The sequence below is a fragment of the Danio rerio genome, chromosome 11, assembly GCF_049306965.1.
Source record: "Danio rerio strain Tuebingen ecotype United States chromosome 11, GRCz12tu, whole genome shotgun sequence".
In the NCBI taxonomy this organism is placed as follows: Eukaryota; Metazoa; Chordata; class Actinopteri; order Cypriniformes; family Danionidae; genus Danio; species Danio rerio.
The window spans coordinates 17,563,342-17,685,237 of record NC_133186.1 but is presented as its reverse complement, the minus strand read 5'-3'; the positions used below and the strand labels follow the sequence as shown (position 1 = coordinate 17,685,237).

Genomic DNA, 121,896 nt, shown 5'->3' with positions numbered 1-121,896 from the left:
TTTTAAAAACACTGTTGTAATACATTAAGCCACAAAACATTGTTCTTATTACATTTTTACAGAAGGAAAACGTGAATTCCTTCCAAATACTTTGAATGTCTGCGAACCATCATGGCTAGGTTGACATTTGTTTTAAAATATAATAATGACTAACAGGAAAACTGTTGAAAGTATATTAGAATAGTGATCCCAGGAGTGGCAGGGCAACTGAAAACAAAGTCTCTGTCACCATATTTATGAAGTAGGCCTTTATATTAAAGCAATTATGTGTTTCCATAGTTTGATATTAAAGACTGTATTTAAAATTTTTGGAAAACAAGATTTTCTCTTAAAAAATTGATTCAACAAGGTTAAAAAAAAAATCAAGAATCATTAAAATTATCCAGCTCAATAATACTTAAGTTTAATCCTTAAACAACAACCAGATATCAAGAATCAAGGCATGAATACAATTATTTTTTATTTAAGTTACAATTTCCATCCACTCATGAAAACAGTTACAAGTAAATCTTACACGTTTATTTTTTTCAGTGTCACAAACTGCCCAGTACAAGCTGAACACTTTGCAATTAGAGAAATTCCATTTGCAATTTCATGTACATCAAAATAATTTAGAGAAACTGTCCATTTATTTTTCTGCACATTACATCTTTAACATTTCTTTTTTATTTGTTTAGCATTTATTAACATTTTGTTTTAACACACAAAACATAATAATACATTAATGAGTGCACATAGTCAAATGAAAAAAGCAAGTCATTTTGGATATCTTTAGGTCAGCAGGGATTCACACAGAAGATTGTCAGGCTGTTTTTCTGTCATTCAGTGAGGAGTGGTTTAAGGCATGTCCTCTCAAACTCTGCGAATTAGCTGATGTGATCTGTTGAAAAATAAAACATCTACATTTAAAGATTGGCATTGTTCTTAAAACAAAATAAAATGTTGTGTTGTTTAAACTCAGCAAATATAATCAAACTCTGAACTATAAAATAACTATTAGTTCCCATATTTGGTAATATATGGACAAACTCAATCAATTATTTAAAAATTATAATTTTTACATTTACCTCAACGACAGGATTTGTTCATATTTTGCCCATATGCCATAGGGCTGCATTTGAAATTAATACATGTGCATTTATCTTAACATTTACATCATACAGACTTCTTCAATTAAAATGCTGTCAAAGTCAACAATTAGACAGCAAACTAATTATACAACTATCCACTTTAAAATACCTGAAAACATTATCAAGTAAATTCAGTTATTTATTGTTAATAGATAGAAAGAGCTAACCAGACATAGTTAAGAATAAACAGCTAATATGAAAACAGCTAAATATGAAAGACGCTATTTCCAACCAAACCACAGCAAGAAGCGTTTCTATAATCTCCAAAACCCTTGGTCAATCTTGGTCAACTCAAATGCATTCATTACATCTTTAAACTGTTCTTTGGTCTAATTTTGACACTTCAATATCTCTCCACACTCAAGACCAGTGGATGGCAGAACATTCCTGTACTTCACTGTGTGCAACCACTCAACAAGTCAGATTTCCAACACCTGCTTTTTGCCCTAAATAATACCTCATTTCCCCTGAGTGGTATGGTTTAGTTCAGTACAAGACAGGTCAACTTTATCAGGCTTGTGTCTCCGTTGCCAATGGTATTGTAGTGATAATTGGATCTATGACAAATATTAACATCAATATTTTGGCATTGGGGCAAAGCAGTGGCACAGTAGGTAGTGCTGTCGCCTCACAGCAAGAAGGTTGCTGGGTCGCTGGTTTTAGCCTCGGTTCAGTTGGCATTTCTGTGTGGAGTTTGCATGTTCTCCCTGCATTCGCGTGGGTTTCCTATGGGTGCTCCGGTTTCCCCCACAGTCCAAAGACATGCAGTACAGGTTAATTGGGTAGGCTAAATTGTCCGTAGTGTACAAGTGTGTGTGTGAATGTGTGTAGATGTTTCCTAGAGATGCGTTGCGGGCGGAAGGGCATCCGCTGCGTGAAAACTTGCTGGATAAGTTGGCGGTTAACTCTGCTGTGGCCGCCCCGGATTAATAAAGGGACTAAGCAGACAAGAAAATTAAGAATTTTGGCATTGATATTAATATTGATATTTTAGCCTCTCGTAGGGAACCAATTCATGTAGTGACAATTGAATTTCTAACAAATATTAACATCATTATTCAATATTGATATTAATATTGATATTTTAGCCTCTCGTAGGGCACCAAATAATGTAGAAATAACAGGTAAATAACTTTTAAACAGGACACCAGACAGCTTCAACTGTCAAATTAATTAACAATCATGTATTGATAATTGAATAAAACAAATGTAAAGGTCAAATCTGAAGGATATTGAGATTGTCTGACTTGTAGAGTCTTTTACTGTTTTATCAACACAAGGAAGGCACGAATGTAATAAATGTGTATTTATTAACAAAAGAGTAAACAAGGGCCGTTGATGCAGTGGTTGAAGATCTTCTTGCAGGTCTTAAAGCATGGAACAAGCAGACTTGGGGCCAATCCCAATTCTATTTTTGTATCCCTACCCCTTCCCCATGGCCCTTAAAACTGAGGGTTAAGGGGAAGGTCTTCAAAATTTACCCCTAAGAATTGGGACAGCACCTGCACACGTCATCGTATGTCATCGCGATCTCATGCTTCATATAAGATCAGACGATTGCGACTGCAGCAGTTATTCCAGTTGTGTTATTTTTTTTGTTTATTTATCTTCAGGGAATCACTGAAGGCATATATGGGAAATTTTCTTACCCCTTGGTTTTGAGTGTGGTCCTGAAAAATCTTTGTTCGAAGGGGTATCTACCCCTTGCCCTTAGCCTTCAAGCTAAAGAGAATTAGGACATCCCTACCTATTCACGAGAACGAGCAAAATGAGGGGTAGAGGTAAGGGCTAAGGGTTAGCATTGGGATTGGGTCTTAGCTCTCTTGAGCTTTAAAAGAAGAATTTTGGAGATTCTAGAACACGCAGAACAGGAGCTTTCTGGAGGTGGTGGTTCTGATGTCAGGGACATGCTGACGTCTTTATCCTTGAAGGTAGAGTTCCTGAAAATCTGGGACACGCAGATTTCTGGATGTGGCAGTCCTGAAGCGATGGTTAAAGATGGCTTGGAAAAAGCACTGTGAATCCAATTAAAAATCCTTGCTAGAACACGCAGCAAAGTTTTTGAGCAATTCAGAAAATCCTTTTTTTTTTGCAGACATTTAGTGGTGTAATGCTTGCACTGAAAACCACACCACTATTACCTTGTGTATCACCACTACACACTTCTTTCTGATACCCCCACTCTTTCTTCCTCTTTTATCCTTTCTCTGGAAGGTGGGATTGAAAAGATGTCACCTTTCAAACCCAGTATTGTGATTGGTTAATCTTGTGAGTTGGTCACTGAAAGGTGTCATCCATAGTGTGACAGGCATTTGCATAGTCATAGTCCACAGTTAAACTGTTATTATATTTAAGAGTCTTAAATATTTTCGTATGCCTAATTCAAGCATTGTTTTCAATATACAGAGTCTAAACATCACTATGTAATGTTGATCTTACCTAAGCATTCATATACAAACATTACTAAGCAAAGTTTCATACAGTGGAGAATTTCAAGTAGTGCATATTAAATATATACATGATTATTTGAATCTAAAGGTATATGAAGTGAAAAACTCCTTTTGTGTCCCTTTTGTGAGAAGAAAGATTGTGATCTATGTGTCTCTCTGTGTCTTAAACGATGTAAAATGTTGATGAGATTAAGAAATCGTTTTGCAAGTTCAGTTCTCCTAACACCTTTGTCCTTCAGATGAACAAAGAACAGGTGGTGCTTCAACGTCTCTATTGCCATTGATAAGTATTGAATACAAACAATTGTACTCATTGTAAAGTTGTATTGCTGTGAGTTGAGGACATTAATTATAAAATAGAAACAATTTTGCTCAGTCCTCCTTTACATTCATCCAGTTGCTAAAACAGTCCAGTTTGTTGGCATTATCGGGGGAGAATGTGGACCTTTTCTTTTGTGCAATGCAATCTCACAGCAGTTCGTTAACAAATAAACTTTTTGATTTAGAGGCTATGGACAACGACGTTTAGGCAAGTTTGTTGCTAGCAAACGCACGCGCACACACACACCAGGGCCTCTCAGGAGGCACTTGCTCTTCACTTTGAGATCGCGTTGAGCACCTGCCCCTGTAAAGGTCTGTGCTCTGTACACGGGCCTGACACACGCACGCGCGCGCACACACACACACACACACACACACACACACACACACACACACACACACACACACACACACACACACACACACACACACACACACACACACACACACACACACACACACACACACACACACACACACACACACACACACACACACACACACACACACACAAACACTCACACACACACACACACACACACACACACACACACGACTCCCTTCAGATTCAATACGCATGATCGGGTACAAGAAATTTGACAACATGAAGCATACGCTTTTTTTGCATTTGTAGAAAACACGTCAAACTTAATAAAACATTGGAGGGTGCATCCATAAAGGCATTTGCCAATGTGCCATTTACTGAGTACATTTACATGGACACCAATACTCTGATTTGAATATGATTAAGATTATACTCTTAATAAGAGTCTACCATGTAAACAAAGATTTTTGATTATCTTAAAGGACCACCGAGTGACGAAATGCGGCAGTTTTTCTTTCCGTTCGCCATGAGGTCTCAAATTCCATTAAAACAGAAGTCGAAAGTTAAAATGAAACACCGGAAATTGCATGAAACTCTTGGAGGAAACGCTGGATAGCCTGGTGATGCAACATTGTTTTATACTGAAACTTGCCTTCAAAAAGTGCTTTCTTGGTCTTATCTATATTTCTTTCTTTGCATGTTGAACACTTGTCCACCACAACAGGAAGTAAAAAAAAAAAAAAATGTAACTGCATTAATTTTTTTTTACGCGTTAAATATTTCAAATTAATCACATGCGTTACACTAATTTTGACAGCACTAATATAATTACATATATTACATTATGTAATATTAGATTATATTGACTTTTGTCCTCTGTAGTGGACACTATGTTTTTTTATTAATTTTCATTGAATTTTTTAAGCTACTATGTCAAGTCCTGTATTACTGTTCAGAGGACATTCTGAGGTTTCTAGTGATATGTCATTTGATTGGCTGGCATGCTAGGAACTACTTCTTACACTGTATTCAAAATGGCAGGCATACAAACAAGCACATTTTATGGGAAGGAGAAAGGCACGTAAAATTTTGCCTTTGAATGTTTTTTTTTACTCTTATTACATATGTGTTTATATATATTTGTTTATTAAAGTGTCAGAAACAATACATTTAGCTTTCAAATCTGTTAACTTGTTTGTGTTTCAAAACATCCTTTTTTAAATGTCCACTATAGTGGACACCAGGACCATCCTAATGTAATTAATGACTGCATGTTGTAGGAGGCAGAACTGAAGCAGAGAGGATTCTTTATAAGACAGTTGAGGGAGACTCTGACTTAGAGTCTGACAATCAGACAATTAGAGAATGACAATCAGTTTTAAATTGCTTTTATGTTAAATTTGTTTTGGATTAATATCACTTCTTTTTTTTTTTTTAAGTTCGACTCTCTTTCAGACTCAACAGTTTCAGGAATTTCAATACAAAAAGAAAAAATGGCTTTTGATAAATTTTTGTTACATTAATTTAGGATTACAACCATATCCTGTACAGTTTTGTTGGCTGAGTGTGGCAATCCTATTGAACTAAAATGGTCCTGTGGTCCACTACAGTGGACATGCTGTAAAACTAAATAAATAAATAAATGTAAAACTAAATTATAAAATTTGAAAATATGTCTATAAAAATCTGCCTTGAAAAAAATTTCAGATTTTCAAGTTTAATAAATTCAAATATGAAGCAATTTTTAATAGAATATAATATTCAGTTTAAATTAAATTACAATTGTCAACAATTCAAATTAACACAATTTAAATTCTCCCACAATAGGAGATAGATGATCCGTAAAATTCAAATAATAACAAGAATGCTGACATGACACTAATTTAATTTAATATAAAACTTTATCAAGATATCAAGATAACATTATACGAGTTCAGTATCGAGATACATATTAAATCGTGACTTGAGTGTATCGTTACACCCCCGATAAAGATAGATAGTAGGAATAGGGAGTTTGAATTGGTTCTGACAAGGAAGCAGGGGGGATGATGGACTTTTTGAAGCAACAAAGACCATGTTACTGTCACTGTTGCTGGAGCCCCTAACAGGATTTTTAAAGGCACCAAAAACTGATGCATTCAACTTGGAATAGCAATGCTCATTTTAGTTAATTTTCCTAACCGATAACCAACGCTCATTAACGGTTAACTGATCAGATTAATATTAAATTAGTATTTAATAAATTCAAAAAATAATAATGGACGTCTTTATTTTGTCTAACACATTAAATAGGCCTGTTGCAAAAGCAGCTGTTTGCAACACCAGAAAAATAGACCTCCTCTAAAATATTTTTTACTTAAATTACAATACAAAAATACTGACTGAATCCTTTCATCCTTTTTAAAGACCAGCATGACTGTTAATTTCTAATCATATATTTGTTTGTTTTTTCAAATACAAAAGCAGGCTACCTTGTATCAATTGATCTGTAGAAAATAAGCATTTAAATAATGCTTTACTGTAATTCTTATATCACAACATCTATCAACATTTAAATAGAAGTCACTTTTTTAAAGATTATGTCTTGAGCATCAGGTTAAAGAGTGGTTTGTTGATCTGTCCCCAGAAGAACAGAAATATTAGTAGGCCTATATCAACAGATCCAAATCTTGTAAGGTATTGAATGCCCTTAATGTAGCTTGCCTAGTTTACGCCAAAGAATGAAGTTGTTTTTTATTGAGATTGTTTCCTCTGTCAAATGAAGGTCTGTTCCTTACAATAGCAAAACAGATGCACTGCGGACGTGGTGATGATAGACAACAAGGCGCATGATGACTTTTATTTAAAGTATAGACTACTAGCATATAATAATTTAGTTTACATACATGTATAGTCTATTGCATTACTTTGTATATATTTTTATAGTTTATAAAGCTATAAAATGAAACTCTTAGTTTGGTGTTGAGTTATTCGTAGATTAGGCTATGTAGGCTATTTTTAATATATCTTTTTATAAGGAGCTGTAATTTTTCAAATAAAAAAATTGGTTGGTTATTTAATTATTGTACTACATTATCAAAACTATATCAGTTGATTGCATTTATGATGGCTCAGAGCAAGAGGAAATTCCAACGCTCCGACTTGTTGCCATTTCCAAAGCAGAGCACATTTCAAAAAGTTTTGTTCTGTGTTTATGACACGGATCCAGGACAGAGGCATCACCATCAGTGCTGGTTACTTGAAACAAATATTTCAGGACCTAGTGAGTGATGAGTGCACCATTACTTCCAATCCAACCAATCAAACTGATAAGTGTTGCTCTATGATTGGTCGGGTTTTTCAATGCCCCATTTATGATTTTTCAACACATAGACCACCTTAAGGCTCCTACACACTGGGGCGCTTTTCATTTGCGTTTATCGTAAGTGTTTTACAAGACATTTTCTGCATTCAAACCCAAGCAATAATCACTGGCGTAAAGGAGACGAATATTGCAAAATCACTCCTTGACGTTAGATGGCGCTACACAACTTTAAGCAACTTTAAGACACCCGCTTGTGACACAGAAAAAGAGGAAGAGACACGCAGTGAGTCTCAAGTCGACTAAACAAAGTTTAAATAATTTTATGGTGATCTTATTTATACTGTATGGATCTTGATAGATTTTTATTTGGTATGAAGCAGAAAGGAGGGATGTCAGGGAGGTTGACTTAATCTAATTCTCGGCCACGAGTCGGGTCTAGGACAACACACAACAGATAATTCTATAAAACATTTTTTTTTGCACTTTATTATATTTATTGTCTATAAAATTTCATTCTAATAAAATGTAATATTCATGCAAAAGATTTCTTAAATTATCTTAGCATTACTCTAGTTGTGTCTTTAGATTGTTTTCCAGTTACATTTAGGATTAATTTTTGGTATTTATTTAGAATACTTATTGTTCAATAACAACTGTTATTTATTTAGTGGTGAACCTGGGTGTGAGGTCCCTTTCACCACTGTTTGCAGCTTTAATTATTATTATTAGGGTCAGAACATTAGTGGAGCGAGACCCATTGGATTTGCTTCATTTTATCTTATTCTTCTTCTCTAAAATGAATTGCATTTTTGAGGGTCTACACATGCTCAAAACCCCAAAACTTTATACACACACCAGAAGTGGCAAAAGTCTGTTTGAAATAGATTTTGTAAGTGGGTGTATTAAAACGGCTTAACGGCACCACCTATGCACTTTTGACGAAGTGGCCCCCAAGCTACGTTTCATGCACACAAACAAAATTGGCACATACTTTAAACAATGCTTACAAAACAAGTCTCTTGGACTAAAATATGAAAACCAACAAGAAGTCAGATTTTTAATTTCCTCTGCAAAAAAAAAATAAAAAAATAAAAAATAAAAAAATGATTTAGCCATTACCAGACGTTGTATTGTAACAAACTCCTCCTAGAAATTTCCTCAAATCAAAACCAAAATTAGTTATTTTATTTAAGTTACATTATGAAGATATACACTCACTGGTCACTTTATTAGGTACACCTTATTTGTACAAATGGGCTCAAAGTGTGCCAAGAAATACCCCCTTAGTTAGGGAAAACTTTTTGTTCATTATTTTCTGTTGGTCCTCTTGGAAGTATTGGCTTCATTTTATTTGACTACATACCTGGCTGTGTACTGAAAAATTGTGCTGCACTGCTGACAGATGATGTCTTTATCACAACCCAAGCTCATTCTGGAAACGTAGCCCTGCGACGTTTCTGGAGACAGCGATTTACGTGGCCGGAGGTACGTAAGGCCGCGTTTAGTTTTTTTCGAGCGAACGCTGCGGGGTGGCGCTGCTCCACCCCTCTTCGCGCTCGCCTGCCGACGGCTCGCCTCCGAGTGGAGGGCTTTCCCGATGCACCCAGTTTGTCCACTTAGCTCACAGCGTTGCGTCGGCGAAGCGGAGGCCCCGGAGGAGGAGGAGGAGGAGCGGAGTCGACCGATTCGGCGGCTTTTCGTGCGAACGGCACACGCTCCCCAGAGGCGCCCGAGACGCGAAAAAGCACGCACAGCGGCCTCTCGCAGATCCGCGAAAACAAAAAACGCTCGAATACGTACCTCCCGGAACGTAAATCGCGGTCCGCAGAAACGTCCGCGGGGCTACGTTTCCACAATGAGCCCGGGTTGCTTTATCACCTCACTGAGATAGGCAGTTGACTCCTATGTTCAACTATGTCTGAAGTTCACAACAATAATACTGGTTTCAAAACAAATCCTGTGCACTGACTTCATTCATAATGAAGTGCTTTGAGAGGTTAGCCATGATGATGAGGTCGGATTCCTGTCTTCAAATTCTTCCCAGCAAGGATCAAAGTTTATCCCTTTTCTCGTAATTCTTTTCTTTCTTTTTCTCATTACTTTATTCAAATGATCAGTATTCAGTATATGAATCAGTATTTAATTCGTAAAATGATATGGACTAATTAATAAAGTCAACACATTTGTCTGTCATAACTCATTTTTCAGGAGCCACCAAACCAGGTTATAGGTCAAGGAGACAACTTGAGTGGAACTGCATGAATAATTTTTTTTGTTTGTTTTTATTGTTATTGCTACGTGTTAATACTATTTAAAGTGATTTTGCTATTTTATTTTCATTAATTTTGTTTAAAGTGATTTCCTTTTGATGCTAAATAGACTTTGTGTAGTAAGATTATAACAGCCTGAATGCTGATTCTACCAGTTTTGAACCAGTTAGAAAGTAACAACCGTGAGTTTTTATAAGAGTTTGTTTTTTTGCTTGTGTATGTGTCTGCGGGGGTCAGCACTACAGGTCTGAGATCAGCTCTTAATAGCCTGCTGGCAATCTTCTGTCTCCATTCCTATCTGGACTCAGATCTGAACCCTCATTGACAGCTTTTTAGAATTGTCTATCTTTGCTTTAACCAATCAGAACTTTTACCTTAGGTGACACCATTTTTTGTTTTGTGTAAAGAGTATAATTGCCTTTAATAAAAGCCCTTCTGCCATAAAACTGCAAACTATCTTCAGTAAATTTTTCTTAATTTTTATCGAATCTCGGAATCTGAGCCTTCTATTCCAGTGGTTCTCAATGTGGGGGTCGGGACCCCCCGAGGGGCCGTGGGACAATGAAGGGGGGTCGCCTGGTGATTTCCAAAAATCTATTTATTTTTATTAAACCATAAGAATTACCATATTTTATCCATAACCTACTGAAAAGAAAAAAATAGTCATTTATAGTCACTATATACTACTGTATATAGTTACTATAGTAGCTTATAGTTACTAGTTCTATTGGATTGCGATCGCTGGGGTAATTACATTATATTAAATACACAGCAATAGCTTCAGATGCAACAGATTGATGACCAGGTTAAGTTTTCTGGCTCATTTACAGCCCTAACAAACATAAAAAAACATCTACGAAGAATAGTCTTTGGTCTATTGGTGTGTGTGCGCCATTGCATGCAAAGTTTCTGTACTTATAACCACCTTAGAGGATATTGGGGGTCGCGAGCCACTGGCATTGTTATTTTAGGGGTCGCGGGCTGAAAAGTTTGGGAACCCCTGTTCTATTCATCTGACACACCATACTTTCATTTTAACTGGTAATCTTCATTCCAAACAATATCCCTCTGCAATTGGAGTCTTTTTACTTCTAAATGGAAAACCTCAGTCAGTCTATGTCGGCCACGAGTGGAGAGAGTCAGTAGTAGGGCTGCACGATTAATCGAAAAAACATCACAATCTCGATTCGTCCCAACACACGATCCTAATTCAGCTTTTTCTACAATTCAGCCAATTATATTTTCAAAACCAGGAGAGAAGAAAAGGTGGCCCCACAGGTCTTCACAGCAACATTGACACCTTCAAATACTGTATTTCTGAGGTATAATTCACCCAAAATGTAATTTCTGTTTTCATGTAATGATGTATTTCACTCTTCATATAAATGCACCAACCTACTTTTTGTAGGCTTAATATAAAAGTAGTAGTAACTAAGTTTTACTCCTATTTTGAATATCACTTACTCTACTTGCCCTTCAATACCTTTTGACAAGTAATAGTAATTTTACTTAGTATGATTTTTCAGTAATCTTACGACCACTTTAAAGGATTCCAAACATTAATATCTAGAAATTTGGCTGAAATGGTGCTCTACAAAGTTGACTGAACACCTTCACACTAATTACTTAATATTATACAAATAATTAAAAGTCTATACTTTACCTTGACTAACACATAATCACCAGGTGTAATGCAGGCCATCTGAGTTTTCTCTGGTTGAACAGGCAAATTTGTTTTAGGAAAGATCACTTTCACATTTCCATCATTTCGTCCACAAAGCTCCTCAGATGATCTTTTGCTTTTCTGTAGATAATAAAGAAAAAATATCTGTTATTAAAATACGTCTTCTTAGACAAGCAAATATAGAATGGGTCAGTCTCAACAATTTCATTTTCTAAATAAAACAGATTAAACTGACTTAATAAAAAACTATGGTAGCGCTTTTGCGTTAAAGGTGCTGTGTGTAAGTTTTTGACTCTTCTAGAAGTATAATACCATAATGTGTTTGTAGATATTTAAGAAACATGCTAAGTGAACATTTGTTTATCTTATAAACAATGCTTAGATATTCTGGTTGGAAAATGTACATTCCGTACTGGAACGCCTGTCTTCATTTTGGCCCTTTTAACCCACCTTGCCTTGGTGGAAATAAGTATTCAACACATCCCCATTTTTCTCAAAAAAACATTTCCAAAGGTGCTGTTGACTTAAAATTTTTACCAGATGTTGGTAACAACCAAAAAAATCCATATTCAAAGAAAACAATAGTGATTTTTTTACAGTTTAAGTTGTGTAAAAAATGAAATGACATAGAAAAAAAAACAGTATTAAATACATGAAGAACAGAAACTGTAGAAACCAGTGAAAACCTACAGAACCCTCAAGATGTTTGCACTCTGTTGAAGTCTGTGAAAAACTCACATTTGAGCAGTTCATGTGACTTCATTCTCAATATGAGAGGCATCTTTAAGCTGCCATCACCAAAAAGTTTTATATAAAGTATTAAATACATTTCAGTAGTTCAGTACTTTCTCCTTGTGTCATTTTAATATTACACATACATTTTTTCCACATTTTTTGTTTTGTTATGTTTTTGTTTGTAGTTTTTTTTTTTTTTTACCAAAATCAAGTTAAATTCCATGTCTACAGGTCCTTCCCAGAAAAAAAAAAAAAAACAAACAAAAAAAACATTACGTTTGATACTTTTCCCTCCACTGTATTTGATTCATCTGGTGGACACCAGCAGACTCCGAAATGAGACACAGATTTAGAGTTCCACATGAGGTGGTTATTAATTAGCAAATAATATAAATATTACAAACGTAACATTAGTTGAGAAGGTTACATAGTAAATCTGTGTCCGAACAACATGCTATGTGACAAGATTTTCTAGTGATGAGCAATCTGGCTGTTTGCATCAGACGCAACTTAACAGAAATTTATATACAGCCATTCAGAAGCAGAGAATATATGTGCACTCACTGTATTCCAATGAAATGGTAAGGTTTCCAATTTAATTAACTGCAACGTACAGTCCGGAGATAAAATTACGTATTGTTTCCTACAAGGGGTCTGGGTTCCTCTCTGCGTGGGTTTATGACCCCTGGTGCTAGGAAGTCTGTTACTCTGTGACACCTTACTTATCCAGATGCATGCCAGAGACGACTGCTTTGAGCTTCTAAGGAATTCCTTTACTTCTTTCTCCCCACACACACACACACACATGCACGCACGCACGCACGAACGCATGCACGCACACACACACACGTTTGTTTTTGTGAAAAGTGGTGACATTACATAGGTTTCCATTCATTTTATACTGTCCAAACCGTATATTGTATTGCCCTCACCCCACCCCACCCCTAAACCCAACCATCACAGGAGACTGTGTGCAGCTTTACTCTCTGATTAAACTCATTCTGTAGGATTTAGAAGCTTTTTGAGAAATGAGGACGTCACCAGTGTCCTCACATTTCACCTCCTTTTTGTAATACCTGTGTCATACCCATGTCATTATACAGATTTGTGTCCTGATATGTCACAAAAACACGTACACACACACACACGGCTTTAGACACTGAAGTGGACTCAGAAATCCTGAATCAGCCCAAAAGTAAATGTTATGTGTTTGTAAACTTTGTATTTCCTTTCTGACTTTTCTTTCATATGTATCTCTCCCTAAATGCCCTTTTCAAGACACTAGACAAGCTAAGAATGTTTGAATCATGTTTATGTACTTCTAAAAGTGTGTCTGGTATCATTCTGTTGCTTACACAATCCTACAGCTCATGATATAGGAGGCATGATCATAATTTATATTGCCTACATTCTTTAATTCTCTGAGCTAATGTCTCTTTGTATGCTTTCGGACGGACCCTTATTTTGCATAATAGCGGTCCACAGACAAAGAAAATCTCCCGCTCAAACTGCCAGGAAACCATTGGTCAGTCTGTGGAAAATAGGTGTGACTTGATCAACAGTTAAAATCTACGCCCAAAGATCAGGGCTGAAAAGGTCCGAAAGATGCTCTCCTAGAGGTGCCCCCCTTTGAGGGGGCAGACTGCATTTCTGTACCCCCGTCACTCGTCTGAGTCCACGTTTTTCTTATTTTTCCGGCAAAGTAAACCCAGTTTAAAGTTTGTATCCGCATTGCAAGCTCCACGCATCGAGGAAGGACATCAAAGGACTCTATCCTCCAGCGCATCAGAGAAACTCGCACAAAGAGAGACAGAAATACCCACTAAATCCAGGTATTTAGTTATGCGTTAAGCTGTGCCCCTTATCAAAAAGGTGTTTTTGTAATCTTGGTGGTCCTGAATAGTTGTGTGGAACTGAGGTAGATTTGTCATTCTTTTATCTTTTAATATACTCTTTATTTCCTCGCTCGCCTTCTCTGTTTTTGTTATGTTTGTGCGTTGTTATATCTCAGATAAGTCAATAAATCCCATTATAATCAAATGGATTGTATTGTTTGTCTTACGGAAAAAGTCACTTAAATGATCGAAATGATATCAAAACTTGTAAATGATTAATCTACTTCATAATTAATCTACATCATTCAAACTCAAATTAGCATTCAAACTACTAATAGCATTTAACACTGAATAAAGAATATCAGGTGTACCTGAGGTGATCATTGTCATAATTTTCTGTTGTTCAGCTGCAAGAAATAGAATCTGTTTCTAAAATATAAATTTCAGGTGTTGGTAAAAACAAAAACGCCTCTTAATATGGATAATATTCAATTTATCCCATGCCATTGGTTTTAATTAGAACACAATTTAAATTAGCCTTTATGTTTGATAGTCAAGCACATTCCTGTTAATGATGTCAATCTGGCAACCTGTGCTTCCGTGGAGTTGTCAGAGGAGGGAACAAGTGAAAATGTTTTGCAATACCTAGTTTAACCACTGTGCCAAACTTACATACTGCACCTTTAAGAGCACACACATTATGAATTCATGTATTAACATATGCATTAAATTATGCATTAATATATATAAGTGTTTCGTTCATTATTTGATGGATGAACAGCACCTTAATTAAGGCATCAATTGAGATATCTACATCATCAGGATCTATGATTATTTAGACATGATCATGTTTGTTAACAGATAAAGGTCCTTACTTAATTTCAAATATATGATTATGGAATCATAAATTTATGGATGAGAGAAAGCATTTTTTTAAAAATATTTAAAAAATCATATGTAATTATTATTACAATTCTTTCATTTTCTTTTCGGCTTAGTCCCTTTATTAATCTGGGGTCGCCACAGCAGAATAAACCGCTAATTTATCCAGCATATGTTTTACGCAGCGGATGCCCTTCCAGCTGCAACCCATCACTGGGAAACAACCAAACACACTCATTCACACACATAAACAATGGACAATTTAGCCTACCCAATTCACCTGTACCACATTGGACTGTGGGGGATGCCGGAGCACCCTGAGGAAACCCACGCGAATGCAGAGAGAACATGCAAACTCCAAACAGAAATGCCAACTGAGCCAGCCGAGACTTGAACCAGTGACCTTCTTGCTGTAGGGAGACAGTACTACTTACTGCTCCACAGCGTCGCCCTATTACAATCATTCATTCATTCATTTTCTTGTCGGCTTAGTCCCTTTATTAATCCGGGTTTGCCACAGCAGAATGAACCGCCAACTTATCCAGCAAGTTATTACGCAGCAGATGCCCTTCCAGCCGCAACCCATCTCTGGGAAACCTAATACAATCAATTCAAATTATTATAGGAATATGCAAATTACAACATGCAAGCATACAGATATGTCATTATTGTGAAAATAATGTGTTTATTAATAAAGATCTGCTTAATCAAACAAGTTCATATCAGCTTCATAGTAGCCTGCAGGTAAATAAACATAGCCCAACAACACTGGCCAATCACAACACATACTGTAGCTTGTGGCTTCTGTTGTCATCTAAATACACAAGTATTCATAGTTAACTAAAAATTAGTTTTTAATGTTTGTGGCCCCTTAACTAAAGTGGTGACCAAATCGATATTGCACAAAAGCAAGACAAGGATTAAGCTGGGATTTTCAAACTAGCTTATCTGAATTAAGTTACTACACAGTTTTATTCTTTGCAGCAAGCCTGCTTCAGAGCAGATTAATAACCAGGCTAAGATTAATCCTAGTGATTTTTATGTTAGTTTTGTTGTCAATGCTAGAAATTAATGTGTTTTATAGTTACTCCATGATCTTGACCATTTACATTTATTTTAGTAATAATAACATATATTTTATTATTTTTTTCATGCAAAGCGGTATACAAATTACATTGAAACATGCAAATAGAGAAGAAAAAACAAAGAACAGATGAAAACAAAACAAACAAACAAACAAAAAACATAGTAGAAAAAGTAGAAAACATATAAAACATACTGTACACACACAGACACTGACACACACTGACTGACACACGCACGCACACACACACACACACACGCACACACACACATATACATATATATATACATGGATATATGTACACTGTTTAACTTTTTTGTATTTTTGCAGTAACTTACTATCACCACATTTTCAGCAAGTTTCCATAATTGCCTCTTTACAGTAGCTTGAGCATGAAAGTGCTTTATAGTGCAATTTTTTTAGGTAATCTGCCAGAATGCTAGCATTAGCATAATAGCTTAGAAATTTTACATCCCTCCCCTGCCGTTCAAAGCCACGCCGTCTTAATTCATGAACACGCATCGAATGGTTATAACACGTCATTCACCAGTTAGAAAACTTTGTCCAGCGTAGTTGTTGACAGTCCAGAGGGTGCAGGAATTATATTTCCCAAAAACTGACATTGGGGTAAAGTTGGTTTTATATTTGCACATTCAGACTTTCTTCTTAATAATTAATTTCAGAAAAGTACTGCTTGCAAATTATAAATAGTGTAATCATATAATCCACCACAGTCAATGAAACGGTGCTAATTTCGGACTGAATATTCAAAGTAACGTTAGAGTGGGAGCGCGTCACAGACTGTCACTGTTCAAAAATGAACAAATGTGCAAATATAAATCAAACTTCAACACAGTAAAACTGGTTAGGCTCAGCACTATTATGTTTTCATATTTCACTAAATAAAAATCAGAGCAGGAAAAAAATGAGTGCTAAAAACTCATCGAAATTAAATATCCTATCATCTTTTTACATTATTAAAGTTACATTACCAAGACAGCAAGTGGCTTTTCATTTTCTATTGGGCTCGCTAATCCTCAGACATCGCTTGTTTTCATCTCCTTTTACACTTGAACAACTAAACAAATGCTTAAGTGTATGTAAGTGACTATATTATTGATGCTGTAAAAGGTACCCCATGAACCTGAAAATAGCCAATCTTTTGCCGGACATTTTAAGTGGCTGAACAACACTTTTTTTGCATTTAAACTCATTCATAAACAAGAACACAATCTACATAAGCTAAGTGTGACTAAAACGATTTTAAAATTTACCTGTAATAAATGTAACACTTCAGCCATGGTGTCATCCTTCAGATCGTTGTTTTAAACTGTATAACGTCATTTCTCTTCAGCGTACTAAAGTAATTTCGTAATTTCAAAAAGTTTTGATTCTGCATTTTTGTCAGAAGCCTTTTCTAAAACAATCTTTCTTTTCATGGATACAAAGCCATGTTGGTAAGAAAATTGTTCATTACCAGACCCAGAGATCGGTTTATTATATTCAAAATGGTAAAACTCAACTGTTTAACTCTAAGGGAATTGTAAAATTAATCCACAAAAAGTGGAATGTTCCTTTAAGTAATCTACTTGCATGTGTACAAACTGATATGTGCTCAGTTTTATAAATAACTGGGATGGGGATCCAGCTTTTAATCGCCTCTTCATTATAAAATCCTCAGTCTCAGTTTTACAAGCTTTGCAAATTAATAAACTTCACAGTAACTGATTGAACAACTGATTGCTGACATTTGTAAATGGTATCCAGCATCTTTCGATAAACACACACCTTGTCTCTGTATTCTGTGCCGCAGCATGCTGTAGATTTAAATATGTGCTGAAACACAGGGAGGAGCAGAAAACTATATATTTGCTTTAAAGGCAACTGAGCAGATATTAGAAGGGCTGAGCAGAAATTTAGTGGGAGATAAAGCACTTCTAATAAATGAATGAATGAATGAATGAATGAATGAATGAATGAATTAGCGAGCTGTTGAGTACAAGTAAAGGGATTTTTTATCAACTCTATTTTAAAGTCAAATGAATGGCAAACCCCTTCAAAGTTACTTTTAAAATCTGAATGACCAAAGAAATAAATTCTCATTTGACAATTTTTATCTAAAAAAAAATCACCATGTTCAAATTGTACAAACTCAACAAAATAATTATTATATTAAAAAAATTACCACATTTGAAATAATATAAAAGATGGCCTAGCGTGCTGGAAAAGAGTACAATATTTATCTATATTAAATATAATTTGTAATAAAAATAATAAATTTTTTGACAGGTAGCAAGCTTTAAAACATGCCATGGAGGATGTGTGATGCACATTTTACGCACTTAATGTCGAGTTTAACTCAACTCGAATTTTAGTTAAACATTTAGTACGTTGCCGTCAGGCAACTCCTCAGACCAACGGTCTTTCAAATAGCTGCGCCATCTTAACATTTACTTAACGACCGTACACAGACTGATTTTATGAGACAAGCTATAAATGGAAATCTGTATTTGCATTTATTTACACTGCAAAAAACAAAACAAAAAAAAACAACAACAAAAAAACACTTAAAAGATCTAAAAAGTGTCTTTATGTGAAGTAATTAGCCATATGTTGAGTAAAACATTTAAAAACCACCATATAACATATGTTATAAGTCAAAACTTTAGCCCATGGAATAAAAAAAAGATTAACATTCAAAAATCTATCATCTTTTACATTAGCAGTTCTGCTTTTACTTGAAGTACCCGTAATGCAGTGCACATTACAGTGGTGAACTGTACAGAATGTAAGCAATATATTTCTGCCCATTTTTAAAATTGCAGCAAAGTCTAACATACATTCTTAGAAAGAAAAAACTAAATGAAAGCCAAATATAAATGATAATATCACATAGCAGCTGGTTCTCATCCTGGATCATCAAACATGCAGTGGACTAAGCCATGAAGAGCTGATTAAATTAGGACAAGCCATGCTTTTATTCTGTTATCCTGGCTTTCATGTTTCATATGTAATACCCCTCTGGTCCTTTAAAATACTAATAAACAACGTGTTATTGTAAATTGTCTATTTAATTGCATGCTACTATAAAGTTGAAATAAATCTGTTTGATATCTCAGATCATTAATCATAAAAAATGTCACATTAATGAATATAAAAATTTGAATACATATTTTTACTTTTTAGTATACATATTTGTAATTTGTGTACCCTTACTAAGTGTTAAGACATTTATATCTAATATATAAATAACTGTTAAATAGACTTGTCAGTACATCTATACATTGTTACTTTCTGGTGATTTGAAGTGCTTCTATTATCCTCATTCCTTAGTTGATTTGAGCAAAAGTGTCTGCTAAATAAATACATGTAAAAGTAAGTAAATAAATAAATAGATAAATGTAAGTTTCAACAAGTCTATGTGAGAAACATTCTAGTTCTTAGTATGCATTCATGATAACAATGGAAATCATCTGCTACACACCATCATACTTTCATCATTTCTCACACTCATGTTGTTTATGACATTCTTTTTTTTGTTAAACATAGTATGAAATTTTTAAGTGAAAATAATACTAAAATAAACTATTAAAAAAATTGAAAGCCTGAAAGCTTTTTTAAGAATGTGAACATGTTGTGGTTAACTGTTTAGCTTGTTATCCCTAACAAACACTACAAGCAATGACGAAAAATATGCAAAACTTCATTAAGTATGATGCTATACTCACTCCCTCTACCAATACAAGCTGTGTGTTGCCGATAAGAGTCATGTTGACTTTAGTTGCCTTTTCTCTAAAAACAGAGATAAGTTCTTCCAGACGGCGCTTTTTCACTGGTGCAGGAACATTATCTTCCAACCGATGATATGCATGGGTTTTCTAGAAATGAGAAAAAAGCCACATTATCGATTTCATTAAATTTTGTTGCTTATGGTCCATTTCCACTGAGTGGTAAGGTACAGTACAGTACGGTTCAGTATGCTTTTATGGCCATTTCCACTGTCAAAGGGTACCTAAAAGCGAACTTTTTGGTTACCTTTTTGGTTTCCTTTTGAAAAGCGTACCTAGCATGATAAAAGGGCAATAAAGTCGGAGCTAGACATGCAGCTGAACGCTATTAGCTTACAGGGATTCGTCACTTGCAGAAGTAGGAAAATGAAAACAAAGAAACCGCTATTTTTAAAAACACAGCGAGACATTACACCATTACAATATATACATATAATAACAAGCCACGGTCCACCCGGCTTCAAACAAACCTTCTCATGGTCTTGGTGAACAGCCACAAAGCCAAGAAGAACTAAATCTGCTGTGTCCTGTTGCTGTTTTACGAGCCCGTCTAAAAGTGTGAGATGTTTCACTTTCAGAAGAGAGCTCGCTGCATATCTATATTTGAAATAATGAACTTCTTAAGCTCATATTAATAACGTGTGCGTGATAATTGAAATGCTTCTGACATCCAATCCTTTCAGAAAGGGACAAACGTGAGAGAGAAGCGGGGAAAAACAAAGGAGAAGCCGGAAAAACCAGAGCAGAAAATTATTCTTTCTGCAACCTAAAACATGAACAAACTGCCATGTTTAAATATTATTATTGCATATCATTGATATGCAGTTATAATCAAATCATTTTTAAATAAAAGTTAGTAATGAACATTTATACACAAGTACTGATGTGTATAAAGCGTCTTGTTTTGTGAGAAGGTCTTTTCATATGATATGTGAATGACCCATACATATGTAGACTTTTTCTCGACTAAAAATGACATCGTCAGAAACTTTCTGTCATACAGTACACCATGCCCTGCAAAGGGTACCATTAGTACCCTTTTGGCAGAGGAAATCGCAAGTCTGATAATGGTGACCCGTACCGACCCGTACTGTACTGTACCACTCAGTGGAAACGGGCCATTACACCAGAAGATTTCAAAATCTCAATTCAAAGGTCCACATCTGAGGTTTTCAGATCTGGAAAGATTGGTTATAACAAAACTTTTTTAATGAACATGCACAGACACACATCAATGATTTAAACAATTAAATGTCTTTTCTATTTAAAAGTATAATAATAACAACAAGTGACAAAATGACAATGCACTTCATTTTAATCTGTCAATCAATTCAATCTGTCGATCAATGGGCAGGGATAACTGCACATGTTGCAGTGGGTATTGGAATTTGGATCCTATTTTAACATCAGGAAATTAAAAAAAAAAGTCTTGTGTTAATACCACTCCAAAATAACAGTGGACACAATATACCTACACACAGTTCTGTCCAAACAGCTTGCAAAAGTTGATTTTGCATAAAATAGTTAAATGCATGAATGAAGAAAAAAAATTAAAATAAATAACCAGAGGAAGGTCAAGTAACATGGTGCAAAACTCCACTTTATGACACTGTCTGTATTACATCAGTTGCATAAAATCTAACTGAATAAATTTGTACTGGATTAGAGGAAGTTTAATGTATAGCTCTTTGTTGAGTACAAGTAAGTTTAGTCTTTAAATGTCACTTTAAGCTGCATAAAAGCGTCTTGAAAAATATCTAGTAAAATATTATTTACTGTCATCATGGCAAATATAAAATAAATCAGTTATTAGAAATGAGTTATTAAAACTTTAAAAAGTTGTGGAGGATGTGGAGGACTTAGGTGACCTACCAGTTTGGTGGTTAAGTTGGGGAAAAAAATAAACAGGGTGGCTAATAATTCTGACTTCAACTGTATTTCACACCTAGCTCAAAACTTTCATAACTCTCAACACCTACAAGTCTAAACCTCCACATTCTTTGTGACGCATTTATCTCCTGAGACATTAGGCAGAGACCATCAGCCTCACATCATCCAATTTTCAAAGGACTTTTATGAACTCAAAACAATAAACTCCAAAGTGTATGTAACATATGTGTTTGCAGTCTATATGTTCTGCCCAATAGTAGAGGTACTTAAACCAAGATATGGGCGCATAAACAGAACTTTCAGCATTTTATATAAAGTAGGTGTGACTGATCGACTTAAATCTGCTCTGCCCCTGTAATCTAGGCAGAACAATCTTCCCAAGAGGACACTTAATTTCTGCACCTTTACTCTGCTGAGTCAGTTTTTTTCTTGGATTTTTAAACTCATTACATTTTTGCACCTCGTTGGATACTCTGGTCTTGACTGAAACACAAACTCCAAACAGGAATGAACTTAAGAATCTAAGTTTTTCCATGCATAATAGGACTCTTGCATCACAAGAGAGAGAGAATAAATGCAAGTATGCATTTCTAGTTGTTCTAGTTGTCTCCTTAGTTGTAATTAAACTGATTAAATATTGTCTTTCTTGGCAAATTCTTGGTGTGTCCATATCCCAGGCAGGCCTATTCAGCAACACTGTCAGGGACTTTACCCAGGAGTCCTTGGGGGAGAGCTCTGCCTTGTGCAATGGAGCAGGTGATCACTTTGTGGGCTCAGATGACTGGAATCGTTGCCGCTGACTCTTTCTCGTTAAGAGTGATCTTCCTGCAGCTCCATGACGCACCACTGTCATAGCCCAGTCAACTGGCTAGTGATGGCACTGAGCCCGCAGGAAGTTGACGGTACCATCACAGGTTGCTGTTAAATCCAGCAATCAAACCTCTAAACAAGCCTGACTACTTGGAGAGAAAAACTGTTCTTTCCATGCGCCAGAGCTTCCCCCTGCAAAGGAATGTAGCGCACCTCTAGCCTCTTTGCTGGATCATTGGAGGAAGGTAAAAGTCAATCTCAGCTCTTCTTCGGACGCTCCATATCCCGGGGAGAGCACTCCCCATCCCGAAGCTGCCCCACCGCAGGTACATCAGCAATTGTTCCAGTGAAGCTGCAGTGGTGATGCTTGTTCGGACTCTGTCAGCCTGCTTACTGCTGCTAAACCAGTCGTAGTGGCTCATGTGGACTGTCATTTAAAGCGTTCATTGCCATGCCATCCCTGTCTTGCACAAGCCACTCCCTCCAGCCAAGATGGAGATTGGGTTTATGCCTTCACTTCATCGTACCCAGAGAGTGTTAACGCGAGACTCTTATCGGACGATAAAAAAATATTGCCGTTAATCTATTCTCAAAGTTGGGAGCTGAGTCTGTTCAGTGCACACTATGATGACTTTCACACCTTGATATTTCAGCGCGGATGTATATTTGGCCTAATTGTGCTGTAGGTGGTGAGAACGAGTCTTCAACCCTGTGTTTATTCCTACTGTAAAATTACCAAATCAAACGTGACATGTGAACTAGATGCAGTTCACTAGAGTGAATCTGATTAATGTTAGCTACACATTTAACTATCAGGTCCCAGTAGAGTTTATGCTTTTTAGTAAAACATATACAAATAAAATGGAGCAGGTGCTTTTTAAAATGAATGACGGTGAATGAAAGTTAAACCGGTGAGCCGTGTGACAAAGATTCTTCTGAATCAAATCAGCAGGATGCCCTTCTGGATCTTTTACTTACTTCGAAGACACTACTGACTACGCTTACATAGACATCTGTAATCTAGTTATTTGCGTTAATAGACAATAATATACTTAAGGTGTTTACGTGAAGAGTTTCCTGTAATTTTGGGTGACTTTAACTGCAGTTCCGCAGTTTAACATTCACTCATGAATATTTTATTCATGCCCCTGTGACAAACTGGGGTTTTAGACACAAATAAGAAGAGGTGTGTGTGTGTGTGTGTATGTGTGTGTGTGTGCGGTCCTTTTGCTGACAGCCGCGTGTGTGGATTTTGTGGGAAAATATGGTGAAAAGTTCTACATGATGGTAATAGTTTGATTGCGGTGCTTACTTCAATAATGCTACTTACATAATACTATAATGTTACTAATAATGTTACTAATATATACTCCACATGTCTTAATTCCATTTCTGTTTAGTTCAGTTACAACTTTAGTCAGGTTAAGGCAATCAAAACTCGCTGTTTCGAGCCTAAGTAGGCCTACAGTTCAAAATTCCTGTTGAACTGAATAAACAGTAAACCCAAGTACATCTTATTGAACATCATTTATTATCATCACCAATTATCATAATAGAACAGTTTCTCAAGCAGTTTGTGATGCATTTTGGAAACAGGAGATGACCTCCTGGTCCAATACGCCCCCTGGCTTGAGAAACCCATTCTCAGACTTACTTTTAGTCATCATTTGGGTAGCACACATATTCTGAACGCCTTTGGCAGAATTCAAATAAACATTTTAACCAGTTAAACTCTGCTGCTATTTGGGGACTTTTTCCTGGATTTTGCCTACCCAAATTTAAAAGCTTCCCAAATCCACATGCAGAGGTGTAAATGCACAAATTTTGTATAATTTTAAAGATAACCTGTTTGTGTTATAATAAAAGCCTAAAAAAAAAGAGGCGCTTTTTGTATTTTTTTATAGACTCAAATTTGAAAGTGTACCTTTTAGGTTCTGTGTGGTCTAGGGTGCTGTAATTAATTTTGGTGGTTCCTGCACATGTCTGTAATCTTAAGGAAAAAAATGCCTCAATCATAATCTTCGGCAAAGTTATTGTATTCCAACTGATGAGAGGTGCTATACAAGCCACAGGGATCGATCATTGTTTTCATATTTCACTATTCTTTTGTTTGATCAAACAATATTCACAATCACATGTTTGGACCACATCAGACATATAAAAGGATTACTTTTGCACATCACCTCAAAAACAGAGGAGAATGGCCCTGAAGCGCACAGCATAAGGTAAGAGATGACAGCTGTCTGTGCTATCTGGGGCTGCTAATTGATCATAAATGTATTGTTTTCAATTCTGTGCCATGGAAACACTGCGATTCATCCGACAGCTGTTTGATATGCGAATATAATTCAGTAAAAAGTATGCCAGAACTCTACGAGCACCGGCAAGAGCTTTCATTTGAGCTATAACTTGTACATGTGTCATATATGAACCATATGAAAAATATGAAAATGAACCAATGTTCAATACCCAGCTCGGGTATCCAAAATACTGTGTATTTAAGTGTAAATAACTTTTGTACAGTAGGATAAAAACCAAAGTGACGCATATGTGCATAACATAAAGGTTGTACACTTTCAAACTAACAACTTATGGGGGTCTGGTGCTATGCGTCAAGGATTCCCTGTGCCTAATCAGTGCACGAGCATCTGCATCTTTTGGTTACCCATTGATTGGCTTATTTTTGCGGTCCTTAAACTAGTCGATTAAGCACAGGCACCTCCTGTCAGGGTTTCGGGTCAACCATCTCTTATCTCAGGATAGAGCTGGGCTCTTACTAGTGCTGCCCTGTCTGATACAATTTGGCAGATTACAGTTGTCTCACTGTTTGTCTTTCTCTAAAGACACCACTAAATCGCTGTGTGCTGTTCATATTCCAGACAAGCTCATCCATGCCAGCTTACATGCTCTCAAGACAGTTACGTTTCCCGGAAGAATGGAGAATCCACCCTAATGTGGCCCAGCTGATATGAGCACACTTCAGAGAAACCCAGGTCATCTGGCTGCTTCTTCTGAATGGCCCTTCACTAGCTGCTTTTTCTGCTTTGCATAAATGCGCTGGCTCTCAGCTGGCCCTGGGTGTGTTTTTTCCCCAGTGAGCCTGTTAGCACAGACTCTGCAAGGTTGGGGAGACGAGGTGCAGGTCTTGTGCAGGCACACTCAGGTACCCGTGCAAGGTTCTGAAATCTCCATGGATGGTTTCTAGACAGGATGTGGAGTACTTAGGTGACCTACCAGTTCGGTGGTTAACCCCATCACTCAGACTAGAGCACCATGTATGAGGCATGCCTACGTCCTGAAGTGGAGTCTATACGTTGTGTGGAGCACTTTTTTCTGTTTTCTTCCTTTAGAATAGTGTAGATTGTCACCCTTGTGGCGGGCCGCCCAACGCATAATCAGCAAAGCCACAGCGAAACCACAACGAAGACAGTTGGTGAGAAGCCTCTCCACTAACCCAGACTCTAATCAGTTCTCTCTCTCCTCAGAAATCACAGAGTGATCGAATCAGGCGATTGGCATTTTATAGCAGCACGGACGGGACAAGAAACACTTCAACAACTCACCTGAAGAGCGGCTACACTGGGACCAAGGGAAGTTCACAGAAGTCACCTGCGCACCTTACACTTTCACCCAACCAGCACTGTAAATAAAAAGCCTTTCTGGGGTGTGCTCACAACTCGTGTCTGCCTTTTCACTCCACCCTGCTACACTGGTGGAGAATGCACACTTTTTAGGAGTGAAATTAAGGATTCCATCAACCGCTGACACTTGTTTGTTTTGCAGTTTGTCATCTCGTTTGCTCTCCCTGAGAACAACGTAATGGAGGAACTACAGCAGCAGCTGACAGATGTGGTGTCCTGGCAACAACAGCTCTCATACAAAATCACAGCCAGACTGAAAAGGACTGAGCGGGTGGTCGAAAGCCTATTAAGCCAACGTGTGCCACTTCCAGACACCAGGAGAACTGCTCACTACCATCTTACCAAGCATAGCAACCTGAATGACATAGAAGCATCTACACACATTTGAGGTGATAGCAACCAGAGAGCTGTGGGATAAAAACGAATGGGCGAGAATCCTGGCACCGTTTCTAACTGGTGAAGCACAACATGCTTATTATTCACTAAAAACTCAGCACAATTAAGATTATGAGATATTAAAAGGAGAGTTATAAGCGAGAATGGGGCTTTCTCCCATCAGCGCAGTCCAGCAGTTCTGGCAATGGTTGTATGATGAACAGGTCCCCGCCCGGGTACAAGCCACACAGCTTTTCATACTGGAACAGCTCTGGTTGCTATGGGGGAACACCACCGCCTCTCAGGTTGCTGAATGAGTGGTGATCGACCGCCTGCTCAGAGCTCTCCCCAGAAAGCTCGGCCGCCCTGTGCAATAATATCCAGCTGCAGGCCCGCAGAACCACACACGTTTTAGGCACACACAATCTAGGACACAAAATCTAGGCAAACCATATATAGTTACGACGGATGTTAAAGTTATAACGTCTTTTTGGACATCGTCATCGATATATTTTGATATATATGATTAATAAATATTGTACACAATAAACAATAGAGTTTACTTTACTTTATTTCACAAATATTGCGATTGAGACGGCCGAATGGGGAGCATTGTTTCCGATCGCCATTCAATATAATAGACTGAACAGTTTTTAATCAGTCATTATAGCTGATCAGACATTATTATCTGACAATAATATGGCAGATACTCGTTTGCTGGCCTTGCTAAATGATCTCATTTGGACAGGTTTAATTTATATAATGGATTAATCTATGATGAAGGAAATAATAGCAAGTTAATAAAGGCAATAATACAGTATGTGTAATAAAAATATTTTTACATGTAACAAATGTATAACACTATATTAATATTTGACTCAAGCAATATTTGACTTAATAGTGTTTATTAGCTTTATTTTCTAATAACCTTTTAAATAATGATTTCCCACATTTAATACTGTAGTAATTTAATACTACAGTAATAGGAAACAAATAGGAACAAATTAACTATTAATAAAAAGTAAGTGTATATAAGTGTATACACACACACACACACACACACATATATACATATATATATATATATATATATATATATATATATACATATATATATATATACATATATACACACACACACACATATATATACATATACATATATATACATATATATATACATAAACAGCTTTAACAGTGACAGTTTAGTAAAAGATAGTAGTTTATATATAAACTTATAATTATAATCAGTTAAGATAATCAGTTTATAACTATTTATATATTGTTTAAATGGTTAACTATAGTAGTCTAATTTATTTTAGAATGACATATTATTGTTTGCTTTTTATATTTTACAACAAAGGGATTTTAACCAAGTATAATAATATTAAGAGCTTGAATTAGTTTATTACACTTAATCCAACAATTAGACGGTCTATTATGTTTTCTTTGTGTATATGGACACATGAATAAAGTCATAAGTGTCCAATCATTTTTATTTACATAATTTAAGTTTAGAAACTGCAGAGATGTTAAAATGATTGTTACGATATAATAATAATAACGACTGAAATGGGAAACCATATTTGTGAAATTCAATAGGTGGCGATAATGCTAAAGAGTTAGTTACCATATATGGTTTGCCTAGATTGTGTTATGGTTTGCCTAGAACCCTACCATTCTGGCAAGCCTAGTAGAAGCCATCGAGCTGGCAGATGCTTCACTTGCACGGGTACGCGGGAGAGCAAGCGGCTGCAAACTCCCGAAGGGTACCCTGGGATCGATGCTTGGCACCTCACGTACAATGAGCAGGCCGATGGCCCCCTTCCACATCGATAAGCCCATGTCAACTGAATTACAGTCTCCAGGGGCCCGCACATAGATGGCTGGCTGCATCGTGCACCACACAGTGCCAACTGGAGCTCCACAGCGCATGGTGAAGGTGGGAGGGAAAAAGCTTATGGCGATGTTGGACTCGGGATCATCCATCACACTGGTCCAACCACACATTGTCCCTCCCCGAACTGACTTTAAGGCAACAATGCCAATCACGTGTACATGGACCCACACGCTGAGTAACAGTGGTAGCTGGTCCAAGCGCCTGGCCGACTATGGAGGTGAGAATTGTGTGAGACTTACCAGTTCCAATCCTGTTGGGAAGGGACTGTCCCGGATTCCAGCAGCTATTATCTGCCACGATGCAGCCAGCAAGACCACGACAGAGGGGATGGGCTCGTCCACGGAGAAAAGGGGGCCGTTCAATTATCATGCTGCCCACAGACAGTAAGCGTGAGGCTGAGTATGCACTTTAAGACCCTAATCCTTTCTTTGATTTGTTTCAGAGGATAATCACAGGGGGAGAGTTCGAAAAAGAGCAACAGGAAGATGATCGACTGAAACATTGCTGGACGCAAGTCCGAGAAATAGATGGAGAAGTGCGTCTTCCAGGGCCTCAGACTCTCCCATACTTTGTGGTCAGAAAGGGCCAGCTCTATTGTATAGCACAGCAATGGGGGAGGAAAAAAGCATACTGGTTGTCAAGAAAAGCCAAAACAGAGACTATAATGATGCTGGCTCACTCCCATCCGATGGCTGGAGACCTGGGAGCTAAAAATACCACCCAACGCATCCGCTTTCACTGGCCTGGAAGTTTAAAGGTCACGAATGTAACTGTCACGAGTGCACTACCTGTCAGAGAACATCACCGGCTGGTGACTGACCTCTGCCAGCTACTCAGGGTAAAACGGCTTCGCATATGTTTAGCATCCCCAGACAGACAATCTGGTGAAGCTGTTTAACTTTTAACCTGAACCTTAAACAGATGTTGCACCGAGTAGTCGCAGAGGATGGACGTGACTGGGACCTCATGCATCTGTATGTGCTCTTCGAAAAAAGAGAGGTACCTTAAGCATCTACTGTCTTTGTTCCAGTTGAATTATTGTTTGGGCATTAGCCCCACGGACTGCTAAATGTGGCCAGAGAGACATGGGAGCAGGAACCAGCTCTGCATCGCAGCATCATAGAGCACGTGCGGGACATGAGAGAGCGCATAGACCATGTAATGCTCTAGTCCGAGAAAATCTAGCAACTGGTCCTGTCACGTCCAGAATGGAGAAGAGCACCCAGTAACATTTTTTTTTTCTTATTTACATATTTCTCTTTAGTTATTTAGAGGTAAGAGAGGGATTAGTTAGCAGGTTTTTAATTTGTTATTTTCTTTGATTTGGCAGTGCTTATTCTCCTTCCCTCCATCAGGTATGTTTGTTTACTTTTTGCATTTATTGTACATATTTGTAAATATATTTTGATTGATTTAATAAATTTATTTCTTTATCTTTATTGTAATAAAGCAAACCACTTTTTTGCCATATCGTTGTCTGTGTTGATACATAGCAGCTAACATCTCAGGGGAATTCTTAAAATATTGGGTCGTCATTATTGTTAAGTCCTTTTTCATCCTATGAGCCACACGGGGTGTAACACCATGTGCAAAGCGATATCTGTGCAGTAAACCAGAAATGAGCCATGTGAGTGAGCAGAGTTGCAAGGTCCAGTTGTTCCAAATGATTGAGTGCATCTGAGGATGCTCTCGAGAAAGCGGAGTAAGCTCAGGAGGAAAGAACCATATCTGGATGTGATGACAAAATCCAACAGCTGCCAAAGTGGATGCCATTGACAGGGTATCCTCCAAACTAATGCACAAGGAAGCCGGAGGAAACAACTCCAGCAAGAGAAAGCTAACCGGAAACAGAGGAGAAATCCCAAAGCTCTAAACAACAAAGTACAAGTGTGGCAGGAGGAGTTTATCAAAACATAGAGAAGAGTGATTCTGATAATATGCCTGAGTACCATTTACAGAAAGTGCCACAAGTCAAGGGATGATGAATGCCTTTCAACTGCAGAATTTCAACCACACATCTCCATCAACATATTTTCAAGTATAATGAAGAGGCTGATAGCTCAGAAGAAGAGAAACAAGGATGAGCAAAGACCAGGATCAACATTTCATGCTTATTTCTTTTGCATTCTGATTTCATTTGCATATAGCTATTTATAATATCACTTCAGTATGAGTGAGAAAACCAGCAGTTAGCACAGAACCAACTGAATACTTGTGCTTAAAACATTATTGTCTTTGATGCGTAAAAAGAAAAAGAGAGTACAGTTGTTTACAACTTTCTAATCAAAAGTAGAAAGTAGATGTTTGGTTTGGATTTCTGCCAAAGTACGGTGGCATAATATAGTCAATTGATAACTACAATGTGGCTCTTATCAGTCACTAGATAGAGGTAATTAAGAGAAGTGGATTATGAAACTGCACTGTGGGTTAAAAGACAATAAGATTAAGACTTAAAGTCTTAAGAGGAGGGAATATGAAGAAGATGCGTAAGCCTATGAGAAGGCTATACTAAAGAATGACCGATTGTGTAGAGTAACTGAATATGTAAAGCACTGATTATACATGTTAAATACTCATATGACTCTATATCTGTGAAAGGCATACAGGAGAGTGAGTAACATATCATCAAGTTAATGTAACATCATGACAATGTATGTAAACACTTAGGAGAAGTTGCATCTCACACGCGACCACACGTAGAGCATACGTCTTGTAGCAGCTTTTTTCTGTTATGATTGGCATAAGGAAAGTGTCATATCATAGAAGTGGTTGGTCCACTTGATAGTTCATGCCTTCGCCCCTGCTTTGCTTTGCCAGGGCAAACCGTGTTCCCTGGGAGTGAGAACACACTTAAAAGAGCAGTGCCTTCTTTTGGGAGCAAGTACATGGCGCCTCTTTAACAAATTTTGTAGACCTGCAGGCTAAGCAACTCCTAACACATTTGCAAGATTTTATAATCTTTGAGAGAAGCCTAGCTAGGTTACCCTGGTCAATCAGGAAGAAACTAGGCTCAGTGTCAAAAATGCTTGCTGCGCCATGCTCCATAATTCAAAGACATGTGCACTTATTTTGATCTGCTAAGTAAGTTACCCATTTGGTAAACCCTAAAAAGTTCCTCTGAAGCCTCCAGCACCCAAAGCTGGGTGCCTGGCCCAGTATGATGTCTGGTATACCTCCTTGTGCACTCAAGATATGCTTGGAAAACTTTACATCAGGGGAGTGACAGGCTTATCTGCTGTAGCCTTTTCCATACACTCTCACAAATGGATCTTCCAGACACAGGTTGGAGTTCCCATGAAGGGGAATGTCTCGGTTACTTACAAATAGGGAACAGAAATGTGTGTCTCCAATGCCACAGCAGCTGGGTCTCCAGTTGATGAGTGAGTGTTTGGCTCTTCAGCAGGCTAAAAATGTAACTGCTCGCTCTGCACAAGCCAGCTATATACTCTGTTAATGGTTAATCTCTGGCACCTGCAGAGCCAAGCTCTGCAAACTCATTGGCATTCATTAGCCCATTTTCATACTCTTCAGAATGGTTGGTGAGCAATCTCCCAAAAGTATCTTTTGACACACGTTTCCATTCTCTATCCGAGAGAAACAACAGACTAATTACAAAGCTAATAGTGCAAACTAAAATTTTTGTTAAATATGCAGAAAATTGTGGCCAGAGAACTGTAAAAGTGTATACAAGAGATTAGTGCCAGTCATACTGTATAGATGGGTCTACACAGTTATGCCAAATTGTTCAGAAAATGCTCTGCACAAAAACAAAGAGCTATGCACTGAATGTTTTCTGTGGTGAGATCCATGGTTTGTCATGTTTGATGAGGTTGCAAAAGGTTTATTAAATAAATTATTGATTCTTTTTTAAAAGATAGCGCTTATTCAAACCATTCATTTGGATATGAAAACAACCATATGTACACTCATAACCCTCTCACACTAAAAAACATATAAGCTGTGCTTCACATGCTTATATATAAGTAATTAATTAATTAATTAAACAAACAAATAAATACACCACACAGTTAATATCTTGGGTGTTTTACTGACATTTGTTCTAAATACCAAATTTGTGTAACTTCATAAGTAACTACTATACATTTCTGTGAATTAATTATCAGTAGTTTTTAAATTAATTTACATTCTTAATTGTCAAAAACTGGGGATGCTTTTGCATATGCAGTAGTGCTGGTACTCAGTGTAGTCAAACTAATATTCTGGCTGACAACCATAAATGGACCAGACCTTTCTCATGCTGTAGGTGAAGAAAAAGCCAATATTGTAGCCCACTTCCTTGAGGAGGGAGATGGTCTGCTGATGGTCTTCTTCAGTCTCACTACAGAATCCTGCTATGAAATCACTGCTCAAACTGACTCCTAAAACAAGATTAAACACAAGGAACATCATAAACCACTGAGCTTTATTTACATCTCCTTTAACTTTAATTAGCAACATAGAGTTGATTTTTGAGACATGGGACAAAACATTTTTTTCTGTAAAATTAATACCAGAAATTATTTTTATATATTCCAAGTACATATTATTGGGAGGGTTTGACATATTTTCCATATACTGAGTTACTGTGAAATTGCTTTTTTTTGCCTCACAGAAGTGGTCTCTTATCAATTAAAGAACCTTTTACTACGCACATTATGTTAAATTTTTATTTACTTCCCAAATAAGTATCATACTCCTTTGATTTAATAGATGATTAAAGAGTCAGCTCAAAAGATGAGCATATCAGCTTATTGTAATATTCTTATCTCTAAATATTCATATTAAATAATAACTTGTTATTGTTAATTATTAATAATACTTTCTTGAGCCAGTGTGCTGCATGAGAATCATTAATCTAGTCTTTTGTTGGGACAGGATTTCCCAACTTTTTTCATGGTATTGGGATGGAATTTTTATTTTTGAAAGGGAGACAAGAGGTTTTAAAATCCGCTTTCATGTCACCTTTTACCATGGAACCCCATAGAGATCTGCGCGAGACTAAATTTTGAATCCCGCCCGCACCCGCCAGGTTTTAGCCCGAACCCGACCGCTCCCGCTTATATTAAGAATTTGTAGTCCCGCTGCCCGACCCGCCCAGTTTTCTGGCCGCCGCGCCCGATCCCGCTAAAGAGCGGGGGAGAACAAAACCAAAAATCACCTAGCTATACAGTCCAGACAGCCAAGCTGTCTGTATAAACACACACACAAGCACCAAGCAGACACACATGCGTTTGCTGTTATATCAACTCGAAGGGTTGTAATACCATGTATCAAGTACCAATGTAATACCAAAAGGTTTTATATAAAGGTATATAAATACTGAGTCGCGCCAGCTCCGGGCCGCAGCGCACATTACTCTCGGGCCGATTCCGGCGCGGATGCGGCAGCGTCGGCTCGCTTACGGCCGCCGCATCTGGCTCGATTGATTCGGGTCGGGCAGCCGGAGCCGGGCCGAGTGGTAAGTCTCTGGCAGACAAGAATCTAGCCGGAACTGGTGTATTTTGCTATCTGGGAAAGCTCTCTCTCTCTCTTTCGCGCGCGCACTAACATACACACCCACAAGCACCAAGCACACAGACAAAGCTCTCAAGCTCTCTCTCTCTCATTCGCATAGCAATATCCGCGATATTGCTAGACAGCCCGCTCCCATCCCAAATTAAACCCATTACCGACCGCTCCCGCGATTTATTCGAAAATTTATTCCCGCGTCGCAGAAATCTGGTCGGGTCCCGCGGCGCCCACGGGACAGCCGCGGAAATGCAGACCTCTAGAACCCCACTCCTTATTGTTTTGGTAAGACATCAGAGGTGCTTTTATGATGGTGCTTGGACTGGAGCTCTCCATATCTCCCCACCCGTGAGACAGATTGGGGATTGTGCTATTTAGGTCAAAAAAGGGAGATTAAACCCACCCTTGCCCTGTCCCTTTCTCCTAGACGTGCATTAGGAGACTTTGCAGTGCTGCAGGATTCCGAAGACACAAGACACTATGTAGTCTCTTTTCTTGGACTCAGCAATCCTATGGTTTGGCTCTCTAGAATATGAGATTAATTATATCAAATAAATAAAAAGGTTATACTGGACCACAAAGCCAAATTAGTGTACACTACTATTGCATGCTCTATTGCATTCATTACTATTGATACTATTGCATCACAGCTCGCTCACCATCTGCTCCAATGGAGTCAATTGCGGCTGAAATTGCTGTCTGCCATTTACATATTGGACAAGCTTAACCGTGCAGTCAATTAGCACACACACATCATGGCAGTTCACACTGCAAGGTGAATAGAAACACAACCTAACTGTGGTCCAGCTGACTTGGGAACATTTCAGAGAGGCCTAGGTTGACCTCCTTGCTTTGCTTGAATCCACTCCTTGACGGTTATTTTATTCTGGCTGCAGCCCTGGCTCACAACTGGTCCTTAGGGTAAACATGCATTTTCCTCAGTGAGCCTTTTTACATAGACCATGTGTAAGGACAGTGAGACATGGAGCAGGTCTTGTTGGTTGCACCACTGGTTCACCAGCAACTGGGTTCCAAACGCACACACCTTGTTACTGCTACTACCTAATAAATTCCCCTGAGACCTTCCTCAGTGACAGTTCACTAACTAGCATCCATGTCCAAGCTCTTTGTGTGGTTCATTGACGCAATGTGGAAGATTTATGTGATCTGCTGCAAAGTGGCAGTTAAAACATTCACTCAGTATATGGCTCCTTCTATGAGGCAAGCATATGCCCTTAAGTTGGTACTATCTCATGATTTGGTGGATGACAGGATGCCCGGGAGGAATGACCTAGTCATCTGGTTCCTGGGGGTGCCTATTATGCAACTTCAGATCTTTCTGTGGTCCTATAGTTTGACAGAGACATCAGCTTGATTAAGTACAGTTAAACAGTCATTAGAGGCAACTTTATTGGTCATGGTGGCTTGTATAAAAATGGTTGGAGACTTGAATTTGCCTTGGATGACATGGATTTTTGGTTAACGAAATGTGCTTGTGTTGTCCTGTGTCTGTTCAAGGTTCTTACCACTGTATATAAACCAAGTAGCATGCCTGCAAGCACTATCTTTAAAGGATGCAGAATTAGCCCTTTCACTACTTTTCCTGTCCATTAACTACAATTTCAGGAAAACTCAACCAGAAAAATATTAGCTTTGTATCAAAATGCTTGGCACCATTCTACCTAACCCAGAGGTCTGGGCACTTATATTGCTCTTCTAACAAGTTCCTATCTGGTGACCCCAAGAGAGTTCCTTGAAGGACCCCAACACTTGACTCTGCTGAGGAGCTGAGTATTTGGCCCATTATGTTGTTGTTGTTTGCCTGCTTGGTCAACCTGGCTTCTGGGAATATATGTTTCCTATGTGTGACTTCCTTTCAGTAAACCCATATGTGTTTAGTCAGCCACAAAGATTTTCCCTCCAATGGTCCAAACCAATGTCTCTCCTATCAGCTAAGTGTCCTACTCATATATAGTGCTCTTCATCTAATAGTGCTAGCCCACATAACATTTCTCTACTTTAGGGACTGAGGGTTACATCCATAACCAAGACATTTACTTAATAAACCAAACAAATCTAGTTCTTTGTTTCTTATCAAATATCCAATAATCGTAAGACTTATTGTTATTGGCTCCTGCTATATGTGGTGTGAAGAAACCTAGAGAACAAATTAGTAAGGTCCCCCAGAAAACCTAGTGGTACCCCTGACTGTGATATGAATTACTGAATACTTATATATAGTAGGGTGAGGCGGTGGCACAGTAGGTACTGCTGTCGCCTCACACCAAGAACATCGCTGGTTCGAGCCTCGACTGGATCAGTTGGCGTTTCTGTGAGTTTGCATGTTCTCCCCGCAGGTTTCAATACGGGTGCTCCGTTTTCCCCCGCAAGTCCAAAGACATGTGGTATAGGTGAAATGAGTAAGCTGAAATTGTCCATAGTGTATTTGTGTGAATGAGAGTGTATGGGTGTTTCCCAGTGATGGTTGCAGCTGGAAGGGCATTAATTGCATAAAATATGCTGGATAAGTTGGCGGTTCATTCGGCTATGGCGACCCCAGATTAATAAAGGGGACTAAGCCGAAAACAAAATGAATAATATATAGTAATATATAGTAATATAAAGTTATTCTTCATTACAATAAACTTTTTTCATAGCTTATGTAACTTTGTCCCAATACTCAAGAATTATTGATTAAATTACCTGGTATTATTTTCCGAATATTTTCCACAAGCTCAAGATATGCCTCTCGAGTGTAACTGAAAGGGAACAGACATGTAAAGGAAATTAAATTATACATAGCATGCACAAAGTCTTTCTTATTTATATTTCAATAACAATTGACCAAAGACAAATTAATACAATTTCACTAATTCACAAGAACAATCATTGCTTATATTCATATTGCTGTATCAATATTAAAAATTGCAACTATATCCTGTCGTATAGTTCAGTAATAATAAATAATGTTCAAATAATTAGCAACTAATAGATCAGTGGTTCTCAAACTGTAGTACCGAGCTTTATTCTAGGGGCACACAGAGAAATCAATGAATAATAAAAGAAAATGAACACACTTTTAATCCTTTCACACATATGACAACACCAATGTGATCCGCATTGGCTGTTCCCTGGAGCCTGCAATCACACGAGTTACTAGAATGTTTAGAGCATTACATCATCAGCTCCTAAAAGTCAATCCGCTTGGCCCAGAACCTGAAGAGGCACGCGTCACTTGTAGAAAAAAGGCACAAAAAATTATGCAACCAGGGGTGCACATAACTGGTCCACGCCAGGACCGTATGCATGCTAAAAAATTGCAGATATGCACTAGTGAGTCCACTTTTGCAGACAATTTCTGATGTGTTGGCATTTACTGCAAACTCAGGCATCACTGATAAAATAATTATTACAAATATGTTGTGTAAAGTAATGTGTGTTTTCAGCATGAAAAGTTAATTATTTTATTTTATTTGTAAATAGCAGCGTGGCTTTCAATTAAGTTTGTTACCTTAGATTTAGACAACTTAGTTTGGATAGGATTTAAATGACATGGGACACAGAACATACACAAGCAACTTTTCCATGCTTGAACCTCAAAGGTAAAATATAATTAGATAGTCTCTATAGATTAAATCCTATATGAATCGGTCAAGCAGTCTATTTAAGGTAAATCTACTTTACATCTCTCCAGATGCACTGAGAAAATATTTACAGAGGTCTCTGGAAGCTTCAAAGTTCATTTTAATTTATACCAGTGTTGCCCAAAGCTATGTACAACCAAATAGATAGAAGGTTTAAAATACTTAGTCTGTACAATTACAAATTAGACCACAAAAAATACAGAATTCAAACAACACAGGCCAGAACCCTTCCTACTGCCAAAGCTGCCACCAAACCTCAATGAATGGCTGCCACTGCCACCAGAGCTCCATGAATGCCTGCCACCTGAGTCAGACTCAAGACAGAATCAGATTCAAGATAAGATCCATATTTATGCAACAGAGTACTTGCATGCAGAGCCAAGCTAAAAGATTTAAAAATGTTTTATAAATCTCACCAATATATTGGCTGGTCAGTATAAATGAATTTTAAAATTACTTATTATACTCTGTTGTGACGACTCCTAAAACTTTTAAGAAATCTCAAAACTCTCATTTTCTTTTACACAGATAGGTGGCAACACAGTCAGAATCTAACAATCCCTTAACTGATTGCAACTCTGAGACTGGTTATAATCCAAGATCATGTCAGCATGATTTGCAAATGAACCCAAACATGATCCCACCAGACACATAGAGCTTCCATGTGATGAAACTGTGAAAATGTTTATTTTCTTAAACTATGTAAAGACACATTTATTTGGGTGACTGGATGGTCATGCAAATTTGCCATTATATGTCATTAAAACAGGTGGTATGTTAAGGCAAAAGCGCATAAAAGATCATGAGAGAGGACTTGGAGATACAGTGAAGAGTAATGAGAACTATCTGTGTAAATACAGCCAGGAAAGCATGAAATATATAAAAAATGTTGAAACTGATGTATGTAAAAAAAGACGTACTGTATGGGTGAGAAAAGTCGCTTTTAGATGCACGCGCACACTCACGCACACAGACACGCACACACACAGTATGACAAACAGCTGAAAGACAGCATCAGCATGACCTATTTTGTGAAAGACCAACGTGGCCTAGTCAGCTTGAAAAGAAAGATTGTTTTTGAAAGGGCTTCTGTCAAAAATGCTAAATTATTTTAAGATTATTTATTTTCAAGTTCATGAAGTACCTTTTACATCCTTGATAATATAGTTGCTTAAATAGACCTAAGCATTCATTAGTTGTTCAAGTGTAAAAGGAGATGAAAACAAGTGATGTACGAGGATCAGCAAGTCACTACCATTACCAAGTCACTTGTTGTCTTGGTAATGTAAGTGCAATGTAAAAAGATATATTTTTGGCTTTAGCACTCCCTTTGTTCTGATCTGATTTAATTAAGTTGAATAAAAAAACATAAGTAAATAGTGCTCTTCTGCCCAACCAGGGGGCTGTTCCATAAACCAAGCTTACAAAAAAAGCCAGGCTTATTTTGGTAAGCCAAGTTTAGTAATGGCGGATTAGGTTTCATAAATCAAATTTACGATAGTTCAAACTCAGTTACTCTGGCAATTTATCCTGGGAAACTAGCCTGGTCCAGAGTAGGTTAACTCTTAGGCTAAGTCTTAAGTTCAAGCTTAATCATATTAACATTAACCTGATATAATTTGATGCTATTTTTAATTCACTTAACCTCGTAATAATGATTAAAATTTATAGTCACATAATAGTAAATACATATACCAAACATCTTTAAGAATATAAGTTATAAACAAAATAAATACAAACTACAACATTTTAACTAAATTTGTATATTTTTATGTTTATGTTGATTTTTTCCTGTTTATTAAAATTGTATTTAATATTTCCCCCAAACATTTTGATTTGGGTGCACTAATTTTTGGACTGATCTTTTATTTTTTGTTAGATTACTTACAAATTTTGCTTTGTTACTGAATAATCTAATGTATATGCACAAAGATATTATTGTAAAGGAATTAAAAAAAAAATTTATTTAAAAGAAAAATCTGTGAGGGGTGTACTTAGCTATTTACATATGAATGACAAAAATTTAATAAAGAAAATGATATTTAAAAAGCACTGACTGAAATAAAGAAGTAGGCTACATTTCTTTAAGAATAATTTTAAAGCTGTAAACCCTGTGTGGAATAATAGGGAGATGATCCGGGCCGAGCAGTAGCCACACATTAATAGAGATATTTTTCCACGAACTGCAGAAAACACAAGTGTCAAAGGAAAAGCAGCAATTTGCATCGTTTTCGGGAGCAAATTAAAAATCCTGTCGCTTGTGCGTGCACAGCTATTTGTAGCCATTATTTTAAACTTTTGAATGTTACCAGGAGCCTGCAATGCATTTCTTGCAAGAAACAATTGGCAGTAAGCACACATTCTCTCTTTTTCTCTCGTGCCCGTACACAAGAACAATTTTAGAGTATTTTGTTTTTACAAACATTAATTTAATGTTAACAGGCCTAAATCATGGCCTATATTTTAAAATCTTCAATTTCCTGTCAGCCCTCTCTCTTGCTTTGTTGCAAGCCGTACTGTAGTTTTTGATTATTGTGTTTAAATTATTATTCGTTTGAAATCAAAAACCAACACGACTCACTCGCTGTGAACAGCTGTGTCTCATTTCAGAGCTCTTTCAGTTCAGGTAGCACACAACATAATCTATGCATCTATGCTTGACCTTCAGGGTTTCGTGACAGTAATGTGCACAAGCAGTTGTCTAGATTATTTAAACTGAACTCAGATTAGTTAGATCAAATGATCTTCAACTTGCTGTTATGGAACAATTTAAGCGTGGACGTTTAGTTTGGCTCACTGAAGTCAGGAATTTGACTTCAATCCCCGCTTTTCTAAGCCACTTTTAGGAAACAGCCCCCAGCTTTACTGAGGTGAAGTTTGATTTATATCTGTACATTTGTTCATTTTTTAACAATGACAAATTGTGACAAGCTCCTACTCTAATGTTACTTTGAATATTTTGTGTGAAATAGCGTGTAGGTATGACTTCAAAACAACATTAGTACTGTTTAATTTACTGTGAACAATATATTTATATTCAATATTTTATATTCATTGGCTGATTATATGATTTTACTATTTGCAGTGCTTTTTTGAAATTATATTATTAAGGAGAAAGTCAGAATGTGCAAATATAAAACAAACTTTACCCCAATGCCAGTTTTGGGGAAAAATATTTTTTTGGGGCCAAAGTGCATGACTTCATATTTCTGCTAGGTGCTGGTGAATGACATGATCTATTGTTATATAAGGTTGTCTATGGTTATCTATTTGGTGCTTGTTCATGCCTTCAGGAGGTGTGGCTTTGAACGGCAGGAAAGGGATGTGCATTTTCAAAGATATTATGCTAACAGTAACATTTGCAATGTTAGTGAATGTGTTGTGTTTAATTATTAGGCGAATGTTGTTAAAAAATATCCTGATATGTGTCTAATATATCCTGCACACAGGCCCCTTGTTGTCATCCATGTGTTTTGAGTAAAAGTAAATGGTTAATTAACTGCTAGCTTGTAGACAGTAAACTCTATTTATAAGATTGAGTAAGGTAACATTTACAGGAAGATTGCATTAGTTAACGTTAGTTCATATATTAGTTAACATGAATTTACCATGAACAACACATATGTTCAGCATTAATTAAACTTTGTTAATGTTAATTAAACATATGATAATGCATTAGTTAAAAAGTGTTGGGTGAATAACTTTGTTTAGCATAATCTTTGTTTATGTTAACTTACTCTCTGTATTGAATCTCTCTAAATTAGTAGCTTAATGTAATTTGCTAATGTTTACTTACACATAGACTAATTTATTTGTTTATTGATTAGATAACATCACTAAACAACGAACAACACATTTATTCAGTAATAATAAATCTGTTAATTTGTACATGTGTTACCTAATGCAGTAACCACGAAACGACTCAGGTTCAGCATTTCACAGTCTTCAATTGGCATGGTATTCATGTTTGTAGATTCTTTACTAACATGATTTATCACTAGCAAAGCGTTAGTTAAAGAGCCTATATTATGGGTTTTTGAAAATGCCCTTCCATGTAGTGTGTAATGCTGTGTTCACACCAAACGTGGAACGTGCGGATAAATCGCGCTATTGGCGCATAAATTGCCGCGTGAACATTTGAGTTTACTCGCTTCATTCGCGCGTAAAATTCGCTTTAATCGCGTGTCAAATTCACTTCAAAACAGACGCGGATTCGCGTGATGGGCAGGGCTTCTGTCTGCCCGAAGACTCTAGCTTCATAGCTAAATGGCTAACATGGATTTTATTAAGAAAATAACAGTGTTAATGTGCTTTATGAAGACTGAAAAACAACGTTGATACGTTTAGGACCGTGTAAGTCTACTACATGCTTTCAGAGGTGCATCCAGCTCTGTGAGCTAATAAACTCCTCCAGAAACTGAACCTGGATGACAGAGACTTTCAGTGGTGCTTCTGACTGAGCCAAGCAGAGTTTGATGACTTGTTGTCGGTGTCGCCTGGAGGATTTCCCCCGGGACGCCATCAACAGGTTCTACGCATAAATAGCCGTGTGAACATTTGAGTTTACTCGCTTCATTCGCGCGTCAAACCCCGCTTCATTTGCGTGTCAAATTCACTTTAGAACAGATGTGGATTCGCGTGATGGGCAGGGCTTCTGTCTGCCCGAAGACTCTAGCTTCATAGCTAAATGGCTAACATGGATTTTATGAAGAAAATAACAGTGTTTATGTGTTTTATGAAGACTGAAAAACAGCGTTGATACGTTTAGGACCGTGTCCACTACATCCTTTCAGAGGTGCATCCAGCTCTGTGAGCTCATAAACTCCTCCAGAAACTTAACCTGGATGACAGAAGCTTTCAGCGGTGCTTCTGACTGAGCCAAGCCGAGTTTGATGAACTGTTGTCGGTGGAGGCTGGAGGATTTCACTCGGAATACCGACAACAGGTTCTACGTCACAATCCATTCATGCCCCCGCAAGAGCAAGCTTCTGATTGGTTAACGCAGCGCGAATGTACGCTGAAGTTCAGATTTTCGAACTCGAGAGATTCACGCGAAACGCTCGTTAAGCGAGTCAAACGTGCAAAACGCTCAATTCGCCCCGCGCCATTTGCGTCATTCGTGCCGCGTTTGCATTGACTTAAGATGTAAATCACTCACGCTTGACGCGTGTTCCGCGTCTAGAGTGAACACAGCATAACACAGCTCAAATTGAAGTGAAATATCCAGCTAAGGCTTAAATCTGTAAGTGTACAGTGTTTAAAACTGTTGATTCATCTATAAAAGAGTCAACTCATAGTGCTTCAAATGAGTCGTCTTGATAACGAGTATTAGGTGTTTCGCCATGACGTGACAACGAAACGTTCGAGGTTACTAAAGTAACCCTTCGTTCCCCGAGGAGGTGAACTCCAGCACTATAAGTGGATTTGATTGTTAAAATCCACGTATTGGGAGGTTCGGTTCAGAAGCTACTCGTCTGAAAGAGTATTGAACGGGCCAATTAAGAATGAATTGGCAGCGCAAGCCTGTGCAGGTGAGCGGCATAAGCAATCAACTGAGTATATAAGCTCACCTGGCGCCAGCAGACGCTATCCTTTTTAAGCTGAAGAGACTTTTAACAGCTAAGGGACAGTCATTATGGCGACGGAGTATAGTGCTTCCCTCCTCGGGGAACGAAGGGTTACTTTAGTAACCTCGAACGTTCCCCTTCGGGGGGAACTCCAGCACTATAAGTGGATTTGATTGTTAAAATCCACGTATTGGGAGCCCATTGAAAGTGCCATAATGACTGCACCTTACCAACACCCACCATGAGAGAGCGGTCAGGCAAGCGTGACGCACCCAGATCATGAGAGGTGTGGTCCTCCAACGTGCCCTTGGCCCTAACTTATCCCACTTCAAAAGAAGTTTTACGGAATAGGTATCTTTTTTGGGAGTCGCTAGCGTCTAGATAATTCTAGGAATATACGACAGTACGTTGGGAAGCGTGCCATCCCAGTAGGGAGGACGCTGCGGAGACCATCCGCACCCAATAGGGGGAAACAAATGGAATTACATATGGACTAACCCTGAAAGGGGGAGTGCGCATAAAAGGTGGTTAGCAGATAGGGAAAGCACGGGTCCGCCCAGGGGGGGACTTAACCGTGGCGGAAAAAGCATATGGGGATCACCAGCGGGGATCGGCCATAGCAGGCACCTATACCCAAAACGCGGGCTGACCAGCGGGCAGACCTACTACGTAATGGGCCAGCAAGTGACTCCTCCGCTGAGTCAGTGCTGGGGGCCTCGGAGGAATCTGCAGGGCTCACCGAATGGGGAACTTTACTGGCAGACAGGAGGGTGCACATCTCTCCGTGTTAGGGAAAAAAGGCACCGCAAGCGTGTACAACACCTACCGAGTTGTTTCCTCAATCACCAAAGGTACCTAACACCCTTGAGGAAACCGGCTCCACTCGCAGATTATAAAATCTTGCAAATGTGTTGGATGTCGCCCAGCCCGCAGCTCTACAAATGTCTGTTAAAGAAGCGCCACGCGCACACGCCCAAGAGGATGCAACGCTCCGAGTGGAGTGCGCATGCACTCCCGGGGGGCGCGGCTGGCCTCTGCTCAAATAAGCACATGAAATGGCCTCCACAATCCAGTGGGATAAACGTTGTTTAGACACGGCACTTCCCTGCTGCCGTCCGCCATAACAGACAAAGAGCTGCTCAGAAGATCTAAAGTTCTGAGTACGGTCCACATAAATGCGCAGAGCGCGAACTGGACAAAGGACAGGGCTGGGTCTGCCTCCTCCTCCAACGCTTGCAGGGTTACTACCTGATCTCTAAAAGGAGTGGTAGGAACTTTGGGCACATAACCCGGGCGGGGTCTCAGAATAACGTGAGAAAATCCCGGGCCGAATTCCAGGCACGAATCACTGACCGAAAATGCCTCCAGGTCCCCGACCCTCTTAATGGAGGCCAACGCGACCAGCAGAGCTGTCTTCAGGGACAGAAATCTTAAAGATACTGTATCGAGTGGCTCGAAGGGATCAAATCGCAGGCTCGTGAGAACGAGGGCGAGATCCCAAGAGGGCGTGAGAGGGGGGCGAGTTGGATTAATTCGCCTAGCGCCTCTGAGGAACCGGATGATGAGGTTATGCTTTCCCACGGTGCCGCCAGCCACCGCGTCATGGTGAGCGGAGATGGCAGCAATGTAAACCTTGAGAGTGGAGGGCGACAGCCTGCTGTCCAGCTTCTCTTGAAGGAAAGAGAGCACAACACTGATCTGGCAAGATCGGGGGTCTTCTCTGCGAGAGACACACCACTCAGTGAATAGACTCCACTTCAGGGCGTAGGCGCGCCTCGTGGAGGGGGCTCTAGCCTGAGTGATGGTATCAACCACCGCGGGCGGCAGGTTACCTAAGTCTTCCTCGCGTCTATGGACCACACGTGGAGGTTCCAGAGATCAGGACGAGGGTGCAAGACGGTGCCTTGTCCCTGAGAAAGTAGGTCCTCTCTCAAAGGGATCTGCCAAGGGAGGGCCGTCGGGAGGAGGGAGAGCTCTGATATCCAGGTTCGGTTGGGCCAGAGGGGCGCAACTAACAAAACCTGCTCCTCGTCCTCCCTGACCTTGCACATTAACTGCACGATCAGGCTCACTGGGGGAAACGCATACTTGCGTACGCCCCGAGGCCAGCTGTGGGCCAGTGCATCCATGCCGAGAGAGCCCTCGGTCAGGGAATAAAACAACTGGCAATGAGCGTTCTCGGGGGAAGCAAACAGATCGATCTGGGCCTCCCCGAATCGCGCCCATATCAGCTGAACAGACTCGGGGTGGAGTCTCCATTCTCCAGAGTGAATCTGCTGCCGTGAGAGCACATCAGCTGCATGGTTGAGCATACCTGGAATGTGAATGGCGCGCAGCGACTTCAGCCGCGGTTGACTCCAGAGGAGCAGACGGCGGGCGAGCTGAGACACGCGGCGGGAGCGCATACCCCCCATGCGGTTGATATACGCCGCCGCCGCCGTACTGTCCGTCCGGACCAGCACGTGTTGCTGCCCCAGCGCCGGAGAAAAACGGCGGAGAGCAAGGAACACTGCCAACAGCTCTAGGCCATTGATGTGCCAATGCAGCTGGGCACCTACCCACAGGCCCGCAGCTGCATGCCCGCGACACACGGCTCCCCGGCCTGTGCTGGAAGCATCTGTCGAAACAACAACATGACTGGACGCCTGTCCCAGAGGCACACCGGCCTGCAGGAACGAGGGGTCGTTCCAGGGGCTGAGGGTGCGGCGACACAGCGCAGTAACAGAGACTCAGTGTGTGCCCGCATGCCATGCGCGTCTCGGAACTCGATCTTGAAGCCAGTGCTGAAGTGGTCTCATATGGAGCAATCCGAGCCGCGTGACAGCCGCAGCGGAAGCCATATGCCCCAGGAGCCTCTGAAAATATTTCAGTGGGACCACTAACTTGCTGTCGAGCTCCCTCAGACAGTTCAGCAGCAGGCGAGCGCGCTCTCCGGAGAGACGCGCTACCATGGTGACCGAGTCCAGCTCCATCCCGAGAAAAGAGATCCTCTGCACAGGGGCGAGTTTGCTCTTTTCCCAGTTGACCTGCAACCCCAATAGGCGGAGGTGCCGGAGCACCTTGTCTCTGTGCGCAGTCAATTGCTCCCGAGAGTGGGCTAAAATCAGCCAGTCGTTGAGATAATTGAGTACGCGGATGCCCGCAAGCCGCAGAGGCGCTAGGGCACCCTCCGCGAGTTTGGTGAAGACCCGCGGAGACAGAGAGAGCCCGAAGGGGAGGACCTTGTACTGCCATGCTTGACCTTCGAACGCAAACCGCAGAAACTGACGGTGGCGTGGAAGAATGGAGACATGAAAATACGCGTCCTTCAGGTCTATGGCTGCAAACCAATCCTGAGGACGAACACATCGGAGGATGTGCCTCTGCGTAAGCATTCTGAACGACAGCTTGTGAAGGCAGCGATTCAAAACGCGCAGATCTAGGATTGGCCGTGACCCACCGCTCTTTTTGGGTACGATGATGTACGGGCTGTAAAACCCGCTCTCCATCTCAGCTGGAGGTACCGGCTCGATTGCACCCTTCGCCAGGAGGGCAGCAATCTCCTCTCGCAAGACAGGGGCGGACAGGGGATTGACCCTGGTGAAATACACGCCCGTAAACCTGGGAGGCCGTTTGGAGAACTGTAGTTCGTAGCCGAGTCTGATCGTGCGTATGAGCCACCGCGAGGGGCTGGCCCGCGCTAACCAGGCAGGCAGAGCCCTCGCTAATGACGTCATCGCAGCAATCGTTGACGTATCCGCGGAGGGGCAGCGAGGAGCGGGTGTGCTGATCCGGGGAGCGCGAGGGTCCCACAGAAGAGCTGGAGAGCGTTTCGCTCTGGCTCCGCACCCTGACTCCTGAGAGGGGGCTTGGGGGCTGGGAGAAGGGAGACCGTCCCCCCAGCGCCCGAGAGCCGCTGGCGGAGCATGCAAGCCCTGCGAGCTGAGAGGCAGCGCGTCCCAGACTGGCGGGGCTTGAGCTGTCACATCCGGGGAAGGGAGAAAATGCTCTTTGATCGAAACTTTGGTGGCACTGAAAGTACCGTTGGATTTTGGGCCCCGCCCTCCAGCGGGGAAAGAGCAAGTCACTTCTTCTCCGGATGGCCTGTCTCAGGGACGCTTCGCGGTCCGTTTACCGGACTTAGCGGCGCCCTGGGCAGGAGGGGCTACCGGCTTTCGGCGTGCTCGACGCGCTCGCTTCGCCGGAGGCGGAGGCGGGGGCGGGGCATCGGCCGTTGTCGGGCACCCTCGGCGAGGAGCAGCAGAGGTGGATGGCTCGGCCGGGGATGGAGCGGGCTTACGGCCCCGGCGATAGATGACTTTGCCCATCGCATCCTACTGCTCCTTCACCGCCTTGAACTCCTGGGTAAATTTACCGACGGTGTCGCCGAACAGGCCAGCCTGGGATATGGGCGCGTCAAGAAAGCGAACTTTGTCGACATCGCGCATATCTGCCAGGTTTAGCCAGAGGTGGCGTTCCTGGACCACAAGTGTGGACATCGGCCTCCCCAGTCCGCAGGCGGCGGACTTAGTGGTCCGGAGAGCATAGTCGGTCGCCGTACGCAGCTCGTGTAACAAGCCTGGGTTAGACCCACCCTCGTGCAGCTCGGCCAGCGCCTGCGCTTGGTAGCGCTGGTAGGTGGCCATCGCATGCAAGGCGGAAGCTGCCTGGCCCGCAGCCTTGTAAGCTCTAGCTCCGAGGGAGGCAGAAAACTTACAGGCTTTGGACGGGAGACGGGGTGGACCATGCAAAGCGGGGGCGCCACGCGGACAAAGATTGACCGCAATGGCGCGCTCCACCTGCGGGATCGCCTCATATCCCCTGGCAGCTCCACCATCCAGGGTGGTGAGGGCGGAGGCGGACGCAGCGCGGGCAAAGAAAGGTGCCCTCCAGGACTGCGTGAGCCTACTGTGCACTTCCGGGAAGAAGGGGACGAGAGGCTTCGAAGGCTTCGCCTTCTGATCCTCTACGTAACACCCATCTAGTCGGTCCGGCCGCGGGGCTGGGGGATAAACCATCTCCAACCCGACGGCCGAAGCAGCCCGAGAAAGCACGGCCAACATGTCCGCTTCAGGATCCATTTTGACGGCGCTCGCTTGCCCAGAGGGGGCGAGCGGGTCCGGATCATCGTCGAACAATGAAAGCCCACCCTCCGATGCAGCGGAGGACATCTGATCTCCGGTGTCAGCGAGCGTGAGAGCTACCATCTGATTAGACGGATCACTTGCCGTACCCGAAGCTTGGATGGAGCGCTTGGAGGAGCGAGAGGTCCGCGAGCCCGTGGGCGGCGGATTGTCTCTCACTGAAGCCCTCAGATCTGCCCGAGCGCCCGCTGCAGAGCAGGAGGCAACTGGGGTGGCTCGCTCTCTTACGAAAGCTAACCGCGATCTCAACTGCGCAACGGTCATGGCATCGCAGTGACGACATGAACCGCCCCCGAGCACCACATTAACATGCTGGACCCCCAAACATGTAATGCAGTGATCGTGTCCATCATCCGGAGCCAGGAAACCCCCGCAACCAGAAACGCACAGTCGGAGCGCCATCCTGAAAAGGACGTGCTGCACGACTGTGTTGCTCTTTTAGGATTTGCAACAATACGCAACGCTCTTGGAGGACCGGACCCAAAGGGACGCCAGGCAAGGGAGATACCCAGCTCGACCGTCTGCCGCTGCGTGGACTCGCTCTGGACCGGGATACAATCGTTCTCTCGAAATGGCTGTGGATCAGCAGGAGGAACCCTCATAAGCTCGATCAGAAAAGGCTCTGAAGCGAAAAGGATAGCGTCTGCTGGCGCCAGGTGAGCTTATATATGATTGCTTATGCCGCTCACCTGCGCAGGCTTGCGCTGCCAATTCATTCTTAATTGGCCCGTTCAATACTCTTTCAGACGAGTAGCTTCTGAATCGAACCTCCCAATACGTGGATTTTAACAATCAAATCCACTTATAGTGCTGGAGTTCCCCCCGAAGGGGAACCAATGTTATCCACGCGCACACGCAAACCCGGGAGATTTGAAACCTGTGGCCCCGCCCTATAACACAGAAAAACCCAAACACACGCACGCACGCACGCATGCACGCACGCACGCACGCACGCACACACACACACACACACACACACACACACACACACACACACACAAACATGCCGGTCGATTGAAGTCACACTGCAGATGGATATTATTGAGTCTTTACCCAAAGATGAAACCTTAGCATTATAACCCTTAAGCAGTTGGAAACTACTGGCAACTTCTGAAAACTACATGCTACAAAGAATACTCCATCAGCCGTTTGTTAAAGGAAGGATCAGTAAAGAGTACTGAACCTGGATCGTTTTTTTCCTCCATTTCTCAAGTGTAAGTATGTGCGATTAAAGTTGTTGCCTCGTTTACTCTAGCTTGCAAATGTATTTAGTTGTGATTTGTTACTTATAACCGCGTGTACTGTATCAGGTTAATTCGCTATATTCTCATATCGTGTGTTAAGCCACATTAAAAACGCGATGCATGCCGATTTGTTTACGTTCCGTGGAGGAGGGTAATATCTGTGTGTGTGTGTGTGTGTGTGTGTGTGTGTGTGTGTGTGCGTGCGCGCGCGCGCGCGTTGTCGTCCGGTGGAGGGTTATGTGTGTATATGTGTGTGTATGTGTGTGTGTGTGTGTACGTTGTCGTCCGGAGAAGGGTTATGTGTGTGTGTGTGCGGGCAATATCTGTGTGTGTGTGTGTGTGTGTGTGTGTGTGTGTGTCTGAGTCTGTGAAAAGAGCAGAGAGTGACAAGCTAGGAGATCTCCTCGCCAGTTCTTGGAGAGTTAGCTCAATAAAATCGTTAGTCGTCGATATTTTTTTAAGACCATCGTCTGTATTTACATTCACCCACTGGCCTTACACTATTGAGCGTGTATGCACTGTGACTACTTTTATAATGTTGATTAGCTGCTGGGCATTTCACTCTGCCTCTCGCTGAAGGCAGTAAGTGTGGGCCAATCACAACATACTGTCATCGGTCCAATCAGCGCAGATTAGCTTCGCGCTAAGGAGGGGTTTGGGAACAAATGAATCACTAGATGATTCATATGGGAGTCGCTGGGATAGTTAGGTAAAAATAAATGCAGATAATAAGAACATGAAAGTTTTTTTTGACCTTGCATGCATATTAGACTGTTGTTGGAGACCGTTACAACCAAAATATGACCCTATTTCATGTATAATATGGGCTCTTTAAGGGAATTAGGAACCTTATTGTAAAGTGTACACTACTTCAACATGTTACATTTGTAAACTCTTTGCTGACTTACCCAGCTAACCAACATTATAACTTTTGTGTTACTAATATCTATGGGTTTATTACATAGCAGTGATTAACGATTTTACTGGATCTCAAATTAGTGAAAAACATGCACCTCTTTCAGATACTTTTCTGTTACATAACAGGAAGAATTTTGCCAGATTTGCCAGACAAAAAGTAAGCAAAAATTGAAAAAAAAAAATTTGTTTTATTGTTTGATCATGTTATTTAACCTACAAATAATATGTATATGTGTAAGTAAACATTAACTAATTAAGTTGTTATTAAAAAGGGAAACATTAAAATACCTAAGAGTATGTTAACATTAAGAAAGCTTATGTAAAAATCATTGTTCATCATTAGTTCATAGTAAATTCGAAATCTGATATAACAAGTTTTTGATAATTTGCTACCTTAATTCATGACATCACATCTGCACTCATCAGGGGCCTCATGTATAAACACTGTGGCAGGCACTTGGCCAGTTGTAGAGCGAGCGTTTGGGCTGCTGCCTTGATAAGAGTGGAGGGGTGCTGCTATACCCTAACAAAGTGTTCCTCTAATACATCTGTATCTCCCACAAACACGGATACTACTCCAGACAGTAAAGTGTTGCCCACAATTGAGGCAACTCTATCCTCAGTGTGTTAGTTCAGCATTCCCTGTTCCCTCTGCCTGTTCGCTCCACACTTTGACGATGCGCCACTGTTCTCCTCATAACCTGCACCTTTACATCTACCATTTATTTTTTAATTCACTCACAGTGCGATGTTCAGACCCCACTGCATTAACCTTCAATCACCAACGGCTGTTCATTGAATTATTTTCTGTCAGTTTTGAAAACATATTAGCATTTAATTTGACAGATGCAGATTTATATTTTATAAACCATTATTAATATAATTCTTCATTACAAAGTTTTAAATTTCCCAGAGATGGTATGCGGCTGGAAGGGCATCTGCTGCGTAAAAACTTGCTGGATAAGTTGGCGGTTCATTCCACTGTGGCGACCTCGGATTAATAAAGGGACTAAGCTGACAAGAAAATGAATGAATGAATAAATGAATAAAGTTTTAAATACATTTATTGTGTGTTTCCCTTTCTGCAATAAAGGAATATAGACAGGTCCTTGGTAATCATTTACCAAGTCCTACATTTATATATATGCATCCAGACTCTGTTGTTGCAGTTAGATGTTTCTAGAGATAACACTCAAAATTATCCTTTAATTTTGTTGGATGAGAAAAGGAAAGGTGAAATGTCAAAATGGTTAGCCACTTTGCAATCTGTTTACAAAAAAGGTGGAAGGAGAGCAGTCCATAATTTGCTTGGATGTGGGCATGTGTGAAGTAGTAGCAAGAGATGTATAAAATGGCATGAAATTCAACCAGACCGATTATGGTGCATAACTCGGACAATTTATAAAAACAAGCTGCATATTTTCATTTCAACTTGGCACATTGACTTGACACATTGAAAGTATCTCTCATTTATAATAGGTGAAAAAAGCTAAAGTTGCTTACATAAAAAAAAAAAGTTCACACTAGTGCCACAGCTACAAACTCCCTTAAATCTGCATAAAACCTTTTAATTAATTTAAAGGTCAAATACGGTTCCAGCTATATATTACTTGGCAGGAAAAATACCAAAATGCCAGTTTTAATCACAAAGGCCCCCAACCATTTTGGTTATTAGACTACCAGACCACAATATTATGCCATTGTAAGGTAAAACATTATCTTCAGGCTTTACATGTAGATAGTGTTCACTGATAACTGTTCTGCATTTAACACCATCAGCACTTTTAAACTTACAGCACATTAAAAGCATTGCTTAAAGAAGGCCCAGAACACCAAGTACTTTAACAGTTCTTACCCACGTCTCATAGCATGAAGAATCCGACTGCTGCCACTCTGCGCTGGCAAATGGAGGTGCTTGCATATATTACTTCTCTCCTGAATCAACTGTAACACCTGGTAAACACACACAAACAAATTTACATTTGAATATAGTAATTACAGGCAAACTATTAATAAGAGAGAAAAATAAATCGTTTTAGAATATATACTAATATCACTCTTAATGAAGAAAATCTAAATATTTCAGCCACAAACGAGTAGAAATTATACAGATATTGTGACTCAGTTATAATGACAGTTATGATTCACTTATGTTTTTTTTACAAACCTTTGTGAGTTTGAAAAAAGTATATGTATTTTGTAAAAAGCTGAAAACCTGTAAAAAGAAAAACATTCATAAAAATTTGAAACCATTGAAGGGTTAGTAAATGGTGAGTAATGTTACTTTTTTGGGTGAACTGTCTAACTATCAGCACATCTGCTTTATACTGATTTTAATAAGATCAGCCAGTGGGATCACTTCACTACTTTACATTAGCAATATTTTGCAAAACAATACTGTATACTTTAAGCTCAGGAATAGATCTGAATATCATTCTACAAGGTCCCGGGCTTGCAAAATGAGCAGTCATGTGATGCATGTGATTAGTATAATAAAGCATAAAATTAAATACCAAGGGGATAAAACAGAGGCTTTCCATAGGTGATTATGTTTGGTTGAGCCAGTGGTTTATTTGAAATGTAATGCAACAGTATGACAGCAAAATGACAGGTACGTCATCATTGATATGACATGCTGATTGAAGTCGTTCGACACCTGAGCCAAGCAGAATCAACCTACAATCGAATCGTTGTTAAATCAAAACCCATCCCTATAAAGGTGAAGCAAATGATGACAGAGAAATGTGTCAGCTTTTGCTGTAAAGATATTAGGTCTTTTACAGTTTTTCTCAGTCGCTTTGGTGCGTTTCTCACAACACTAGTGCATTTTTGCACAACATTTAATGCATTCCTCAAAACTATTAGTACAAACTGCAAAACCTAGCTGATAACCTGCAAAAGCGTGTCACCTGCTCAAAATGGATAGTTCATTCCTGAAAAGCAAGTATTCATGTCAATCAAAGTGTCAGTATCATCAAAACGAAACGTCCTGACACCATTGTTTATGAACAAGATAGTCAAATGGCTTAGTCATGTTTTCATTATGACAGTTTACTCAATACATTTTTTCAATGCAAAAAAGTCATATTTTGGTGACACTTCCTGAAAATGCTCAAGACAGCACTGTATATTATTAGAACAGCTATTTGAAAACTACAGTAAAGTTAGACATCACTGCATTGAGTGAGGTATCTGAGTACAAGACACTGAATATGTATGTTTCACATTTTTACTGCAGATGCTCTTTGCAATTCTAATTTATTCCCAGCATTGTGCAAAAGAATAAACACACCCTTATTTACAACAAACATGAACTCCCTTTAGGTAGAGCTGTGCACAACTGTACACAATATTGCAGTACAAATTGGAACTGAGCCTGCAACATACACAGGTCTGTAAATCATTCATCAAATTGTTCAATTTTAAAGATATTTTTCAGTAATATAAAGATTTAAATTTGTTTTAAAAAATTAGCTTGATAGATTTTGACAACTAGTTCAACATTTTTGTATGTAATGACTCAAGTAATGAAATGAGGACTATTAGTTTTATATGGAATGACTATTCAGCATTTACAAGTATAGTTAATTTTGACTGACATGACATAAGCAGATGATAATGTTATAAACAGCAGAGAGTTGTATGAAAGCAATTGATGAATGTCCAAAAGCATTTGCAATTTGTTGAAAAGAATGAGAAACTGCTACTAGGATGTGCACAAATGACTAATTGTTTTGAGAAATGCATGACCTGTTGTGCAAATGTAAATAGTGTTGTGAAAAATGCACCAAAGCGACTGAGAAAAACTGTAATATTGACAAGGAGGTTGAATTTTTTGTCATGTACTGTTGGCTTATTTAGGTTATTATTTGGAGAGCTGGTCGATTGATTGAATGATTGATTGATTGATGTTGGAGGAGATTTTTTGTATTTCTATTGTTCCAGTTTTCAAGTGAACACATAGCCTATGTTAATAAATTATGTTAAAACATGATTTATGACAGAAGCTGTGTGCATGCATACATTTGAATAATTTCAGGCAGTAAACAGGTTCGGACTTTTAAAAAGCTGTCAATCAAAATGTCTACCTCGAGCCAAATTCTGTCTGGCTCTGGCCCTGTCGGGCTTAACTTGTAAGGCCGGATTACAGCTATGGTGGCAACAATACAGTGCAATCGGAAAGTATTCATAGCACTTCACTTTTTCCACATTGTTTTATGTTACAGCCTTATTCCAAAATGGATTAGATTTATTTATTTCCTCAAAATTCTACACACAACACCCCATAATGACAATGGGAAAAAAAATATTTTTTTGAAATTGTTGCAAATTTGTTAAAAAATAAAAAAAACCTGTAAAATCACGTGCGTAAGAATTCCAACCTTTGCTCAATACTTTGTTGATGCACCTTTGGCAGCAACTACAGCCTCAAGTCTTTTTGAATATGATGCAAGCTTGGTACGCCTGTCTTTGGGAAGTTTTGCCCATAACTATTTGCAGTACCTCTCAAGCTCTATCAGGTTGAATGAGAAGTGATATATAGACAGGTGTATGCCTTTTCAAATCATGCCCAATCAACTGAATTTACCACAGTTGGACTTCATTTAAGCTGCTGGACATCTCAAGAATGATCAGAGGAAACACAATATATTTGAGATCAGTTTAGAACTTCACGGCAAAGGCTGTAAATTAGTTTTAGTTTAGTTTAACACAAATGTCAATGTTGAGGTTCAGTTCACCGTTGAAGACTGGAGAGCAGCTCTACTAAAGGAATCAAGCTGAATCAAGCACACCAGAGATGACAGTTAGGGTGACACCCTAACCCTAACAAAAATTCCATCAACCGGCAGAAATGAAGAAAAATCTTGGGAGAAACCATTCTCAGCCAGAGCAACCAGCCATCATCTGGCCAAACAAAAAAAAACATAATTGTGAATTCTGCCGAAGGACTGTGTCAGACAAATGTCTGCTCTATAACAATAGAAAATCAGAATCAGTTTTATTGACAAGTGTGCTTCACACACACAAGGAATTTGTTTTGGCTACAGAAGTTTCCAGTGTACATAAAGTGACAAGTGACAACACAAAACCAGACGGTGTTTGAAGTGCAGAGGATGGATTGGATGACAGCTGAGTAGAACTGCACGAGAAGCTCCTGTGGCAGGTTAAACTTCCTCAGCTGACGAAGGAAGTACATGTACAGTTTCTGCTGGGATTGCATCTAATAGAGTCTACGTGAATGTCCCACGTCAGATCCTGAGAGATGGTGGTGCCCAGGAATCTGAATGACTCTACTGCAGTTCATGATGGTGAGTGGGGGGAGTGCAGGGGGGTTTCTCCTGAAGTCCACTATCATCTCTACTGTTTTGAGCGTGTTTAGCTCCAGGTTGTTGTATCTGCACCAAAACGCCAGCCGCTCCACCTACTGTCTGTATGCAGACTCGTCACCGTCTGCATACACTATATAACAATAGTTTCTCTGCATTTGCACTGTAGGGCCCACAATATGTGTTACTATCATTTTTACCATTGAGTGTCACTGAATTTCTACAGCGATAGATAAACTACAGCGATACTTTTCATGCATGTTGTGTAGCCATTATGTCTGATGATTTTCTGTGGAGCTAATAAATAATTTATGTTGATGCAACAGAATAGAATTTTCTATAAATCTTGTATAATCTTGTATTTATCAGTCCTTTTCATATATAACATTATGTCACAGCTTTTGATCAGTTGTGAGCGAATTGTTTCTCAACAGTGTTCTTTTTCTATTTGCTGATGTTTTGGTTGAGTGCTTTCAATGTTAAGGTTTTATTTTTTGCATATTTCTTTCTTTTATTTTGGAAAGGTACAAGTCAATATTTCAAATTTGTGGAGAGTTTGATATGGAGTTGACTAATCATCAGGCTACTATAAAAAAAAAAAACATTGAAACTTGTGACATTTAATGTGATGGGTCTATATTGAGTTTATGCATATCTTAAGAAGCTAGCAAAAAGAAGCAGAAATTATTTTTTCTGCAGAAAACAGATTTGACAGAGGCTGGGCATTAGAAATTAAAAGAAGAATGAGTAGGCCAAGTATTTGCACCATTGTTTAATTCCACATGAATCAGTGCTGCTGTATTAATACATAAAAATTTATCATTTACATAATCTGTCTTCGACATATACAAGGACATATTTATTCTGGACAAAGAACAATTTTAAGTATTTATGCTACAAATATTGATGACTGTTTGTTAATTTAAAATCAAGTGTTCATTGTCTTTTTTTTAGAAAATATACTTGATAGATTTTCAACTAAATCAGTGCCTGCTAACGAAGTAAAGTGTACCGTTTCATATGGATGTTGGATGTATTTATTGGATGTATGGAAGCTGGAACACTCACAAGATAGACACTACTATTTTTATTCACATCATAGATTTAAATAAAGATTACACATGAAGTTCAAAAACAATGTTTCCCGGAAGCTCGGGTACTTGATATTGCTTCCCAAACTTCAGCTGTTCTTAAACATGCAAAAGAAATTGAGACAGTCATACTGCATGCTAGCGTAAAAAAATATAAATATTTGTTATAAATATAAATAAATATTTAAAAAAGACAAAAAGGGAAAGTTTAAAATTGGTTCAGTACGTATCTTAGAGAAAGGACATTTATAGTAAACATAGATCACTGTTGATCATAGGATCATGCCATATTATATGGTGTTCCTCAAGGTTCTATCCTTGGGCTGATTTTATTTTTATTATATGTGCTTCCTTTTGGTTTAATTCAGAAATATAGCTTAAATTATCATCTTTATGCTGATGCAATAAAAACACTGTTGCAAAAGAAAATTTGTCTAACTGCATGTTCAATATTGTACAATTGATGACATTTGAGGTTGAAAAAAGATTAAACCAGAAATTCTTATTGTGGGTAAAAAAACCTGAGTGAGAGAGGATTGAAGCAGAATTGTGTACTATACTGTAGGTTTACAATCTTAAATAATTAAACAATGCGTGTTATTTTCGACTGTGATCTTAATTTTAAATTTCATATTACCCAGTTACAAAAATATGTTTTTATCACTTGAGAAATATTGCCAGAATTCATTCATGTAACTGATACAACATGCAGCAACCAGAGTTTTAATAAAATTTTAAAAAATGAGGTCATGTAACACCACTGTTAATGGAATTACCAGTGCACCAAATGGTAGATTAGGTGTAGTTCGGTTGATTTGGTCCGGACCAAGGGCAATAAACTGTTGTAAACTTCTAAGAGCCCCCAAAACCAGGGAGAATCTTTCGATTGTCTTCAAAGCAGAATCTTTTCAAAGCAGAAATGCTTTTTTGTCCGCTTATGGTGCGCACTCGAGTTAGATTGCTGCATTCGCACCTTCACAAATGAACTGCACCAAGAGGGAAAAAGAACTTTAGTGCGATTCAACCGAACAAAATAAGGCCCTTAAAGGGAACCTATGGTGAAAAATCTACTTTTCAAGCTGTTTGGACAGACATGTGTGTAAGTATAGTGTATATACTGTCATATTGGGGTGAAATAAACGAACCCAGTCCTCTTTTTTTTTCAAATTTAACTACATAAAAACGGAGGACCAATGGAGTGGTTTTTAGATCGACCGCAACTTTACGTAGGAGTGCAGTCCCCCCACCCACCAATATTGATTGATAGCTGAGCGCATTAACATGTCTCCGTAGTAATGCATAAAATCATATCGACAAGACAGGACGAGCGCAAAGCAACTGGAAAAAAGGTCTGTTCAGTTTGCTAGGATCATTAATCATCATCAGACGTGATCAAGAGTAAGTTTTACAAGTTCAACATGTTTTAAAACGTGTGCACGTGTGTAATGAAGTATAGCCATTCACTGCAGATTCACTTCATCAGCACAGCCTCACTCACTGTCTCTCTCACTGTGCGTCTGCGCTATGTATGTGTGTGTGTGTTTGTGTGTCTGACTGTCTACGTTATTTATGTGTGTGTGTGTGTGTGTGTTTGTGCTATGTGTGTGTATGTGTCTGCGTGTCTACGCTATGTATGTGCGCGTGTGTCTGCGCTACGTGTCTTTGCTATGTGTGTGCGTGTTTGTCTGAGCTACGTGTCTTTGCTATGTGTGTGTGTGTGTCTGCGCTGTGTGTGCGTGAACTCATTGTTGCAACTCCACAAAAAATGCATCAAATACTGATTGATAGTTCTTATTGTAGTATTTCTCACAAACGTTACGTGAGATCTGCTTCCTGAGAAAGCCGAGGGCGTGTTGAGGCATGTTGCCGAAAGGCACGTAGGAACAGTGGACAGGGAGGACTTGCCTTTAAAGGCCCAGTGCAAAAAAAAAACAGCAACAACCTTTTCCCAACTATAATACAGACATTTCAAACAGCTATAATAAATACTCTGATGGGTTTTGAGCTGAAACTTTACAGACACATTCTGGGGACACAAAAGACTTATAATAAATATGAAAAAATGGGTAACCTGTGTGCCCTTTAAGAGTGTTTTCACACCTGCCTTATTTAGTTTGGTTTGGTTCCTCTGGGTGCGGTTCGTTTGAGCAGGTGTGAATGCAGCAATTGTACTAATGTTTGCACCAAGACAGACCAAAAAAGCGTACCGAGACCTCCTTGAAGAGGTGGTCTCAGTACGGTTTTAAACGAACCCTGGAGCTGTTCTTTTGTGGTGAGAATATAATTCGAACCAAAACAGACTTGACTGCAAAAAGTACTGTGCCTTTTGGAATAATTCAGCTGCCGTAGGCCGATGTGCTGTGCATTAAGGGATATGGAGGAAAATTATTTGTTGACAGTGTTTTACCAACAGAGAGAGAGAGGAAAAAACATTACCTGATGGATTGTTGGTAATATTTCCGCAAGATGACTGTTCTGTCCTTAACATACTGTCCCTTAGTGATTGTTTTGACAATTAACAATCCCTACACTCAATGATATGCAATGATATGCAATGACAATGATAAACTCCCTACCCTCACATGACTCTGAAGACAAGAAACTCATTTGCCAACAGGTTTAATGGTCGTAATCGGTAATGGTTGTCGGTAGGTCGGTAATGGTTGTAATGGTTTAACCATTTACAAAGTGAAACTAAAACACTACTTGTAAGAATTACCCGTGCAATACACAATAATTATCTTGCCAAATTAAATATTAAACATAAATTCTGCTTTCATCAAATATATTCCAGCACAATGACCATGTCGCAGTTTAGAAAAAATGAATTCACGCTTCCTCCTGAAGTGACGTGCGATGCATTACAACATTGTTTTCCAGCCCCGGTCGCGCTTCATTCTAGAAATGTATAGTTTGTCTAAAGTAACATTTTGTATCTGTCATTTCGTTTACTTGCAGGAGTTCATTGACTTTTTCCCGCACGTGAACTCTAACCAATCGATAAACAGTTTAGGAACTATAATCAACAACATCTGGCCAATGAGAGATCTGGATTTTGTCAGATGACTGCATTTTGGTTCTTTTCAACTGGTTCAGAGCAAAGCCAGCAGTGTGGTGTGAAAATGCAACCATGCATCATTTATTTCCCTTGGTCCGGACCAAATGAAGTGAACTACAGATGTGAAAGCACTAGTTTGTAAGGCACTTAAAGACTGTAAAATATATGGACGTAGTGTCTGTGACGTCACCCATAGGTTTCTGAAGAGCGCAAAAGAAGCCACAAGTAGGCACGGCCAATCGTCGCCATTTTGTTCGCGCGCCATCGCACTCACGCCGGGATACCAAACAAGGGCAAAGGGGCGGAGAGCAGAGCTACAGACGCATGCTGGCATTTTGCTTGGACCTGGCTAGACACACTTTACTTTGGGAAAACGCTTAATACATTATCACCTGCTACTCGTTTGTGTTCTGACTACATGTGCTTGGCTGTGCACTATATCAATAAAGTGTTTAGACTTCTAAGCTTCTAAGTGCGAGCCAGGGCTTTTTTCGGGCCAGGCCAGGCCAGTCCAATCGCCCGGGAGGTTGCTTATTATATCTTAAGTAAAGAAGAGTGTTAAGTGTTTCAGCACATAAGAGCAACACGTAATAAAGCCTTTATTTTGTTGCGCTCAGGAGCTATGCACTAATAAAGCTCTTTATGTATTTAAAATATGCTTTTTTAATTTTACCATATAAAAAAATATAAAAACATACACACTAGTTTGAGGACACAAAACACATTTTGAACGTGCAGTTTTCCCTGATGCGTCTGTAAAGTGCGGCGCAGCTGGAAGACAGAAAAAAGGTTGCCTAGTTTCTGCTTTCACTCACCCCGAAAATGCTGTTTGCATGATTTGATTAATATCATGAGATCCAAATACTTTATAAATAATATTTAAAACCTTTTCCGGTGTGTATTGTTTTTAGAAAATATCTAAAATCTTTTTTTTTTCAGAGAGGCTTTTGAAAAATGAAAGTTATATGGCTTTAAACAGTTTGATATAGTACCTAGTTGTTATAGCTAACTTTTGTTAGTTTTATATTGGTTTATTTATTTAATGTGATTTTATTATTTCCAATATCTGTAATTCTTTAAATTATTTCAATATAGCTTAGGCTATTTTATCTGACACTATTGTTTTGAGCCTAGAAAAGTGGACACGAAATTTGTAAAGTTTAATGTCTTTCTGTTGTAATCATATTGTGTATTATCTCTAAAATAAATAAAAACAATAAAAAAGAAAAGAAAAAAGCCGCTCGCGGCATCAACAGAGCTGTGAAGGAAGCGCTCTTTTCCTCGGTCTCACACACACATACAGGCATTTAAACGCGCACAAACACACCTTTAAAACTTGACAAAAACTCTCGAAAACCTTTACTGTCTATTGTGCCTTTAATATGGTGTAAAGATTATTATGCGTTATTGAATCATCAAGGAGGATGCAGCAAAGAAAATCACTAATAAATTAAAACTTCTTTATTATTTTATGCAAAAGCCTTACATTTAAAAGAGAAACATAAGGGCGATCATACGCCCCCAGACTATAATTTGTTCCAGATGTTTCTTTCCCTTATTTATTCATTTGTTTATGTGTTTGGCGCATGTACTGGCGTGCGATCGGAAATCTGTGCCTGCCTCTCCTTTCACTCCGCCCCGAAGCCCCAGCTGGCCCTCCTTGGCCCAAGGTATTCGGCGGGCCGAAAAAGGCCGGCCGCTGGCCTCAAGAAAGCCCCGATTTGGTCCGATTAGGCCCCAGAAGTGACAGTGGAAATGCGACTGGCCTTGGCTCGCTCGCTTAATGCGTGATAGTGGAAACGCAGCTACTGTATGACAACACTTCAGATGACTGTTTTACTGCCCACAGCTAATCAATCTGTCAGATTCTGGAGTGCATTACAGCTCTAAAGAACATTCTAAATAATAAATTATCTTAAATAAAACAAATACATTTATAGAGATGGTTTACAAGTATATAACTTTACTCATATGGGAAACGGGAGGCCATGCACGTGAATGGTTTGTGAGCACAATTAAGTGCACTTAGTAGAGGTGTGAACCTATACTGGTCTCACGGTTCGGTTCGGTTACGATTATCATGCCATCGATTCGGTTCAATTCGATATCTCGGCGCATCACGGTGCCATGACGATGCTTTCCATATATAGTGTTATATTTTAGGGTGGAGGCTATAACATGCTGTCTGTATAAACACACAGACATACAGCAACACACTGTCTCTCATTCAAACACATTTACAAACATAGACAGCATCAAACAAACAAACACACACACACACACACACACAAACAAACACACTTAAGCCCTTGCAACAGGGAGAGCTCGCGCTTAGCGGAGCAAAAAAACGAAAAAAATAAGCACTTTTCCGACGGTCCCTTACTGAGAGCTCCTCTCAGCGCGAGCTCTGCCGGCTAAAGTAAACGCAGACTGCTCGTAATGTCGAGCGAAAAAAAGATAGACAGCTGTGAAACATAACTAGCTTTGTCTTTCTGTAGGAAACACACTTTAGATCTTTTTAGGGTAAGCGTTTGTGTGTCAGGAAAATCGAAAACAAAACCAACTGAAGCGCGCTCATTTCTGGCGCCCCACTGGATATACAGCGCCCTAACGCCTGTTTCACACCGCAAGCGTCAGCGGCGCGTGAGCAGAGCGTGAGCAGCACGTTTGTCGAGCAGTAGCAGCACGCAGGCGTTTGCCTTTCACACCAGTTGCGTCTGCAGCGCGCAGCTCTTCGGCAGCTGCTGCTGAGATCAACCTATCTTTGTCTATTCTATCTAGTTACCCATGTCTCTCTATATACAAATACACTTTTTAAACTTTTTCATCTGCACCAAGGCCCCACCTATGCTGTTTCGTTAACCTGCAAATATTTATTTTACAAATTTTATAGATCAAATAGTACTGTATGCTTCTAAAGCTAACTTATATGAGAAGTGTCTACAGTCAGAAGACAATCGCCTGTGATATAATGTCATTTGTTTTTTGATTATCAGGTTGCTCTAGACCTAGTTATAATCATATTTATACAATATAGTTATAATGATATTTATACACGATCAAACTTGTGTTAATTTCTCCGCTTCAGTGATGTCCAGCAGCAGAATAACAGCTCGTTAATTCATGCTCGTGCAGATGATGAGACGGACAAAAGTAATTAATGCATGCCATTCTTTTACTTATTTTCGTGTTGTCAGATTCACAGTGCAAACAGCTCCCGGTAGGAATAATTCGAGTGAACATAAAACAAAGCCGATTAAAACTTTCTTGCTCTGCTTAGCTGCACAGAACACAGCGAGCTCACATAATCCAGCATGCGTGTCGCACTACACTACCCACAATACACTGCGCTATGGACTACAAATCCCGTAAATATTCCATTTCCCCTCTCCTACAACACTAGTGTGCAACTTAAGCAAAACTGATAGTAAAATTGTTTTACATTTGGTTTTGTAGTTCGGGCCTAAATAAATGTTTGTTGCCGTTTTTAATCGTTTTAAGTTCATTTGAATGACTATATATAAACCATTTGACATTATTAACGCATTTATTGGGTAAAATTGCTACTTATTACTGTCATTCAATGTGTTTTGGTCATTCTCAATGCACTGTCACTTTAATTGAGCGTGAGCAGCGCGTCAAAAATAGACCCAGCGCCGAAACTATCGCTGCACTGCTGCTTCGGCGACGCTCACGCCTCGCTCTGACGCGCTGCTGCTGCGTGCGGTATGAAAGCTCTAATCTGTTAACATGGACGCCGAAAACACACGCGCTGCTCACGCTCTGCTCACGCGCCGCTGACGCTTGCGGTGTGAAACAGGCGTAAGCAGTTGCCTATGGTGCCTATGCCACGGGCCGGCCCTGAGTTGGCTGAGTGTTGTAAATAACGGCGCTCACCTCCCTCGCGACAGAGCGCATAGGAGATAAATGACGTCACTACATAATAACTGGTTATGGTTATTACTGAATCGATACCGAATTGTCCGCGTCTGCATCGCAGTGCACCGAAAAAACAATTAATTTTGACACCCCTAGCACTTAGCATCCCATATCATCTGATAATTGTAGGAAATAATCCGAAAAAGGAACTGACTGTGTAAAACCACATAAACAAAACAAAAATAGGATGAGTATGCTGTAGGGATGGGAAGATTAACCGATATGTATCGATACGCGGTCATGCGCGTGCACGATGCGAGTGCATCGGTTGAGCAGCAGAGGATGAATGAAATTTTGGAAGCAAATCGAGATGCATCGGTTTTTGCGAGATGCATCGATTTTTCCGAGATACAGCTTATATTTTAATATAGAATGTATTTTTTATTTATTAACAAGTGTTGTCAACCTGTTTTTGGCGCATAATTTAATCGACCTACATTAAGTAAGCCTTAGCAACGGATTTGCGGATGTGCACACACTACAACTCAGTGTATCAGGTGTGCGGATGAAGCTAGTGGAGCGCCCTCAGAAAGCGCGAGAAGCAAAACAAACATTTTATTCCCCACTGAGTTTTAAATCTAAAGTATGGCAAGCAACATTATGGATTTAAGGATGGACGACATGACAGGACAGATGCAATTTGCAAAATGTGCCGTGCATCTGTAAAATACGCGGGCAGTATGACTAATCTGAAATCTCACTTGAAGCGACGCCACGGTGTTGTTGTGAAAGCATCTTCCAGTGTTTCTGCATCCCCGGCTTTCGCACTGCTTCAACCAGCTCCAAAAGTGGTGAGAAAAGCATTGCAAGTTTTTTTTTTCCGTGCGCAACAGTTTTGTGCGCTCTACGCCAATAACGAATGCTATTGCATTGTTCATCTGCAAAGATATTCAGCCTAGTGTCACGGAGAACGAAGGTTTTAAACACCTCCTCCTGTTAATTTTTATTTAATTATAATAATAATAATATTAATAATAATAATGATAAAAATAATTGGGTGTCACGGTGGCACAGTGGGTAGTTTGACCACCTCACAGCAAGAAGATTGCTGGTTTGTTATATTTTTATTAGCCTGTTGTTTACAGTGACAGTGATGTTTCAAAGCAGCATAACACTGCTAGTTCACAACCTTAAGTTTTGAATAATCAGTGGCAAAATATATCTTTGTAAAACTTGTTTTCATAGTTGAAAAGTTGAATCACAATTCTTGTTGTGCAATGCTAAATTTATTTATGTTGAAAGAGTGCAAATATATACATATTTTTTTAATATATATTGCACTTATACATTCTGCTTATCTTGAAATTACTTAAATAATATGTGCTATATGTTCTAAAATGGCCCTCTACTGTAAACTGACACTCTGGCTCTGAGAGAAGAGCCAGTTTGTAAAAAAAAGTCTTGGTTTTGCTTGGTTAATAAATAATCAAACTCATTCAATGGCACAGCATCCTCTTTCACATCATCTCATAAACTTGATCTAATTAGTTAGTGCTGAAATATCGCATCGTATCGTGATATGGGTGTGAATCGTATCGTGTTGCATCGCAATATGTCACAAATGTATCGCTAATATATCGGATCGTATTCTTTGTATCGAGATGCGTATCGGATCGGCATTATAGCTTAGATGCCCAACCCTAGTATGCTGAAATCAGTGGCTAATCTGCCGGTGTCAGCGGAGGTGAAGTGACGGCGACCAGCGAGACCTAAGTTAGCTGTCAATCAATTGGCCACACCCTTATTTATGCAAACTTAATATTACCTAATATTAAGGAAACTGATGAGTTATAAAAAAAAAAAATTCACCCCCCTCACAGTTGTCATAAAGGGTAATATTAGCTTTATGAACCCAAACCGTTCTTTGTACCAGGCTGTAAACACCTTTTTTTCTGCTGTAAAGTTGGCCATTTAAACAGTGGGCTCAATTAAACTTTGCTATATTATAGAGCCAGAACTTGCGGAATTTCGATGAATTGCAGTTTCAGTTACTTCCTTATTGGCCTCCCGAGGGAGAGCTGGAGGTTAACTTGACACCCTCTACATAACTACATAACTTGACACCCTCTTACGTTGCTCTCTAACGATGGACTTTTAGAATTTCACACTAGAAAGTTAACGTGATCTGGCTGCACCTTTTAGTTACTATGCTTTAAAAATTTGGAATTGTGTCTAATACAGTGAAAGAATCCTCTAGAATTTATGTTTTTAAAAAGCTCATTAAGACATACCTTTTTAAAATTGCACATGAATATAATAGTAAAGTATCTGTATTTTATGTATATATGTATATTGTGCAAGCGTGTGCAATGTATGTAAATTTAAATTGAACCGTATATGAAACAGAAAACTACACTCTCACTTAACTTAATGTATCCTTGCTGAGTAAATATACATTCATTAAAATATCTCACTGACTGTAGTAGTGTACTTGACCATTTAGGCATTGTAGTCTAACAATAAATCTTGAAAAAAAGGTTAAACAAAAGTATTTGTCATCACATCTGTTTTTAGCATCGATAATATTCAGAAATGTTTCTTGAGCAGCAAATCAGCATTACTTGATAATCACCATTATACTAGTTTAGCCTCAAGCACTAAATCCACATCTTAGAAAGATTTTTGAAGGATCAAGTGACACTGAAGATTTGAGTGGTGATACTGAAATTCAGCTTAACATTACAGCTATAAATACAATTTACAGTCACATACAAATTACATCTATATTTACATTATTGACCCATACCTCACAACTTAACTCATCCTTAAATGAGTGCATTTGAACCATACATTTATATTTTTTATTTGTTCAGGCATGATATGCAACTCGTATTCAGTTCAGTCATGTTGTGTTTTTTCTCACTTTTACTTTTGTTTTTAATATCAACTAACAAGGAGGTCAAAGGTTAATCTAAGAACCCTTTAGCTGCTAAACATCTTTATGTAAGTATATTTTTGACTGACTGCTAGACACTTGTCAGACAGTGATGAGCAACAGATGGGCTTGTAAATACAAGATCAGTGAGATGTATGTCCTGAGATAATTATGGATATAAATTCAAAAAGAATTTATTTTGAAATATTGCATAACATTTTGTGATGACAGTTCAATTGTTCTCCATCAAAACAAATGTAGTATCCATCAATACAAATGTAGTATAGTAAATGTAGTTCTGTTTAGTAACAACACTAATGAGCGTAAAAAATCAAATCAAATCACAGTCTGATTTCATTTAATGGCTAGAATCTTATGGGGTAAAAAAACACACGCCTGACACTTGTAGATTTGTAGACACCTTTCAAAAATCAAATAAACAAAGCAAAATATAAAGTAAGTTAATGAAATAAGACACAATATCGTGCATTCCTAAAAATAAATAATACAGCCCTGCACTAACACAGCATGGCAAAAATGTAAGTTCATGCCAACTTCCTACCTCATCAGGGAAGTCTTTAGGGTGTGGTGAGGTGAAGCGTATCCTCATATTTGGATTGATAAGGGACACTCTGTCCAGAAGGTCTGCAAAGCGAAGACCTCCCTGTTTTGTGCGATATACACTCTGAAAGCCTCTGCTGAGTTGAGTGTTTCTCTCAGAACAGGAGAACTGCAATTTAGACAGGTCTCTATAGCTGTTCACATTCTGCCCAAGAAGGGTGATCTCCTTTACTCCCTACAAACAAACACATTGTCTTAAAAACAAATACCTGAAAAGGAGCCACAGGATTATACAATTATTATATTTTTATAACATAGTATTGTAAACTCCACCATTCTACCTGATCCGAAAGCATGCGAACCTCCTCCACAATGGAAGACATGGGTCTGCTCCTCTCTCTGCCACGAGTGAAAGGCACTATACAGTAACTACACATGTTATCACAGCCACGCATGATGGACCTACCATACACAAAACAAGACATTTTCTTTGATTTATTGTTTTAACAGACTTTAGTGATGGTAATACAATGAATCCATGTTGAGCAAAAAAATAAAATACTATACAGTATTGATCCTATCAATGAACCATTTCCTTTAAGTGTGAAAATCTAAAAACAATAAAAAACCTTCTTATGTGTTCACAACTCACACACATTCACCATTTTCAGCAGTTACACAAACTGTAACTATGTTAAATTGGAATAATTTTATTTGTATGGTACATATTATTAATCTTGTAATTAATATTGCCTATAGCAATTGTGGATATTTGCATGTAGCTAACATGTTCAGCCCAGGTTTGATTCTAAGGCAGAACAATGGTAACTAGATTATCAAAGTTTGTAGAGACAAACTTTGAGGCTGGCTTGAAAAAAGCCTATTGGTAATAGTACGTACGTACGTACGTACGTACGTACAGACAGACAGACAGACAGACAGACAGACAGACAGTCTGATGCAGAGTTATGAGGTCACAAAGTTTGATCCAATGTTAAAGGTGCAGTAGGTGATGGTCTTCAGAAACATTTTGTGTTGTGCTGGTTGAAAGTCTCTTCACAGTCCAATAGTAATGAATACTGTAAATGATCTAAACGTGTTTATATGTATTTTTATATTCTGAGTAAGGCATAAAACAAAAAAATTGTTCATCCAATTAAATAGAGTCGGAACGACATCACCATAATTCTGATAAGCAGCTCAGACTGTCTGTCAGCAAATGTAGATTTGGACTTCTGCCCATCTGTTCACGCAGATCTGCCATTCGCGCGTGCACATCTGCATAAGCGGCCGCACAGTCACGAAACAGAACGGGAGAAATCAAATGCTGAATTGAAACTTTAAAAAACCTGAATCAATATTGGAGTTACTTTAGCACGCTCGAGGAAGGACGACACCATGGCTGAAGTATTACTGTTAGACAGGTAATGTTCTGTTTTAAAACTATTTTAGTCAGGCTAAGCTTATGTTAGATTGTTTTCTGTTATGTATGACTTATATGCACAGACGTGTTGTTCAGCCACTGAAATCTCCCGGTGAAAGATTGATGTGATTATTTTCAGTTTCATAAGGTCCTTTTACAGCATCGATAATGTAGATTTAGATTTATTTTACAACAAAACATCAGTAAATAGCGCTATTCCGCCTAACCTGCTTTTTTTGAGCTGAAGTTACTTTTATATTCACATTTGGTCATTTTTGAACAATGACAGCCTTTCTATATACTGTTTACCATGCTTCTCTGAATATTCGCTCTGAAATAGCATGCAAGTGTGGCTAAGTAATAAATGTAATTCCTGCAAGGCGCTGGCACTAACTGTGAGGTAAAAAAAATTATCACATGTGATATTGTGTCCGGGCAACGCAGTGGCGCAGTAGGTAGTGCTGTGGCCTCACAGCAAGGTCACTGGTTTGAGCCTTGGCTGGGCCAGTTGGCAGTTCTGTGTGGAGCTTGTATGTTCTCCCTGCATTTGTGTGGGTTTCCTCCAGGTACTCAGGTTTCCAGTCCAAAGACATGCAGTACAGTTGAATTGGGTAGACTAATTTGTCCATAGTGTATGAGTGTGTGTGTGTTCGAGTGTGTATGGATGTTTCCCAGAGATGAGTTGCGGCTGGAAGGGCATCCGCTGCGTAAAAACATGCTGGATAAGTTGGCAGTTCATAGCGCTGTGGCGACCCCAGATTAATAAAGGGACTAACCCGAAAAGAAAATGAATAAATGAATGAATGAATGAATGATATTGTGTCCACTGAGTCAGGTCCAGGACAACTCTCATCCCTTGATTTTTCTCAGGGGCTCCTCCATCAAGTTTTTGTGTACACTTGAAAGTTCCAAGCATATCAGGAAGTGGCATCATAGGCAGCCTAGATCCTTATACCATAATTTGCAGGTTTTGATGGTATATACTGCCTAAAGGGAAGCGGTCTCTAAATGGCATCAGCTGCTCATCAATGGTGACATTAGGCCCAGGGTTGTAAAATTTCTTGGTCAAGAAGACCATTCAATTTCACCATTTTTTGACGTCCACATTTCTTCTCTTACTGTCTGGTGGGCCTGGAACTGGCTGCTGACAAGCTGGTAATGGAGCTGGCTGCTGATGGGGTAGTCAGCTTCGTTTTGTTACTAAATGGTGCTCAACCTCATTCTCTTCTTCAAAGTCGTCAGACTCTTAATTTTTTAGAAATGTGATGCTCATATTCATCAGAAGCTCCTCTCTAGTCCAGTGGACCCGAACACCTTGTATGTAATGTAAACGCGTGGGGGGAGGTACATTATGCGATCATTGAAAATTTCTTCGGATTTATGTTCTTCACAGAAAATAAGTCAAAGACACTGAATTTCAGGTAAAAAAAAATGATTATGAGGTCACAAGGTTTGATCCAATGTAAAGTCTATGGGATTTTTCCGACAGTCAGATGTTTTTCGGAAAACTGAAAGTCAGATCAGTTGGAAAAGATATGGCATACTAATCAGACCAGTTTGGAGGTCTGGACCAAGTTTGGTGGCCATAGCTTGAAAGCTCTAGGAGGAGATAAAGTTGCAAATTTAGTCTCAAAAGAAGAAGAATAAATAAGTAAATAAAAAAAATTAAAAAATAATAGTAAGATTAGAAAGGATTTCAGTAGTCTGGCTAGTCTTGTAACAGCAAAAACAAGAGCTGTGTAGTGGGTGAGCTACATGCACAAGTGTAAAAAAAAAGCCATATGCACAACTGAATCTGCTTAACTGTACAATTAAATAGATAAAATCCAATGGTATTTAGCAACAGTTCTTAATGGCCTGTTTCCACTGAGTGCTACAGTTCATTAAGTTTCAGTATGCTTTTATGGCCGTTTCCACTGTCAAAAGGTACCTAAAAGTGAACCGTACCATACCACTTTTTGGTTACCCTTTGCAAAGGGTGCCTAGCAGGACTTAAGGGTACCAAAAGGCAGAGCTAGACTCACAGCTGTTTACAGAGATATGTCACTCACTCGTGGACAAGCCAAAATAAAAACAAAGGAACTGTCACATATTAAATACACACCCAAGACATTATACCATAATAATATATACATATAATAACAAGCCATGGTCGACCTGATGTCGTCCCGACCTGGTTGTCTTGATGAACAGCCACAAAGCCAAAAATAACTAAATTTGCTAATTTGCTATTGTTGTTGTTTAACGAGCCCGTCTAAAAGTGTGAGCGGTTTCACCAGAGAGCTCGCCGCGCGTCTATATTTGAAATAAAAAACTTCTTGAGCTTATATTAATAACGTGCGCGTGATTATTGAAGTGCTTCTGATATCTGATCCTTTCAGAAACGAACAAACGCAAGACTGACGCATGAAAAATTAAAGATTGTGTTGGTGACGATTAAAGATACACATGACGGGTTTGCACTGACTGGGCTATTTTTTGTGTTGTTTTTGAACCCAAAAAAGGACTAAATGTATGCTGTGTCAGTAGGCATGGGCCGGTATAAGATTCTGACGGTATGATAACCTTGGATCAAAATATCTCGGTATCATGGTATTGTGATTACTGCTTTAAAATATGTATAAATATATATATATATATTTTTTTTACAAGTCTGGCTAAAAAAACTTTTTTTTTTTACTTCTGCTGTCTTCATTTGTTTCAAAAACAGATTTCTTTACCATTTAAAATGGCATCTTTGGATGGAGATACTGTTGTGTAAAAAAAAAAGGAAATAAAAAAATCTTACACATACCTTGGGAACGGTATTACATAAAATGTTTCAAAACCTTGACTTTTCCAAACCGCGGTATAGCTTGAAAACCATTATTGTCCCTTAGCTGTGTGTAGTGTTTTCTGTAATTGGTACCATATCAGAGAATGTAAGGGTCTGTATGTGTTCATATTGCATTTATTTTTTTTTTCTTCATATAAAATCACAAATGTTGCAGTAGTCTATTTTGCACCAACATTGATCTGCAGTTATAATGAAACCATGTTCATAGAAATGTTAGTAATGAACATTTATACACAAGTATTTATGTGTATAAAGCATCTGTTTTGTGAGTAGTGCTTCTCATATGATATGTGAACAGTCATTACTGCTTTACTTTGACATATTCTATAATGAGAATGACATTGACTGAAACATTCAGACATACACCATTGGTTCCCTTTACGCAATGGGAACGCAAGCCAGATAAATGTGACCCAGTCAGTGGAAATGAGCCATAGTTGTTAAATGCAAGTACAGCAGACTAGAATCAACTTTTAAACAGAAAAATAAATGTTTAATAGCTTTCAGGATTTCAGATAATTCAGATTAAACAAAGACAATTTTGCATAATGGTCAGTGCAAAACACCATAATGCAAATATGTCCTATGAGCAAATAAACAGAAATCATTATATTCTGGTGCTACCATCTGTAAAGTTTCTCACTGCATTATTATTTGAGTCTAGAGCCCTGATTAAACATGCAGTAAGACTCATAATTCTTACCTCTCCTATAACTACTTTTCTCACCAATACCATCACAATGTTTTAATTATCTGCCTACTATTTCTTTCCTGTTGGCTAGTACTCTTGTGGACACCCGTTACACCTGATTAACTGAAGTTGAAGCTGACGCAATCATCATAGCAGCATCAGCCAATGAGATTAGTCCGCAATCGACGACTGTCCGAGCTGGTGTATTTGAATAAAGCGATCTGGTTGGCTGACGCGCCCATAGGTGCTTGAAAACTTGAGAAATTCCCAGCTTCTGCAGTGAGCAATGCCACTGAAGCGGCACCGACAGATTCACAATGTGGTTCGGCAACGCCTGACATCACCCATTGAAAGTGAATGGGAAGCATTGGCGCTGATGCCCCATGTGAATGGGGCATTAGTGATAACAAGCTGCTTTAGCTTAGATCAACTTACCTTACTTTTAGCAGGCCAGTCTGCAGTTCTAAGCTAAAGCCATATCAAAAATGGTTTAAAGGGGATCTTCTGGTTGGGTAATTTTAGCAAGCTTTGCAGCTCAAATTTACAACTTTTTTAAGGTCCCCAATCCTATGGCTGTGTAACTCAGATTAACAAATAATCTGCAATGAGTTCACCCAGTATATAACATATTATCCATTACACATATCATTCATTCTTCAAATCACTCCCTCTCTGCTCCCTCTTCCAACTATTTTTGTTAAGAATGGTTCTATGTACAGGGTCAAGAGGACATTAGGCACCGTGGTCAAGGTCATCGGATTCTGGTAGACTGGGAGGGATACGGGCCAGAGAAGAGAAACTGGACCAGCCCGGGACACACTGGACCACTCACATATATCGATTGACTTTTTCCACTTCTGCAAATCACTCTCCTCATGAGCACCAGGTGACAGTCATCAGGTAGGCATTACTGTCTTAAGTTGGGTTTGTGTTTTTCTCAGGCTACTCTTTTTTTTTTCTTCTTCTTCTTCTTCCTGTTGGCTTATGCACCCATGTACATGTTAGTGATAACAACTGGAATATTTCACCTGTTTCTGTTCACTCTGATCAAATCATTATTTAGTCCATCATGAATCCCCTCTTACCTTGATTATTTACAATTAAAACCAGAAGTTTACATACACTCTAAAAAAAGAAACATAACCAGTTTTTTAAAAATGTCTGATGGTAAATCATACTAAACGTTTACTATTTGCGGATTGTCTTCATTCTAAAACGCCGTTTTAAAACTTTAACGCACTAGTGTAAAAAGGGCCTTAGTTCCATCAGACCACAGGACATGTCTCCAAAAATTATAATTTTTCCCAGTGTAATTAAGAAAATTGTAATCAGGCTTTTTTTGTTGATTCTGGCTTGTTGATTTTCCCATGTTGTCACAAAAGGAAGCAGAGTGTTTGAGGTTTTCCTTAAATACCATTCTACAGTTATGCCTCCAATTAACTCAAATGTTGTCAATTTGCCAATCTGAAATTTCCAAAACCTTGACACCATCATCTGAGCTTTTTCAGAGACATAATAATCTTATTGTATGTAAACTTGACTTTAAAGAAAAGTAATAACAATTTCTCAAAAAATATCTCTCTCATTATTTTGCTATTAAGCATAACAGAAATAAATTTGATAATCCTAACTTACCTAAAGGAGAAAAAGTTTAGTAACATTAACATCTGACTTTTTATTATTATTTTTTTTGTATGTGCCTTTTAAACAGTGTGTGTGTAAACTTCTGGTTTCAACTGTATCTAGGGTTTTTCCACACATTTTACCCTTGGTCACAATAAAGCCTGGATAAATGAAAACCTGATTATCTATAATCACATTTCACACTCATAACATACCTGGGGTTAACAAATAATCGTGTGTATTCTTTAACAGATGTTTCAAACTAAACTTCTAAAAGCTAGGTTAACATTCTTTTTTTTTTAATATTTGCAGTTTGACTTTGGAACCTTTTTACAACTTTTTTTCAAGTGGAATAGCATTTCAGGGCTCCATTGCACTGCTACTGTGCTGAAGAGTTTGAATGACAAGGATTACTCTTCATTATTTTTTTATTGCCATTGATATTTGCAATATTGACTATTGCTTTCAGTTCTAATGTTTTTAAATGTTTAAAAGATTAAGCTTAAAAAAAGCTTTGGAATTTCTTTCATTTCTTTTGAAACTACAGAATGAACTGCCATTTACTAATACGCAAAATTTACTGACATAAAATAAAGCATTACTTACACAAAGGCACTGTGCCCCTCCAGAGTCTGATGGACAGGAATGACATCAGCATATGTCTCCTCTAATGATAATAAGACATTGCTAGCCCGCTGGCCTCCATGAGCAAGAGACAATAACCGAGGAAGATCTCTGTATGCATCTGGCCCAGCTAGTACATCCACCAGTTTCTCCTGGTCAAGTAACTCTGATTTCAGTCTTTCCGCCATGCATCCTACAAAAAAATCATAACATATATGCAGTAAGGTTTGTCAAGAAGGATGGCCATGTTATGGAACCATAATAGTGACAATTCGGTTCCCTCTCAATCTATCACTACTGATTAGAATTGAACGACAATCACAAACCAATGGAAAGCATATGAATGTGGGGAGTGCAGCTCTTACAGGTTTAGACACTCTGCAATTAGGACTGTAAAGGGTTGTCTGGAGAGAAAGCTTGTTAGACATTGCTTCAATCCTTCATTCAAGACTTTACAGAAGCAACAACTTATCATGCATGCAAAGAGATTCAATGGTATATGGTGCGTACAGATTGGTTATCTGGGTTTCCCCATCCCTGGGCACTTCCATGGCACCCCGCTCCTTCAGTGCTTCACAGCACCCGCAAAGTAGTCTATCAGAGCAGTTTCCTCTAAAAGAGCAAACCAGTCGATGAACACATCTTTTTAAAGATGTTGTCTCAATCATGCATTTCTCGATGTGGTGGTTTATTGCCACTGGAGGATGGTCATGAGCATAGTGTAGCATGTCTGGGCATCCATCATGAGAACTTGGTCAGTGATGATGCTGAGTTCAATCACTGTCCATTCAAAACATGTAGGTTTTTTATGTTGCTCGTGGTCAGAGCTTACACTGCTGCAGGCCAGGCTGTCTCTGCATTACATGACATCATGTATCATCGTTTTCAGGTGCTGGCCGAACTGCTTGTGGGCGTCCCTTCCCCAGGGGTCATACATAACCTTCAAACGGCTACTGACTTTGCTCTGATCACCACTAAAGCAGCTGCCCATACCCTGGGGGAGCACCACTTTTGGCTGAACCTGGCTAATATAAGGGGTGTTGACAATGTTCGCTTTCTTGGCGCCCCATATCCCAGACTAGTCTACTCGGAGACACTGACAGAGACTTCACCAAGGAGTTCTCACCAGTGAAGGAGCAGTCCAGTGCCAAAAAGGAGGACAACTACCTGTGGCCAAAGACTGCTAAGCTGACAGCTGCCATGGCAAATATTTCTCATCGTTCCTCCACCGATTCCCTCTCCATCGGGACAACGGCATTATCATTATCACATGAAGGTGACGTCCCAACCTCAGGGAGCCGCTAAATACATTAAATGGACTGTGAATCAAAGCACTGCTTAGCTCATCATGGTAGGTAATTCAGAAGATCAGACTAGGCTACGCAATTCAGTTATTCCGATAGCCTCCTAATTTCAGAGGTATGCAATTTACTGCGGTGAAGCAGTAAAAAGTACAAAAATCTTTTTCCTCAGGCTCTCACTGTCTCCATGAATCTTTATAAATGTTGAAGCAGTTGAAAATGCACAGGGACACAGTGCTCGTGCACCTGAGCCAGTTGGCACTTCAGGTCAGCTGAGAGAAGAGGAGAGCATCTCTTTCCTCTGTATGGAGCTAGACTGGTGCTGCATGTGTACATGGACAAAATTCAGAGCATAAAGTCCTCTGAGCAACTCTTTGTCTGCTCTGGCAGAAGGGAAGTGACATATTTAAACAATGGTTGTCCAATCAGGGTGAGCCATGTCCCGTGGGAGTGAGAGCACATTCTATCAGAAGCTTCAAGCTATCATTGCTTGGCTACGGTGAGTCTGCCCTACATAGGTGGACCCATAGACATTATATAACATATAGCCAGACGCTCATGATTTGATTTGGTCCGTTGTTCCAATATGTCAACGTGGCTGCCATCTTAAACCGGACATCAGTGTGCCATTAACAAATGCAACTGAGCAGAGGAGCTGCCGTTTTCTTAAATATAAAATACAATAATGCCTATATTTATTAACTGATTATAATTTTATGGTGATAGTTTCTGTGCCATAATACTACTACATACTACAAGATAGAAACAACTGAAATACTAAAATACTAGTGTTCTAATATTTTGGGCTCTAATCCTACATGAAACAATACTATAGTAATTTATAGCAAATGCTATAGTATTTTTGAACCATACTATAATAAATTGAATTTATCTTGTGTGATCCTATAGTTGCTATGGTAACAACATTTCTACAATTATAGTATATATTATACTATAATATTCCACGTTACTGAAGTAAAAATAAAGTATACTTCAGTATTTAGTAGTTTATCAGATCAATTATAGTATGATAAAATGTTCATTAGCAAAGGGTTGTAAATACTAAAATGTATAAAGTGTAATACACTTAGCATATAGTTCAAAATAACTGTAGCATTTAGCAAACTACTAACAATACAAGGCAACACTTTATTTTAATGGTCCATTTGAGAGTTAGTAGACTATCTGCTCAATATCTGTTGATGCTGCTCCTTCAACAGACATTTAACTGACTATAAGAAACTTCGCAAGTACATGTCAGCTTACACTAAGCCAAACCCTAACCCCAACCTAACAGTCTACTTATAACATGAGAATTAGTTGGCATGTAGATGCAATGTAGCTTAAACTCAACAAACGGACCATCAAATAAAGTGATACACAATATTGTATTTTTTTTTTAAATAAAATGAAAATGGCTATGTATGCCATGATTTTGGTGCAGTGCTGATGCTAAGCTGCTACACTCCATAATCACAAATTAGACAGAGAAAGTTCTCTTGTAAATGAGAAAATCCCTACCACTCTCCCCTCAACTGTTCTTATTTTTTTATTTGGAAAGCTTCAATTAGTGGGAATATTTTGTCAATACTGCCGTTTATATATATAAATATTTTCATTACTGCCAATTTATTTTATAATAAAATGTAAGTTAAAATATATTATATACAAGGTAAGCTGACATTATAATTTTTAGATTCACAAAAAGCTTTCAGGGCTTGCTCATATCTATTGATTGTTAACATTTAGGTTAAAATCACTAAAAACGGAGTAAAAAAAAATCATTCTTGCCTGTGAAATTTAATTTCCTGAGACAAGGGTTACTCTGGGATGATCTAAACACCCCCAATAAGCACCTCCGTAAAGTTGCCACCCCATAAAAACAAATAATCCCCAAAACTATGCCATTCGTTTGTGCTACGTTTGTGCTGATTTGTGCCGCAAAAACGAACGTGTGTGCTGGTTTGGGGTCTGAGATATTAAGCATTGCTCGGTTTGTGCCGTTAAACGAACTCATCTGGTGTCTTTCGTTAGTGCTCGGTTTGTGCCGTTAAAACGAACACGGTATCTGTTTTGCTCTTTTAGATATAATAAAAAAATATTTCGGGAGCCGTGACGTCACTCTCCACCCCAGGTTGTCTAAATCACACGAAACTGGTGTCTTTCGTTAGTCCTCGGTTTGTGCCGTTAAAACGAACACGGTATCTGTTTTGCTCTTTTAGATATAATAAAAATATTTCGGGAGACGTTACGTCACTGTCCACCCCAGGCTGTCTAAATCACACCAAACTGGTGTCTTTCGTTAGTGCTCGGTTTGTGCTGGTTTGTGCCGTTAAAACGAACTCGGTATCTGTTTTCCTCTTTTAGATATAATAAAAATATTTCGGGAGCTGTGACGTCACTCTCCACCCCAGGTTGTCTAAATCACACCAAACTGGTGTCTTTCGTTAGTGCTCGGTTTGTGCTGGTTTGTGCTGTTAAAATAAACACTGTATCTATGTTTATTGTTTAGATGCCTGATCAAAACACTTCGGGAGCCGCGATGTCACTCTGCGCCCCATTATTTCCTCTGAATTGTACAAAACTAGTGTCATTAGTTTGTGCTGGTTTGTGCCATTAAAATAAACACTGTGTCTGTTTTTATTGTTTAGATATTGTTAGATAATCAAAAGGAATTCGGGAGCCACGACGTCAAACTGTGGCCTAAATCGCACAAAACAGGTGTCATATTGGTTTGTGCTGTCTGTGCCCTTAAATAAACACGATGTTTTCGTTGTTTATGTATATCTATAGATATAACTAAAATATTGGTTAGATTTGTGCTGGTTTGTGCCGTTGAAATGACCATCAGATATTTATATTCGTGCATGATTTTATTGTTTTCGTTTGCTCACAATTTGTGCTCATTTGTGCTGCAAAAATATTATTTGTAGGCCTAAAAATAATATTAGCTTATTTTAGAGGTCTCTCGACCCCAGTTGCGTTTTAAAGCTAAAACATATTAGTGTAAACGGGGCCTAAAAGTTATGCACAAGCTTGGTTTGCAGTGCCAACTGCTCAACACTCGTAGCTTCTTAGTCAGGATTTAATCTGAATAATCTAAGCATCAACGTATCATCAGAGCTAGAATTTTGCCCCCTAGGTTAAATAGTTATCACTTTGTAAACCTCAACCTGCTTTCAGTCATCTTTAAATGGGTGCATATAGTAAATAAACATGTTTCACATTAAAATTACTTTTAACAATAATCCATAGCAAATAATTCAACTCATACTTTGAGTATTTAGAACAGACACTTTTACTCTACTTTCAATAAACGTTTTACTTGAGTATGATTTGTCAGTACTTATTCCACTACTGCATGTTAACGCTTATATTATGCACTATTAACCCTGATTAACAATTACACATTTCTAGCGGTTGGCGCTGCAAACCAAGCTTGTGAAGCACTTATGGAATACATACAATTTGTACACGTTCTTGAAAATGTAACATTGAGAAGTGTATTGAGTTGTTATTTAAGCATTTTCCTTAATTTCAGTCACATTCCTTGACTTTAGTAAACATTCTTTATCTTATGAGTGACATGCAGTCATCTCAGTCTAAGCAGATTCTCAATCATTGCTTGTAGCGATTTTGCATCTTTCTAAAATGCTTCCACATTGTACATGCTTTCTGCAAATACCTATATAAAGCATCTATGTCTTGAGGTTTGTCTGATACTATTTTTCTATGCTCAATTCGATCGGATGAGAATGAGGAGAATGATTATTCAAAATAGTGAATAACCAGACAAGAAAAAAATAAACTAGTGACTGCAGGTTGAAGAAAAAAAGTGAAGTGAATGTACAGTAAAAAAAATTACTCAAGTACACATTCCATTACAAATTTCCTTCACAATGTCAAATAATTAAACAGTCAAATTTTCTGTCTTTATCAACTTAAAACTTTGAGTTGAAAGATTGAGTTACCAGTCTTGTTGTCAAGCAAACAAGTTACCTACACAAAGCAATAGTTATCCACACAAAGTTGATGAACTAATTTGATTATTAAATTTAAGGCAATAAGTTTCTATGCATTTATCTAGTAATGTGAACAAGACGACTTGTCTTGTTGTTTTTTTTTTTAAGTTAGTTAAGTGTATGAAGCATAACTACAATTTGTAAGTTGACTGAACTCTATTCAACTTATTAAATTGAGTTACCAGTACTTATATTATCTAGCAACAAATACAAGAAAATAAGTTAACTACACAACGTAACAATAAGTTTTAAGTTGTATCTACTCAAAGTAAACACTAAGTAAACTTGTCAATTTTATCATAAATAGTAAAAGGGGCAGAGCTTGGGTAATGCCTCAGATATGCAAGTATACAGATATGGACATAAATTAAGGCAGTACTCACACTAAGTACAGTTGCCTCGAACCGGGCCAAAGCACGCTTGTCCCCCCTCCCGTCTCCCGCAACGGCCCGCACTCACACCACAATCGGGCCTGGGCACGTTTAAGTCATCGATGCTGCGCTGTTTAGTGAGAAGCGCTGTCACTCAGCAGCACAGTGGAGATTTCTCTAGTTATATTGTTTCAGTCGGTTTGATATTCAGTCGGTTTGATATTCAGTCGGTTTGATCCGCCACTTTTGGCACTCATAAACATTCATAAAGCCCTCGTGCTGCAGGAATGAGGAGGTTTGCTGAAGGCGCACAGCTGTCGTGCAGTACGGTTTGCGTATTAAATAAGCTACGGCAGTTTGCGATCACTGAACAGTAAGAATGATTAATAAATCCATATAAAACAGTCCCTTAAAAGTCACGTCTCGCTTTCAGTTTCGGGCTTTGGCGCGTTTTGCACTCACACTACAAACATAAAACAAAGCCCAAGTGAACCGCGCTCAGGCCCACCTCTTCCAACCGGGCCAGGGCTGGCCAAGTGAACCGTGCTTGAGCCCGATTCTGCGCACTCGCACTTCTTAAACGATCCAGGAAACGGGCCTGGGCACGGTACGGATGGCATAGTGTGACAAGGCCTTAAGAAAACTATGTTACTTAGAAAAATTAAACCAATCAAATGTTACAAAATGTAAGGTATATGTGAAAATTGGAATTGTGATTAGATTGCCAGAATGCAAATACAGCATTAGTTTTTCCTGCATTATTCATAAGAATTTGGACTATATTGTAAATGAAATGGCATTTCAATGGGTAATTAAAATGTTACATTTGTCTTTAGGAGTTTGTTGTCTGTTTTTATTGTTTTTTTGCCTCCTCTCTTTGCACCCTCAACACACCCACTCCAATAGTTTTAAGTCTGTAGTTCAAACAGACATGTACAAATAGGAAAGACAAGGTAGGTGGCTGGGGCCCACGTTTTCAAGCTTGAGATTTCTAACAGAGATGTCAGCAAAGTTTTAAGTATTGTCCATGTTAAAAGGCAGCTAGCTAAATAGGATTTTTTAAGTAATTGCTAAACAGAAATGTCATAAATGGAACTTTAAAGCCATTATGACCATGGCAGCAAAAATGTCACTGACAGGTCACTGTCAAACAACACTGGGCTGCAAGTTTTTTTCTTTTATGAATAAATTATTGATTTTATTACACCCTTTTAAACCCCTATGTACTTATTTTTAAATTACCTATTTTTAAACAGTAGCAGATTGCTCATTGTTACAAAGATGGCATGTCTTTTTTGAGTTTGTTGCTTTATAATTTGTCCTTAGAATATCAAAATAAACATCTGCACTGCCCTTTCCAATTGAACCACAAACACTATTTTCTTGTTAAAACATTTTTTTTTATCACACACAGATGAAAATAAGAGAAAAACAGTACCTAGGACACCTATTGTTAATGAACGCTTGTGTTTTTGAATCCTTTTCTTGGAGGCAGTGAGATGTTTGAGCCTGTTCCAAATCGTTTGCTCTGCCTTTTCTCTGTAAGAAAAAACAAATAACATAAATCTGAATGCAAAATGCATGAATTATACTTAAATGTTAAGTTTTTATTATTATTATGATTTTTAATAATATTGTTTTTCTAACCTTATGGAGCAAGTGACAAGCAATACCACATCTGCCTACAAAAAAAAAACATCAGATTAACAACATTACAGGATTCCCACTACAAGCAAAATTTTAAATTCCCTTACTTCACTGACTTAAAACCTAAAATTGCATGACCTACAATGAAAAACAAGCAGGTGTTGTGTTGAGCAAAATTGTGATTCTGCAATTGCTGAATATACCACAAAATCAAGCAAATGGCTCAAGATGCCACATATTTCCTCTGAATTTTGGCCAGCCAGGACACTGTTCAAATACCTGCTCGACAATCTATAATGTTTTATAATAAATGACAATATATTCACATGTAGAAAGGGCTCATCCAATATGAAATACCTTGAGTTGTCTTAGACACAGCACAGCATTGTGCTTCTTAGGCATGTGACCACTAGACGAGTCAAGAGACATTTACAAAGCACATTCAGCCAAAGACTATTTGAACATGGCTTTATTGACCATGTATATGGCCAGTATAGGCCACATTATATATATATATATATATATATATATATATATATATATATATATATATATATATATATATATATATATATATATATATGTGTGTGTGTGTGTGTGTGTATGTATATATATATGTGTGTGTGTATGTTTATATATATATATATATATATTAGGGATGTGCAGAGCAGCCAGTATTTGTATTTGTATTTGTTGAGGGGGGAAAAGTATTTGTATTTGTATTTGTATGAGTAAAATTCAAAATGGCGCAAAAATGTATATTTTTTCTATTACAATTCTAATTTACGTTATAGTGAAAGTATTGTTTAATTATACCCATTATATAAATTAAAGATATGCAATATTGGTTGTTGTTTTTGAACATGTGACAAGAAATGTCATTGAAAAGAAAATAACATAGAAGTCATTATCTCATCCATGGTTAAACCAACAACTAATAAAATACCATTGTGAATATTATGAACCCCACCACCACCGTTCTTGTTGAAGGACACTGAATAGACAGAATAAAAACAAATAATACTTCAAAAAACTGTTCTTCTTCTGAAAGAACTTCTTTCCAATGGACAGAATTCCAAAAACTAAAATTAACTAAATAAATCTAAATAAAACCCTGCCTGGGAGATCTGGCAGAACAAAAGTATTCTATATAATACTAAAAGATACAGCCCTGCTATTGTCATCTGCCAGCCACAAAACCGACACAAAGTTTTATTTTTTTTTTATTTTATTTTTTTTATGTTTGAAACTGACTTGCTGGGGCAGAATGTGGCTGTGTTGATGGTTTGGTGCTTGTGGAGGATTTAGCAGAACATAGCTGTGCTGATTGAGGGGATTGATGCTTGTGGGGGGTTCACAGACAGTATCAGGAAAGGATGCTTTTAGTGCATGTGATAATACATTACATAGAAGGTTGCGCGGTGGCACAGTGAGTACCACTGTCGCCTGACAGCAAGAAGGTTGCTGGTTCGAGCCCCGACTGGGTTCCCCCATGTTGGCGTGGGTTTCCTCCGGGTGCTCCGGTTTCCACCACAGTCCAAACACATGCAATACAGGTGAATTGGGTAAGCTAAATTGTTCCTATTGTATGAGTGTGAAAGAGAGTGGATGTTTCCCAGCACTGGGAAACATATGGATGTTTCCCAGTGCTGGGTAGCAGCTGGAAGGGCAGCCACTGCGTAAAACATATGCTGGATAAACCCCAGATTGATAAAGGGATTTAGCCGAAAAGAAATGAATGAATGATTATAGATAAAAGATGTTGACAGATGTTTAATATCTGCCTCTGCTGATTTCACTTTTGCACACATTATACAGTATCACTTTGTTTTATCTGCAGCTCCACTGACTGTAAAATGCTTCCACACAGAACCTGAAGGTTTTTTTTCTTTTGACTGGTGGAGGACCAAGAAATGGCTCAGCAGCAGTCTCATTTTTTTCATGGTGCCCAAATGTATTTGAGGAGATTCAAGTTAATAACAAGTGACGGGAAGCTAGGCTAAGGTTAACTTAGCCTATAGCATATATCTTGCTGTCTGCAAAAGACAGTAATTTAGACATACCATATAACTCCCATAAGTGCATACTATTTGACACAACTGCAAAAGCATCGTTTTAACCTTTATAAACAAACGTTAACGTTACTCTGTCAACAGTCTATTGTCTGAATTACCGCGCTAACAGAGCTAACGTTGCGTAAACAGAGAGCACCCGATTGCAAACTTCAAAAATGCAGCGTAATAGAATCCCGAACAAACTCCGCTTTAACTCCGCTACAAGTTTATAAACTGCCTTTGGAACCCAATTAAGGTACAAAAATATATTTAACAAAAATAGCGATGCAGTGAAGTATTTTTTTCGCTCAGCCGAGCCTTCTGTCTGTTGCTGTGAAGCTTGTGTCAGACATCTCCGCCCCACCCTCCCACTACTGACTGAGCGCGTCTCTCTCTCTCTCTCTCTCTCTCTCTCTCACTCTCTTACTCTCTTACTCACTCTCTCACTCACTCACACGGGCATGCACTGTGGTCTCATGAGGAAACGCTGCCTTTTGATATAGTGCTTTTCTTGCTCCCGAATACAAATAATTTTTCAAGTATTTCTTCGAATCAAGTATTTGTAAAAACACGCTATTCGTGCCTTTCCGAATACTGTACTCGGGTTCGGCTCCACCCTTAATATATATATATATATATATATATATATATATATATATATATATATATATATATATATATATATATATATATGTATATATATATATATATATATATATATATATATGTGTGTGTGTGTGTGTGTGTGTGTGTCTGTGTGTGTGTCTGTGTGTATGTTTGTTTATATATATATATATATATATATAAATAAATAAACAAACATACACACACACACACACTTATTTTTTGGTTATTTAATATATATAACTAACTTTCAACTACCAATAAAAAAACAAAAAAACAATCCTAAAACCTGTTTTAAACAAGGGAGTAAATAGTAATTGCATTTTCATTTTTGGGTATCTGCCCCTTTAACCCATCAATTCCTCTTAGGTATGACAGATACAAGTCCTGCACAGTGGCCAGCTAGACATTGTTTAACTTCACTTTAACGTTCATCAAACCACTCTGTCAGCAGTCTTGCTTTAAGTATTGGTGCATTATCATCCTGATTGGCACCACCATTGGGTGAATCATTGGGTGCACATGGTCCTTTGGGTAGTATAATAGCTGGTTAGTAGGGCAGGGCGATAAAATCGATATCAGTATTATTGACCTAATACCATTGTCAATATCGATAATAAAAAAATTTCAGTATAAAGCGCTATAGTTTTGTTAAAATGTGGCTGCTAAGCGCACGCCTTGGAAGCAATGTCAATAAGCTTAGGGTGTCAGTTCATGGTTTCTGCTACATTTATTCTCTTACACCTAAACTCATCCCACCATGGCTACATTACAGCTTCTCTTTCAAAACATTCAGTCATTGCTGTTTTTTGAATAGCGGGTTATAAATCGCACCAAAACGTGTTTAAAAGGTAAGTGAGTTATAACAGTGCAAACTTTTCTTAACTTTTAAACTTTGTTTAACCCTTTAAGGTGACATGCTGACTAATGGTATGAAGCAGGCACCTGCACACATAGGGCTCAACCTGTGCAGTGCACATGCCCTTTTTAGTCTTGGATAGAAAGTGCCCTTTCAAAATTATCAAAAGTGCCCACGCGACGCGACACACCCTCCGTCCCGCCCTTCAGTAGGCGCACGACAACACTGATCTTGAGTATGCGCGCTCAACCCCCCTCCCCCGCTTTACAGTATGCGCGCGACAACACAGCTGATCAGAATGCGCGCGCAACACTGCTCTTCAGTACGCGCTCAAAAACTACACATCCCCACCGCCCGGTCTTCAAAAAATTGATCCTGCACATGCCCTTTTGATGGTCTCTGCATGGGCCTGGTATGAAGGTATGTTGGAGACACACTTGTTACATAAATGCACTAAATCTCGTTCAGCAGCATTTATTTGAGAGTACATGAGTAAATCTGCACTTGAGCAGGGTATATTTGAGGGGGCGTGCAGGAATTTTTGTGCACAAACAGACGAAATTAGCGTGCAAGCAAAGAGATTCACATGCTCATATTACATTAATGCAATCTCAACTTGTAATACTGTGCTCAAGATATTTAAAATTAAAATGGAGCCATAGGTAGTTGGTAGATCTGTGTAAAAGGCCTGCCGCCACAGCTGAAAAAAAAATCCTAGAGGAAACACTGCAGTTTGTCATTTCTAATGGGAGGTGTGCAACGTGCACGACGTACACATGGGAGCGAAAAACCTGAAAAAAAAAAAATAAAATAAATAAATAAATTTATTAAGCTCGGGTACAATCTGTTTACACTGATCATTCTTGAGATGTTTCAGCAGATTAATTGTAGTTACCTGTGTTTAATTTAGTTGATTGAACATGATTTGAAAATGCATTAACCTGTTTATATTAGATCCCAGGGTTGGCAGCACGTCAAAGCACAAACCAAGCATGAAGTAAAAGAAATTATCTGTAAACCTTCAAGACAGGATTGTCTCGAGGCACAAGGCTGGGGAGGTTACAGAAAAATGTCTGCTGCTCTGAAAGTTCCAATGAGCACAGTGGCCTCTATCATTCCTAAGTGGAAGATGTTTGGATCCACCTGGGGCCTCAAGTATCAACGCTGCGTATGCAAAAAAACTTTGCATCCGCCAGATTTCACGCTCATGTTTGGATTTACTAACGATGAAATTAACGTGACAATGTGCATTGGTCCACACCAACTTCATGTCTGGCATTTATGCATTTCTTGTGTGTGTTTGTTATATTTCCATTGGTGACTTCTAGAGGCAATTATGTTAAATTGCACACTACAAAGCATCTTTAAACCGTGCAATGCCAGCAATAAATTTGCAAATAATATGGGATGCTCAAAAGTACTTAACAAATATTGTAGCAAGGCGGTCAACCCATTATTAATTCATCCTCACAAACAGCATGGTTTGCAGTAAATTGCGAGTCTACCTGTCACATAGACTCACAATTTACAAACCCGATTCCAAAAAAGTTAGGACACTGTACAAATTGTGAATTAAAAAAGAATGCAATAATTTACACATCTCATGAACTTATATTTTATTTACAATAGAATATAGATAATATATCAAATTTTGAAAGTGAGAAATTTTTCAATTTCAGGCCAAATGTTGACTCATTTTGGATTTCAAGACAGCTACACATTCCAAAAAAGTTGGGACAGGTAGCAATAACAAGCTAGAAAAGTCAAATGTACGTATTAGAAACAGCTGGAGGACCAATTTTTCACTTTTTAGGTCATTTGGCAACATGATTGAGTATAAAAAGAGCCTCTCAGTGTGGCAGTGTCTCTTAGAGGTTAAGATGGGCAGAGGATCACCAATTTCCCCAATGCTGTGCCAAAAAATTGTGGAGCAATATCAGAAAGGAGTTTCTCAGTGAAAAATTGCAAAGAGTTTGAAGTTATCACCATCTACAGTGCATAATATCATCCTAAGATTCAGAGAATCTGGAACAATCTCTATGCGTAAGGGTCAAGGCCGGAAAACCATACTGGATACCCGTGATCTTCGGGCCTTAAGACGGCACTGCATCACAAACAGGAATGCTACTATAATGGAAATCACAATATGGGCTCAGGACTACTTCCACAAAACATTGTCGGTGAACACAATCCACCGTGACATTCGCCGTTGCCAGCTAAAAGTCTATAGGTCAAAAAAGAAGCCATATTTAAACATGATCCAGAAGCGCAGGCGTTTTCTCTGGGCCAAGGCTCATTTTAAATGGACTGTTGGAAAGTGGAAAACTGTTCTGTGGTCAGACGAATCAACATTTGAAGTTCTTTTTAAAAAACTGGGACGCCATGTCATCCGGACTAAAGAGGACGGTGACAACCCAAGTTGTTATCAGCGCTCAGTTCAGAAGCCCGCATCTCTGATAGTTTGGGGTTGCATGAGTGCATGTAGCATGGGCAGCTTACACATCTGGAAAGGCACCATCAATGCTAAAAGGTATATCCAAGTTCTAGAATAACATATGCTCCCATCCAGACGTCTTCTCTTTCAGGGAAGACCTTGCATTTTTCAACAAGACAATGCCAGACGACATACTGCATCAATTACAACATCATGGATGCGTAGAAGAAGGATCCAGGTACTGAATTGGCCAGCCTGCAGTCCAGATCTTTCACCCATATAAAATATTTGATGCATCATAAAGAGGAAGATTCAACAAAGAAGACCTAAGACAGTCGAACACCTAGAAGCCTGTATTTGACAAGAATGGGAGAACATTCCTATTCCTAAACTTAAGCAACTTGTCTCCTCAGTTCCCAGACATTTGCAGACGGTTATAAAAAGAAGAGGGGATGCTACAAAGTGGTAAACATGGTCTTGTCCCAACTTTTTTGAAATGTGTTGATGCCATGAAATATAAAATCAACTTATTTTCTCCCTAAAATTATACATTTTCGCAGTTTAAACATTTGACTTGTCATCTATGTTCTATACTGAATAAAATATAGAAATTTGGAGCTTCCACATCATTGCATCCAAATTTTATTCACAATTGGTACAGTGTCCCAACTTTTTTGGAATTGGGTTTGTACATTTTTATTATAAAATACTTCCTCGTTCGGCAAGTATTTGTCTCTCCTACTTAGAGTGAAGAAACCCTTAATTAATTTATACAAACAAATTTACTTTTAAACATTCTGTCTCTCGAGCATCCACTTGTTGTTTGTTTCTTTAGCCTGCTAGTACTGCTTTCATTCTTTCATTCTCTCACTTACTGGCTTTGCTCTTCACCCTGTACAATGTCGCTTGTTTGTCTGTATTTGAGTGCAGAAGCATCGATGGAGGCATTGGAGCTGGAGCTGGAAGTAGTGGAGTCCCAGATTCGCAACCACGAGATGAAGCGAGCGCGGCTGCGGGAACAACACCCGGCTAACACGGCCCCTGGGTGCTGCCGTATAAAAGATGTTTACCAAGACCAGGGGCAGAATGTCTTCTCCTCCCGTGTTCAAGATCTCCACGGAGAACCGCTTCGCCCCTCTCTGTAAAACGAGTCGTGATGTGGCTATCATCTGTGACTCCATAGTTCGCCACATCCGCGCTGCTTCCTCCAAAGGTAACAAAGTATGCACTTTCTGCTTCCCTGGTGCCCGCGTTAAGAATATTTCTGCACAGATTCCTACTATTTTGAGCGCTGTTTAGAGCCTCAGTGCTGACGACCTCTAAGTGGGGACGAATGACACCGGGCTTCGTCAAACGGAGATTCTGAAGAGGGACTTCAGGAGCCTGATCGAGATGGTTCGATCGATCATCGTTTCTGGACCACTTCCTACCTACCGCAGAGAAATTTAAAGGTTCAGTAGACTTTTTGCTCTGAATGAATGGCTATTAACATGGTGTAAAGAACAGAAATTGCTCTTTGCCAATAACTGAAATCTTTTCTTGGAGCGTCTTAGGCTTTTCCAAGCTGACGGCCTGCACCCCAGTCGAGCTGGAGCTGAACTCCTGTCGAACAACATCTCCAGGACACTAAGTTCTGTCTGACTAGTAAGTAAAAATTCACAAAATTCCCATTATAGCCATATAGACTCTTGTTCATTCCACTTAAATAACAGTAATGCATATCTGGCTAACCCCATAGAGACTGTGTCAGTTCCTCGTATTATTAGATCAAGAAATAAACGTACTGTGTGCTCCAAAAAAAAAATCTATTAAGAATCAAACCAGAAAAACAGGTAAAAAGTGGAAACACAAATTCGAAAAGCTTGGTCTCCTAAACATCAGGTCACTAGCACCTAAAGCACTTATTATAAATGAAATAATAACAGATAACAATTTTAATACACTCTGTCTTACTGAAACCTGGCTGAAACAAAATGACTATATTAGTTTAAATGAAGCAACTCCTCCAGGATTGTTATATAAACAAGAGGCTCGTTAAACTGGTCGTGGTGGTGGGGTTGCATCAATCTTTAGTAATATTATTAATGTTAATCAGGGAAACGGAGTTATGTTTAACTCCTTTGAAGTATTAGCGCTTAATGTTATGCTTCCGGACATTATGCAAAAACCTATATTATAGAGCTGTGAACCTACACTAGTCTCACGGTTCGGTTACGATTATCATGCCATCGATTCGGTTCAATTCGATATTTCGGTGCATCACAGTGCATTATATACACAGTTTTATATTTTCTTCACAGAAGCAGTTCTTGTTTTAAAATGTATGAATACATTTATATTTATATACTGTAATACAATTTTGTCATTTAATACAAACAGTCAGATATATAAACTTTACCTTTAAACAACACAAGCATTAAGCTAATAATATATACAAATATAAATATCCAGCTCACTTCCTGATCCTTGTCTAGTTCTCTTACACCTCTTTGATTGGTCACACCCTCAACAAAAACGGTAGCGATTGGTTCTTGCACACTGCGCTCTTTACAGATGAGTGATACTAATAAGCGGCAGGCGGCAATCACAGCTGATGCATGATGGACACGGTGGAGTAAACTCAGCAGACACGCGCTGGTTTCTGTATCCAGAATTAACAGCCGAAAGGAGAAGAAAAGTCACGCCAGCAGGTCAAATGGGCCTCTGTGTGTGCGTGTATGTGTGAGAGAGAGAGAAATGGAGTACTTTCATTCCCTCGATCTCCGTGAAATAGGGGCTTTTGCTGTTAATGTCAGTGAAAGACTGATCCAGCAAACACACACAGTGAAATTGTGCATAGTTTATGAGTTTTAAGTAGTTAGAGCATTGTAAATACTCGCGCTTGCCTCCCTCGCGACAGAGCGCATATGAGGTAAATGAAGTCAGTAATAACCGGTTATAATTATTACTGAACAGATTTCGAATTGTCCGCGTCTGCATCGTGGTGCACCGAAGAAACGATTCATTTTGATAACCCTACTATATTATCTCTCGCTCTAATCACCAAATATAGACCCCCAGGGCCCTATGTCAATTTTCTAAAAAAGAGTTTTCTGATTTTATTTCTGACTTACTAGTTAAAACTGATAAAATACTGAAATGCCAGTGGTGCTGCCTTGATAAGAGCAAAGGGGAGCTGCTATACTGCCCTAACAAAGGCCACAATTGACCCTTCGCTAAGCCCCACCCTCCTAAGTTACTGTTGCTACGCCTGTCAAGCTTTCTTGCCTGGAAGGGCTTTTACAATAGCCGCGTTTCCACTGTCACTTCCGGGGCCTAATCGGGCCAAAACAGGGCTTTCTTGGGGCCAGCGACCGGCCTTTTTTGGCCCGCCGAATACCATGGGCCAAAGAGGGCCAACTGGGGCTTCGGGGCGGAGTGAAAGGAGAGGCGAGCACAGTTTTCCGATCGCACATGAGTATATGCGCCATACAAACAAATAAATAAATAAATAAATAAAATAAGGGAAAGAAAACATCTAGCCCTTTAGGCTGGGGTCTTTTTGCCTATGATCACCCTTATGTTTCCCTTTTAAATGTAAGGGTGTTGCATAAAATAATATAATTTATAGGGACATTCTTTGCTGCGTCCTCCTTGATGTTTCAATAACGCATAATAATCTTCCATATTAAAGACACAGCAGACAGTAAAGGTTTTTGAGTGTTTTTGTCAAATTTAAAAGGTGTGTTTGTGTGCGTTTAGATGCCTGTATGTGTGCGTGAGACCGAGCAAGAGCGCTCCCTCCACAACTGTTGATGACGCGAGCGACTTTTAAAATTTTTTTTTTATTTTGGAGATAATACACAATATAAAAACAACAGAAAGACGTAAAACATAACAAATTACGTCCCCACTTTCGTAGACTTTAAACAATATAGTGTCATATCTTGATAAAATAGCCTAAGCTATATTGAAATATAATTTAAAGAATTACAAATATCGGATATAATAAAATCGCATTAAATAAATAAACCAATATAAAATAAACAAAAGCTAGCTAGATCAATGTAGCCTTTAAAGCCACATATAACTTTCATTTTAGAAAGATCTGAAAAAAAAATTTTTTGATATTTTTTTAAAAACAATAAACACCGGAGAATGTTTGAAATATTATTTATAAAGTATTTGGATGATATTAATCAAATCGTGCAAACAGAGCATTTTTTGGGTGAGTGAAAGCAGAATCTAGCCTACCTTTTTTTTTTTTTTTTGTCACTCAGTCCTGCGCAGCACTGCTTTAAATGCTCTGGGGAAAAGTCCAAACACAAAATGTGTTCTGTGTCCTCAAACAAGTTTTTATGTTTTTATATGACGTGAACAAATTTATAAATGAAACTTTAAATGTAGAGCTTTAGTTGGTGGCGAGAGCACTCAAAGCACAATGCCAACAGTCGGTCTGTGAATAAATAAATGTTATGAATGGAAATACACAGGTCTGTGTGTTTAGACATATAATGTACTGCTACATTTTGTTTGTTGCAGTTGTCTTCATTTTATGATGATTCCATGGTGTGTTTTATCTGTCTGATTCCCACTGAAGTGGGCGGGGTGTGTGACGTTTGATTGAGGGGAAGTTCTAGGGGCGGTGTTTGCGTGACGCGCTGCGAGCTACTAGCCCAACAGTGAAAACGCGACATGATTTTGGCCTCATTACACAACCTCCCGGGCGATTGGCCCGGCCTGGCCCGATAAGACCTGGCTCGCACTAGCCCGATAGTGGAAATGCGGCTAATGTGTATGCGCAGGTGTCAGACATTATATTATAGGATAATTAGTCATTTTTGGCGAACAGGTAAGATATCCAAGAAAGCCAGACAAAAAATGACTGCAGTATGCATTACAGGGGTATATTCACGACATAATAATCAACCGATTAGAGAATAATTCAATCAAAGTTAAAGCTAGCTTAGCCTAGCCGCCTCATATGCAGACCATTCAACAGCTTAGCTCATGCTCAGCAGAAGTGAAATTTAAAAATAATTTAATAATAACGAATTAAACCATGATTTCTCTTTCTTAGACAAAAAGCCTGATAGAATAATTGATGGGCAATGAAATATAGCGTTACTAACCAATGAGGAAACATGGATGGACAGTGCTTCCACATAATTTACTCAAAGAAAGAACAGCCAAAAAGGGGAAACTGATGGATTTGTGCCAAATATTAGCATCATTGACCCATAACAATGTACAGTAAGTTACCTATTACTGTCTATGTTTGTGTGCTCTTTATAAATTAATGAAAAACAGTTGCTGGTGAAGTACATTGATCTCAACTGCTCAGTTTGTGATCATACCGGTTTTGTTCTGTTGATTTGTAATTTCAAATATACGTAGTCTGAAATAGATGGAAATATGAAGTTTAGTAAAGTTAGCAACAGATTCGCATGTTCGTATTTGTCGGATCAGTAACTCATGTGACTATGACCAATTCGCTATTAGTATGACTACTTTGGCGAGGGCTTAAACGGAGCATTACTTATAATATCGAGCGGAAAAAAAGAAAACAACAGCTTTGAAACATAACCTGCTTTGCATTTTTGTAGGAAACACAGTTTATATCTGTTTAGGATAATAGGTGTGTGAGTTATTGCCATCGCTTTATCACTGAATGTGTCAGGAATATCAAAACAAAACCAACTTAACCCTGCTCTTTTAGCACCCCTCACAGAGCTTGATCCACACAGGCATTTCTCCTCTTGGGTTTTTGGTTTTGAAAAGGGAAAAAAATTCACCATCCAGTTCAAACTTTAAGGATACCGGGCATCAGATTTGCACAATCCATATGCACAACACTTTGGTCTGTTTTCACATTACCATATTTATTAGGGGGAGGAGGCAAACAAAAGAGAATATGCATGGGATTCCACGTACGCAGTGTTTCATACATCTGAATTTTTTACAGAGTACGCACATTTATAGCTTTGTCAGTACACAATTTATTTGTATTAATTCAATGAAAGTCTTTGTATATAAGGCCCCAGAACTCTTCCTAGAGCTGGTCGGCCATCTAAGCTGAGCCATTGGGGAAGAGGGCCTTAGTCAGGGAGGTGATCAATAACCCGATGATCACTCCAGCGCTCGCCTGTACAGAGAGGAGAACCCTACAGAAGGACAACCATCTGTGCAGCAATCCACCAATCAGGCCTGTATGGTAGAGTAGCCAAACGGAAGCCACTCTCCATTTGAAATTTGCCTAAAGGCATCTGAAGGACTCTCAGGCCATAATAAGAAAAATTCTCTGGTCTGATGATACTAAAATTGAACTCTTTGGATTGAATGTCAGGTGTTACGTATGGAAAAAAACAGCCAGCGCTCATCACAAGGATAATACCATCCATACCGTGAAGCATGGTGGTGGCAGCATCATGCTGTGGGGAACTGGAAGACTAGTCAGGATAGAGGGAAAGATGAATGCAGCAATGTACATAGACATTCTTGCATGAAAACCTGCTTCAGAGAGCTTTTGACCTTAGACTGGGGCAACGGTTCATCTTCCAACAAGACAATGATCCAAAGCACACTGCCAAAATATCAATGAAGTGGCTTCACAACAACTTGGTGAATGACCTAGAGTGGCCCAGCCAGAGCCCAGACTAAATCCTATTAAACATCTCTGGAGAGATCTGAAAACAGCTGTACACCATTGCTTCCCATCTAACCTAATAGAGCTTGAAATTCCAAAAAACAGGTGTGCCAAGCTTGTGGAATCATATTCAAAAAGACTTGAGGCTGTAATGGCTAACAACGGTGCATCAACAAAGTATTGAGCAAAGGCTGTAAATACTTATGTACTGTACATGTGATTTTTCATGTTTTTCTTTTTTTTTGTTTAATAAATTTGCAACAATTAAAAAAAAATCTTTCTTCATATTGGCATTATGGGGTATTGTGTGTAGAATTTTAAAGAAATAAATTAAATTAATCCATTTTGGAATAAGGCAGTAACATAAAAAATGTGGAAAAACTGAAGCGGCATGAATACTTTCCAGATGCACTTTATGTTTATTTTATTATAAAGAGGTCAGATATTTAGTTTAAACATTTTTTGTTTTTGACTATTAAAATTATTTGCCTTAGTAATGTTGGTAAATTAAAATAAAGTGGTTAAAAAAAAACCTAATATACCTAAATAGATTGTTAAAAAATATTAAATAACTATCGATATTGAATTATGAAACCTGATATCACGGTGAGGCAGCACAGTGGCACAGTATGTAGCACAATCGCCTCACAGCAAGAAGGTTGCTGGATAAAAATGGATGCGTTGGCAGTTCATTCAGCTGTGGCGACCCCTGACTAATAAAGGGACTGAGCCGAAAAGAAAAAATTAAATATCCTTTAACATATTTTATTTAGGGATGCTCGATTACTTGATGATCTACTGATTGTCAATAACCCTTTATTCGATAGACCTACTCTATGACTGATTATGCATGGACATTTAAAGGTTTAGTTATGCTTTGTGCTGCGAAACGCGTCCAGGCATTACATACTCAAGTGTGTGCAGTTTACCTTACTTATGGAGTCACACTCTTGACATAGCATATTGCAGGATGCATACGCAGATCTCTGTTGTATCTGTAGGTGTTTTAACCAATTTTATCTCACAGACTGGCATGAATGTAATGTAATGTATTTTTTTATTTAGTGCCATGTCAGCAACCAAGGCTATCTTCAAGGCAGGAATCTTTCAACAATAAATATACAATTTAAAAATCAACAAACAAAATAAAACATAAATTAAATAAGTTTTTTTGTGTTAATACATGATAAAAATTCTAAAATCTTTTCGGGTGTTACTTTGTCAAAAATTTCCTTAAAAGAGTTCATTTCCTAAAAAGTCCTTCTGGAATCAGTAAAAGCAGGATAGTCCAGTAAAATATGTTTTACAGTAAGATGAGTTTTGCAATACAAACACTGAGTAGGGTTTTCACCTTGGAGCAAAAAACCATGTGTTATTCTCGTATGCCCAATACGACATCTGGTAAAAACTACTTGATCAAATCGATTCTTAAAATGTCTTAAAATTCTGTGTGAAACTTCAGGTTGGATTTCATGTAATTTATTGTTTTCTAATGCATCCCATTCCTTTTGCCACTTGTTTAAAATGTAAGCGTTGATAAAAGGTTTCATCTCTGACGGAGGAATTTGGCATTTGTTCACTACTTGCTTCAAAGCATCTTTAGCAGCTGCATCAGCTCGCTCATTGCCTAAAAGTCCGACATGTCCTGGAACCCAGCAAAAAATGATGTGATAAAACTGATTTTGTAGTTGGTGAACTTTAGTTAAAATATTATCAATCAAAGGATGATCATTCGTTGAAGATTCTATAACTTGGAGGCATGATTTAGTCTGTAAAAATGATGGATTTCTTTTGTTGGGCATTTTCTATATACTCCAATGCTAAAAGTAAAGCGCGGGCTTCAGCTGTGAATATGGAGCATTCTTTAGGCAGACTGATTCCATAATGTTGTTGACCAGTTACCATTGCAGCTGCTACGCTATTTTCCACCTTAGAGCCATCTGTAAAAATAGGTGAATGCTGAGAATATTGGCTTCTAATATCCAAATAATGTTGTCTGTAAACACTGGGATGAGTTACTCCTTTCTTCTGATGTCCTAAATCCATATTGATTATGGGCTTCTTTAGAGTCCAATGAGGCAGGGCACTGAAGTGTATTTGACTTAATATGTCCAGGTTTATGTTTAAATTTTGTAGATGTGGGTTAAAGCGCACACCAAATGGTCTGATGGTTTTTGGCTTACTTGCATATAACTGTACAAACTGTGGGTTAAATACTGCAGAATAAGCTGGGTTGTTCTTATTTGCTTTTAATTTAACAGCATACTGTAATGAGAGTTTCAGCCGTCGGTTTTGGAGAGAAGGTTCATTGGCTTCAGTGTATAAACTCTGTACAGGTGATGTTCTGAATGCTCCTAAAGCAAGCCGTAATCCTTGATGATGTACTGTATTGAGTATCTGTTTATACGAGTTCCTGGCAGAGTCATAAATTATACTCCCATAATCCAAACGGGATCGAATGAGAACTCGATAAAGACGCAAAAGTACAGTTAAATCTGCTCCCCATTTAGTTTTTGCCAACACTTTGATTATGTTCATAGCTTTCAAGCACTTGTTTTTTAACAACTTCATATGAGGGATAAAAGTCATTTTGTTGTCAAAAAGAAGACCTAAAAACTTGATTTCTTTAACAACTTTGATCGGATCTCCGTTGATAAAACGTTCTGGATCATGATGAACAGATCGCTGGATGCAAAAATGTGTACAAACAGTTTTGGTTCTAGAGAACATAAAACCGTTTTCAACAGACCACTGGTTAATTCTGTGAATACATAATTGTAGCTTCCTTTCAACTGTGCTCATATTATTCCCTCTGTAGCAGATACAAAGATCATCCACATAAAGGCTGCAGAACATGTCTGGTCGAATGATTTCCACAATGCTATTTATCTTGATGCTGAAGAGTGTGACAGAGAGTATACTTCCTTGAGGAACTCCAAGTTCTTGTTTGTGATCATTTGATAGAGAATTTCCCACTTGAACTCTAAAGTTCCTTCTAGTGAGAAAGTTTGAGATAAAGATAGGAAGCCTTCCTCTAAATCCCATTCTGTAAAGATCCTTTAAAATTCCATACTGCCATGTTGTATCATATGCTTTTTCCAAATCAAAAAAGACCGCAACAACATGTTCTTTCCTGATGAATCCATCTCTGATATAGGTTTCCATTCGAATTAATTGATCCAACGTGCTTTTTCCACTTCTAAACCCACACTGGTAGTCAGTTAATTGTTTATTTGATTCCAGTATCCAGACAAGACGGTTATTAATCATTCTCTCCATAGTTTTACATAAACAACTGGTTAGAGCAATTGGTCTGTAGTTATTTGGATCAGAGGGGTCTTTTCCTGGTTTAGGTATAGGTATTACTGTTGCTTCTTTCCAGGAAGCTGGTATTTTACCAGAAGACCAGACAAGGTTAAAACTATCCAATAAAAGACATAATGAACTATATGGCAAGTGCTTTAAGAACTGGTAATGAATTTTATCTGGACCAATAGCTGTATCATGTGAACATTTTAAGGAGTTCAATAATTCTTCCATCTTAAAAGGTTGGTTGTATACTTCCTTGTTATCAGAACTAAAATTTAGTTCTTTACATTCCTGCTGTGCTCGTATTAACTGAAATTCAGGAAGGCAGTTTTCTATTGATGAGTTTTTTCCAAAGGATTCAGCCAGCGTATTTGCTATATCCATCTCCTTGGTCTGAAGTATCCCTTTTTTTTTAATGTGTTGTATACGAGATCCATTTTCCATTCCCTTCATTTTACGAATCATGTTCCAGATCCTCTTCATGGGAGTATAGCAAGTTAAACTTGAAACAAATTGTTTCCAACTTTGTTTCTTTGCTTCGTTTATGATTCTGCGAGCTTGGGCTCTGCAAATTTTAAAACGAATAAAATTTGCAGTTGATGGATGTTTATTAAAAACACGTTCAGCCTTTTTCCTTGTTTCAATAGCTTTTTTGCATTGCTCATTAAACCATGGATTGGTCTTTCGTTGTGGTTTTGTTGATGTCTTTGGAATGGTCTCATCTGCTATGGCAATTAACTGCTGAGTGAAGGATTCTATAGAGATTGGATTTTCTTGGTTTGCTGAAATAAATTTTTCGCAACACATAGTTTGAAAAGTGAGCCAGTCTGCTTTCTTGAGTTGCCACCTTGAGGGTCTAAGTTGTACATCAATTTGTGGAAATGTGAGTATAACTGGAAAGTGGTCGCTTCCACACAGGTCATCCCAGACCCTCCATGAACAGTCAAGAAAAAGATCAGCACTACATATTGTCAAATCAATTGCAGTATATGTACCATGGCCTGGATGAAGATATGTTTTTGTTCCATCATTCAGTAGACACAAGTCATTATTTTCTATAAAAACTTCCATTTTTCTTCCTTTGACATCACATCGGTCTTCGCCCCATAAAGGATTGTGGCTGTTAAAATCACCCATAAGTATATATGGAGTGGGTAATTGTGAAACAAGTTTATCCAGTTCTAGGGGTATCACAGCATCATGAGGGGGAATATAGATAGAGCATAATGTAATAGCTCTATGTAGAGTAAGTTGAACTGCTATTGCTTGTAACTGGGTATCCAATGCAATTTGACTCTGAATTAAATCATTTTTCACCAAGATAGCTGATCCCCCAGAAGGCCGTTGTAAATTTGGTCCACATATACTAAACATTTTAAAACCTTTAAAATTGAAGGAATCATTTGGAGATAAGTGGGTCTCCTGAATACAAAAAGCAAGTGGGTTAAAAACAGCAGTCAACTGCTGTAACTCTGCAAAGTTAGTTTTCAGTCCCCTACACTTCCACTGTATTATATGACTGTTTATCCTCAAGTGGGAAAGACAGGTGCAGGTCCTTTGTTTTTACACTTGGGTGAGAGACTGCGACTACGACTAGGCATAGTGTCAGTCATTTCAATATCTTTAGGATTGTCATCATTTTTTTTAGATCGACATTTATCTTGATTTGACTGTTGAGTTGTTGTGCTTTGAGTTTTCTTTTTAACTTTTGATTCTCTCTGTTCCAGATATGAGTCTTGAATTGGACCAGTTTGAATGTACACATTCTTTGTTTTTTGGGAAGTTGAATTTTTTATGCTGCTTATCGTTTGAGGTTTGTCTTTGGATAACCAAGTTAGATCTGTTTGACAACTAGTTGTTTGTGTCTTTGGTGTGAGAACGGCAGAATAGGGCTTACTCAAGTTAAAGGCAGGGAGTCCTTCAACTATCTTACGAGCTTCAGGATAGCTCACCTTCCTTGTGTGTTTGATTTTCTGTATTTCTTTCTCCTTGAGCCAGATGGGGCAATTCTTTGATGAAGCTGCATGATCTCCAAGGCAGTTTTTACATTTAGAGGGTTTTGTGCAGTTCATTTCATGATCATCCTCACCACAATTTTGACAAACAGCCTTATTCTTGCATCCTGCAGACCCATGACCAAATTTCTGGCATTTAAAACATCTCAATGGATTTGGTATGAATATGTCCACAGTGACACTTAGATATCCAAGTTTGATTTTCTCTGGTGGTTGCTGTCTCTTAAAAGTCAGAATGTATGTTCCTGTTTTAATCATCCGTCCATCTTTTTTGATGATCATTCTTTTGACATCAATTACACCGAGTTGCTTTAATTCAGACGCAATTTCAGTTTCGTCCATATCTTGGAGTTCTCTGGTACGAATTACACCTTTGCTGTTGTTTAAAGAAGGATGAGGGTAAGCTTTCATAGTAATTCCAGCCAAAGTTGTTGCTCGTAGTAAATTCCCTGAGTTTGCTTTCCTAGCACATTCCACCAAAATTTGTCCAGATCACAGCTTTTTGATATCTTTTACTGCTCCTGCAATTCCTGTGATTCCTTTGTGAATTGCGAAAGGGGACAGTTTGGTAAGGGGCATATCATCAGTCAGAGATTCCAATAAGATAAATCTTTGCCAGTTTTCATTTTCAGAAGAGAAAATTAAATCAGTTGTAGGTTCAACCTCCAAATCTTGATCCAGTATTCGTTTTTTTGTGTTTTGGATTTTTGCCATGTTAAGTAGAAATTTGTTCATCATCTCTGCTCCTCACCCACCTCGGAGTCCTACAAGGGGATGTACAGAGCCACGGACATCCACTGGATGTACATCAAGGATACAGAAATGGTATACTTAAGCATATAAACACAAGGTCTATAATGCTCAATTGACCCTACGCCAGCGCCTTCTGGAAGGAGTGAAAACTTTATGGTTGATTGTAATTCCAAAATTGTTCCAGGGCAAGTCCTGACAAGCCGATTGATTGGAATGGGCCTTTCCAACCTCTCGTCTAAATGAAGTAGGAGCCAAAGTGATGTGTTGGATAAGTGGTAGCCGCAGCAAACCAAAATCCTCAAGCACCAGGATCTCTTCCTCCACTGACACGAGTCGCAACTCACGGCCAACAAGTTGCCCCATTTGTCGCCTCTTACGATCAGCAAGGGGGTGCTAGGGACCTATTCTACCCCGGGTCCCCACGGGGGCACAGACTGGCATGAATAGGCAAATGCAGACTCACATTTTATAAATCGTGCATCACGGCAAGATATGCGGGTAGCATCTCTATTCTCTCAACGAGTTTCTGAGCTCTCATCCTTCAGACTGAGTTTATTCTTATTTATTTATTTATAGTTTGTAAAGACTGTCCAGCTCATGCTGCTCAAACCATGCTTTGTTAATGAATTAAACTGCAACCTTAAAAACAGTTTAATGAATTGTTTTGACACTAAAGCATATACTATAGCGGACTTGTTTTGAAGCGTTTCAACTCAATGTTATTCGTTCTTCTTGTTTATTGTAGATAACTAACCAACAAAATATACATCAAAATTAAGTTAAACATTATGCATAATGAAACTTGTTGCAAAAAGATATATTTTCAAAGAAAAATATATAAGGTGTATATATATTTTAGCTTGTGCCCATCTTAAACATCTGTGAGTGGACCATGCTTCGCTTCGTGGAAAATAAGGATTTAATTAACGATCCACTGTTATTACAAATGTCTGTCATATATTTGCTGCATTTTTAATATCTCATTATTTTAAAGATTATGTCTTGAGCATCTGATTTCTCCTCTGTGATTACCTCCTTTAAATATATAAAGGCTAGTTATTTCACGGTGAATGAGGGACAACAGAAATATTACAAATTTCAAAAAAAATATCTTAATATTAAAAAGGAAACATAAGCTTGACAAAAAAGATCTGATCAATGTCGTAACAAATGCCCTTAAATAATGCAGCCTGTAATTTACAGCAAGCATCAAGTGTTCATTGAGATGTGTTTGAGTTTGTTTTGTCTGTCATATCTTTCGTCTGTCTTTTGGGGGTTTTTTTCTCGTAAGGCACAGTGACATGACACTCTGCTGGGTGGTTGCACTGGTTTACCAACACTTGTTTGTGTTTGTAATTTTATTAGCATCTTCATAAGGGTGGTATTGTTTTAAACAATGAAACGTGTTTATGGTGTTGCCTGCTTTTGATGGCACGAGTAGTCTGCAGTTTGCTCTGCCACGTTGCTCTGTTTTGTGTCGGATTGTCATTGTCATCAATGTCTGTGACTGTGACATTGCTACCTTATTTTTTTCTTAACCCTTTAAGTGTAACTAACACCGAATTGCTGTAAACTTGTGCCGCGTACGCCACCCGGAAGGGCAGGCTGCAAAATGCTTGCGTAGCTTTACGCATAGTGCGTAAATAATATTAAACACTTATCGAACTGTCATTATCCTTTTATCGAAAAAATATATATTGTCATAATTATCGTATTATCGCCCAGCCCTAAATTATATCATGATTATTTTAATTTAAATATTACCCAGCCCTACCGGGTAATACTTGGCAGGGATGCACCCATCTAGCACAAGTATTGAGGCTGGGGAATTCCATGATATTGCATGATATTCCTCCGGGTGCTCCAGTTTCCCCCAGTCCAAAGACATGCGGTACAGGTGAATTGGGTAGACTAAACAGGCCGTAATGTATGAGTGTGTGTGTGTGTGTATGTGGATGTTTCCCAGAGATGGGTTGCAGCTGGAAGGGCATCTGCTGCATAAAAATGTGCTGGATAAGTTGGCGGGTTATTCGGCTGTGGCGACCCCATTAAATAAAGGGACTAAGCCGAGAAGAAAATGAATGAATGATTCTAAGTAATTTACTTAAGACAAAAGCATGCGCTATAATTAAATTCTGAACATAGCTACAATGCGTTATATTTCATTTATCATGTGAGAAGAACGAGAAGAGTCAAATTTAAAGAGAATGGGGGACAATTTAGTGTCAAAATGCAATGCAAAAGCACCTCATTTAAAAAAAAAAATCATGTGAGTGATTTAGCAATGCCATGCCACTGACAAGCCAACTGCAGAGAAACAAAACAACCATCCCGGCAACCGTAGTGATCAATTTTTCTGAAGTTTAGCTGTTCTTTTTTGTACTTGATTATAATTTAATGTAAATTTAGCATTAAATTTAATGTTAATGTGTTCAATGTTAAAAAAAAACAATAATAAATAGGCCTACAAGAGTGTATCTTGTGTGTGTGCGTCTTTTATAACTGAAGCCACTCTTTTCCAAAACCGAAAGTTGCTTCATCTGTCTGGCAACATTTTGGCTTTTAATCGAATGAAAAGTTAATTTAGATGAGCCAATATTTAAAAATTGCAGTAAAATAACTGTGATGTGCAACCACACATCGACTCTGAGGTCTGATCTCATCTCTCTCTCTCGCTGTCATCCAGACATCAATACGTAGATGCCACACAAGTCAATTCGCAAAACTAAGGCTGGTACCTGACAGAATAGCTGCGAAATCTGTCAAAATACACCACTGAAATTAACAAGCATAAATGTTTTTGAGCCATAACGTCTATCTGTAGGATATCTGTAAAAAATGTAATCAGAGCTAATGTTCTGTAGAAGTTGTGTAGCCTAACAATTACAATAATTCTAATAAAATGAAAACCATTTTTCGTTTGATAAAAATATACAAAAACAAAAAATTTATCAAAGGGTGGCTAGTTTGTATTAATGTGTTTTAATATTAATAAAAATATGCTTAGCCTGTTTAAGCTTAACGGTTATATATGCTGCCAATAGGCGAGCCATTCAAAAAGTATTTTACTGTGTAGTGGGTTATAATGTATATATCATAATATATACATTAAAAGTGCTAGCTTGTTTAACTATAATTATTATGCAAGGACAATATTTCATATTTGGTTTATTCTTCAGTAGCCTATAGATTCGTTAATAAAATATTCTATAGAAAGTTTGTTTATAAGGACTAAGCTATTAATATATAACACATTAGGCAAATTAATACATTAAGACACTGAAGTCAGGTAGGACAACAAAAGACAATCAAAGTATGTTCCCCCTGTTGGCAAAGGTAACCAAAAAGTATCTTTGAGTGTGCGCAACAAGCTGCGCATCCGAGTGAGTATTCAGCACGATGGGGAATATAGTGAGCCCCACAAGATCCCACCTTAAACCAAAGATGGTCAACATGTTGGGTTTCCTGGCAAAGAACATGTAGACTGCACTGTTAATAAATGCCAATTTACAGTGTTTTTGTTTATTTATTTTTTTAAAGACTGCAGACCTGTCATTTTTGTAGCCTAATGTCATTTTGGAGTTTTTTTATATTTGTTTCTTGTTCATTCGTTTAATCTTATTTAAAAGTTGTGGTATTTAATTAATTATCTCTTTATTTTATTTTCTTATTCATTTTAAAAACATTCTAACATAGGCTATGTAATAAACATTCTATGGTTGTCATTTGTTTGGTTCTAATTTCCAGTTTTTTCAGGCTGTAGCATTGTTGTGTTTTTTTTTTTCTGTTATGTTAATAAAAGTTCTGTTTTTAATACTAGTTTTTCTTTTTGTTTTTTGTAGTTTTGTTGTCGTCCATTCAAACAATTAATGCCGAAATGCCAATTTCCACAAAACTGAAAGTAAAAATATATTACACACACATTAATAAGCTATTTAAAAGCAGAAAAAAAAGACGAAACCCCCACCCCCACGGTGATACCAATATTACTGGTATTTTCACATGTCAATAAACCAGTGGGGAAATTTTCTCATTGTCACAACCCTATGAAAAAAAGGTTTGGCTATAGCAGCCTGGTATGCTGACCCTGTGAAGCTCCAGAGTCATGACAAACAGTTTTGGTGGAAACATGACAGCAGAGGTGCACATTTAATTCAACAGTGAGTTGGGCAGCCGTGGTTTAACATTTTTTTTTTTTTTTTTTTTGTTTTTTTGCATACAATACGTGCTAGCACCTAGTAATTGTGTGAATCACATTATGGTTTTTTAAGTCACGGATTGGAGCATTTTTCGGATCAGTTAAAAAGGGGAGGAGACAAATATAATTTGCCTTCTATTTATTACAAAAACAGTACTAGAAGTATCAGTACTAGATGGATCATTTTTGAATAACTATACAGTGGCATATTTTTGATGGCTGGTTGTCGCCACTTATTGACAAAATAATGTTAAAGAAAAAACTTTCATTTTTGAGCATCAAGATCATGATCCGTTAAACTCCTAGAACCTAGACATCACTTTTAGACCGCTTCCTCTTTTGCCCACAATTACTTTTCTTTTGGATGTGGTTCGTCCTACTTAGTGGTATGCTGACATTAATCTGGATACCATGGCTCTTGATTAGTGTTGTCTTGATACTGAATTTCCATACCGATCGGTACTGAAATTTTAAAAACCTCAATTTCTTGCAAACAAATGAGTGCTGTTTAGTTCCAGTATTATGACAACACTACTCTTGATACATCACAAAGACATGCTCTCTTGGACACATGCACCAGCAAGATTCGTACCAACAATTTGTCCTCTTTTAACTAATGTCACCCATAATATTGTGTGCACTGCAATAGTTTAAGCAAAACTTTGTTATTACTCTGCTAATTAAACCTTCAAACACTGTTCTTACAGGTAGAATGTGCAATCAATGAAGACTGGCCACCAGGCTGGTCAAATTTAGCTATGAATCCTCCAACACTAAATTGGCTACTGTTTCAGTTTTATTGTCCAACCCCTATATATACACACACTTACATAGAAACATACATACATGCACTGTAATATAGATTTTTAATAACATAAAAAGTAATACTTAAAAGGTTACTTTACATTCAACCTGTAAATGGTATCTAATTATATGTAGGGTTCTTTATGCATGGTCAAAAGTCCCTGATTATTGCCAACGCATGTAATTAGTTGTTCTTGAATTATTTAATACGTTTAGAATAAATTTTAGCATGAAAGTTGATGAGTCATGATTTTTGTTTGAAAAACATCTATCTTTTCATCTTGCAAAACAGGTTAAATAATAGCACCATGGGTATATATAGAAACATTTATAACTTTTGCTGAAAAAAGTACCTTTTGAAGCTCAAGCGTCCTTGAGTATCCTGCTTTTTGTAGAATGGACCAAGCAATTTCAGTGTCATTGGTATTCATCTGACAGCCATATGTTTCAAAATATACTGCAAGACATTTCACATGTCAACATTTGAATCATATACTGCAAACCAAAAAAGTAATTATACTACAACTGCACAATATATCGTTTCAGCATCAATATGGAACTGTGATCATTCACAATAGTCACATCGCAGGATATGCAATGTCAGGTTTGTTTTATAATTTATCGTTTGTATGTATTTCTGAGGTTTGTGTGACTGAATGAGGATTTTAAAAGAATTAAGTATCACGTTTTTTAAATACTGTGAGACCTTGAAAACAATACAACATGGTTAATTTCAACTGTATATATTTTTTTCTTGTTTTGTATTTATCTATGCTTGTAGGTTGTTTTAAATTTCATGCTGAAGCACTCCTACTAAATATGATAGAAATATGTGATAAGCAGATATATTCAAGTCATCAGTTGAAATTGTATTCATATCGATATATATATCACAGTATAAAAATATTGCAATGTTACATTTTTCCAATATAATACAGCCCTAATTTAAAAATACACAAAACCCCTAATACTGATTAATGTCATTTTCTAATAATTAAAATAACATACTAACAAACACATCATGCATACATACACAACACCTTATTTTTTTATATAACAATACTGATTTAGTTGTCAGACATAATGCAAAAAAAAAGTGATACAAAATATTTGGTGGTGTAGTTTTATGATTATTTCGTTTGAAAACAAATAAAAATTATTTCCATTAGTACTATCATGTCTATCCACTGAAAAAAAAAATCTGACCTTTCCGTGAATGGTCTGACATGTATTTAGGAATATAGTGCTCCTCATATTCCTCACTGCCGTCAAAATCGCTTTTATCAGAACTCATGATGAAATCCTGAAAACTGGGACCATTTGTTAGTTTACTTTTTAGCTGCATGATTCTGCTGAGACCAGTACCGTGAGAACTGGACTCTGTGCAGTAATATCGGTGATATATATCTCTACAAATTCGTGGAGACAAACATTTTCTAAAGATGCATCTAATGAGTTTGAAAGTACTAATTCTGTTCATGTCTCACAGCCAGGTTGCTTTCCTCTTTCTTTTCTTCTTCTTCTTCTTCTTCCGTTTTTGGCGGATCGCACTTGATCTTGTGCATTATCGCCACCTACCTGTAACGTTAATCCAGGGACTCTACACCACAGCAAAGAGGAGAAGCTCGCTGTTTCATAATTCCAAGAACGCTGAGAACGGACTTGCGTACTTGTGGAGTGGAGACCGGTCTTGCCATGTGTCCTCGGAAGAACGAAGTCTGGAGACCACGAGAACATAAAATGTGTCCTTTGAAAAATGGGATGCTGCGTTCTTCCTGATGGTCACGTGACCCTTAGGTGTTTTTAATAGTACATAATTTAAACATTACATCATTCATACAACGACTTATTAATAATAACAATTGTTTTCCCCTTTTTCAATATATATACTATGCATAAAGACTTTACAAATATAAGTTGCACAATATAAATAAAAAGTGATGTCCTGATACAACATTTTGTATCCGATATCAGCACAAATCTTGAATACTCTACTTTTCTTTATTTCGTTGAGTCGTATATGAACGGCTAGATCAAACTGAGAACAAAAGTCAGCAACAGTAAGTATGGAAATAAACAACCAATTTATTAACTATTGGTTGCATAAATGTGAACCTTTCACATAAGAATATATAAAATGAATTAAAGAATAAATATTAAGACCCTGAAAGATATCTTAATTGAATAAACAAAATATATATTTTTAAAGTGCAAAATTCTAATTAAAGGTCACTTCAGTTACTTTTTACCATCAGCAAATGGTAGAGACAGCTGAGAGCAGGATCATAAGAAAAAATACTGTTAACTGACCAACTGCTAAAGGTTGAGTGTCTAAAGTTTCAATTTCACACACAGCTTCTTGATGAATTTGTGATCCAGTTTTGAGCTGAAAAATATCTTTTACACAGGGGAGCAGAAATAGAGAGTTATTGTTATATTAATAAAAATGTGCAGTATATGGTTAGTACAAACATTTACATGATGAGATCAGATATTTAATCTGTGTTTGTATCATAAGAAGATTATGGCTGTATCAATGTTCCCAAACAAAACATTATTAATTTTATAATAATATATATTGCACATATTATCTTTAACATAAATTTATTTGCAGTAGCTGGATTGAAACACCTTTTCTCCACAGCACATACAATGAGAATTTAAAGAATAATTTTATTGCAATTTATTTGCATAACATATTGCACAGATTCCACCCCACTGCCCACATGGGAAGAGTAGACAATGTAAAGACAGACAGAAGTGCAAACTCATGTGCAAAGCTGACACTGTTTATCAGAGCACTTTATCTTCTGTGCTTTTTAAAGAAGATTTAAACATGGGAATGCCTCTAATTAAATTTTACTTCTGCCAGAAAGTAATATCATTCTTTCTTTTAAACTGTAATGGCTCTCAGCAACAGAATGATTTCTTATTCTTATTTAATAGACAATTAAAACAACAAAAAGCTTTAGCATTTAACACCTTTTACATGACAGCTATAGAAAACGAAAGCAGAATCTTGGACATGATAGGCGATTTAGAAATCCTGGCTAAATGCATTTTTAAGTCTCAAATAGAGGACATGTCCAGGAAAAGAGGATGTATTGTCACCCTTAATAATGAGCTGGGTCAGTCTATTTAGTAAAAGGTTTTCTTCGCGTGTCCTCGCACTCATCTTCAAGCGACTACCAAAGTCAGATGTCCAGTGCATCTCTGAAGTCTGAAACAGCAGAACACCCAAGTCTGTGGAGTTTGTCACACACACAGAACCGGGCTGCTGAGGTAAAGTCTTATATGTGGGAAGCGCTGGTGTTGAATTGGGTATTACACTGGATGAACCACGATATGCCATGACCTAATTGTAACGTAAACGTTTTAAATGAGGTTCGCATGGTGTGCGGTTCGTCGCCATTCAGCGCGTTGCTTAGAAGCATTTACAAAACAATGTAACTTAAAGATCGCTTGACGTGAAGTAAATAAACCAGTAGAGATGTGCCGTTGTTGATCGCGTTAGCGTGTGCTACAGTCACAATAGAATACTATCTTAATACACCATAATTTAGTGTGAAGAGCATGTTACATCTTAGAGACTTTGCTACTGCTGCAAGCAGTGTTGTGATCACGTGGGCTTTGCATACTGGCTCTGGATGCTGCTGGATAGAATAGCTGTAATGGAGTTTAGAGCGAATAGGACTGCTTAAATCGGAGATTTTTAACGCAGTCCGATATAATTTTTTGGACTGATATTGGACGAATTTCCGATATCAATATCGGATCGGGACATCCCTAGTGAACATAAACAACATCTCTGAATGTAAAATGCTCAAACTTCAATGCAAAGGGAAACCTTGATTTTTACAGAGTTAGCTAAGCAAAGCCTACAATGAACGAAATTTGGGGACTACAAAAAATACTTCCGCCCCCTGTGAGATCACAAAGCTTTGTTTACTGCGCACCCACACTGCGCAGCTAAGGGCCGTGGCCAGAGGCGCTGTAACATTACAGCAGAGGGAGAAGTGCCATCCTGCTATTTCCACAGAGCTTCTCTGTTTCTGTATTTGGGCTTCCAAATGGCACGACACAAACACAGAAGTGCTTACAGTTCAATATTAATTATGTTACAGAGAACTATAAAATACATAGCAAGCATGATTTGACAAAACACAGCTTCCAGAATGTCTCTCGGTTCAGTGCTGGATTCGGCTAAAATCTCCTCACAGATGGAGCATCTACAAAGAGACGCTGTAAACTCTGAGCCAGGCCCATGCAGAGACTGTCCAAAGGGCATGTGCAGCATACATTTTTTTTGAAGAGCGGGGGTTGTAATTGTCGCGCGAGTACTGAAGAGCGGTGTTGTCGCGCACGTTCTGAACAGCGGTGTTCTCGCGCACATACTGTAAAGCGGGGTGGTGGGGGTTGGGGAGCACGTGTATGCAAGAGCGGTGTTGTCGCGTGCCTACTGAAAAGTGATAGGGGGGAGGGGGGCTTTTGATCATTTTGGAAGGGCACTTTCTATCCATTACTAAAAAGGGCATGTGCACTGCACAGGTTGAGCCCTATGTGTGCACGTGCCTGCTCTGAGCCACGACCTGTAAGTGTTTTTATTTGTTAAAATTGATCATGACATGCACAGTGTCTAGCCTTAACCGTATTTTGAAACAAAGATGTAAACAATGGGAAATAATGTTCGTCATCGCTAAAGATTTAGCTACAAATCCATATTTATCAGTCAAACTGCTGTAAACACACACACAGACACACACATATACGCACAGCACATGCGTCTCTCTGTGTGCGACGGCACTTTCTCTATCGGCAGATTTTCCATGAGTTTTATAAATTTGAAGTTGCAAAAGACATGTGAACGATTTATGTTACACACAGGCACATTCCGAATATGTGTGAAAGACGTCGTCGTGAGTTAAAAAAATACAGCAATGCTCTCCTAACTGGAGTGTAGCACCAAAAAAAAAAAAACAATCAAGGCTCACACAGGTGTCATGCCACATCTTGTGCTTTATTCTGTCAGCAGATTTACCACAGAAAATAACTTATTCAGAGCATAAGAGAAAAAGAAAAATAAACATCGGTTCCACACACATGCGCTTCTCGTGTTACAGATAGTTCACAGTATAAACACACACACACAATGGCACAGAAGCACTCTCATAAAAAGTGTGTGCTTGAACGGGCGTGACGTGGAGCCGATCCGCGAATCACAGCACATTATGACTATGACCAATCAGAGTCACTTGAGGGCGGGCCTTTCAGAGGAACTAGGAAATATATCAGTTGTTTTCATGTTAGCTGAGTAGCTGTATGTAATCAAAGTGAGATTTAGGAAAAAATAACATGATTTCCTTCAAGTGAAACATGAGCACACATTAATTTGCATCTTATTAATAGAACCAAGCCTTACAATTACTTTCTGGACCACCACTTTAAGATGTCCATGGTGATGTTTATATTCACCATCTCATTTAGGTAAACTCCTAAGACAAATAAGTTATATCTCTGAACTTTAATAATAATTTAAAATAAAATGCTGCGGTTCCCATCTCCAGTCGCAATGATTTCTGGGACTTCTAGCGCGAGTTCGGTGCTCAACTCTGCATCGGTGCAGGGGCGGAACAAGATGGCACCTCAGTAGGATGAAAATTTCAGAGCTACAAGCCAAAAAGTTATAGTTTGCAAGTCTAGTGCTTTTAACGTTACCTTTACAATAGTTTATCTAAAAGTAAGAACAGCTACGTGACACTGAGAGTGAAACATGCCAAAATCTGACAAACCCAGAAAGCAATTAGACAGCGACTTTGTCGACACTATGGTTGGTCATGACTATGCTTCTCCAGTGGGAAATGAAGTTGATCTCTGCCTGTCACATCGCCCTAAAACACAAGGGCGTGTGGGAAGCGCGTATATCGGATCTGGAAAGATATTCTCGTAGAAGGAAGTTGAGGCTATTTGGGGTACCTGAATCTTCCAAGGGAGACATCAGATCTGAGGTGAATCGAATCTGCTGCAAAACTTATCCAGATGCTAGGATGAGGTACCCTGATGTTGTCGACACTGTGCATCGCATAGGGAGGAGAGATGACAACGCAAAACCTTGCGCCATTAACATGTAATTTACCTCACGGGTAGTTTGCGATGTCTTGTGGAAAGCAGCTAAGAATTTGTGCACCCATAGGCGATCTGGTCTAAAAAGGAAGGCGTTCTGAGGCGGACCGCTGAAGCGTCGGTATTTTGAGAAACTATAATACATTTTTCATTAGACCAAAAGTAACCCGGTCTGAACTCCGGCGCAGAGTTGGGCCTCGCTTACGCACTGCTTAATACGCACAAGAGAGCAATAGGCAAATATCTTTACATATGAAAAAATTTAAATATTAAGGATATATATATATATATATATATATATATATATATATATATATATATATATATATAGGATATAACAAGAATAGATATAGGATATAAATATAAAGGATTAAAATATTACAAAACATATTATTTTCTAGCCTACATAAATATGAAAAATCACTGCTTTTATGTCTTCATCTTGGGAGGCTTTTTCAGTTCATTCATAACAATTTGCTTTTGTATAATGTTATTATTATTAGCAGTATTATTTAATATTACCATATTTACATTTGTTTTATCAAAAACAAGCTTAGATTTGCCCACCTGTCAGGTTTTAGACCATATGGGGCATGGCAGGTGTATTTGGAAATAACTCAGTATTTTGACCACACGTGGTCATTATTGTTCATTTATTAGTTTGCTAGAAATTAGAACTGAATTTAGAAATAGTTTTGAAACAAATATTTGCGCTTAACAAACGAAATTAATTATTTATAGGCTAATTGATGTCTGTGTGTAAAGGTTTCCAAGAGCAAATGTGAAAGTAGTTCCATTATCTCTCATTCTCACGCAGTAGATGCTCTGTTTAACAGTTTTCAGTTAAGAAACTGTCAACTGTTAACTGTTTGCTTGTAAAATGCTCATTTTTTTCACTTAGACTTACTTTGCGTCCTGTAAATAGCGAATGCGCTCTTGGCGCGACGCAGCTGGGTCTTAAAGGGAATGGGAGATGAGACTCTAATTGGTTTATTCTCAAAACACACCTATAACTCATAAACAAAAAATAAACTCAACCCTTTTAGACCATGCGCCTTGGCGCAAGGCAGATTTCCCGTCCTTAAATTAGCAAAAACGCGTCCTGACACGCCCTGAAAGCGTTTGCGCCCTGTGTTTTGTACTCTGTGCATGGACCGTCAAAATAGAGCCCTTTGCCTTTGTTTGACCTTATAGTCAACAATTGTACTTTGTCTTTTGTCACTTATATGTCATTATCGTTCATTTCACTTATGGTCAGGGGTCTAAGAAACAAGTTAAGCGCAAAGCACTTTTATTTGTTTGGTAAAAACTATGGTTCAGACTTTTGTTTTTTTCAAGAAACCCATTCTGTCAAGGAGGATGCTAAATTCTGGAGATCTCAATGGGGGACTGATATTTGGATGTCTCATGGAACAGAACGGTCAGCAGGTGTCGCTATTTTCAAAAACAGGTTTTGTGGGGAGATTTTGCATTCTGTTAGTGATGAGAAGGGTCACTTTCCATTGCTTGTTGTATCACTTGGGAACAATATAAATAAATATAAATATAGTAAATATATATGGGTACAACACTTCTAAGGAGAATACAATTTTCTTGAATGAGATCAGTGATAAAATTCAATATTGGTTAGACAAATTTCCTAACTTTTCTATTATTTTGGGTGGAGACTTCAATATGGTAATAAACAGTCAATTAGATAGGTTTCCCTCCAGAGCCGGCTCTACAAATTCAATTCTAAATAATTTTCTGTTGAGATTCTCTGTTGTTGATAGCTGGAGAGAAAAAAATCCACAACAGAAACTCTATACATGGTGTAGCAAGGATCATTCTAAAAAGTCTTGAATAGACTTTTGGCAAGTTTTTCAGAGCTTAGCTAGTAACTGTAAATCAGTTGATGTCCACATTTCTCCGCTTACAGATCACAGTGCTGTTTCTCTTAGAGTTTGTCTCTCTACAATAATTGATGTATACTCATCTTCTTACTGGAAATTAAGTAATTCTTTGCTCCATTGAGAATGTTAAAAATGATATTGTATTATTGACTAAAAAACACAGGAGCAGAGCTGTTAACTGTAAACTTATTTTCCTTTTTTAATTTTCTTAACAAAAGTTAATATTATTTGTTTTTCTTTTGTTGTTTTCTTTTCTCTTGTCTGTGCTTATTTAATGCTTTACTCTTCTGTAAAACTCATGTACACTCTTTGTAACAAATTTGTATGTTGTCATTGTTACCCTGACATTAAAAAAATAAATAAATAAATACATTTTTTTTAAAAAGTCTAAAAAAGTCTTATCGGTTTATAATCGGTTATATATATATATAATTTGTTTTTTTGTTTTTGTTTTGTTTTTATTGAATACAAGAATAACAACATCATTGCATTGAAGAAAAATACAATAACAAAAAATAAGAAAGGAGAGAAAGAGGAAAAAAATTATAAAGCCTCAATCATTAAGAAAAAAGATTATCATAAACTTTAAGAAACTTATTATTCTTATTATTATTAATAAGCTTAAGAGATTTAATATTGTACGAAATTTCAACAAGGAAAGTATTAAGTATTGTTTTTAGGAACTTATTTTTGTGTATGAAAAATTTATAGTGTAACACTAAAAATTTACAATAAGATTGAGAGCATGATCATTACCCGAGAAATACAGAAATACAGTATATATTTTATAGACAAATTTAAATCATGTTTAAATAACGAAGATAAATAAAAAATAATGTTATTCCAAAGATGTTTAATGTGAGTGCAACTAGAATAAGTGAAATAAAGTCTTTTCATGTATATTGCAGAAAGTACACAAATTAGATACATTAAAATAATTAGCAATTTAGGAATTTGTAGGATAAACATTATGCAAGATCTTAAAATGTATCTCTCTTTTTATTTTGTTGGATATGCTACATTTTTCATGTAATAACCATGCTCTCTTCCATTGAATGCAATCAGAAAAGTTGGTCCAGAAAAATTTACATCTTGGGGAGGTATATACAGAGTAATGTAACAATCGTCTGACATGTCTGTTGTCACATTTTTTATAAAAATAGAAAAAAATAACACTCCATCCAAAAAGATTTAGGCATAATTGTTTCCCTCTCTTTAAAGTAAAGAAATGTTTTAAATAAGTGCACATAACTTTATGACAAACTCTTTATAACACAGTTGAAGGATTTAGCTGGCAGAGGAAAATTATAAAATGTCATAAATTCTTCATATTGCAAAATATTGCCATCATTTTTAAATAAGTCCAAACAAAAACAATTCCTCTTTTAAATTTAAGCCTGAGGCTTCAGAAAAAGATTGAATAATTCTAAGACTTAAAGGAATTTGAGATTGATCTTTAAGAAATAAAGTGGTATCGTCAGCAAGTTGAGAAATTTTTAATTCTTTGTCAAACAAAGTGAGTCCTTTCAAATTTGGATTTTGTAGGATTTTAAGAGATAACAGTTCAACAGCTAAAAGAAAAAGGAATGGGGCAGCCTTGGCGCACACCTCTATCACAAATAAAACGTTTAGTGGTTTGCAGATTAACCAAAACCGAAGAGTTATTGTCATTGTAAAGCATTTTCACCACATTAACAAAGTTATTCCCAAAACCATAAGCTCTTAGAGAGTTAAATAAAAAATTATGCTCTAATAAATCAAACGCTTTTTAAAATTCTTTAAACAAAATCATAGATTCTAAGTCAATGTTCTCTGAGTCAATAAGATCAAATACTAATCTTATATTAGAGCTTATATGTCTATTAATCATGAAACCATTTTGTGTTTCACCAATTATACTGTGAAGACCAGATTTTAAATTAATTGCAAGAGTTAGGGCAAGTAGCTTATGATCTATATTTAACAATGAAATCGGCCTCCAATTTTCAATTAAAAGCCTATCTGTATCTGATTTGGAAATTAAAGAAATAAGACCCTGCTTCATTGTGGGTGTCATTTCAGTTTTTTTAATACATTCTTTAAACAAAAAATATAAAGGCTGCTTTAAAATATTCCAGAAATGTAAATAAAACTCAACAGAAAAACCATCATTGGCTGGAATTATCCTTTTTTCATAGATTTTAATGCACCTTCCATTTCAGCAATATATATATCAGCTTCACATAGCAACTTAAAATCCTCACTACTAGGAACTTTATCATGGACAGACACAAAGAAACCATCACATTTTTCTTGAGAAAACTCAGATAATTTTTATAGAAATTGTATACAAAGGATGAAATAATATTAGGATCTGTACAAAGAACCTCACCAACCTTTAAAAAAGAAAGAGAAGTTTTCTATTTCTTTTTTCAAGAGCAAAAAAGTAATCAGTTTTTCTTTCACCCTTTTCAATCCATTTCGCTCTAGAGTGTATAAATGCACCTTTAACAAGTTCTGAATACATATTTTCAATTTTCATTTGACAAATGCTATATTCTATCTCATCTTCTTTACTAAGATTATTTTTCTGCATTAACACACCTAATCTATAAATTTGAATTTCTACATTATTTTTTTCTTTTTTAATTTGTTTGCTCCTATTTACGGCAAAATCTCTAACTTTATTTTAATTTAAAAAGCTCCCAGCTAGAGCAAGGAGCTTTTTCCCTATTGCTTAAAATACGTTTAGCCAGCTGAGATACATAATCATTGAATGGGGTGTCTTCCAATAAACGATTATTAAATTTCTAGTAACCTCTTGTATTGCTTGGCATCCTATTTTGTTTAAGGTCCAGATAAATTAACATGTGATCAGTAAACGGAGAAAAGCGATGATTAACAGAAAAAACATCTTTTAAAATAGCATGAGAAACTAAAAAAAGATAAATTCTTTCCTTAAGTGATTCAGATTTGTTGGACCAAGTAAAGCCACTCCTGTCATTATTGAAAAAACGCCATACATTTACAACTGAAATATTTTTACATAACCATAAAATAATATTATCAGCGTTAGTTTTTGTTCTTGAAGAAAATCTGTATTGTAAGTCATCTAAAGTATCATTAAAATCACCAGCTATAATAACATAAGCATTAATATAACGCCTCTGAATATTAACAAGTTTAGCACCCAATTGTTTAAACATAAATACATTGGCACTTCTTGTTTTGTGTCCATAAACATTATGTAACCCAGGTTACTAGTGGGTAGTATACAGCAATAGAGCAAATAGAAATATAAGGAAAAAACATTTGGCAGAATACTCGATTAAATAATATACATAAAAATTATTTACTTTTATAAATAATTTATAATAGAGTATTATACAGCATTCAAGGGAATAGTGCTTTAGAATGACATCATCGTGCCTTACACTATAGCAGCAGATCAGCTTTCCAAACAATAACAAATCTCGCTTGTCTGTTAGTTTGTGTTTACCGTTGCTATGGTGATTCAGTGTTCGCAAGGGAAAGCAGAGATGTAAGTTGTTATATTAATAACAAGTATTACATCTTTTAATGTTTTAATGCGTATTAACTGTGAAAATTGACTATTAATAAGATGCTGACATGATTTCAATCATATATTTTTAATGAAGGATTGAGAGAAGAAAAAACAAGATTTGTCTCTGAGTGAAATCTGCACATGAGTGCCACCTGGAGTTTTCCTGTTTGTTTCGTTTTGATTTTGAATGATTTCCTTGGTGAGTTCGTGTCTTTTTTTATTGTTTTCATTATAATATGATTTAAAGTAGTGTCGAAAAATGTGTTTCATTAATTAACCATTTGTTTGGTCTTGTAAAAACAAAGTATTATACAGAGTATTATACAAGTGATTGTGTAAAGTTTAAGTGAGAGAGTAAAATGCTGTCATTTATAAAAAGAAAATGCCAAATAGGAGAGAGAAATAGGAAAAACACAGAAATTCAGCAGAGAGAAGCATATACATGGTTATTTACTGTTGCTGTTTATTTAGAAATGTGTTAAGCTGAGTTAATGCATACACTGTAAAATGCTAATGGTTTCTTTGGCCTTGTGGTTTCAAGGCCAGGTTTTTTTTTTTTTTTTCTTTTCCTTGGTTTTGTTCGTTTGTGCATCTTCTTCTGGTTTTTCATCGGTGAGATGTTCTATTGACGTCAGTTGCTGGATGTGATCTGCTCTGGATTCGAATTAATTGAAGTTTGAACTCTTTTCTGGATTTGGATTGTCTCAACTTCCATCGGCGTGTCTCATTGTGGAGTTGGACTGGCGAGCCTACCATTAAGTGGATTCTTTGGAAACACCTGTTGGAAAGATACAAAGTAAAACCTATTCAGCGTCATGGTAGGAGTGTAAATTTACAACACACAAGTGCAACATCCTGGATCTCTGGAACTGAATTTGCAACCTAGTTGTTTTGCAAAAGAATCTTTTTGAAAGTTTATCACCTTTACTGGACTTTTGGAACATTTTGAAATGTTTTAAGTGAATGTTTTATTTTCATTTTTATTTTATTTGTACATTGTTCCTTTAGAGTGTTCATTCGTTGAAATTTTTGAATCTTTATAGAGAGAGGTTAACTGATTTAAGAAGGGAAATCTTGATTATATGTTAAATAATAATACAATTTTAATATTGTATTATTAACTTACACTTGCAAACCTTTAATATAGTATTGTTATTAGTATATTAGTATTATATTATTGTTATAATAACCAAAATATAATATTAGCCTTAACAATAGAAAAACAGAAAAAATAACATTATATTAACTTACCTTATTAGTGATATAGCCATAAAACCCTGTGAAGAAAGAGAATTGTTATTAGAGAGTGTAAATAAGATTGAGGTCATAAGATTCGTGTGAAAAAAAACCTAGAATTTGTTTAATTTATTTTTATTTATTTATTTTTTTTATATTTCTGTGAACATTTTACAATACAATCTTTTAATATTCTTACCTCTGTGTCCGAGTCCTTCACTGTTGTTGTATCTTCTCTCTCTTTGGAGGAATTTAGACTTCTGAGCATCTGGTCCATTGATTAAATCTTATAATACATTTGTGTACCGAGGGTTACAATTACACAAAATGAAAATCACATTTTTGATTTTACAAACCAAGACGATCCATCTACCCTCGTCAGATGTTAGAGATTCTACAACGTCACCTCTAAACTTGTGAGTCAAAATTAAAGTACCAGCTGAACAGTTAGAAACATGACTCAATCACATTTCCCCACTGCTTTTGCCAAAAATTTTTTTATCTGACTCAACAGAATGGCTTTCTTGGACAAAAATAAAATCTGAAAAAAATTTTAAAAAAAAGTCTCACAGGCTTCATAATATTTCAATTTACAGTTTATGAGGCCTCAATCTTCTGTCCATTAATAAATGCAAAGGGACCAGAGAAGGATGCTTTCTTACCCTCCTCTCTTGCTTTTTTTAATGATTGGCCATAACTTTGCACGCGCAGCAGCATCTGACATCCTTGATAGAAGCCTAAAGCTCTGTAATGTCACTTGCAATTTTGCAATTTTTTTCTGAGTGTTGCTTGACATCAGAAACAAGCTTAAGCACCACAAAAGACAGGTTGTTGAAGGCTTTCGTTGTAGAATCAGCCTAAGTCTCAATAGCGGTTAATTTTTGTAAAGTAGTGTCCTGTTTAACAGAAAATGTATGAATGTCGGTGAAATCCCCACTAGTTTCAGGCTTCTTCTTGGGTTTTTTAGATGGAGGACTTTTTGCTGGACTTGCAGGAAAGGGTGTCGCCAAACTAAGTTTCTCATGATCAAAGGTAGCAGTGATCAGCAAGTGCCTCGAACCTGTTGCTCAGGCTGACTTTGTGCCAACTTCGACATCCATGACTTTAGCTAAATCATGTCTTTTCCTTCCCATTTAAGAGAATCTCGGTAAAACAAGGCAGGCACTATATTAAGATATATTAATACAGAAAACAAGCAAAAAACAAAGATTAATGCTAACTGATTAATCACATTACTACACTGTAAAATATTACTCAAGGGGGTGTTAAATACCACCCAAGAAAATCAGTTATAGTTTAATTAAGTTTGTGAGTTAGCATCTAAAATGCAACATAATGGGTACATTCTACCTACACTATCTATTTTTTAACAGTAAAAAAATGCAACACTTAAAAAATGAGTAAAGTATACTCTTAAATATTTGCTTTGGTACCGCAAATTGCGCATGTGTCAACATCCAGGAAGGAATTGCAGGATCGCCATTTTCCATGTCATTGCCAACGTGGTGGGACGGCAATTGAATTGCAGGTAAGTTTTATTTAACTTGTTGATTTATTGAATGCAAATGTTAAGTTGTGCAACGTTAAAATCAACCAGAAGATTATAATTTGCGCGCTTCTCTTTGTTGTCGACACCACTGTAACAGATTCATATTTTAGAATTTGTGGTCAGTCAAATTAGCATTTAAATTTTAATTGCCCAGTACTCGCACCTGCTAATGTGAATAAACATCTATATCATTTAATTATAGTAGTTTTCATCATTGTCATTGTCTGAAATTTATAAACAGCGAAGCTACTCCACTCCAGTGTTTAAACTTGAGGTGACGGTCGTTCTCAAATGATTCATTCATGTTGAATGAATCTTTAATGGCACTCGAGAAGAACATGATATAAACTCAATTATATTTTCGGCACAGACAGTATTCTTTAGGTTTATTGGTTTGTCCCGTGATGAATGAACAATGCAAACCCAAAGCTATATATTTGTTCTAATAATAGCATATAGTTTTGCTTTGTTTGCAGTGTGATAAATGTTTACGTAAGGAGTAGATGTGTTAGGGAGGTATCATGTAACATTTAAAAATGACATAAAAATAACAAAATGACTCGTTAAAAGATTCGTTTATTTTCCTCAACTCAAAGGTCCGAGTCGGTAAAATGATGAATCGAATCAATAGCGTGTGAAAACAAACCAAGTGGTGCCGAACAGTTGATGTGCAGTGGCGAAGGCATTCTGAGTAGGAAAATGGGAGTAAAACTGTCGATATGGTATGCTAGATAATAACTCTTATTATTCGTTTTATTGCATTTGTATTTATATATTGTGTTTTGTGTTATATGGGATCCATTTTTGTTATTATTTTCGCGCGATGTGCTTTATTCGTGATAAATTTTTTTCCTTTACAAGTACTCAAAGTTAAAAAAATTTCGAACTATTTAAACTGTGTCGTACACATAATGTTATTCTAACAACTAGTGCCTGGGTACGTTTGTAAGTGTTACGTTTATAAATTTGACATTACAGCTTATCAGCCTTTGAGCACATGATTAGCATGAATGTAAGGTTACCGCGTGTGCTCAGCTAACGACAAATAGCAAATGATGAGAAATGAGAAAGGGTGTTTTTACGTTCCTATTGTGATCTTTAACAAAACAGCTGTATGATGTGATGTTTTATATAGTACCACTTACTTTTATTTCATTTAATTGTGTTTGAGTTAACATTGGATTTGCAAAGGCATTGCTAAAGTAGTTAAAATAGTATTTTATTTTATGTTCAAAGAATATATTTTATATAATTGTTTTTTATTATTATAGTTAAAAGAAATATTTTACATGTGGCGTCTTTTGTTCGGGCAAGTTCTATGCACGGTCATAATGAAAGTGTCACAGTGTAAAACTAAGACACTGTGACTAACAAACACACATCACATTGCACTCATACATAAAATACATACTTTTAAACATGGACCTTTGTGTTATTTGTATTGTGCATGTGTGTGTTTGTGTAATGTGTATATGTTTTTTTTTGTCCAGATTAGTATTGTGTTTAAGTAAAAATTTAACTTTTATGTCAAACAATAGCCCATATCAACACTGAAATAACCACAGACACATTTTCTTTCAAACTTAATATATTAACCAAACATAGAGTTTACATATACTTACCAGTTTCCATTTCTCAGCACCAAACCTGTTTACTTTCAAACAAAGCCATTTATACAGATTTTTCCCGCCTTCACTTTGGAGCAGCCATTTTCCATAACATCATCAGGGTCACAACCCCCTGGTCAGTAAAAAAAATCACAGTTTTGTTGTTTAAATTTGTATTGGTTATTTGTTGTGTTGTATTTTGAGTTTTGTATGCATATTCATTTACTTGCATTAATTTATATTTCTGTTGAATGTCTTATGTATTTTTTTGTCTACATGGTAACCCACTACCAGTAAAATGGTTTAACCCATGGGCGGGGCCAATACAATAAAATGGCCCCAAACATTCACTTGGAGTGGGTAGTTGTAGGAGAAGGTTGTGTTTTGTCAGTATTGGTAACAGATTTTGTTCAGGTCATTTACTTTGAATAGTTTATTTTTCTTTATTGTTATTTT

The 121,896-nt window shown here is 38.0% G+C and overlaps 1 protein-coding gene and 1 long non-coding RNA gene across 4 annotated transcripts; one reads left to right on the top strand and one right to left on the bottom strand.

Moving 5' to 3' along the window:
- Positions 1-517: 517 nt before the first annotated feature.
- cdk5rap1 (CDK5 regulatory subunit associated protein 1) lies at positions 518-107,236 on the bottom strand. Of its 3 annotated transcripts, none has more exons than XM_073915972.1 (13): positions 107,071-107,236; positions 105,846-105,949; positions 81,818-81,852; positions 81,609-81,709; positions 74,459-74,669; positions 67,621-67,741; positions 67,281-67,514; positions 52,284-52,381; positions 36,636-36,691; positions 32,673-32,803; positions 19,749-19,898; positions 11,464-11,604; positions 518-880 (listed from the first exon to the last, which is right to left on the bottom strand). In XM_073915972.1, the coding sequence occupies exons 2-13, from the start codon at positions 105,921-105,923 to the stop codon at positions 803-805; spliced, it is 1,434 nt and encodes a 477-aa protein (XP_073772073.1). In that variant the 5' UTR covers positions 105,924-105,949; positions 107,071-107,236; the 3' UTR covers positions 518-802.
- A 9,753-nt stretch (positions 107,237-116,989) lies between these two features.
- On the top strand, positions 116,990-118,828 carry LOC137490419 (uncharacterized). The gene is made up of 3 exons (XR_011009851.2): positions 116,990-117,024; positions 117,143-117,247; positions 117,590-118,828. It is a non-coding gene; the product is annotated as an uncharacterized lncRNA (long non-coding RNA).
- Positions 118,829-121,896: the final 3,068 nt, after the last annotated feature.

Excerpts from the sequence above, each read along its gene's own strand:
- cdk5rap1 (XM_073915972.1), bottom strand. The coding sequence starts at position 105,923 with ATGAATACCAATGACACTGAAATTGCTTGGTCCATTCTACAAAAAGCA. Across the intron at positions 67,742-74,458 it reads GAGGGGCACAGTGCCTTTGT|GTCCATCATGCGTGGCTGTG; the intron begins GTAAGTAATGCT and ends TGTGTATGGTAG. Across the intron at positions 19,899-32,672 it reads TCACCTACAGCATGAGAAAG|AAAACCCATGCATATCATCG; the intron begins GTCTGGTCCATT and ends TCTCATTTCTAG.